The following is a 144,179-nucleotide window of genomic DNA, read 5'->3' on the forward strand; positions in this document are numbered from 1 at the left end:
ATAAAAATTCTTTAAAAAATCCACGATTTCTGGTTGATAAAAATTCTTTAAAAAATCCACGATTTCTAGTTGATAAAAATTCTTTAAAAAATCCACGATTTCTGGTTGATAAAAATTCTTTAAAAAATCCACGATTTCTGGTTGATAAAAATTCTTTAAAAAATCCACGATTTCTGGTTGATAAAAATTCTTTAAAAAAACCACGATTTCTGGTTGATAAAAATTCTTTAAAAAAACCACGATTTCTGGTTGATAAAAATTCTTTAAAAAATCCACGATTTCTGGTTGATAAAAATTCTTTAAAAAATCCACGATTTCTGGTTGATAAAAATTCTTTAAAAAATCCACGATTTCTGGTTGATAAAAATTCTTTAAAAAATCCACGATTTCTGGTTGATAAAAATTCTTTAAAAAATCCACGATTTCTGGTTGATAAAAATTCTTTAAAAAATCCACGATTTCTGGTTGATAAAAATTCTTTAAAAAATCCACGATTTCTGGTTGATAAAAATTCTTTAAAAAAACCACGATTTCTGGTTGATAAAAATTCTTTAAAAATCCACGATTTCTGGTTGATAAAAATTCTTTAAAAAATCCACGATTTCTGGTTGATAAAAATTCTTTAAAAAATCCACGATTTCTGGTTGATAAAAATTCTTTAAAAAATCCACGATTTCTGGTTGATAAAAATTCTTTAAAAAATCCACGATTTCTGGTTGATAAAAATTCTTTAAAAAATCCACGATTTCTGGTTGATAAAAATTCTTTAAAAAATCCACGATTTCTGGTTGATAAAAATTCTTTAAAAAATCCACGATTTCTGGTTGATAAAAATTCTTTAAAAAATCCACGATTTCTGGTTGATAAAAATTCTTTAAAAAATCCACGATTTCTGGTTGATAAAAATTCTTTAAAAAATCCACGATTTCTGGTTGATAAAAATTCTTTAAAAAATCCACGATTTCTGGTTGATAAAAATTCGTTAAAAAATCCACGATTTCTGGTTGATAAAAATTCGTTAAAAAATCCACGATTTCTGGTTGATAAAAATTCTTTAAAAAATCCACGATTTCTGGTTGATAAAAATTCTTTAAAAAATCCACGATTTCTGGTTGATAAAAATTCTTTAAAAAATCCACGATTTCTGGTACAGAAAAATTCTTTAAAAATCCACGATTTCCGGTTGATAAAAATTCTTTAAAAAATCCACGATTTCTGGTTGCTAAAAATTCTTTAAAAAATCCACGATTTCTGGTTGATAAAAATTCTTTAAAAAATCCACGATTTCTGGTTGATAAAAATTCTTTAAAAAATCCACGATTTCTAGTTGAAAAAAATTCTTTAAAAAATCCACGATTTCTGGTTGATAAAAATTCTTTAAAAAATCCACGATTTCTGGTTGATAAAAATTATTTAAAAAATCCACGATTTTTGGTTGATAAAAATTCTTTAAAAAAACCACGATTTCTGGTTGATAAAAATTCTTTAAAAAAACCACGATTTCTGGTTGATAAAAATTCTTTAAAAAAACCACGATTTCTGGTTGATAAAAATTCTTTAAAAAAACCACGATTTCTGGTTGATAAAAATTCTTTAAAAAAACCACGATTTCTGGTTGATAAAAATTCTTTAAAAAATCCACGATTTCTGGTTGATAAAAATTCTTTAAAAAATCCACGATTTCTGGTTGATAAAAATTCTTTAAAAAATCCACGATTTCTGGTTGATAAAAATTCTTTAAAAAATCCACGATTTCTGGTTGATAAAAATTCTTTAAAAAATCCACGATTTCTGGTTGATAAAAATTCTTTAAAAAATCCACGATTTCTGGTTGATAAAAATTCTTTAAAAAATCCACGATTTCTGGTTGATAAAAATTCTTTAAAAAATCCACGATTTCTGGTTGATAAAAATTCTTTAAAAAATCCACGATTTCTGGTTGATAAAAATTCTTTAAAAAATCCACGATTTCTGGTTGATAAAAATTCTTTAAAAAATCCACGATTTCTGGTTGATAAAAATTCTTTAAAAAATCCACGATTTCTGGTTGATAAAAATTCTTTAAAAAATCCACGATTTCTGGTTGATAAAAATTCTTTAAAAAATCCACGATTTCTGGTTGATAAAAATTCTTTAAAAAATCCACGATTTCTGGTTGATAAAAATTCTTTAAAAAATCCACGATTTCTGGTTGATAAAAATTCTTTAAAAAATCCACGATTTCTGGTTGATAAAAATTCTTTAAAAAATCCACGATTTCTGGTTGATAAAAATTCTTTAAAAAATCCACGATTTCTGGTTGATAAAAATTCTTTAAAAAATCCACGATTTCTGGTTGATAAAAATTCTTTAAAAAATCCACGATTTCTGGTTGATAAAAATTCTTTAAAAAATCCACGATTTCTGGTTGATAAAAATTCTTTAAAAAATCCACGATTTCTGGTTGATAAAAATTCTTTAAAAAATCCACGATTTCTGGTTGATAAAAATTCTTTAAAAAATCCACGATTTCTGGTTGATAAAAATTCTTTAAAAAATCCACGATTTCTGGTTGATAAAAATTCTTTAAAAAATCCACGATTTCTGGTTGATAAAAATTCTTTAAAAAATCCACGATTTCTGGTTGATAAAAATTCTTTAAAAAATCCACGATTTCTGGTTGATAAAAATTCTTTAAAAAATCCACGATTTCTGGTTGATAAAAATTCTTTAAAAAATCCACGATTTCTGGTTGATAAAAATTCTTTAAAAAATCCACGATTTCTGGTTGATAAAAATTCTTTAAAAAATCCACGATTTCTGGTTGATAAAAATTCTTTAAAAAATCCACGATTTCTGGTTGATAAAAATTCTTTAAAAAATCCACGATTTCTGGTTGATAAAAATTCTTTAAAAAATCCACGATTTCTGGTTGATAAAAATTCTTTAAAAAATCCACGATTTCTGGTTGATAAAAATTCTTTAAAAAATCCACGATTTCTGGTTGATAAAAATTCTTTAAAAAATCCACGATTTCTGGTTGATAAAAATTCTTTAAAAAATCCACGATTTCTGGTTGATAAAAATTCTTTAAAAAATCCACGATTTCTGGTTGATAAAAATTCTTTAAAAAATCCACGATTTCTGGTTGATAAAAATTCTTTAAAAAATCCACGATTTCTGGTTGATAAAAATTCTTTAAAAAATCCACGATTTCTGGTTGATAAAAATTCTTTAAAAAATCCACGATTTCTGGTTGATAAAAATTCTTTAAAAAATCCACGATTTCTGGTTGATAAAAATTCTTTAAAAAATCCACGATTTCTGGTTGATAAAAATTCTTTAAAAAATCCACGATTTCTGGTTGATAAAAATTCTTTAAAAAATCCACGATTTCTGGTTGATAAAAATTCTTTAAAAAATCCACGATTTCTGGTTGATAAAAATTCTTTAAAAAATCCACGATTTCTGGTTGATAAAAATTCTTTAAAAAATCCACGATTTCTGGTTGATAAAAATTCTTTAAAAAATCCACGATTTCTGGTTGATAAAAATTCTTTAAAAAATCCACGATTTCTCTGTCCTAAAAATTCTTTAAAAAATCCACGATTTCTCTGTCCTAAAAATTCTTTAAAAAATCCACGATTTCTCTGTCCTAAAAATTCTTTAAAAAATCCACGATTTCTCTGTCCTAAAAATTCTTTAAAAAATCCACGATTTCTCTGTCCTAAAAATTCTTTAAAAAATCCACGATTTCTCTGTCCTAAAAATTCTTTAAAAAATCCACGATTTCTCTGTCCTAAAAATTCTTTAAAAAATCCACGATTTCTCTGTCCTAAAAATTCTATAAAAAATCCACGATTTCTCTGTCCTAAAAATTCTTTAAAAAATCCACGATTTCTCTGTCCTAAAAATTCTTTAAAAAATCCACGATTTCTCTGTCCTAAAAATTCTTTAAAAAATCCACGATTTCTCTGTCCTAAAAATTCTTTAAAAAATCCACGATTTCTCTGTCCTAAAAATTCTTTAAAAAATCCACGATTTCTCTGTCCTAAAAATTCTTTTAAAAAATCCACGATTTCTCTGTCCTAAAAATTCTTTAAAAAATCCACGATTTCTCTGTCCTAAAAATTCTTTAAAAAATCCACGATTTCTCTGTCCTAAAAATTCTTTAAAAAATCCACGATTTCTCTGTCCTAAAAATTCTTTAAAACATCCACGATTTCTCTGTCCTAAAAATTCTTTAAAAAATCCACGATTTCTCTGTCCTAAAAATTCTTTAAAAAATCCACGATTTCTCTGTCCTAAAAATTCTTTAAAAAATCCACGATTTCTCTGTCCTAAAAATTCTTTAAAAAATCCACGATTTTTCTGTCCTAAAAATTCTTTAAAAAATCCACGATTTCTCTGTCCTAAAAATTCTTTAAAAAATCCACGATTTCTGGTTGATAAAAATTCTTTAAAAAATCCACGATTTCTGGTTGATAAAAATTCTTTAAAAAATCCACGATTTCTGGTTGATAAAAATTCTATAAAAAATCCACGATTTCTGGTTGATAAAAATTCTATAAAAAATCCACGATTTCTGGTTGATAAAAATTCTTTAAAAAATCCACGATTTCTGGTTGATAAAAATTCTATAAAAAATCCACGATTTCTGGTTGATAAAAATTCTTTAAAAAATCCACGATTTCTGGTTCATAAAAATTCTTTAAAAAATCCACGATTTCTGGTTTATAAAAATTCTTTAAAATATCCACGATTTCTGGTTCATAAAAATTCTTTAAAAAATCCACGATTTTTGGTTCATAAAAATTCTTTAAAAAATACACGATTTCTGGTTGATAAAAATTCTTTAAAAAATCCACGATTTCTGATTGTTAAAAATTCTTTAAAAAATCCACGATTTCTGGTTGATAAAAATTCTTTAAAAATCCACGATTTCTGGTTCATAAAAATTCTTTAAAAAATCCACGATTTTTGGTTCATAAAAATTCTTTAAAAAATCCACGATTTCTGGTTGATAAAAATTCTTTAAAAAATCCACGATTTCTGGTTGATAAAAATTCTTTAAAAAATCCACGATTTCTGGTTGATAAAAATTCTTTAAAAAATCCACGATTTCTGGTTGATAAAAATTCTTTAAAAAATCCACGATTTCTGGTTGATAAAAATTCTTTAAAAAATCCACGATTTCTGGTTGATAAAAATTCTTTAAAAAATCCACGATTTCTGGTTGATAAAAATTCTTTAAAAAATCCACGATTTCTGGTTGATAAAAATTCTTTAAAAAATCCACGATTTCTGGTTGATAAAAATTCTTTAAAAAATCCACGATTTCTGGTTGATAAAAATTCTTTAAAAAATCCACGATTTCTGGTTGATAAAAATTCTTTAAAAAATCCACGATTTCTGGTTGATAAAAATTCTTTAAAAAATCCACGATTTCTGGTTGATAAAAATTCTTTAAAAAATCCACGATTTCTGGTTGATAAAAATTCTTTAAAAAATCCACGATTTCTGTTTGATAAAAATTAGTTAAAAAATCCACGATTTCTGGTTTATCAAAATTCTTTAAAAAATCCACGATTTCTGTTTGATAAAAATTAGTTAAAAAATCCACGATATCTGGTTTATCAAAATTCTTTAAAAAATCCACGACTTCTGGTTCATAAAAATTCTTTAAAAAATCCACGATTTCTGGTTGATAAAAATTCTTTAAAAAATCCACGATTTCTGTTTGATAAAAATTATTTAAAAAATCCACGATTTCTGGTTGATCAAAATTCTTTAAAAAATCCACGATTTCTGTTTTATAAAAATTCTTTAAAAAATCCACGATATCTGTTTTATAAAAATTCTTTAAAAAATCCACGATTTCTGTTTTATAAAAATTCTTTAAAAAATCCACGATTTCTGTTTTATAAAAATTCTTTAAAAAATCCACGATTTCTGGTTCATAAAAATTCTTTAAAAAATCCAAGATTTCTGGGTCAAAATTTTTTTAAAAATTCCACGGTTTTATTATCTCTCCGTGTTTTGTGTCATAAAACATCCCGGTTTTCGATTCTCAAACAAGTTTTGAATATGTGTAGCTATATCCGGTAGTTTGTTTTTTTAATTAATAGTTACTATTTTTTGTGCAAGTCATCTAAACGCTTTCTGGTATAGCGCAGCCGATTAACTCTCAATACCAAAATACTGTGAAATTGTTTGTAAACAGATCACTTTGCTGTAGGTCGTGTCAATCATTAGCAGATGTATGGCACAACCCACCAAACCGGTTGGCGCGCTTCATCGAACTTGATGAGAATGTTAATTGTTACTTTTTTAGTATGTTGAAAAGAAAAAAGTTTATAAAAAGTAAATCACTTAATATACATACATAAATTTATCAATTTGTGCCGATAAAATATTATTAATCATAAAAACGTGTAGCTTCTCTGTACAAAGAATTCGGTGTAGAGACAAACCTCGTTATGTTATACCTATTTACATGTGTAGGTAGGTCAATAAATTGATGACCGACCAATTTCAATTTTAAAATTTTGAAATAAATGCATTTCTCATTGTTGAAAAATATTTTGCAACTAGGAGCACTTGTAGCCTTAAAATATACTTTAGTAAAAATATAGCCAAATTGTGTGGGGAACTTCTTAAACGGTCTTATCAATTTCAATATTTTATCAGTATTTAGAAATAAATTTTATTAATGTTCTCTGAAAGTCTAAGTGACGTAGAAATTGGGATTGCTATCAATGAAGCTGGCTATAAACAACTAAATAACAGTATTTAGTGAGGTCATTGACCTTAAAAAATCACACTATTCACACTACTAATGGATCACAAATTACCTAACATGTCTACAAAGCTGAATTATTTGCCCCAAAAATCTCTATTACGTTGCATTTTAAATTATTTTCCCAGGTCAATAAATTAATTTGTTTATTTTTATTAAACTACAATTTGTATGTTTTATTATAACCTTTATCAGCTCCAATGGATCTCCCATCGTTATCAAAGTGTGTCACTATCACCAAAATATTTGTACAACAAAATGTGAACTGTCATTTTGTTATCAGCGAGTAATGAAAAGTTTTTTGTCAAATCATTTGGGGTGTGTTAAAAACATCTTCTTAAATCGTGGCACCTAATAAGCGAAAAAAAAAGATTAAAATGCTAAGCACCATGACTGGGCACTTTTTAGCCAGTATCAATTTTTTGATAGTCATTCATGGCAGAGCAAAATAATAACGAACAATAAGGCTACAATAGAAAAACAAAAAAGAGAAGTGTTTAACGAATTTGATAGTCACTCTACACTAAGGTTGAGCGGTGTAAACAAGGAATTGAACAATACCCAGCAAAAGTAATCATTACAAAACCTCTACTAACTCCGAAATCGTGGATTTTTTTAAATAATTTTTGGGACCCAGAAACAAAAAATCGTGGATTTTCAAGAATTTTTGACAATAAGAAATCGTGGATTTTTTAAAGAATTTTTGACAATAAGAAATCGTGGATTTTTTAAAGAATTTTTGACAATAAGAAATCGTGGATTTTTTAAAGAATTTTTGACAATAAGAAATCGTGGATTTTTTAAAGAATTTTTGACAATAAGAAATCGTGGATTTTTTAAAGAATTTTTGACAATAAGAAATCGTGGATTTTTTAAAGAATTTTTGACAATAAGAAATCGTGGATTTTTTAAAGAATTTTTGACAATAAGAAATTGTGGATTTTTTAAAGAATTTTTGACAATAAGAAATCGTGGATTTTTTAAAGAATTTTTGACAATAAGAAATCGTGGATTTTTTAAAGAATTTTTGACAATAAGAAATCGTGGATTTTTTAAAGAATTTTTGACAATAAGACATCGTGGATTTTTTAAAGAATTTTTGGATTTTTTTAAAAGAATTTTTGAGACACAGAAAAGTGGATTTTTTAAAGAATTTTTGACAATAAGACATCGTGGATTTTTTAAAGAATTTTTGGATTTTTTTAAAAGAATTTTTGAGACACAGAAAAGTGGATTTTTTAAAGAATTTTTGACAATAAGACATCGTGGATTTTTTAAAGAATTTTAGGATTTTTTTAAAAGAATTTTTGAGACACAGAAAAGTGGATTTTTTAAAGAATTTTTGAGACACAGAAAAAGTGGATTTTTTAAAGAATTTTTGAGACACAGAGAACGTGGATTTTTTAAAGAGTTTTTGAGACACAGAAAAAGTGGATTTTTTAAAGAATTTTTGAGCCACAGAGAACTTGGATTTTTTAAAGAGTTTTTGAGACACAGACAACTTGGATTTTTTTAAAAAATTTTTGAGACACAGACAACTTTGATTTTTTAAAGAATTTCTGAGACACAGACAACTTGGATGTTCTTAAAGAATTTCTGAGACACAGACAACTTGGATGTTCTTAAAGAATTTTTGGGAAAATAAAAGCGAAAATTTTTTAAAGAATTTTTGGGAAAATAAAAACGAAAATTTTTTAAACAATTTTTGGGCCCCAGAAACAAAAAATCGTGAATTTTTTAAAGAATTTTTGACAATAACAAATCGTGGATTTTTTAAAGAATTTTTGACAAAAAGAAATCGTGGATTTTTTAAAGAATTTTTGACGATAAGAAATCGTGGATTTTTTAAAGAATTTTTGACGATAAGAAATCGTGGATTTTTTATAGAATTTGGCACAATAAGAAATCGTGGATTTTTTAAAGAATTCTTGACAACAAGAAATCGTGGATTTTTTAAAGAATTTTTGACAACAAGAAATCCTGGATTTTTTTAAAGAATTTTTGACAACAAGAAAGCGTGGATTTTTTAAAGAATTCTTGACAACAAGAAATCGTGGATTTTTTAAAGAATTTTTGAGACACAGAAAACTTGGATTTTTTAAAGAATTTTTGAGACACAGAAAACTTGGATTTTTTAAAGAATTTTTGAGACACAGAAAACTTAAATTTTTTAAAGAATTTTTGAGACACAAAAAAACATGGATTTTTAAACAGTTTTTGGGAAAATAAAAACGTTAATTTTTTAAATAAAAAAAAAATCGTGTATTTTTTTTTAAATTCTTTAAACAACAACAAGAAATCGTGCATTTTTTAAAGAATTTTTGACAACAAGAAATTGTGGATTTTTTAAAGAATTTTTGACAACAACAAATTGTGGATTTTTTAAAGAATTTTTGACAACAAGAAATCGTGGATTTTTTAAAGAATTTTTGACAACAACAAATCGTGGATTTGTTTAAAGATTTTTTTACAACAAGAAATCTTGGATTTTTTGAAGATTTTTTGACACCAAGAAATCGTGGATTTTTTATTTTCTGGAAACAAGAAATCGTGGATTTTTGAATTTCTGGAACCCAGAAATCGCGGTCGTAGATTTTATAGATTTTGTCGTAATTTTTTTTTTAATAATCGTGTATAGTTTTTTTAAGTCGTAGATTTTTAAAAATTGAGGTCTCTTAAAAGATTTTATTTTAAATCGTGGATTTTTTAAAAATTTTTTAAATCGTGGATATTTTAAAGATTTTTTAAATCTTGGCGTTTTTAAAGATTTTTTTATTGTGGATTACTTAAAGATTTTTTTATTCGTGGATTATTTAAAGATTTTATTAATCGTGGATTATTTAAAGATTTTTTATATCGTGGAGTTTTAATTTTTTTTTTTTAAATCGTGGATTTTCTAACGATTTTTTGTAAATCGTGGATTTTTGCACGAATTTTTCTCAAAAAACTCGTAAATTTTTTAAGATTAGTTTTAAACATTTTTTCAAGAACTTTTTTAATCGCGAATTTTTTTCAAGTTTTTTTTTTTTTTAAATCGTTAATTTTTTTTTTTAAATATATTTTTCACCTCAAAAAATAATTTTTGACAACAAGCAATCCTGGATTTTTTAAAGAATTATTGACAACAAGAAATTGTGGATTTTTTAAAGAATCATGACAACAAGAAATCGTGGATTTTTGAAGGAATTTTTGAAAACAAGAACCCAGAAATCGTGGATTTTTTAAAGAATTTTTGACAATAAGAAATTGTGAATATTTTTTATTTTCTGGAACCCAGAAATCGTGGATTTTTTAAAGAATTTTTGACAATAAGAAATTGTGAATATTTTTTATTTTCTGGAACCCAGAAATCGTGGATTTTTTAAAGAATTTTTGACAATAAGAAATTGTGAATTTTTTTATTTTCTGAAACCCAGACATCGTGGATTTCTTTTATTTTGCTGGAATCCAGAAATCGTGGATTTTTTAAAGAATTTTTGACAATAAGAAATTGTGATTTTTTTATTTTCTGGAACCCAGAAATCGTGTTTTTTTTAAAGAATTTTTGACAATAAGAAATTGTATTTTTTTTTTATTTTCTGGAACCCAGAAATCGTGGATTTCTTTTATTTTCTGGAATCCAGAAATCGTGGATTTTTTAAAGAATTTTTGACAATAAGAAATTGTGAATTTTTTTTATTTTCTGGAACCCAGAAATCGTGGATTTCTTTTATTTTCTGGAACCCAGAAATCGTGGATTTTTTTATTTTCTGGGAACCAGAAATCGTGGATTTTTTTATTTTCTGGGACCCAGAAATCGTCAATTTTTTATTTTCTGGAACCCAGAAATAGCTGTCGTAGGTTTTATAGATTTTGTCTTAGTTTTTATATATATTTTTTTAAGTAATCGTGTATAGTTTTTTACGTCGTAAAAAATTGTTGGTTTTTAAAGAATTTTTTAAATAGTAGATTTTTTAAAGATTTTTTAATCGTGGATTATTTAAAGATTTTTTTAAATCGTAGATTTTTTAAAGATTTTTTAATCGTGGGTTATTTAAAGATTTTTTTTATCGTGGATTAGTAAAAGATTTTTTTTAAATCGTGGATTTTTGCTTTTTTTAAAAATGTCTATATAAATCCTGAGTGCCCAGAGAAGGCTCAACATTTTCCATTAAATTATTTGAAGCCGAGTAGGGATAAAAAAAATATCAATAGAGACCATTAAGGTCCTGGGAGTGCTCAAAAAATTTCCATAGAAAGTATGAAAGCCCTGGGAGGGCTCAACAGATTTCTATATAAGTCCTGGGAAGGCTCAAAAAATGTCCATAGAAAGTATGGGAGGGCTCAAAAGGTTTCTATATAAGTATTTAGTGGGCTAAAAAAATTGCTATAGAAATCTTGAGAGCCGCTGGAGGACTCAAAATATTTTTAAAGAAATATTAAGAGCTGCGGGAGGGCTCAAACAAATTTCTATAGACACTTTAAATCTCAGGTAGGGTTCAAAAACGTTCATTTCAATGAAATTACCCACAATTTGTTGGAGAGCTTCTACAAAACAGGGATGTAGATATCCGGCAATGCGATACTACTACCTGTTATCATGAATTTATTATTGAAACGCAGTGTACATATTATCAACAAATACATTTTTTAAGCTTGTTCATTGCATCCAATTCAAAATGTAAGCGAATTTCTTGATAAGAAAATACCTTCGACGATGACATTAACCTCAACAGCAATAGAATTTTATACTTTTTGGAGTATAAATTTGAAGGCATTGGTGCACCAGTCCAGTTTTATTGTAAAATACGTACAACCTGCAACAGTTGCAATGGAGGTCGCCACCGTTCTGGTCTATCTGATTATCGCCATTGCATCGGCAATTGTTTATTTGCTAAGGAGAAATCTGAACTATTGGAAAAATTTGGATATACCACACGAGGAGCCGAGTGCCCTGATGGGCAATATGAACGGCTATCGTACGCAGCGATGTATGGGTGAAATATTGGCCGCCTATTACAGGAAATTTAAAGGTTATGGTCCCTTTGCGGGTATATTTAATGGCCAACGGCCTGGTGTGGTGCTGCTGGAAAAGCAACTCATAAAACAAGTTTTGATAAAAGATTTTAATCAGTTCACCGATCGTGGCTTATATTATAATGAAAAATCCGATCCCCTTACGGGACATTTGTTCTTTGTGGACGGTGATAAATGGCGTAGTATGCGTAACAAGTTATCACCCACCTTTACATCGGGTAAAATGAAGAATATGTATCCCACTGTTCTAAAGGTTGCCGTTCGTTTTATGGATGTTTTGTCGCAGAAGGTAAGAGAGAATCCTATCACGGATATACGTGATATGTTGGGGCGTTTTACCATCGATGTGATTGGCAGTGTGGCCTTTGGTATTGAATGTAATAGTTTGAGCAATCCTGAGGATAAATTTCTGGTATTGGGAAGAAAATCCCTTGAGACCCAAAGACATAATGCCTTGATAATGTCATTCATTGATAGCTTTCCACGGCTATCCAGAATGTTGGGCATGCGAGTCACACCGCAAGATGTCCATGAGTTCTTTATGAAAACAATCAAGGAGACGGTGGATTATCGGGAGAAGCATAAAATTCAGCGTAGTGACTTTTTAAATATCCTAATGGAGTTTAAGAACACAGTGGATGATAAATCTGGTCTTGGAGGCATGGACCTAGAAGAATTGGCGGCCCAGGTTTTTGTCTTCTTTTTGGCCGGCTTTGAAACATCCTCATCGACAATGGCCTATGCTCTTTATGAAATTGCCAAGAATCAGCAAATTCAGGAGTGTCTCAGGGAAGAAATTAATGAAATGTTTGAAGCATCTCCAGATCTAACCTATGATATAATTATGAATATGTCCTACATGGATCAGGTTGTGTCGGGTAAGTTGTACAAATGTTGCATAGTAAGCCATAAAAATTACTTTCTTTCAATTTTTTTCCAGAAACTCTACGCAAATATCCCATTTTGCCATTTCTAAATCGCCAAGCCTTGACTGAATACCGGGTACCGGGTCACCCGAAGTTTGTCATACCCAAGGGTACACCCATTTTCATACCAATCATGGGTATACAACATGATCCGGAATTTTATCCCCAACCCGAAGAATTTGATCCCGAACGTTTTTCGCCCGATATGGTAAAGCAACGCGATCCCATTGAATTTATGCCTTTTGGTGATGGTCCCCGTAATTGTATTGGTGCCCGGTTTGCCAAAATGCAAACTCGCTTGGGTTTGGCAAATATTTTGCACCGATTCCGTGTTAGTGTTTGCCCGCAGACACCAGCGTTTTTAACATTTCAAGCAAAGCCGGTGGTTTTGTCACCACGTCAAGGAATATATTTGAAGTTGGAGCCAATCTAGGATAAGGTTTAATATGTTTTTAATTTTAGAGAATTTTTTTAAAATGTAGGTTTAGAAAATAAAAAAATTATTATTATTGAATTTTTAACTCTGGACAATTTATTTAAAACAATTTTTGGTGGTCTCTAAAAATGTATAGAGAATTTTTTCTTGACTTTTTAGAGAACTCTATGGACTCAAAATATTTGTATAGAGAATTGTAAAGCCCTCTCTGGGCTCTCAAGATTACTGTAGAAATTTTTTGAGCCATTCCTTGGGCTCTCAAGATTTCTATAGAAAGTTTTTGAGCCGTGCCTAGGCTCCAAAGGGTTTTGTAGACATTTTCTAACTCCTCCCTGGACACTAACGATTTCTATAGAATTGCAATCCCTGGACTCTCAAGATTTCTATAGAAATGTTTTTAAGGCCTACCTGGGCTCTCAAGATTTCTATAGAATTACTACAGAATTTTTGTGAGCCCTCCCTAGGCTCCAAAGGGTTCTGTAGACATATTGTAATCCTCCCTGGGCTTCAAAGATTTCTATAGATTTTTTTGAGCACTCCCTGGACTCTCAAGATTTCTAAAGACATTTTTGAGCGCTCCCTAGGGTTTCAAGAATTCTATATACCTTTTTTGAGCCCTCCCAGGGCTTTCAAGATTTCTATTGAAATTTTTTGAGCCCTCCTTGGACTCTAAATATTTCCATAGACACTCTTTGAGCCCTCAAGGGCTCCAAACATTATCTGAGTACTTCCCAGGCTCCAGAGATTTCTATAGAAATTTGTTGAGTCGCCAAAGATATTTTTTGAGCCCTCCCTGGCCACCAACAAGATTCTCATGATTCTCAACCTGTGCTCTAAAGATTTCCATAAAAATTTTTTGAGCGCTCATGGGCTCCATACATTTTCTCCAGAGATTTCTATAAAAATTTGTTGAGCCCTCCCTGGCCACCAACAGTTTTTATATAAATTTATTGTCCCAGGGAGGGACCCCCAGAGATTTCTATAGAAATTTGTTGAGCCTCCAAAGATTTCAATAGATATTTTTTGAGCCCTCCCTGGCCACCAACAAGATTCTCAACCCGTGCTCTACAGATTTCCATAAAAATGTTCTGAGCGCTCCAAACATTTTCTCCAGAGATTTCTGTTGGCCACCAACAGTTTTTATATATATATATTTTTTGTCCCAGGGAGGGACCCCCAAATTTCTATACAAATTTACTGAGCCTTCCCCGGGCTGTCACTATTTCCAAAGAAAAATTATGAGCCCCCCTTGGCTTCTCAGGATTTCTATAAAAAGTTTTTGAGCGCTCTCTGGTGTCTCAATATTTCTATATATAACTTTTGAGCCCTCCTTGGACTCTCAGTATTTCTTTAGAAAATTTTTGGACCACCCTGGCCTCCAAAGATTTCCATAGGAATGTTCTGAGTCCTCCATGGGCTCCAAGCATTTTCTGAGCACTTCCTAGGCTCCACAGATGTTTATAGAAAATTTTTGAGTCCTTCCTAGGCTCCAAAGCCTCCCTCCCTTGTCTCTCAAGTTTGCTATACAACTTTTTTGAACCTGGGCTCTCAAGATTTCTATAAAAAGGTTTTGATCCCAACCTGGGCTCTCAAGATTTCTATTGACATTTTTTGAGCCCTTCCTGGTCTCTCAAGAATTATATAGAAATTGTTCGAGCTCTCCCCCTCTCAAGATTTATATTAACACTTTTTTAGCCCTCCCTGATTTCTCAAGATTTGTATAAAAAAATTGTTGAGCTCTGGGCTCTCAAGATTTCTATAGACATTTTTGACCATTTCTCTGGGCACTGAAGATTTCTATAGAATTTTGTTGGGTCATCCCCGTTCTCTCAGGATTTTTATAGAAGTTGTTTGAGCGCTCCATAATTTGTCAGGATTTCTACACATTTTTTGAGCCCTCACTGTACTTCAAAAATGTCTATAGAATTTTTGTTAACCCCTAATGGGCTCTCAGGATTTCTATGGACATTTTTTAACCCCTAGTGGGCTCTCAATATTTTTATAGACATTTTTTGAGTCCTCCCTGGGCTCTCAAGATTTCTACAGAATTGAATTTGAATTTTGAGTCTTCCCTGGGCTCTCAAGATTTCTATAGAAATTTTTTTGAGCCATCCCTGGGCTCTCAACATTTCAATAGAAATTTAAATTTTTTGAGCCCTCCTTGGGCTTTCAAGATTTTTATTGAAATGTTTGAGCCTTTCCTGGGCTCTGAAGATTACTATAGAACTTTGTTGAGCCCTTTCTTGCCTCTCAAGATTTATACAGACATATGTTGAGTCCAATTCCTATAGAATTTTTTGAGCCTTCTCTGTGCTCCAAAGATTTCTATAGACAATTTTAGAGCCTCCCTGAAATCAAATCACTCAAACCAGTCTGACATCTTTTCCAACCAACCTATACTGCCAGTTATAGCGTTGTTTTCGCCTAATCATTGTCAAATATTCTTGTCATGATTACCAATTTTTTTATTATTATCAGCACATCACCAACTCTACAAGCAGAATACATAATCAGCGTACCCGTGTATTTTTATTAAATCGTTGGCTTTTTTGAACATCCAAAATCAGTCTACTTTCGAACATGGAATTAAGTAGCACGCTTTTGTATCTACTCACTGCCCTCGTTTCGGTGGCCGTGCTATTTCTGCGAAGAAATTTAAATTATTGGAAAAATCGCGGTGTACCTCATGATGCTCCCCATATGCTCTACGGAAATATGCAAGAGTATCGTACTAAACGATCATTAAGTGACATTTTAAAGGATTATTGTATAAAATATCGTGGTACTGCACCGTTTGCTGGTATTTTTATGGGTCCGCGACCAGTTGCAGTTCTGCTGGATATACCCACCATAAAGAATGTGATGATAAAAGATTTCGCAAACTTCACCGATCGTGGCATGTATTATAATGAAAAGGAAGATCCGTTGACGGGTCATCTATTCTTTATGGATGGTCAAAAATGGCGCAGCATGAGAAATAAAGTCTCGCCCGCCTTTACTTCGGGTAAAATGAAATTTATGTATCCCACTGTGCTCAGTGTGATATCGGATTTTATGGCTGTTTTACATGAGAATGTGCAAAAAGGTGCCCAAGTAGAAATACGTGATTTGCTGGGACGTCTTGGTACGGAAATTATTGGACGTGTGGCCTTTGGTATTGAGTGCAATAGCTTGAAAAATAATGAAGATGAATTTACTCGATTGGGTCGTAAGTCCATTGAGGTGCAACGCCACAATCATCTGATCATGGCTTTTATTGACAGTTTTCCCAAATTGGCCCGAGCTTTGGGAATGCGTATATTGCCCGAAGATGTCCATCAATTCTTTACGAAAACCATAAAAGATACCGTTGAATATCGTGAGAAACACAAAATTGAGAGAAATGATTTTCTAAATATTTTAATTGAATTGAAAAACAACAAGGAAGACAAATCAGGTCTGGGAGGTCTCACTTTTGAAGAATTGGCTGCCCAAGTCTTCGTCTTCTTTTTGGGTGGTTTTGAAACCTCTTCTTCGACTGTGACATTTGCGCTCTATGAAATGGCCCAAAATCAAGAAATTCAAGAACGTTTGCGCCAAGAAGTCACCGAAACGTTAAAGAAGTGCAACTCCCCCGAAGGATTTACCTATGAAAGTCTGTCCGAAATGCCTTATCTAAATCAAGTATTGTGTGGTAAGTTGAAATAAAATAAATTTTATCCAATAAAAAACCTTTATCCAAAAAAAAAAATTTTATCCAATAAAAAACCTTTTCCTTTGATCCTCCATAGAATCCCTACGCAAATATCCCGTTGTACCATTTATAACTCGCCGAGCTTTACGTGACTATGTTATCCCGGGCCATCCCAAGTTTAAACTTGAAGCTGGCACCATGACCTTCATACCAGTCTTGGGTATACACAATGATCCCGAACTATATCCGAATCCTGATAAATTTGATCCTGAACGTTTCTCCCCAGACATGGTCAAGAATCGTGAGTCTGTAGAATGGTTGGGCTTTGGTGATGGTCCACGTAACTGTATTGGCTTGCGTTTTGGTAAACTTCAATCACGTCTCTCATTGGCCACAATTGTTAGTCGTTATCGTTTTACGCTCAGTCCAAAAACAAAAACTCCTCTACGCTTTAATCCCGAATCACCGACTATGTCCACATTGGATCCTATTTATTTGAATTTTGAAGAGATTTAAAATGTGATTTTTTTATTTTTATTGTATAGTTAAATACATTTTTTTATAAAGGAATATGCAGATCTATTGTGTTAATTTGTGTCATAAGTTTGAGAACCTTATGGAGAAGGGAATGGAAATTGGTGGTAAGTAAAATTTTCAGCAGGTTGGTGTAGAGCAATGAGGGCCCAAAAAAATTATATAGGAATCTTTAGAGACCATTAAGGGCTCAACAAAGTTCTATAGAAATCTTTTCGCCCACAGAGGGCCCAAAAATTTTCTATAGAAATCTTTATCGCTCAATGAGAGCTCAAAAATTTTCTACAGAAATCGTTATCGCCCACATAGGTCTCAAAAACTTTCTATAAAACTCTTTTTCGACCATAGGGGACCAACAAATTTTTTAGAAATCTGTATCGCCATAGAGGGCCAAGAAAACTCTATAGAAACCTTTATATCACATAGAGGGATAAGAATATTATACAGAAATCTTTATCGCCCATAGAGGGCTCAAGCAAATTTCTATAGAAATCTTTGTCGCCTCAAAAATTTCTTTAGAAATCTTCCGAGCCCATAGAGACCTCAAAAATTTATCTAGAAATCTTTCAAGCTCATGAAGGACTCCAAATGTTCTTTAAAAATATATATTGCATTTTTATAGAAACAGTTATTGCCCATAGTGGGCTGAAAAAATTTCTATGGAAAACTTTAAAACCCATAGAGTGCTCAAAAAATTATATAGAAATCTTCGGAGTCCACAGAGGGATAAAAAATTTCTATAGAAATTTGTATTGCCCATAGAGAGCTCAAAAAATGTCTTTAGAAACCTTTACCGCCCATAGCGAGCCAGTAAAATTCTATGGAATTCTTAAGAGACCATAGACGGCTCAAAAATTTCTATGGAAATCTTTAGAGCTCATAGAGGACCCAAAAAAATTCTAAAGAAATCTTTATCGCCCATAGAGGGCTTAACATTTTTCTAAAGAAATCTTTATCGCCCATAGAGGGCTCAAAACATGTCTATAGAAACCTTTATCGCTTATAGAAGACTCAAAAAAATTCTATAGAAATCTTTATCGCCCATAGAGGGCCAAGCAAATTGTATAGAAATCTTTAGAGCCCATAGAGGGCTCAAAAATTTTATATAGAAATCTTAAGAGACCATAGGAGGCTCAAACATTTTATATAAAAACCTTTAGAGCCCATAGAGGACTCAGAAAAATTATGTACAAAACCTTAAACTTTATCGCCCATTGAGGGCTCAAAATTTTTCTAAAGAAATCTTTAGAGTGCTCATCAAATTTCTATAGAAATCTTTAGAGTCCATAGGAGATTCAAAACATTTCTATAAAAACTATAGAGACCACGGCTCAAAAATTGCTATAAAAGTTGCTTGAGCCTCTAGATATATTTATTAATAATGGTTTCCGCTTATGGCCTCGATAGTTTGCCGAGTTGAGACAACCTATTCGTAACCTAGATGTTCACAATCTATTCTAGTAGATAGATAATGGTGGAGCGAGCAAAACCTTATAAAACAGTTTCAGAAATTACTGTTGAAAGTGCTGGTGTTGCCAACTTATTGTAACATTAGTCGAGACACAAACATTTGGTAGAAAATCGGTGGAGCCCATAGAGGGCTCAACATTTTCTACATCTTTAGAAGGTTCAAAACACATCCATAAAAACTATAGTGACCACAGCAGGCTCAAAAATTGCTATAAAATTGCTTGAGCCTCTAGATATATTTATACATAATTTTTTTCCGCTTATGGTCTCGATAGTTTGCCGAGTTGTGACAACCTATTCGTAACCTGGATGGTCACAATCTATTCTAATAGATAGAAAATAGTGGAGCGAGCAAAACCTCATAACAAACAGTTTCAGAAATTACTGTTGAAAGTGTTGGTGTTGCCAACTTCTTGCAACATTAGTTGAGACACAAACTTTTGCTCGAAAATCGGTACTTGCATTCACTTCGGTCACGTATATTTACTTAAGCGACGATTGATGACTCTGCTATATCACCAATGACCTATAAGCAACAGGCCGGTTTGAGGATTTGGTGTACACGTTTTCACATTTTAAGTGTTGCCAAAATTTCCTAGTTAGAATTTGTTTAGCCAAGTAAGTACAACTTCCCTTCATGTGGTATGTCCCAATTTACATTGGGCGAGTTTACTTGCGGCAATTGTCATTTTGTAGGAGAGAGAGGTGAGGCATATGGTAACTCTTTGCCTCTCAGCACCCTCTCTTACCTACAAACTGACAATTGCCGCAAGTAAACTCGCCTAATGTAAATTGGGACTATCGGAATATGATCGACACGCCATATTGTGACTAACTAGGCGTTTACACACAGACAGTATTGGCAAGACAATAGCAAAGTTACAAACCATTTTCACCAATACATTCATACTTTTCTCTATACATATTTAAAAATTTATAAATGTATTTGTGAAAATGGTTTGTATTTTTTGCTATTGTCTTGCCAATACTGGCATTTGTGAACGCCGGGTAAGACAAGGACATACAATGGTCAAGATTGGACATCATGTACAATCGAGTTAATTTTAATATTCAAGCATAGAGGGCGTTTATGTATAACAGCCAATTAACAGAAACAAAAGTGTGCACCAATGTGAACTATGTTAAATATAACATAACACCAATGTGAACTATGTTAAATATAACATAATTCCATGTCACAATATTGTAACATCACATTATCTTAGACCACCAGCGCCATCTGCCGATATATACGAGCAATGGAAATGTCCCATCTTATTGTATTATATACCTTTGGGTAAGAATATGTAGTAACCTAGATGGCTCTGTACATGCAAAATCGGGTAATAATTCTAGGTTAGGTTTACTATTTTATAGTTCATAAGTGCCAAGTTGCTCAAAGATAATAAGACGATGTTTCAACGAAGATAGCTGGGGGCTTGTATTTTCGGGTTTAGTGTTCTATGGACAACAAGAAGCGATCCCTCCGCCTATTGGAAAGAATCATAACCCATAGCTAAAATTCCCATAACGGCACGCATGTGTTTCCAAGCAACGATATACGGTTTTGAGAACATGAGTGCTCAAGATACGCCATATATTGAAAAGATTTCCAAACCTATAGATAAGCTAATTTTTTTGGGCGATATGGTCACTTGTCAACTATGACAAATTTATTTCCAAGCTAAAAAATATCAGTAACAACGCCAATTATTGGAAAGATAACAGTTCAATAGTTAGCTAAGACCCCACAATGAGAAATGTATTGCCAAGTACTCCATCTATTTGAAGGAACAGAAAGCCAATAGATGCATGCCATCAATGGGAAAGAAGGGCATGTGAGCAGCTAAGAAATTCGTCCACCCATGCCAAATTTGTGTTCAATTTACTTAGCGAGTATTTTGACGAAAACTTTTTTATACAGATCTAAAGATTTATTTAAAAATTGGTTGAGCCACCTATGGATTCTCTAGATTTTAATAGAATATTTATTGAGATATATAGATTTTTTTGAGCTCTCCGTTGGCTCTCAAATTTTCAATTTCTAGATTACAAGATTTCTATAGAATTTTTTGAGTCCTATATGTGGTCCCAAGATTTCTCTAGAAATGTTTTGATCCCCCTATTGGCTCTCTAGATTTCTATAGAAATTTGTTGAGACCTCTATGGGCTCTCAAAATTCCTATAGCATTTTTTGAATCCTCAAGGTTTCTATAGAAATTTTTTGAGCCTCCTATGGGATCACGTGATTTCTATAGAAATTTTTGAGCCCTCTATGGGCACTCAAGATTTCTATATGCATTGTTTCAGCCCTATATGGGCTCTCAAGATTTCTATAGAAATTTGTTAAGTCCTCTATGGGCTCTCAAGATTTCTATAAAAAGCTTTTGTGACCTCTTTGAACTCAGAAATGTTAATAGGAAATCTTGAGTCATCTTTGGGCTCTCAAGATTTCTTTAGAAGTGTTTGAGCTCTCTATGGACTCTCAAGATTTCTTTAGCAATTTGTTGAGCCCTTCATGGGCTCTGAAAACTTATATAGACATTTTTTAGACCTCTATGGGTTTTTAAGATTTCTTTAAAAATTGTTGAGCCCATTATGGACTGTCAAGATTTCTATAGACTTTTTTGAGCTTCCTGTGAGCTCTAAAGACTTATATAGAATTTTCTTGCAGCCCTCCATGGGCTGCCAACATTTTTATATAAATTTGTTGGGTCCTCTGTGGGCTCTCAAGACCTCCATAGGAATTTTTTGAGCCCTCTATGTGGTACCAAGCTTTCTCTAGAATTTTTTGATCGGGCTATGAGCTCTCTAGATTTCTACAGACATTTTTTGAGAACTCTATGGGCTCTCAAAATTCCTATTGCATTTTTTGGGAGGGCTCAAAATCTCAATATTTGTGTAGAAATGTTTGGAGCCCTGCCAGGGACCTCAAGATTTCTTTAGAAATTTCTAGAGCCCTCTATGGACTCTCAAGATTTCTATAGAAATTTGTTGAGCCCTCCATGGGCTTTCAAGATTTTAATAGGAATTTTATAGGCCCTCTATGGGCTCTCAAGATTTCTATAGGCATTTTTTGAGTCCTCCATGGGCTCTCAAGATTTGTATAGAAATTTGTTGAACCCCTAATGGGCTTTCAAGATTTTTTTGAGAATTTGTTGAGCTCTCCATGGGCTCTCAAGATTTCTATAGGCATTTTTTGAGTCATCCATGGGCTTTCAAGATTTCTATAGGAATTTGTTGAGCTCTCCATGGGCTCTCAAAATTTCTATAGACATTTTTTGTGCCCTGCCTGAATCCTCAAATGTTCATTACACATTTTTTTAGCCCTCTATAGACTCTCAAGATTTTTTTAGAAATTTATTGAGCCCCCATGGACTCTCAAGATTTCTATAGAAATTTGTTGAGCCCCCCATGGGCTTTCATGATTTTTATAGAAATTTTTTGAGCACTCTATGGACTCTAAAGATTTCTATAGGCATTTTTGGAGTCCTCCATGAACTCTCAAGATTTCTATAGAAATTTGTTGAGCCTATAGATTTTCAAGATTTTTATAGGAATTTGTTGAGTCCTCCATGGGCTCTCAAGATTTCTATAGGCATTTTTTGAGTCATCCATGGGCTCTCAAGATTTCTATAGAAATTTGTTGAGCTCTCCATGGGCTTTCAAGATTTCTATAGAATTTTTTTGAGCCCTGTCTGAACCCTCAAATTTTCTTTAGACATTTTTTAGCCCTCTATGGACTCTTAAGATTTCTTTAGAAATTTGTTGAGCCTCTTTGGGCTTTCAAGATTTCTATAGGAATTTGTTGAGCTCTCCACGGGCTTTCATGATTTCTATAGAATTTTTTTGAGCCCTGTCTGAACCCTCAAATTTTCTTTAGACATTTGTTAGCCCTCTATGGACTCTTAAGATTTCTTTAGAAATTTGTTGAGCCTCCTTGGGCTTTCAAGATTTCTATAGGAATTTGTTGAGCTCTCCATGGGCTCTCAAGATTTCTATAGACATTTTTTGAGCCCTGCCTGAACCCACAAATTTTCTTTAAGCATATTTTAGCCCTCTGTGAACTCTCAAGATTTATAAAAGCACATTTACAGGCCTCTATGTGTTTTCAAGATTTCTTCTGAAATTTGTTGTGCTCTTTATGGGCTGTCAAGAGTTCTAGAGACATTTTTTGAGTCCTCCATGGACTCTCAAGATTTGTATAGAAATTTTAATTTTTTGAGTCCTCCATGGGCTCTCAAACTTTGTATAGAAATTTGTTGAGCTCTCCATGGGCTATCAAGATTTGTATAGAAATTTGTTCAGCCCTCCATGGGCTCCCAAAAATTCTATAGAAATTTCTTGAGTTCTCCATGGGCTCTCAAGGTTTCTATAGAAATTTGTTGAGCCCCCATGGGCTTTCACGATTTTTATAGGAATTTATTGAGCCCTCCATGGGCTCTCAAATATTGTATAGAAATTTTTGAGCTCTCCATGGGCTCTCAAGATTTGTATAGAAATTTGTTCAGCCCTCCATGGGCTCCCAAAAAGTCTATAGAAATATCTTGAGCTCTCCATGGGCTCTCAAGGTTTCTATAGAAATTTTTTGAGCCCTGCCTGAGCCTTAAAATTTTCTTTAGACATTTTTTTAGCCCTCTATGGACTCTCAAGATTTCTATAGATATTTGTTGAGCACCCCATGGGCTTTCAAGATTTATATAGGGATTTGTTGAGCTCTCTGTGGGCTCTCAATATTTCTATAGACATTTTTTGAGTACTTCATGGGCTCTCAAGTTTTTAGCCTTTGAGTCTTTGAGCCCTTCTTGGGCTCTCAAAATTTCTATGGAAATTCTTTGAACTCTCAAGATTTCTTTAGACATTTTTTGAGTACTCCACGGGTTCTCAAGATTTCTATAGGATTTGTTGAGCACTCCATGGGCTCTCATGATTTCTTTAGAAAATTGTTAAGCTCTTTCTGAATTCTCAAAATGTCTGTTGACATTTTTTTAGCCCTCGAAGGACTCTCAAGACTTCTTTAGAAATTTGTTGAGCCCTCTGTGGGGATCTCAAGATTTCTATAGGAATTTGGGCCCAACAAATTCCTTAGCCCAAGACTTTTCTGGACATTTTTTGATACCTGTGTGGGTTTCCCGATTTCTAGAGAAATTTTTGAGACCTCTATGTGCTTTCAAAATTCCTATAGAATTTGTTTGAGCCCTCTATGGACATTAGAAATTTCAATAGAATGATCTGCTTAACCAAAAGACACAAATAAATTCACAAAAAAAAAACGATTCTATACTATACCATCAACAAGATGGAATTCATAACTGGTTTGGTCTATGTCGTTTTGACCATATTGTCTTTGGCCGTAATTTTCTTGAGAAGAAATTTCGGTTATTGGAAACGCCGCGGAATACCCCATGATGAGCCCCATCTCGTGATGGGTAACATGCAAGGTTTACGCACAAAATATCATGTGGGTGAAATTATTGCCAACTATTATCGTAAATACAAAGGATCGGGTCCATTTGCTGGGATATTTTTGGGCCACAAACCCGCCGCCGTGATACTGGATAAAGTTTTGTTGAAACAAGTGCTAATTAAGGATTTCTCAAACTTCGCCGATCGTGGTTTATATTACAATGAAAAAAATGATCCCTTAACGGGCCATTTAGTCTTTGTGGGAGGTGAAAAATGGCGTAGCCTACGGACAAAACTATCGCCAACATTTACTACGGGAAAAATGAAATTTATGTATGACACGCTGCAGGCTGTGGCCAATCGCCTGCTCGATGTGATGTATGAAAAAATTGAACAGTCCTCCGAATTGGATATACGGGATATTTTGGCTCGCTTTAATACCGACATCATTGGCAGTGTGGCTTTTGGTATTGAATGTAATAGCTTGAAAAATCCTGAGGATCGCTTCATGGTCATGGGACGTAAGTCAATAGAGGTGCCACGCCATAATGCTTTGGTAATGGCATTTATTGACAGTTTTCCAGAATTAGCAAGGAAATTGGGTATGCGTGTGTTGCCCGAAGATGTTCACCAGTTTTTCATGTCCATGATAAAAGAAACTGTCGACTATCGTGAGAAGAATCGCATAAGGCGCAATGACTTTTTGGATATAGTGCTGGAAATGAAAAATAATCCCGAAAGTGTATCATCGTTGGGCGGTTTAACATTTGAAGAACTGGCTGCCCAGGTGTTTGTGTTTTTCTTGGGTGGCTTTGAGACATCATCGTCTACCATGGCTTTTGCCATCTATGAATTGGCCCAAAATCAGGCATTGCAAGATAGACTAAGGGAAGAAGTCAATGAGGTGTTTGACCAATTCAAAGATGACAATATCAGTTATGATGCTTTAATGAATATTGGCTATTTGGATCAGGTACTGTGTGGTAAGTGAAACAAAATAGCCTGGTTTTTATGGTCTAATTAATTATTTTTTTTTCTTTGTTACCAGAAACCCTGCGCAAATATCCCGTTGGCAGTGCCTTGACCCGCCAATCGTTAAATGATTATGTTGTACCCGATCACCCCAAACATGTTATACCAAAAGGCACCTTGGTATTTATACCCGTTTTGGGTATGCATTATGATCCTGAATTTTATCCAAACCCCGAAGAATTTGATCCAGAACGTTTCTCCAGTGAAGCGGTAAAACAACGTGACTCTGTAGAATGGTTGGGCTTTGGTGATGGTCCCCGTAATTGTATTGGCATGCGTTTTGGTAAAATGCAATCCCGTTTGGGTCTAGCCATTGTCATAAGGCATTTCCGTTTCACGGTATGTTCCCGCACAGATATACCAATGCAAATTAATCCGAAATCATTGGTTACGTCACCGAAAAATGATCTTTATTTGAATGTCGAAGCTATTCGGGAGAGGAAATAAATGTGACGAGACTCACATAAACTCAAACACTCGCAAATTTGTAAGTTTTTTTTTTCAATAATTGTCAAAGAATTTAGCTAAGACCCGCAAAATAACGAAAATCAGGATGTAGCGTTATATGGGGCCTATACCAAAACAATTTTTGGTGGAGAAATCTTGTTACTCCTGGGACCCTCAAATGGCAAATTTCACCTAGTTGGGTTGCAAATCGTAGCAAAAATCCTCAGAATAACGAAAATCGGGAGGTACCGTTATATGGGGTCCATACCAAACCATGGACCTATGTTGACAATTTTAGGTGGAGAAATTTCGTGACCACTGAGAACCTCAACTGTCAATTTACAGCTAGTTCGGTTAAAAATTGTAGCTAAAATCCTCAAAATGCCGAAAATTGGTAGGAACAGTTATATAGGGGCTATGCGAAAACATGGACCTATGCCCATAATTTTTGGAATGTAAGTTTTTTGATCACTGGGAACCCTAAAATGTCATATTATAACTAATTCGGTTTGAAAATGTGACTAAAAACGCCAAAATACCTGAAATCGGGCGGTACCGTTGTATGGGGGCTATAACAAAACGTTGACCGATATAGCCCATCATCGAACTTGACCTGTCTGGAAACGAAAGACGCATCTTCACAAAATTTCAGCGCCCATTTTTTTGCATGCTAGAGTGATTACCACAGACGGACGGACGGGCGGACTTGCATAGATCGATTCAGAATTTTACCATGATCAGGAATATAATACTTTATTGGGTCGTAAATCGAAAAAAAAACAAACTTAATATATCCTCCATGGTGAAGGGTATATAAACTGAGATTAAGCTGACTTACTTTACAAATAATAAGTAATACACATCTCAACAAAACTGCCAATGTGAATGTAAAATTTTCAGTGTAGGAAAATTTTGTAATTTTTTCGAATATCTAAAGTAGTGTTTGTCTATACTTTTACTCTTTTTCTACAAACTAATAGAAGACAATCAAAACGAATATTCTACCAAAACGTATGACGACTTATTTAACTTAAAGATTACTTTTTAATTTAACACTTAAAATTAACAGTAAGGACCAATCTTTTTATAGGGGCTCTAAAAGATTTCTATAGAAATTATTTGAGCGTTCTAAGTGCTCTCAAGATTTGTATGGATTTTTTTTCAGGCATCTATAGGGCTCTGAAGATTACGATTTAATATCTGCGTTTTTGAATAATAATTTTGCTTCAAAACAAAAAACAAATTTGAAAAACACACTCAAATTTGGTAGTTTTTCTTATGCATTCATTTTCTTATCGACATACCAAAAATTGTGACCTCTTTAACTGAAAGATAGCATTTTAATTTAACACTTTAAATAATTATACATAGGTTCGTCTCATCATTCTCAACCAAAACTCGCCAATTGCACAATTACTTACCAAATATTTCAGCGCCGAGCTCTGGACTCTGAAGTAAATAAATTTCTTGTTTAGTATTGCCAATCTCTTTATAGTACAGCGCCATCTTCCAGATCCATATATTACTAACAAAGATATACAATACACTGGTTTTTGTCTACGATCGACGTCTTCGCCCATTTACGGTACAAAAGCTCATGCTCAACCCAAATAAAAAATTGTATAGCTTTTAGCATAGACAAATAAAAGTATAGACACCAAAAGCTTTCATTTTCTATTCCTAACAGATGTCGCACAAAGTGATGTTGGGGCTAGTCATTTGACTCACAGCTATGGGGTACTTTACACGATATGATTTTACCATATGAGTTGTCACTTTTTAAATACAAAATGTACATGCAAAGTGACAACTCATATGTAAAAAACATATCGTGTAAAGTACCCATAACTGAAAAGACTCGACTTCGAAAATAATTTGTTCGTTTTTATACAATTTGACAGCTGTTTTTGTAAATTTCTTCAACATGTGCTCTACAAATCAAATTAACTAAACGATCCTTTTTGGTAAATAATAACATCATAAACGTTTATATTTTAATGAATTTTAGTTTGAGTGCACGTAGTAGCTTTCACTTAACCCGTAAAAAACTGTGTGCGACATCTCTTGATTTCACATTTTTGGGAGAGAAGGGCTGAGAAACATTTGTAGTCTATAAATTCATTAGTCTATGGTGGCATCGTAAAATTTTGAATATGTTCTGTCAAAATTTTCTTTATGTTGTTGGGGAAATTACAACAAAAATATTTTTTTTTATAAAGGGAGTTGACATTTCATATTCGAACAGCCAGAACCACTACCTTGGTAATTGTGGCATGATAGTGACAGTGCAATCACTCAACTTCGAAAAAAAATTTATTCGTTTTTCTATATTTTGGCGGCCATATTTGTATTTTTTCGACTTCATGAATTTTACAATTTAAATTGCCCAAAACATCCTTTTCGGTGAATAATAAGATCATAAATGTTTTTATTAAACAACTGTCTGCGACATCTATTGATTCAATTTTTTTCGAACAAAGATATACAATATTACCATTGTATGTCTTTGTTTCGAAGATAAGAGCCAAAGACCTATAACTAGTAAAGATTGGACATCATGCACAATCGAGTTAATTTTAATATTCAAGCATAGAGGGCCTTTATGTATAACAGATAATTAACAGAAACAAAAGCGTACACCAATGTGAACTATGTTAAATATAACATAATTCATGTCACCATATTGTAACATCACATTATGTTAGACCACCAGCGCCATCTGCCGATATATACTAGCAATGAAATGTCCCATCTTATTGTATTATATACAGTCGAAATCGCTTATAACGTCGGTCAAGGGACCAACGGAATTTGTCGCTATAACCGATATGTCGTTATAAGCGATAAGGCTATAAAGGGCCCCAGAGATTTGGTACTTTTGGATATCGTCGTTATAACCGATATGACGTTATAAACGACGACGTTATAAGCGATTTCGACTGTATCTTTGTAAGAGCTGAGCAACATTTGTAGTCTATACATTCATTAGCCTATGATGTTGGGTCTAGTCATTTGACTCACAGCTGTAATTTGACCATGCCCGATTATTGGTATATTGGACCCCCTAAAAATATTCTTTAAAAATCCACGATTATTGTTATTATGGAGCCTCCAAAAATATTCTTTAAAAATCCACGATTATTGTTATTATGGAGCCTCCAAAAATATTCTTTAAAAATCCACGATTATTGTTATTATGGATCCTCCACAAATATTATTTAAAAATCCGCGATTATTGGTATTATGGAGCCTACAACAATATTCTTGAAAAAATCCACGATTATTTGTATGTTGGACTATTCAAAAATATTCTTTAAAAATCCAGGACTATTTGTATGTTGGACTATTCAAAAATATTCTTTAAAAATCCACGATTATTACTACTACGGAGCCTCCAAAAATATTGTTTAAAAATCCACGACTATTTGTATTTTGGACTATTAAAAAATATTCTTTAAAAATCCAAGATTATTGGTATTATGAAGCCTACAAAAGTATTCTTTAAAAAGTCAAAACGGATCAGTCGGCTTTGCCGACAGAGATATACCCTCAGCCTGTATGAACTGAAACACCTTTTTTCTCAAAAAATGTATATATTTAAGGGGGTTTCAAAATTTTGGGCGTATGAACCGACAAAAATATGGATTTGGATAGAAGCTCAAAAGTTTTGCGGAAAAGGTATCTAAAGGAATGGACTGATATCGTCCATTTTGGAAGTGGGTCTTATTTTGGGTGTCATTCCCCTCGATAGATGTCGCAACCACCTGTCGTTTCAGTTGGTCACCATATAATTCAGAGTTTTTGGACCATTATATCAGGAATCATGTACTTGCCTACGAAAAACATAATATCGCTTCAAACAGGACCACTAGGTAACAATTTCCAAGGGATCCTCGAACAGACCGCACCATTTTAGCAAATTTTTTGTACAAGCACTACCTTCTAATTTTAATTTCATCTAATATTCGAAGAAATATTGCGATATGCAAAGTGTGGACCAACTCAGTATTTAGTTCGAGAGTTGTCGTGCTCTCCAGTCACTACATATGGTGCCATAGAGGGTTTTTACACCTTTCTTACTGTTTTCTCAAGAAGTATGGACTTGCCCCTGAAAAAAACTTTTACCATCGTAATTGAGGCAGCGAATGAAAGTTGCTTCAACAAAAATCAAAGTGATTCCAGAGCAGGTCTTAAAGTGAACTTATCCAAAATTTTGGATGGTAGGTACCTGAAGGGTGCCACCGTGGTGCAATGCAATGCACACTCGCCTTGCACGCTGAAGGTCGTGGGTTCGATTCCCCGGCCAAGCAACATCAAACAATTTTCAACGGTGGCAAAATACCCCTCAGTAAAGTTGGCGACATTTCCTGAGTATTTCAGCCATGTAAAACTCTCTACAAGTGGTGTCTTAAGACACACCTTTCGGACTCGGCTATAACCTGTAGGTCCCATATCATTGAGCTAATATGATTCGGGGTGTACTCATTGATATGAGAGAAGTCTCCCCCGTCCCATCTGGGATGTTTGTGGAACAATTATAGGTACCTGAAGGAGTGGACAAATATAGTCCATATTCGAACCTGATATATGTATATTTGTTATATATATATTAGGATGTGTATCGACCAAATCGGTCACTACCATCAAGGGTACCAAATCGGTCACTACCAACTTTTCAGAAAACATATGAACTCATGTGAGGGAGGTACCTGAAGGAGTGGACTGATATGGCGTATCTTCGATCCTAAACAAAATTTGGACAAAATATTACGAAGACCAAATTTTGGACCGAATCGGCAGATCCGTTCGAGAGTTATCTTGCGCTCCAACCAATACACACGATGTTATGGGATTTTTATACCTTTCAGGCTATTTACTCAGGAAATATGGACTTGCCCTTAAGAAACTTGTACCGTCGTATAGGGGACAGTGAATAGGAGTTGAGTAGGTCCTAAATTGAACTTTTCCGACATTTTTGCGGGAGGTACCCGAATGAGTGGACCAAATTTTGGCCAAATATTGGGTCAAATCGGTTCATCCTTTCGAGACTTATCGTGCGTACCAGCCAGACAGATAAACAGACCGACCAAATTATCTGAAATAAATGCTGAGGGTATAACAATCCATGATTATTGGTATTATGGAGCCCTCAAAAATATTCTTAAAAATCCACGATTATTTGTATGTTGAAGTTTTTAAAAATATTCTTGAAAAATCCACGATTATTGGTATTATCGAGGCTACAAAAAAGTTCACGGTTATTGGAATTACGGAGCCTACAAAATAGTCTTTAAAAATGACAATCTTGTTCGATAAAAGTGAAGTGAGAAGTACTTGGAAGTTGTTGCAAGAACTTGTAAGTACTTCTCACTTCACTTTTTAATTGCGAAGTTATCGAACAGGCATAGACTAATAAATTCATAGACAAAGAGAATTGTAGTGTGCTTCTTTTTTGTAGGTGTCGCCGGTATGCACAGTGCCTGATCTTTTCACACAATGTTTTGGGGTAAATTACAATATTTTGTTGAATTTGTTTACATGAGGATGTAGATCTGGCCAAAGATTATCCATGTTTTGTCTTTTATCAGAATAAATAGTTTAAAATCTATAGTAACTTTAAATAAAACTACTAACACCTACTAACGCCATCTACCACTTTTCGAAAATTTCGAAGATAAATGCTGAGAGCAAATAAATGTCTATGAATTTATTAGTCTATGCTTCTCACTTCACTTTTTAATTGCGAAGTTATCGAACAGGCATAGACTAATAAATTCATAGACATTTATTTGCTCTCAGCATTTATCTTCGAAATTTTCGAAAAGTGGTAGATGGCGTTAGTAGGTGTTAGTAGTTTTATTTAAAGTTACTATAGATTTTAAACTATTTATTCTGATAAAAGACAAAACATGGATAATCTTTGGCCAGATCTACATCCTCATGTAAACAAATTCAACAAAATATTGTAATTTACCCCAAAACATTGTGTGAAAAGATCAGGCACTGTGCATACCGGCGACACCTACAAAAAAGAAGCACACTACAATTCTCTTTGTCTATGAATTTATTAGTCTATGGTTAGACCGTGAGTTAGACGACTAGCTCCAAACATGACTTTGTGCGACATCTGTTAGGAACAGAAAATGAAAGCTTTTGGTGTCTATACTTTTCTTTGTCTATGATTGAAGGCCAAACTTTTTAAATGTGTTTTTATATTTTCTGTTAAGTAAAGCGTTCATCATTGTTCTAATAAAAGCTATGTATAAAAATTATGTTTGGAGCGAGCATGAGCTTTTTTCGTTTAATTGTGTGCACGTTTATCATAGGCAGAAACCCGTTTAGTACGTGAGTGGAAAATGTGTACATGGTGCTAGAATGTGAAGAGGTTGGCAATACCAAACAATAAATTTATCTACAATTTAGTGCAGTGTCCGACGTTGAAATATTTGGTATTAATTGTTGAATTTTTGAGAAGTCTATTTCTAACCTATGTAGTAACAATAAGATCTTTCGTTTAATTTCAGTTTAGTTACTAAACCATGTTTTATGTGCCATTGTAAAAAAGGTTCTTGTTAAGAAATATTTCACCTTCTGATTGCTGAGATGTACATATTTGTCTTTCTTTTTTACTAATATCAATTTTGTGCTATTTGAACCAATTGAAACTTTTTCTCAACAAAATATCTGGTTTTGGAAAAACTTAATTTAATTTTGGACAAAATAATTTATATCTATCTTTTAAAAAATTATTTTCAACTATTCGCATTATGAACAAAATTCATTCAAAATCTTAAAATATCAAATAATTTGTAGATTTCTACTTCCCCATAATTATTGTGAAAAAAAACCTTACAAATTTGTGTTTGTGTATTTTTGTTACATTTATATCCTCCCCCGAATAGCTTCGACATTCAAATAAAGATCATGTTTCGGTGACCAGACCAATGATTCCGGATTAATTTGCATTGGTATATCTGTGCGGGAACATACCGTGAAACGGAAATGCCTTATGACAATGGCTAGACCCAAACGTGATTGCATTTTACCAAAACGCATGCCAATGCAAGTGCGGGGACCATCACCAAAACCCAAAAACTCGACAGAGTCTCGCTGTTTTACCGCCTCACTGGAGAAACGTTCTGGATCAAATTCGTCGGGATTTGGATAGAACTCAGGATCAAAATGTATACCCAATACGGGTATAAAAAGCAGGGTGCCTTTGGGTATGACATATTCCGGGTGATCGGGTACAACATAATCATTTAGAGATTGACGGGTCAAGGCACTGCCAACGGGATATTTACGCAGGGTTTCTGGAAAACAGACAGAAAACAATACTTTAAACGAAAATACAAAGCAAGATATTTGTTTGATTTCACTCACCACATAGTATCTGGTCCAAATACGGTATATCCATTAAAACCTCATAACTGATATTGTCATCGGGGAATTGATCAAACACCTCATTGACTTCATGTCGCAGCCTATCTTGCAGCTGCTGGTTTTGAGCCAATTCATAGAGGGCAAAACCCATGGTAGATGAAGATGTTTCAAAGCCAGCCACGAAAAACATATATACCTGGGCAGCCAATTCTTCAAAAGTTAAACCACCAAGGGTAGCAATACTTTCGGGATTATTTTTCAAATCCAATACCATATCCAAAAAGTCATTGCGCCTTATGTGATGCTTCTCACGATACTCGACTGTTTCTTTTATCATGGACATGAAAAACCGATGGACATCTTCGGGCAACACACGCATACCCAATTTCCTCGCTAATTCTGGAAAACTGTCAATAAGTGCCATTATCAAAGCATTATGGCGCGGCACCTCTATAGATTTACGTCCCATGGCCAAGAAACGATTCTCAGGATTTTTTAAGCTATTACATTCAATGCCGAACGCCACACTACCAATGATGTCGGTGTTAAAGTGAGCCATAATGTCACGCATATCCAATTCGGAGGATTGTTCAATTTTTTCATACATCACATCGAGCAGGCGATGGCCCACAGTTTGCAGCGTGTCATACATACATTTCATTTTTCCACTTGTAAATGTGGGCGACATTTTTGCCCTGAGACTACGCCATTTATCACCTCCCACAAAGACTAAATGACCCGTTAAGGGATCATCTTTTTCATTGTAATATAAACCACGATCGGCAAAGTTTGAGAATTCCTTAATTAGCACTTGTTTCAGCAAATCTTTGTCCAGTATTACTGCGGCAGGTTTGTGGCCCAAAAATATACCAGCAAATGGACCCGAACCTTTGTATTTATGATAATAGTTCGCTATGATTTCACCCACATGATATTTTGTGCGTAAACCTTGCATGTTACCCATCACGAGATGGGGTTCATCATGGGGTATACCGCGGCGTTTCCAATAACCGAAATTTCTTTTCAACAAAAACAAAGCCAACGAAAATATTGTCAAAACGACATACACCAAACCGGTTGTGAATTCCGTCTTCTTGTTGATAGAGAAGTTTGCGGTGTTTTTGTTTATAAATTTTTTTTGTTTTCTTTTGTGTTTTGTGGATCACTATCTCGTCTAGCTTGCATGGTACTGGGCAAAACTTAGTCGAATTTGTGTTTTGTATGCTATGCCTCAGGCTGCCATTCAATGTTGAGCTTATCATTAAATTTGTGTGTTATCGTGTCCATTGTTAGGCGTATTGAATGAAAATCTACCAGTCTCTACCATAATCAATCCCAATAAAACGATAGCCGTACACAGACAAAATTTTTCCTAAAGGAATTACGGTTCTAAAGAATTCAATAGGACATTTGTTGAATCCTCTAAGGACTCTAAAATCCATTCATCCTTTCTTGAACCTTCTATGTACCTAAGTATAGATCTAGATTTTTTGAACCCACTATGGACTGTAAAGATTCTCAGCCCTCTAAGAGCCCTTAAAATTTATTTAGATATTTTCGTGGATTTTTAAAGAATATTTTTGGAGGCTCCATAATACCATTAAGCGTGGATTTTTAAAGAATATTTTTGGAGGCTCCATAATACCATTAAGCGTGGATTTTTAAAGAATATTTTTGGAGGCTCCATAATACCATTAAGCGTGGATTTTTAAAGAATATTTTTGGAGGCTCCATAATACCATTAAGCGTGGATTTTTAAAGAATATTTTTGGAGGCTCCATAATACCATTAAGCGTGGATTTTTAAAGAATATTTTTGGAGGCTCCATAATACCATTAAGCGTGGATTTTAAAAGAATATTTTTGGAGGCTCCATAATACCAATAAGCGTGGATTTTTAAAGAATATTTTTGGAGGCTCCATAATACCATTAAGCGTGGATTTTTAAAGAATATTTTTGGAGGCTCCATAATACCATTAAGCGTGGATTTTTAAAGAATATTTTTGGAGGCTCCATAATACCATTAAGCGTGGATTTTTAAAGAATATTTTTGGAGGCTCCATAATACCATTAAGCGTGGATTTTTAAAGAATATTTTTGGAGGCTCCATAATACCATTAAGCGTGGATTTTTAAAGAATATTTTTGGAGGCTCCATAATACCATTAAGCGTGGATTTTTAAAGAATATTTTTGGAGGCTCCATAATACCATTAAGCGTGGATTTTAAAAGAATATTTTTGGAGGCTCCATAATACCATTAAGCGTGGATTTTTAAAGAATATTTTTGGAGGCTCCATAATACCATTAAGCGTGGATTTTTAAAGAATATTTTTGGAGGCTCCATAATACCATTAAGCGTGGATTTTTAAAGAATATTTTTGGAGGCTCCATAATACCATTAAGCGTGGATTTTTAAAGAATATTTTTGGAGGCTCCATAATACCATTAAGCGTGGATTTTTAAAGAATATTTTTGGAGGCTCCATAATACCATTAAGCGTGGATTTTTAAAGAATATTTTTGGAGGCTCCATAATACCATTAAGCGTGGATTTTTAAAGAATATTTTTGGAGGCTCCATAATACCATTAGGCGTGGATTTTTAAAGAATATTTTTGGAGGCTCCATAATACCATTAAGCGTGGATTTTAAAAGAATATTTTTGGAGGCTCCATAATACCATTAAGCGTGGATTTTTAAAGAATATTTTTGGAGGCTCCATAATACCATTAAGCGTGGATTTTTAAAGAATATTTTTGGAGGCTCCATAATACCATTAAGCGTGGATTTTTAAAGAATATTTTTGGAGGCTCCATAATACCATTAAGCGTGGATTTTTAAAGAATATTTTTGGAGGCTCCATAATACCATTAAGCGTGGATTTTTAAAGAATATTTTTGGAGGCTCCATAATACCATTAAGCGTGGATTTTTAAAGAATATTTTTGGAGGCTCCATAATACCATTAAGCGTGGATTTTTAAAGAATATTTTTGGAGGCTCCATAATACCATTAAGCGTGGATTTTTAAAGAATATTTTTGGAGGCTCCATAATACCATTAAGCGTGGATTTTTAAAGAATATTTTTGGAGGCTCCATAATACCATTAAGCGTGGATTTTTAAAGAATATTTTTGGAGGCTCCATAATACCATTAAGCGTGGATTTTTAAAGAATATTTTTGGAGGCTCCATAATACCATTAAGCGTGGATTTTTAAAGAATATTTTTGGAGGCTCCATAATACCATTAAGCGTGGATTTTTAAAGAATATTTTTGGAGGCTCCATAATACCATTAAGCGTGGATTTTTAAAGAATATTTTTGGAGGCTCCATAATACCATTAAGCGTGGATTTTTAAAGAATATTTTTGGAGGCTCCATAATACCATTAAGCGTGGATTTTTAAAGAATATTTTTGGAGGCTCCATAATACCATTAAGCGTGGATTTTTAAAGAATATTTTTGGAGGCTCCATAATACCATTAAGCGTGGATTTTTAAAGAATATTTTTGGAGGCTCCATAATACCATTAGGCGTGGATTTTTAAAGAATATTTTTGGAGGCTCCGTAATACCATTAAGCGTGGATTTTTAAAGAATATTTTTGGAGGCTCCATAATACCATTAGGCGTGGATTTTTAAAGAATATTTTTGGAGGCTCCGTAATACCATTAAGCGTGGATTTTTAAAGAATATTTTTGGAGGCTCCATAATACCATTAAGCGTGGATTTTTAAAGAATATTTTTGGAGGCTCCATAATACCATTAAGCGTGGATTTTTAAAGAATATTTTTGGAGGCTCCATAATACCATTAATCGTGGATTTTTAAAGAATATTTTTGGAGGCTCCATAATACCATTAATCGTGGATTTTTAAAGAATATTTTTGGAGGCTCCATAATACCATTAAGCGTGGATTTTTAAAGAATATTTTTGGAGGCTCCTTAATACCATTAAGCGTGGATTTTTAAAGAATATTTTTGGAGGCTCCATAATACCATTAAGCGTGGATTTTTAAAGAATATTTTTGGAGGCTCCATAATACCATTAATCGTGGATTTTTAAAGAATATTTTTGGAGGCTCCATAATACCATTAATCGTGGATTTTTAAAGAATATTTTTGGAGGCTCCATAATACCATTAAGCGTGGATTTTTAAAGAATATTTTTGGAGGCTCCTTAATACCATTAAGCGTGGATTTTTAAAGAATATTTTTGGAGGCTCCATAATACCATTAAGCGTGGATTTTTAAAGAATATTTTTGGAGGCTCCATAATACCATTAAGCGTGGATTTTTAAAGAATATTTTTGGAGGCTCCATAATACCATTAAGCGTGGATTTTTAAAGAATATTTTTGGAGGCTCCATAATACCATTAAGCGTGGATTTTTAAAGAATATTTTTGGAGGCTCCATAATACCATTAAGCGTGGATTTTTAAAGAATATTTTTGGAGGCTCCATAATACCATTAAGCGTGGATTTTTAAAGAATATTTTTGGAGGCTCCATAATACCATTAATCGTGGATTTTTAAAGAATATTTTTGGAGGCTCCATAATACCATTAAGCGTGGATTTTTAAAGAATATTTTTGGAGGCTCCATAATACCATTAAGCGTGGATTTTTAAAGAATATTTTTGGAGGCTCCATAATACCATTAAGCGTGGATTTTTAAAGAATATTTTTGGAGCGTGGATTTTTAAAGAATATTTTTGGAGGCTCCATAATACCATTAAGCGTGGATTTTTAAAGAATATTTTTGGAGCGTGGATTTTTAAAGAATATTTTTGGAGGCTCCATAATACCATTAAGCGTGGATTTTTAAAGAATATTTTTGGAGCGTGGATTTTTAAAGAATATTTTTGGAGGCTCCATAATACCATTAAGCGTGGATTTTTAAAGAATATTTTTGGAGCGTGGATTTTTAAAGAATATTTTTGGAGGCTCCATAATACCATTAAGCGTGGATTTTTAAAGAATATTTTTGGAGCGTGGATTTTTAAAGAATATTTTTGGAGGCTCCATAATACCATTAAGCGTGGATTTTTAAAGAATATTTTTGGAGCGTGGATTTTTAAAGAATATTTTTGGAGCGTGGATTTTTAAAGAATATTTTTGGAGGCTCCATAATACCATTAAGCGTGGATTTTTAAAGAATATTTTTGGAGGCTCCATAATACCATTAAGCGTGGATTTTTAAAGAATATTTTTGGAGGCTCCATAATACCATTAAGCGTGGATTTTTAAAGAATATTTTTGGAGGCTCCATAATACCATTAAGCGTGGATTTTTAAAGAATATTTTTGGAGGCTCCTTAATACCATTAAGCGTGGATTTTTAAAGAATATTTTTGGAGGCTCCATAATACCATTAAGCGTGGATTTTTAAAGAATATTTTTGGAGGCTCCATAATACCATTAAGCGTGGATTTTTAAAGAATATTTTTGGAGGCTCCATAATACCATTAAGCGTGGATTTTTAAAGAATATTTTTTGAGGCTCCATAATACCATTAAGCGTGGATTTTTAAAGAATATTTTTGGAGGCTCCATAATACCATTAAGCGTGGATTTTTAAAGAATATTTTTGGAGGCTCCATAATACCATTAAGCGTGGATTTTTAAAGAATATTTTTGGAGGCTCCATAATACCATTAAGCGTGGATTTTTAAAGAATATTTTTGGAGGCTCCATAATACCATTAAGCGTGGATTTTTAAAGAATATTTTTGGAGGCTCCATAATACCATTAAGCGTGGATTTTTAAAGAATATTTTTGGAGGCTCCATAATACCATTAAGCGTGGATTTTTAAAGAATATTTTTGGAGGCTCCATAATACCATTAAGCGTGGATTTTTAAAGAATATTTTTGGAGGCTCCATAATACCATTAAGCGTGGATTTTTAAAGAATATTTTTGGAGGCTCCATAATACCATTAAGCGTGGATTTTTAAAGAATATTTTTGGAGGCTCCATAATACCATTAAGCGTGGATTTTTAAAGAATATTTTTGGAGGCTCCATAATACCATTAAGCGTGGATTTTTAAAGAATATTTTTGGAGGCTCCATAATACCATTAAGCGTGGATTTTTAAAGAATATTTTTGGAGGCTCCATAATACCATTAAGCGTGGATTTTTAAAGAATATTTTTGGAGGCTCCATAATACCATTAAGCGTGGATTTTTAAAGAATATTTTTGGAGGCTCCATAATACCATTAAGCGTGGATTTTTAAAGAATATTTTTGGAGGCTCCATAATACCATTAAGCGTGGATTTTTAAAGAATATTTTTGGAGGCTCCATAATACCATTAAGCGTGGATTTTTAAAGATTATTTTTGGAGGCTCCATAATACCATTAAGCGTGGATTTTTAAAGAATATTTTTGGAGGCTCCATAATACCATTAAGCGTGGATTTTTAAAGAATATTTTTGGAGGCTCCATAATACCATTAAGCGTGGATTTTTAAAGAATATTTTTGGAGGCTCCATAATACCATTAAGCGTGGATTTTTAAAGAATATTTTTGGAGGCTCCATAATACCATTAAGCGTGGATTTTTAAAGATTATTTTTGGAGGCTCCATAATACCATTAAGCGTGGATTTTTAAAGAATATTTTTGGAGGCTCCATAATACCATTAAGCGTGGATTTTTAAAGAATATTTTTGGAGGCTTCATAATACCATTAAGCGTGGATTTTTAAAGAATATTTTTGGAGGCTCCATAATACCATTAAGCGTGGATTTTTAAAGAATATTTTTGGAGGCTTCATAATACCATTAAGCGTGGATTTTTAAAGAATATTTTTGGAGGCTCCATAATACCATTAAGCGTGGATTTTTAAAGAATATTTTTGGAGCGTGGATTTTTAAAGAATATTTTTGGAGGCTCCATAATACCATTAAGCGTGGATTTTTAAAGAATATTTTTGGAGCGTGGATTTTTAAAGAATATTTTTGGAGGCTCCATAATACCATTAAGCGTGGATTTTTAAAGAATATTTTTGGAGGCTCCATAATACCATTAAGCGTGGATTTTTAAAGAATATTTTTGGAGGCTCCATAATACCATTAAGCGTGGATTTTTAAAGAATATTTTTGGAGGCTCCATAATACCATTAAGCGTGGATTTTTAAAGAATATTTTTGGAGGCTCCATAATACCATTAAGCGTGGATTTTTAAAGATTATTTTTGGAGGCTCCATAATACCATTAAGCGTGGATTTTTAAAGAATATTTTTGGAGGCTCCATAATACCATTAAGCGTGGATTTTTAAAGAATATTTTTGGAGGCTTCATAATACCATTAAGCGTGGATTTTTAAAGAATATTTTTGGAGGCTCCATAATACCATTAAGCGTGGATTTTTAAAGAATATTTTTGGAGCGTGGATTTTTAAAGAATATTTTTGGAGGCTCCATAATACCATTAAGCGTGGATTTTTAAAGAATATTTTTGGAGCGTGGATTTTTAAAGAATATTTTTGGAGGCTCCATAATACCATTAAGCGTGGATTTTTAAAGAATATTTTTGGAGGCTCCATAATACCATTAAGCGTGGATTTTTAAAGAATATTTTTGGAGGCTCCATAATACCATTAAGCGTGGATTTTTAAAGAATATTTTTGGAGGCTCCATAATACCATTAAGCGTGGATTTTTAAAGAATATTTTTGGAGGCTCCATAATACCATTAAGCGTGGATTTTTAAAGATTATTTTTGGAGGCTCCATAATACCATTAAGCGTGGATTTTTAAAGAATATTTTTGGAGGCTCCATAATACCATTAAGCGTGGATTTTTAAAGAATATTTTTGGAGGCTCCATAATACCATTAAGCGTGGATTTTTAAAGAATATTTTTGGAGGCTCCATAATACCATTAAGCGTGGATTTTTAAAGAATATTTTTGGAGGCTCCATAATACCATTAAGCGTGGATTTTTAAAGATTATTTTTGGAGGCTCCATAATACCATTAAGCGTGGATTTTTAAAGAATATTTTTGGAGGCTCCATAATACCATTAAGCGTGGATTTTTAAAGAATATTTTTGGAGGCTTCATAATACCATTAAGCGTGGATTTTTAAAGAATATTTTTGGAGGCTCCATAATACCATTAAGCGTGGATTTTTAAAGAATATTTTTGGAGGCTCCATAATACCATTAAGCGTGGATTTTTAAAGAATATTTTTGGAGGCTCCATAATACCATTAAGCGTGGATTTTTAAAGAATATTTTTGGAGGCTCCATAATACCATTAAGCGTGGATTTTTAAAGAATATTTTTGGAGGCTCCATAATACCATTAAGCGTGGATTTTTAAAGAATATTTTTGGAGGCTCCATAATACCATTAAGCGTGGATTTTTAAAGAATATTTTTGGAGGCTCCATAATACCATTAAGCGTGGATTTTTAAAGAATATTTTTGGAGGCTCCATAATACCATTAAGCGTGGATTTTTAAAGAATATTTTTGGAGGCTCCATAATACCATTAAGCGTGGATTTTTAAAGAATATTTTTGGAGGCTCCATCATAATACCATTAAGCGTGGATTTTTAAAGAATATTTTTGGAGGCTCCATCATAATACCATTAAGCGTGGATTTTTAAAGAATATTTTTGGAGGCTCCATAATACCATTAAGCGTGGATTTTTAAAGAATATTTTTGGAGGCTCCATAATACCATTAAGCGTGGATTTTTAAAGAATATTTTTGGAGGCTCCATAATACCATTAAGCGTGGATTTTTAAAGAATATTTTTGGAGGCTCCATAATACCATTAAGCGTGGATTTTTAAAGAATATTTTTGGAGGCTCCATAATACCATTAAGCGTGGATTTTTAAAGAATATTTTTGGAGGCTCCATAATACCATTAAGCGTGGATTTTTAAAGAATATTTTTGGAGGCTCCATAATACCATTAAGCGTGGATTTTTAAAGAATATTTTTGGAGGCTCCATAATACCATTAAGCGTGGATTTTTAAAGAATATTTTTGGAGGCTCCATAATACCATTAAGCGTGGATTTTTAAAGAATATTTTTGGAGGCTCCATAATACCATTAAGCGTGGATTTTTAAAGAATATTTTTGGAGGCTCCATAATACCATTAAGCGTGGATTTTTAAAGAATATTTTTGGAGGCTCCATAATACCATTAAGCGTGGATTTTTAAAGAATATTTTTGGAGGCTCCATAATACCATTAAGCGTGGATTTTTAAAGAATATTTTTGGAGGCTCCATAATACCATTAAGCGTGGATTTTTAAAGAATATTTTTGGAGGCTCCATAATACCATTAAGCGTGGATTTTTAAAGAATATTTTTGGAGGCTCCATAATACCATTAAGCGTGGATTTTTAAAGAATATTTTTGGAGGCTCCATAATACGAATTTTTTAAGGGTTATAGTTATAGCCAACAAAATAAGTGTCCCGTAAAATTGCACGTTTTTGTTCTTAACAATTCTATTTCGTTGTAAACAGCCTCGACAGTGGTTAAAAATAAATATCAGTTTTTTTTTATTCAATTACATCATCATGAAGGTTGTTTGTACAAACATTAATTGTTGTTGTTATCTTATAAATATTCTCTAATTATCTTTGGTAAACATTTGTTTGTGTGTGATTGTTGCTGTTGTTGTTGTTGTTTATAATAAATAACATTACACGCAATCCAAGTCATGGCAATAATATCGTCGTCACTCTTTTTTAACTGTTATCGGGTTTCGTTCACTGTGAAAATTTTCAATGTCATGTTCTTCAACGTATCGCTTTAAATTCTAGTCACTTTAAGGGTTATACCCTTTTCCGAACTGATAAGGAAACTCTTTTTGTCATATTGCAATGGTATTTGGGTTTCGGAACAAACAGAAAATTTGAAATTTTTCAATAGCATCGTAAGGCCAATGGTTGTTTGCATTTTACCAAAACGCATGCCAATACAGTTGCGGGGACCCTCACCGAAGGGCATGTAGACCACCGAATCACGTTCAGCAATTTTATCGGGTGTAAAGTTGTCGGGATTGAATTTCTGCGGATTGGGGTAGTAACGTTCATCGTGATGGATACCCACAACGGGGATTAGGACAGGCATACCCTTCTTGATGACATATTTGGGATTGCCGGGCACAACATAGTCTTCCAAGGCTTGGCGATTGAGTACTGGGACCACGGTGTACATGCGCAGGGTTTCTAAAATAAAAAAAAAATATTTAAGAAATTTTTGTTAACATCAATTTAAGTTCCCTCACTTACCCGCAATAATCTGTTCCAAATAGGGCAAATCTTTCATACTTTCATAGCTAAATTTATTGTCATTTTTCTCAAACATATCCATTATCTCCTGTCTTGCCCGATCTTGCATATCCTGATTTTGGGCCAATTCATAGAGGGCAAAACCCATTGTGGTCGAAGAGGTTTCAAAGCCGGCATTAAAGAACACATGGGCCTGGGCGGTAATCTCTTCCATGGTCAAATTTGTCAAATCCTCACCATGTTCGGATTTAATTAACTTTTTGTTCTTCAAGTCGATTAACATGTCCATAAAATCGTTTCTTCGCACGTTGTTCTGCTCACGATATTCCACGGTTTCCTTGACAATACGCAAAAAGAATTGTATGACATCTTCGGTGAAGAGTTTCATCTTGAGGGCCTTGGCCACTTCGGGGAAACTGTTCATAAATGCCATTACCAAACGACCATGCCTTTGCTCCTCCAAACCCTTGCGACCAAATTCACGAAATACGGCATTGGGATTTTTCAAGCTATTACATTCAATGCCAAAGGCACAGGAACCGATGACATCGGTGGTGAAGCGGGCCAACATCTCCCTCATTTCTACCACAGGATTTTCATCGACAGCCTTACCCAACACCTCCACAAATTCATCACAGATCTGGGTTACAATGGGGAACATGAATTTCATTTTGCCCGAGGTAAAGGTGGGCGATAACTTGTTACGCATACGACGCCATTTATTGCCATCGATAAGGAACAGCTGACCAGATAGGGGGTCATCTTTGGGATTATGGAAGAAGCCACGATCGGTGAATTTGTTGAAATCCTTAATTAACACATTTTTGATTAAAGCTGGATCCAAGAGGAATGCCGAGGGTCTGTGGAAAAAATAGAAACCCAAAAAGGGACCGCTACCCTTGAACTTTTGATAGTATTCATTCCAGACATCACCAAAACTCTTGGTTTTACCCAAGCCCACCATATTTCCCAGCAACGGATGGGGTTCTTCATTTGTAATGCCTTGTGCCTTCCAATAGCTGGCACGTTTGCGGAATGACACGACCATATAGGTTATCAAACCCAAAAAGATATACAACAAGACCATAAAAATCGTCATGTTGCTGAGTGTTTTCTACGAATGCCGAACGTGTAACCAACCTCCGATCTTACCACCAAACCAAACTAAATGAAACTAAAACAATTTCTGGCCCAATCATTGCATTTATGCGGGTAAACGTTTCTAAAAAAATTGCCAAATCATTTCGTGTTTTTGGCCATCTAATGTTGATTTACTCGTTTCTGGTGAAGTATCGCTGGTGATAAGATAACTAAGGTGAGTGAATGAAAAATACGAAGAGAGAGAGAGCGAGAGTGAAAGTGAAACGAAGCGTAAATAGTTTTGTTTTTGTTATGATGGCCAAAAGAGACGAGAACTGGCTAACAATATTTCCATAACGTACGAAACAGGTAAGTTTCCAACTAAACTGGTACTTTTTTTAAATCACACGAAAATGTCCATTTCGTTTGGATATTGAGACCACAACCCCCAAAATACCGAAAATCAGGGGGTACCCTTCTATGGGGGCTATATTAAAACGTGGACCTATACAGACAAAGTTCAGGTGGAACGGTGGTGGATACCCCCCACGAGGTCCAAATAACAAATTCCATGCATTTCGGTTTGATAATGACGCTGAAACCTTCAAAATACCGAAAATCCGAAGGGTACGTTCTATGGGGGCTATATGAAGAAGTGGACCTATAACAACAATTTTTTGCAGGAAAGTTTTATACCCCAGCGAAGACTAAATACCAAATTTCAAATTTACATTTTGGTTGGATATTGAGGCCACAACCTTTAAAATACCGAAAATGGGGGCTATACGAAAACGTGGAGCTATACTGATAATTCCCTTCTGAAATGTTCTATACCACCATCGAAGGCTGAGTACAGACATTTTGGGTGGATATTGAGACTGTACTTACTTACTTACTTAGCTGGCCCATTACAGAACATTTGTTCCATAGACCGAACTAAGAAAAGATCTCCAATTGTCTCTGTTTTTCGCCAACTTTCTGGAATACCGCGCCTTGTCATCTTTTCATCCACTTGTTTGCGCCATGTATTCTGTGGCCTGCTATTTCTGCGTGCACCGCCATGTGGCTCGAATTTATACGTCTTTTTAGCGGGTTCATCATCGCTCATTCTTATTATATGGCCTAGCCAATGCAATCGCTGCATCTCGATACGTTTAACTATATTGATGTCGTTGTATAGCAGATACAGCTCATACGACGTCGATATTCACCGTCAACGCAGGTTGGTCCGTAGATCTTTCGAAGAATTTTTCTTTCAAACACGCCAATCAGTGCCTTATCTGCTTGTGCAAGTACCCATGCTTCTGAACCATACATCAGCACGGGTAGTATCAGTGTTTTGTAAAGCGTTATTTTTGTTTGACGAGATGTGGCTTTGTTTTTAAACTGCTTACTTAAGCCGAAGTAGCATCTGTTAGCCAATACAATTCTTCTTTTTATTTCACAACTGATGTCATTTGTTGTGTTTACAGCGTGCCAAGATATACGAAGTCTTTTACTACATCAAAATTATGGGAACCAACTTCAACAGTTGGTCCGATCTCAATGGACGCATTGCGCATCGACACCATGAACTTGGTCTTCTTGCCGTTTACCGCCAGACCCACTTTAGCAGATTCTCCTTCGACTTGCATAAAGGTGTCAGTTACTTATTTTACTGATCGTCCCATGATGTCTATATCATCAGTATAAGCAAGTAACATGTGGCTTTTGGTGTAGATTGTGTCACTTCTTTTGACTTTGCCTCTCGTATAACCTCTTCTAGCAGGATGTTGAAAAGATCACACGAAAGACTGTTTCCTTGGTACAAAACTCTTCGGATAGGTTCTTTCCCTTCCGAAGATTTTGTGTCAGTTAGAGTCATTTTACAAAGTCGAATGAGCTTTGCGGGGATACCAAATTCAGACATGGTTTTAAACGTAGCTGGTTGTCGAAGGCGGCTTTATAATCGACAAAAAGGTGGTAGATGTCGATCTGCATCTCTTGGGTCTTCACCAGGATTTGCCGCAGGGTAAATATCTAGTCAATTGCCAGTTCTAAAGTTGGTCCAATTATTTCGTTGACCATGGGCTTTAGTCGTTCGCACAATATCTCTGATAGGTAGGCGATAGGGAGAAAACTTATGCCCCAATAGTTTGAGCATAAAGTCTTATCTCCTTTCTTATGGACGGGACACAGGATGCTCAGATTCCAATCGTCGGGTACGCGTTCTTCCTGCCAGAGGGAGCTAGCTAGCTGATGCATACACCTTATCAGCGTGTCGCCTCCGGTTTTAAACATCTCGGCTGGTAGGCCATCAGCTCCGACTGCCTTATTATTCTTTAGCCGGTTTATTGCTGTCTTTACCTCATCTTGGCTGGGTGATATACATTCAATACCATCTTCTGGTATTGGATCTGTGGTATCTTAGTCGACTTCGCTACTATTGGATACCGACTGTTTGGAAAAATGCTCTTTCCATATCCTTAGCACACTATCTGTATCAGTTACCAGATTACCTTGCTGGTCTCTACAGGAGGATGTGTCAGTTCCAAAGCCATTAGTCTGATGTTTCACTCTTTGGTAGAATTTTCGGACTTCATTCTGTCTCCAGTACATCTCGATTTGTTCACACTCCCGCTTTTCCATCTCTCTCTTTTTCCTGCGGAAAAGTCGTTCCTCCTCTCTTTTTCTCCCGATACCTCTCTCGTGCGCTACGCGTTGCTACTGATTGTAAAGTAGCCCTATATGCCTCATTATTCTCTTCAGTAGCAGCACGACACTCCTGGTCATACCATCGAATCCTTGGTGGAGATCTCTGGTATCCAAGTACCGGTTTTGCGGCTGTTTGCATGGGCAATGTTTTACCATTGTCTTAATATGTTATCGGGACGAGGAGTTCTTTGATTAAGCAGTTGGCCCAGAGTTGAGTGGAGTATGCTGTGGCTATCTGTTGTAATTGCAGCTAACCGATGTCCAACTTCCGTGTTGTGTCTTTTCGCACTTTGTTTGCTATGTTTAATCTGGTACGTACCTTTGCTGCAACAAGGTAGTGGTCCGAGTCTATGTTTGCACCTCGGAACGACTGTACATCCAACACGCTTGATGCATGTCTTCCATCTATCACAACGTGATCAATTTGATTTCTTGTTCTTTGATCTGGCGACGCCAGGTGCCCTTATGAATATCGGGATGCTTAAATCTTTTACTGCTAACTACCATGTTTCTTGCAGCTCCAAAGTCTATCAACCTCATACCATTGTCAGATGATTCACTATGGAGACTGAATTTCCCGACTGTTGGGCCAAAGATAATCTCCTTTCCAATTTTGGCATTATAATCGCCTAGTGTAATTTTAATGTCATGGGCAGGGCAACGGTCATAACTTTCTTCTAAGCGCTCGTAAAATATATCTTTGGTCTGTTCGTCCTTGTCTTCAGTGGGAGCATGAGCGCAAATAAAGCTGATGTTGAAGAATGTTGCTTTTAATCGAATTGCAGAGAGTGCTCCATTCACTGGGGTGAAGCTGGAGACCAGATGTTTTAATCTCCGACCAAATACAAATCCGCAACCCAAATTCATGCTTTGTGTCATGGCAGCAATAATACAGTGCGTCACCTTTAGGTGTTGTTGTGTCGCCTTTCCCGTTCCATCGTATTTCCTGTATGGCAGTGATGTCGGCCTTGTACTTTTCCAGAACATCTGCCAATGCATAAACTGCACCTTCTCTATAATGAGTGCGAACATTCCAGGTGCAGATTCGCAGATCATGGTCCTTTAAACGTTTGCGTGGTTCGTCAACTTTAGAGGGGTTTGTTGTTCTTTTCTTTCATTTTTTCATAGTAGGCTGTTTTTTCTAGGGGAGGGTTACTTTCCCGACGCCCAAACCCAAGTTTTTAACGTTCTTATGGGTGAACGGGCGGCACATGTTAGCTCACTACCTTCAACGGGTGTTAAAGGCAGTTCCCCAGGTGACACCACGGGGAGGTCAGTATCCACTTGAGATGAAAGAGGGACCAAGATAAATCCTGGGCTTTACCATGTTAAGGCCAGTCAGGACAGTTCCTTGGTATCTTCCATCCCCTACGTCACCCATCAAATTATATCTCGGTTAAAAATTGTAGCTAAAATCCTCAAAATACCGAAAATCGGATTGTGCCGTAATATGGGGGTTATACCAAAACATCGACGGTCTATGTTGACAATTTTTGGTGTGGATGTTTTTGACCTTTGGGGACCTCAAATATCAAATTGCAGATAGTTCGGTTAAAATTTCTAGCTAAAATCCTCAAAATAGCCGAAATCGGAGATACCGTTATATAGGGGTTATACCAAAACATCGAAGTCCTATGTTAACAATTTTTGTGACCACAATTAAATTACAGACAGATCGGTTAAATATTGTAGCTAAAATCCTCAAAATACCGAAAATCTGGGAGATTCGATATATGGGAGCTATACCAAAACATGGACCTTAAGCCCCCCAAGATTCTTTAATGCGGGGGACAAAAGCGGAATCAATCTGCACGTTAATTGCCTCGCGGAACTCTGACACCCTGCCCATTTTTCAGACTTCGGACACGATGTGGCTGGCTAACGACAGGTCGAGAACTTTGGCGAGTGATGTCATATGTAAGAGTAGGTAACACGATGGTGAACTGTGACACTCTCCCCTAATTCTGGTAGGGGTTTCCTCATTGACCGTGCAAAATTTAGAGCAATCAATCGTATGCCACAAATCGTGATGACGAGCATGAATGCCCCCAAAGATTGGTGCAATAGTAAAGTTAATACCCACCTTCACTTCTAGTGCCATCTCTTCTCAGTACGTTGTAAACATCATCATGCTACAAGCTGTTTTTGTTGTTGAGTTTGCCTTCCTTATTTATAAATATTTGCATATTATTTAATTAAAAATACATATATCAGAAACAGTGTTACTCTATTAACCGTGAAAATCGTTTATCCGTAATGCTTCTGATCCCGATTATTACGAATAATCGAGGTCCGACTGTATTTCAATTAAAATTATATTGTTGCTCAGTGTAGATAGATAGTCCAGCCCCGAAAAAGCTTTTTAATTAATATGTGTGCGTGTGTGTTTTTTGTTGTCAAATTAATATTTGTTTGTTGTTATTGTGTTTTTTGCGTCGCATTTGCTTTCTAATGGAATGAAAAAAAAAAAAATGTTTGGGCTATTGTGGGCCTTGAACGCTGTCAAGGTTATCCAAAAAAGCAACAACAACATCAAAATAACAACAATAATAAATAAGTTTAATTATGAGAACCAAAATTATCATTAAAATGGTCATCACAATAATACAAATAAATGAAAAGTTTACAGTGGAACACTGTTTGAACGAAATTTAGTTATGAGAACCTAAATGATCATTACAATGGTCATCAAAATAATACAAATAAATAAAAAGTTTACAGTGGAACACTGTTCCAAGGAATTATTAGAATTATAGGAATTATAAAAAAATAAAAAATTCTAAAACAATATTGAAACCAAAGAACTAGACACAACTATATTAATATCACTAATACATGGGACTAATATTTCAGTATCAAGTAAACTGTTCCGGCTGAGTTCCACTGTTTGCTTTTAAAAGAGATTTTTTATTTCATGAGATAACCTACCCCAATCAGATTTAAGTTCGTTGATTCATTTGGGTGAGTAGTTTTTTTATTCATTAGAAAATAACTTTCGTTATGCGGACTTTTCCCTTTCACCAACTTTCGCCCCCTGGCACTCTGTTATACATCCCTCCCATAATGAAAGAAAACCACTTGATACTTACATTTATTTTGTTATAAATTTATTTTATCTCCTCTCAAACTTTCTCCACCTTTAAATAAACACCAGACTCTGCCGATACAAAAAGATTTTTCTTATCCAATTTCATGGGAATTGTTGTCTTCTCACAAACGGAAAATTTGAAATTTTTCAGCATCAACGCTAATCCAATCTTTGTTTGCATTTTACCAAAACGCATACCAATACAGGTGCGTGGTCCATCGCCAAACGAAAGATTTACCACCGAATCACGAGCAGACACTTTCTCAGGTGCAAAGTTATCCGGATTGAAAACATTTGGCTCGGGGTAATAACGTTCATCGCGATGTATGGCTCCAGCAGGTATTATAATTGGCATACCTTTCTTTATTACCAGCTTACTGTGACCGGGTACAGCATAATCTTCAAGAGCCTGGCGATTCAGGAACACCACAATGGTATAAAGACGTATGGTTTCTGGAAGGATTTGAAGGGGGTAAATCCACGATTATTGCCTTGAAAATATTATTTAAAAAATCCACGATTATTGCCTTGAAAATATTATTTAAAAAATCCACGATTATTGCCTTGAAAATATTATTTAAAAAATCCACGATTATTGCCTTGAAAATATTATTTAAAAAATCCACGATTATTGCCTTGAAAATATTATTTAAAAAATCCACGATTATTGCCTTGAAAATATTATTTAAAAAATCCACGATTATTGCCTTGAAAATATTATTTAAAAAATCCACGATTATTGCCTTGAAAATATTATTTAAAAAATCCACGATTATTGCCTTGAAAATATTATTTAAAAAATCCACGATTATTGCCTTGAAAATATTATTTAAAAAATCCACGATTATTGCCTTGAAAATATTATTTAAAAAATCCACGATTATTGCCTTGAAAATATTATTTAAAAAATCCACGATTATTGCCTTGAAAATATTATTTAAAAAATCCACGATTATTGCCTTGAAAATATTATTTAAAAAATCCACGATTATTGCCTTGAAAATATTATTTAAAAAATCCACGATTATTGCCTTGAAAATATTATTTAAAAAATCCACGATTATTGCCTTGAAAATATTATTTAAAAAATCCACGATTATTGCCTTGAAAATATTATTTAAAAAATCCACGATTATTGCCTTGAAAATATTATTTAAAAAATCCACGATTATTGCCTTGAAAATATTATTTAAAAAATCCACGATTATTGCCTTGAAAATATTATTTAAAAAATCCACGATTATTGCCTTGAAAATATTATTTAAAAAATCCACGATTATTGCCTTGAAAATATTATTTAAAAAATCCACGATTATTGCCTTGAAAATATTATTTAAAAAATCCACGATTATTGCCTTGAAAATATTATTTAAAAAATCCACGATTATTGCCTTGAAAATATTATTTAAAAAATCCACGATTATTGCCTTGAAAATATTATTTAAAAAATCCACGATTATTGCCTTGAAAATATTATTTAAAAAATCCACGATTATTGCCTTGAAAATATTATTTAAAAAATCCACGATTATTGCCTTGAAAATATTATTTAAAAAATCCACGATTATTGCCTTGAAAATATTATTTAAAAAATCCACGATTATTGCCTTGAAAATATTATTTAAAAAATCCACGATTATTGCCTTGAAAATATTATTTAAAAAATCCACGATTATTGCCTTGAAAATATTATTTAAAAAATCCACGATTATTGCCTTGAAAATATTATTTAAAAAATCCACGATTATTGCCTTGAAAATATTATTTAAAAAATCCACGATTATTGCCTTGAAAATATTATTTAAAAAATCCACGATTATTGCCTTGAAAATATTATTTAAAAAATCCACGATTATTGCCTTGAAAATATTATTTAAAAAATCCACGATTATTGCCTTGAAAATATTATTTAAAAAATCCACGATTATTGCCTTGAAAATATTATTTAAAAAATCCACGATTATTGCCTTGAAAATATTATTTAAAAAATCCACGATTATTGCCTTGAAAATATTATTTAAAAAATCCACGATTATTGCCTTGAAAATATTATTTAAAAAATCCACGATTATTGCCTTGAAAATATTATTTAAAAAATCCACGATTATTGCCTTGAAAATATTATTTAAAAAATCCACGATTATTGCCTTGAAAATATTATTTAAAAAATCCACGATTATTGCCTTGAAAATATTATTTAAAAAATCCACGATTATTGCCTTGAAAATATTATTTAAAAAATCCACGATTATTGCCTTGAAAATATTATTTAAAAAATCCACGATTATTGCCTTGAAAATATTATTTAAAAAATCCACGATTATTGCCTTGAAAATATTATTTAAAAAATCCACGATTATTGCCTTGAAAATATTATTTAAAAAATCCACGATTATTGCCTTGAAAATATTATTTAAAAAATCCACGATTATTGCCTTGAAAATATTATTTAAAAATCCACGATTATTGCCTTGAAAATATTATTTAAAAAATCCACGATTATTGCCTTGAAAATATTATTTAAAAAATCCACGATTATTGCCTTGAAAATATTATTTAAAAAATCCACGATTATTGCCTTGAAAATATTATTTAAAAAATCCACGATTATTGCCTTGAAAATATTATTTAAAAAATCCACGATTATTGCCTTGAAAATATTATTTAAAAAATCCACGATTATTGCCTTGAAAATATTATTTAAAAAATCCACGATTATTGCCTTGAAAATATTATTTAAAAAATCCACGATTATTGCCTTGAAAATATTATTTAAAAAATCCGCGATTATTGCCTTGAAACTATTATTTAAAAAATCCACGATTATTGCCTTGAAAATATTATTTAAAAAATCCACGATTATTGCCTTGAAAAATATTATTTAAAAAATCCACGATTATTGCCTTGAAAATATTATTTAAAAAATCCACGATTATTGCCTTGAAAATATTATTTAAAAAATCCACGACTATTGCCTTGAAAATATTATTTAAAAAATCCACGATTATTGCCTTGAAAATATTATTTAAAAAATCCACGATTATTGCCTTGAAAATATTATTTAAAAAATCCACGATTATTGCCTTGAAAATATTATTTAAAAAATCCACGATTATTGTCAAAAAAATATTGTAAAAAATCCACCATTATTACTGAGATAAGATTTTTTTCCATTTTCTCATAACCCATCTTAACCACCTACCTTGCAAAATTTGTTCCAAATACACCATTTCGTTGAGGCACTCATAGCTGAACTGCTTATGATTACCCAACACGTACTCGATTTCTTCTCTGGCTCTATCCTGGATCTCCTGATTTTGTGCCAATTCATATAGGGCAAAACTTATGGTTGTTGAGGATGTTTCAAACCCGGCCAAGATGAACACAAAAGCCTGAGCAGCCATTTGACCAAATGTCAAATTCGTCAAATCTTCACCATCTTCGGATTTCATCAACTTATTGTTCTTCATTTCAATTAACATATCCATAAAATCATTACGTTTGATGTTATTTTTCTCGCGCATCTCTACGGTATCCCTGACAATGTCCATAAAGAATTTTTCCACATCGGGCATTGTTTCGGTTACACGCAGACGATGGGCCAAATCGGGGAAACCAAAACGCAAGGCCAAACCCAAAATGCCATATCTTTGCACCACAAAAGCACGGCGACACATGTTACGGAATTCAGGGTTTTTACCCTTCAAACAATTCATTTCCAAACCAAAGGCACAGCTACCAATGACATCGATGGTGAAACAGGCCGCCAAGTCCTTAACATCGACATGGGGATCTGTTTGAATTGTTTCTTCGACAACTTCGATCATATCCTGGCCCAGTTTGGTAACAAACGGAAACATGCCTTTCATTTTACCCGAAGTAAAGGTGGGTGTTAATTTGGTACGCATATTTCGCCATTTGTTGCCATCTAAATTGAAGAGATTACCGGACAGAGGATCATCTTCTTCATTGCAATACAAACCACGATCGGTAAATTTGGAGAAATCCTTAATGAGAATTTGTTTCAGCAGTTGTGGATCGGTAACAAAGGCTGCAGGTTTGGTAAACCAATAGAAACCCACAAATGGTCCTGCATTTTTATACTTTTCATAATATTCGCGCAGGATTTGTTCAACCGGCTTTGTGGTCATTGCTCCACCCAGGCTGCCCAGTAACCAGTTTGGCTTATCACAGGGCACACCCTGAGACTCCCAGTAAGTGTAGCGCTTGTGCAGCAAATGGCCCACATAAATCAGTAGAAGGACAACAGTGGCCAATAGGATTGTGGCGATATCCATATTTGAGTGTTTTTATTTTTGCCTTTGCCTTGACCCGATGTCTGTATCGAACTTTACGACATGCACTCTGCTAAAAATCAATTAAAACTGAAAAATATTCTGTGACAACAACAAGTTATAAAGCTTCCCTTGTTTGATGAAATTTCTCAATGTAATTTCAATTTGCGAGCGCCGAAGAAGAAATTTTTGCTTTTGTTGTGTTTTCTATCTATTTACGGAGAGATGCAAGTAAATTTTATTGTTTTGCCGGTAAATCTGGAATGCAATGACACACCTTGACACTCACTTTGTCTGGAAGACTGGGTCAGCAAATAAAAACAAAAGTAAAATGATTTTTTGAAAATATTTAGAACGTTTGAATTTGTTATGTTATATTATATTTAAATTTAATTGATTGATAAACACAGTGACACAATGTTATAAGGAACGCTGAGAGTAACTGAGCTTTTTATGCATACAAGGGTTCATTCTAAACGTTGTTTACTGTAGATTTAATTAAATCATTAAGGCTGAGGTCGTTTTGAATGTAAAGAAAACTGAATGCAATCAGTTGAAATGGTAATGCGTATGATACCCTGCACTTTCTTCGGCAAGAAATCCACGGTTAATTGTTCTCTTGGTGCGGTCCTAAAAATCTAAAAAAGTATGCAATTAATAGCTACATTTTCTATTGAGTTATTGTCCCAAAAATATTCCATAAAAAATCAGGAATATTGTCATAAAAATATTCCTTTAAAAAGCCAGTATTATTATTTTTGGGAAAATAATCGTGGTATTTAAAACTAATATTTTTGGGATAATAATCGTGGATTTTAAAAGAAATATTTCTGGGACAATAATAGTGAATATTTTTAAGGCCATAGTTGTGGATTTTTTAAGGAATATTTTTAGGACCATAGTCGTGGATTTTTAAGGACTGTTTTTGGGACAATAATCGTTGACTTTTATTTAATATTTTTGCGAAAATAATCGTGGATTTTTTAATAATATTTTTGGGACCATTACGTAGATTTTTATTAATATTTACAATCGTGGATTTTTTAATAAAATTTTTGTGACATTTTTTTAAATAATAGTTTTTAGACATTAACTTGGATTTTTAAATAATTACTTTTACAATATTTCAAAAATTATATTAAAATATTTTGAAACAATATCGTGGAGTTTTTTTCAATAATATTTTTGAGAAAATATTGGTAATTTTTATACCCTCCACCATATGGAGGGTATAATTAAATTTGTCATTCCGTTTGTAACACATCGAATTATTCGTCGAAGACCCTATATATTATATATATTATTGATCAGCATAAAATTCTATGTCGATTTGACCATGTCCGTCTGTCCGTCCGTCCGTCTGTCTGTTGAAATCAAGATACAGCTCGCAATTGTAAAGATAGAGATTCAAAATTTGGTACAGAAGTTTTTATTACTTGCAGGATGGTTGGTATTGAAAATGGTAGAACGGTACCTCCCGATTTTCGGTATTTTTAAGGTTTTAGCTTCATTATCCTACCAAAATGGCTGAGATTTGGTACGTAGTCTTCCTTAGGGGTATAAAACTTTCCCCCAGAATTTTGTCGGTATCGGTCCACACCTTCATATAGCCCCCATAGAACGGTACCTCCCGATTTTCGGTATTTTTAAGGTTTTAGCTTCATTATCCTACCAAAATGGCTGAAATTTGGTACATAGTCTTCTTTAGGGGCATAAAACTTTCCCCCCGAATTTTTTCGGTATCGGCCCACACCTTCATATAGCCCCCATAGAACGGTACCTACCGATTTTCGGTATTTTTAAGGTTTTAGCTTCATTATCCTACCAAAATGGCTGAAATTTGGTACATAGTCTTCTTTAGGGGTATAAAACTTTCCCCCCGAATTTTTTCGGTATCGGTCCACACCTTCATATAGCCCCCATAGAACGGTACCTCCCGATTTTCGGTATTTTTAAGGTTTTAGCTTCATTATCCTACCAAAATGGCTGAAATTGGGTACGTAGTCTTCTTTAGGGGTCCACACCTTCATATAGCCCCCATAGAACGGTACCTCCCGATTTTCGGTATTTTTAAGGTTTTAGCTTTACTATCCCACCAAAATGGCTGAAATTGGGTGCGTAGTCTTCTTTAGGGGTACAAAACTTTGCCCCAGAATTTTGTCGGTATCGGTCCACACCTTCATATAGCCCCCATATAACGGTACCTCCCGATTTTCGGTATTTTTAAGGTTTTAGCTTCATTATCCTACCAAAATGGCTGAAATTTGGTACATAGTCTTCTTTAGGGGCATAAAACTTTCCCCCCGAATTTTTTCGGTATCGGCCCACACCTTCATATAGCCCCCATAGTACGGTACCTCCCGATTTTCGGTATTTTTAAGGTTTTAGCTTCATTATCCTACCAAAATGGCTGAAATTTGGTACATAGTCTTCTTTAGGGGTATAAAACTTTCCCCCCGAATTTTTTCGGTATCGGTCCACACCTTCATATAGCCCCCATAGAACGGTACCTCCCGATTTTCGGTATTTTTAAGGTTTTAGCTTCATTATCCACCAAAATGGCTGAAATTGGGTACGTAGTCTTCTTTAGAGGTCCACACCTTCATATAGCCCCATAGAGCGGTACCTCCCGATTTTCGGTATTTTTAAGGTTTTAGCTTCATTATCCTACCAAAATGGCTGAAATTTGGTACTTAGTCTTCTTTAGGGGTATAAAACTTTCCCCCCGAATTTTTTCGGTATCGGTCCACACCTTCATATAGCCCCCATAGAACGGTACCTCCCGATTTTCGGTATTTTTAAGGTTTTAGCTTCATTATCCACCAAAATGGCTGAAATTGGGTACGTAGTCTTCTTTAGGGGTCCACACCTTCATATAGCCCCCATAGAACGGTACCTCCCGATTTTCGGTATTTTTAAGGTTTTAGCTTCATTATCCTACCAAAATGGCTGAAATTTGGTACATAGTCTTCTTTAGGGGCATAAAACTTTCCCCCCGAATTTTTTCGGTATCGGCCCACACCTTCATATAGCCCCCATAGAACGGTACCTACCGATTTTCGGTATTTTTAAGGTTTTAGCTTCATTATCCTACCAAAATGGCTGAAATTTGGTACATAGTCTTCTTTAGGGGTCCACACCTTCATATAGCCCCCATAGAACGGTACCTCCCGATTTTCGGTATTTTTAAGGTTTTAGCTTTATTATCCCACCAAAATGGCTGAAATTGGGTGCGTAGTCTTCTTTAGGGGTACAAAACTTTGCCCCAGAATTTTGTCGGTATCGGTCCACACCTTCATATAGCCCCCATATAACGGAACCTCCCGATTTTCGGTATTTTTAAGGTTTTAGCTTCATTATCCTACCAAAATGGCTGAAATTTGGTACATAGTCTTCTTTAGGGGCATAAAACTTTCCCCCCGAATTTTTTCGGTATCGGCCCACACCTTCATATAGCCCCATAGTACGGTACCTCCCGATTTTCGGTATTTTTAAGGTTTTAGCTTCATTATCCTACCAAAATGGCTGAAATTTGGTACATAGTCTTCTTTAGGGGTATAAAACTTTCCCCCCGAATTTTTTCGGTATCGGTCCACACCTTCATATAGCCCCCATAGAACGGTACCTCCCGATTTTCGGTATTTTTAAGGTTTTAGCTTCATTATCCACCAAAATGGCTGAAATTGGGTACGTAGTCTTCTTTAGAGGTCCACACCTTCATATAGCCCCCATAGAGCGGTACCTCCCGATTTTCGGTATTTTTAAGGTTTTAGCTTCATTATCCTACCAAAATGGCTGAAATTTGGTACTTAGTCTTCTTTAGGGGTATAAAACTTTCCCCCCGAATTTTTTCGGTATCGGTCCACACCTTCATATAGCCCCCATAGAACGGTACCTCCCGATTTTCGGTATTTTTAAGGTTTTAGCTTCATTATCCACCAAAATGGCTGAAATTGGGTACGTAGTCTTCTTTAGAGGTCCACACCTTCATATAGCCCCCATAGAGCGGTACCTCCCGATTTTCGGTATTTTTAAGGTTTTAGCTTCATTATCCTACCAAAATGGCTGAAATTTGGTACTTAGTCTTCTTTAGGGGTATAAAACTTTCCCCCCGAATTTTTTCGGTATCGGTCCACACCTTCATATAGCCCCCATAGAACGGTACCTCCCGATTTTCGGTATTTTTAAGGTTTTAGCTTCATTATCCTACCAAAATGGCTGAAATTGGGTACGTAGTCTTCTTTAGAAGTCCACACCTTCATATAGCCCCCATAGAACGGTACCTCCCGATTTTCGGTATTTTTAAGGTTTTAGCTGTATTATCCCACCAAAATGGCTGAAATTGGGTGCGTAGTCTTCTTTAGGGGTACAAAACTTTGCCCCAGAATTTTGTCGGTATCGGTCCACACCTTCATATAGCCCCCATATAACGGTACCTCCCGATTTTCGGTATTTTTAAGGTTTTAGCTTCATTATCCTACCAAAATGGCTGAAATTTGGTACATAGTCTTCTTTAGGGGCATAAAACTTTCCCCCCAAATTTTTTCGGTATCGGCCCACACCTTCATATAGCCCCCATAGTACGGTACCTCCCGATTTTCGGTATTTTTAAGGTTTTAGCTTCATTATCCTACCAAAATGGCTGAAATTTGGTACATAGTCTTCTTTAGGGGTATAAAACTTTCCCCCCGAATTTTTTCGGTATCGGTCCACACCTTCATATAGCCCCCATAGAACGGTACCTCCCGATTTTCGGTATTTTTAAGGTTTTAGCTTCATTATCCTACCAAAATGGCTGAAATTGGGTACGTAGTCTTCTTTAGAGGTCCACACCTTCATATAGCCCCCATAGAGCGGTACCTCCCGATTTTCGGTATTTTTAAGGTTTTAGCTTCATTATCCTACCAAAATGGCTGAAATTTGGTACTTAGTCTTCTTTAGGGGTATAAAACTTTCCCCCCGAATTTTTTCGGTATCGGTCCACACCTTCATATAGCCCCCAGAGAACGGTACCTCCCGATTTTCGGTATTTTTAAGGTTTTAGCTTTATTATCCCACCAAAATGGCTGAAATTGGGTGCGTAGTCTTCTTTATGGGTACAAAACTTTCCCCCAGAATTTTGTCGGTATCGGTCCACACCTTCATATAGCCCCCATATAACGGTACCTCCCGATTTTCGGTATTTTTAACGTTGTGGGCTCAATATTCCACCGAAATGGCTGAAATTTGGTATTTAGACTTCGTTGGGGGTACTCAAACTTCCCCTTTAAATTTGTCGGTATAGATCCACGCCTTCTTATAGCCCCCATGGAAAAGTACCTCCCAATTTTTCGTATTTTGAAGGTTGTGTCTTCAATATTACATAATATGGCTGAAATTTGGTATTTAGTCTTCAATGTGATATAAAACTGTTCGCCAGAAATATGTCTGTACTAGGGTTATGACTTTTTTACAACCTCGCATCCCTGTATCATATTTTGATGAACTTTTGCCTAAGATTAGATAAAATCTTAATTATAAGATGATTCGACAAAAAAAGCTCACGCACAAAAAGCTTTCAAAGTTTTCATATATGAACTTTTTTGAAAAAATTTTGGAGTCACTTTAAGCACATATATGGCTCAAAAAAAGCTTTTAAACGACACGAGATAACCAAAATGACATAAGCTTTCGTTTCTCGCCAATTTTATCGCCATATCATAACATATATATATATAATTTTATATCATACATAACTTTATTCCATATATCATATAAACTGAAAGTGGTTTGTGCGTGAACTTTTTATACCCTCCACCATAGTATGGAGGGTATATTAAGTTTGTCATTCTGTTTGTTACACATCGAACTAATCATTTGCGACCCTATAAAGTATATATATTCTTGATCAGGATAAAATTCTAAGACGATCTAGCCATGTCCGTCTGTCTGTCCGTCTGTCCGTCTGTTGTAATCACTCTAGCGTCCGCAATAATTGAGATAGAGTGCTGAAATTTTGCACCCGAGGGTCTTTTTTCCATAGGCAGGTCAAGTTCGAAGATGGGCTATATCGGTCCACTTTTTGGTATAGCCCCATATAACGGTACCTCCGGATTTGAGGTATTTTGACGTTCTTCGCCACATTTGCAGACCGAATTAGCTATAATTTGGCACTTAGGGTTCCTAGTGATCAACAAACTTATATCCCAAAGGATATGGGCATGGTCAATGTTTTGGTATAGTCCCCATATAATGGTACCTCCCGATTTTCGGTATTTTGAGAATTTTAGCCGCAATTTTTAACCGAACTATCTGCAATTTGACATTTGAGGTTCTCAGTGATCATGAAACATCTCCACGAAACATCGTCAACATAGGTCCATGTTTTGGTATAGCCCCCATATAACGGTACCTCCCGATTTTCGGTATTTGGAGAATTTTAGCTACAGTTTTTAACCGAACTAGCTGTAATTTGCCATTTGAGGTTCTCAGTGGTCATGAAACATCCCCACCAAACATCGTCAACATAGGTTCATGTTTTGGTATAGCCCCCATATAACGGTACCTCCCAATTTTCGGTATTTTGAGAATTTTAGCTACAGTTTTTAACCGAAATAGCCGTAATTTGACATTTGAAGTTCTCAGTGGTCATAAAACATCTCCAACGAAACATCGTGAACATAGGTCCATGTTTTGGTATAGCCCCCATATAAAGGTATCTCCCGATTTTCGGTATTTTGAGAATTTTAGCTGCAATTTTTAACAATTTTGTCTATTCAAAAATAATCGTCAATATAGGTCCATGTTTTGGTATATCCCCCCATATAACTGTACCTCCCGATTTTCGGGAATTTTCAGTGGTCACGAAATTTCTACACTAAAATTCGTCAACATGGGTCCATTTTTGAGGGTTTACATTGTTTTGATGAAACTACCCTCAATTTGACTCTTGAAGTTCCCTGCAGCTATAAAACTTTTCCGCCAAAAAATTTAAAGATAGGTTGACTCTTTGATATCGCCCTGTAGGTGGTACCTTTCACCTAGCTGAACACATTTTTTTAGATTAGATTAGATAACACTGTGCAACAAAATGGAGGTGAAAGTCTGGGCACGGAAAATTACTCTTGGGGAAGAAAGGCCTTGGTGAGTATATTATGAACCCCGAAGGACAGATCCGCCGTGAGTCGAACTTCCGCGTTATGGTGTGATGAAATTTTTGTTAGAGACCCTGTGGGCCATCAGGAATTAGCGTTATATCTTTGTTCACTGTTGCTTAAGTGCTCTACAAAAACAACAAACAAAGATATAATGCTAATTCATGATGGCTTACAGGGTCTCTTGCAAAAACTTCATCACGCCATAACGCGGAAGTTCGAATCACGGCGCATCTGTCCTTCGGGGTTTTTAATATACACACACCAAGGGCTTTCATCTCCAAAAGAAATTATCTCTGCCCCAACATTTGTGTTCACAGTGTAATTTAAGCAATAGTGGGAGACAGTAGGAGTCTATCCATTGTCGAAAAGTTGTTCCACCTAAAATTGTAAAAGGACCCTAATTATTCCATTTTAATTAAGACTATTTTATGGTGGAGGGTATAAAAAGTTCGGCCCGGCCGAACTTAACGACTTTTTACTTGTTTACTATTTAAATGGAATACAAGTTATTTTAGTTATTAATAGGTTAAAGGTAATTCATTCATGCAACAGGAAAACATTTTTTTGAGAAAAAATTTTTTTTCATTTCATAGGATTTTCCAAAAAATCATTTTTTTTCAAAGTGATTTGTGCGTGACCTTTTTTAATAATTAAATGGAATGAATGTTATTTTTGGCATTAATAGGCAAAAGTTCATTCATTCTCGCTACAGGAAATCATTTTTGAGAAAAAAGGTCAAAAAGTCATAACCCTAGTCTGTACAGGTCCACGCTTTCATAGTGCCCCATTTCTGACTAAAATTCGTCGGTATAGGTCCACGTTTCGATATAGCGCCCATAGAACGGTACCTCCGGATTTTTGTAATACCGAAGATTGTGACGTCAATATCCAACCGAAATGGCTGAAATTCGTTATTTCGTCTTCCAAGAGTTATAAAATATTCCAGAAGAGTATTATCAGTATAGGTCCACGTCTTCCTATATCCCCATAGAAGCTTACTTCTTGATTTTCGGTATTTTTTTAGTTTTAGCCACATTCTCTTACCGAAATATAGGAAATTTGGTATTTTGTCTTCTTTGAGCCTAAAAACTTTCCGTTAGAAATTTGTCGGTATAGACCGACGTTTTGTAATAGCCCCCATAGAATGGTGCCTCACATTGTTTTACCGAAATTGCTGAAATTTAGTATTAAGTCTTCTTCATACATGAAAGGAAAGAAATTATTCCAGTTTACTTCAATACAACTTGTGGTAAAGGTTATAACAAGTTCGGCCCGGCCGAACTTAACGCCGTTCTTACTTGTTTAATAATATTTTTGGGACAATATCGCGGAATTTTTAAATAACATTTTTGAGACAATATCGTGGATTCTTTAAATAATATTTTTTCCGACAATATCGTGGATTTTTTAAATAATATTTTTGGGACAATATCGTGGATTTTTTAAGTAATGTTTTTTGAGACAATATCGTGGATTTTTTAAATAATATTTTTGGGACAATATCGTGGATTTTTTAAATAATATTTTTGGGACAATATCGTGGATTTTTTAAGTAATGTTTTTGAGACAATATCGTGGATTTTTTAAATAATATTTTTGAGACAATATCGTGGATTTTTTAAGTAAAATTTTTGGGACAATATCGTGGATTTTTTAAGTAATATTTTTGAGACAATATCGTGGATTTTTTAAGTAAAATTTTTGGGACAATATCGTGAATGTTTTTAATAATATTTTTGGGAAAATATCGTGGTTTTTTTAATAATATTTTTGAGACAATATCGTAAATTTTTAAAATAATATCTTTGGGACAATATCGTAAATTTTTAAAATAATATCTTTGGGACAATTACCGAGGATTTAAAAATATGGCTTTTATAATCCATGACAACTTTCCCAAAAATATTCGTTTTAATATCCACGACAACTTTCCGAAAAATATTACTAAATCCAAGATTATTGATTATTATTTTGTCCCAAAAATATTCCTTTTTAAAGCCAGGACTATTGTCCCAAAAATATTCCTTTTTAAATCCACGACAACTTTCCCAAAAACATTCCTTTTTAAATCCAAGATTATTGATTATTATTTTTGACCCAAAAATATTCCTTTTAAAATCCAGGATTATTGTTCCAAAAATTGTGAATTATTTTTATTATATTTTTTCTTTCATTCAATTCTTTCCACTTTCAAATATATACCCCTTTCCGGGGCCACTATAACACTCTTCTTATCCAAAGTCAATGGAATTTGGGTTTCACTACATGTTGTGAAACGGAAATGCTTCAACAACAATGCCAAGCCAATCATGGCCTGCATTTTACCAAAACGCATGCCAATGCAATTTCTTGGTCCATCACCGAATGATAAATTTAAAACAGAATCACGTTCGGCAACTTTTTCCGCCGTGAAGTGGTCAGGATTAAATACATTCGGTTGGGGGAAATAACGCTCATCACGATGTATTCCCGCAGCTGGTATAACAATGGCCATGCCTTCTTTGATCACATATTTAGGATTGTCGGCAACAACATAGTCCTCTGAGGCCAAACGATTAATGGTTGGTATGGTGGTGTAAAGACGTAGGGTTTCTTAAGAGAGAAGATCGATATGTTAAATATGTTTTCAGGGTTTCTAATGCAGCTCCCAACTTACCCTGTATCACCTGGTCCAAATACACCATTTCCTTGAGACACTCATAATCAAGAATATCATCATGGCTGGCCAAAATTTTGCACAACTCCTCCCTAGCTTTTTGTTGTATATCTATATTCTGTGCCAATTCATAGAGGGCAAAACTCATGGTGGTCGATGAGGTTTCATAACCAGCCACAAAGAACACAAATGCCTGGGCTGCAATTTGTCCAAATGTCAAATTAATGAACTCATCTCCTGACTCATCTTTGATTAATTTATTATTTTTCAAATCAATTAGCATATCCATAAAATCATTACGTCTGATATTATTTTGTTCCCGATAATCCACAGTTTCTTTGACAATTCTCATAAAATATTCCTCCACCTCGGGCAGGGTTTCTTTGAAATGTAATCTTCTACAGAGATCGGGAAAACTAAAACGCACCACAAACCCCAAATTGCCAAAACGCTGTTCACTCAAGGCCTTATGACCCATTTTCAAAAATTCCTTATCACCAGTCAGAATACAATTCATATCCAAACCAAAAGCACAAGTGCCAATGACATCAGTGGTGAAGCATGCCGCCAAGTCTCTCACTTCCACGATTGAATTATTTGCCAAACGCTCTCCCACTACTTTCACCAAATCATAGCCCAATTTAATGACCAGAGGGAACATGGCTTTCATGCGTCCGGAGGTAAAGGCTGGAGATAATTTATTACGCATATTGCGCCATTTGTTGCCACTTAAGTTTATCAATTGCCCCGACAGAGGATCATCTTCTTCGTTGCTATAGAAACCACGATCGGTAAATTTGTGGAAATCCTTAATCAGGATTTGTTTAATCAATGCCGGATCCATGACAAACACTGCCTTTTTGTACATCCAATAGAAACCCACAAATGGTCCGGGGGAATTTAGAAATTTCACATAATACTCCCGTATTATTTGATCAAAGGAACGGGTCGTGGTGAAGCCATCGAGATTGCCCAAAAACCAATTGGGCGGTTCACATGGTATTCCCAGATTATGCCAATAATTGAAATGTCTTTGTATTAAATGACCAATGTAAACCAATAACACCAATAGAATACTAAGCAGAATTGTTAGGGCGATCATTTTTATGAATGTTGAACCAAACTCAAAAGAATTAATTATTGATGATCTTATTGCTACCGCTATAAAAACAATACTAACAGACAAAGTTATCTAGAAGAGAGTTAAACTAAAGCTTTCACTTTTATAAAGCTGAGGCCGGCTAAACTTTAGATGCTGCACTCTCTTTTGATTTTGTTTATATCAGTGCCAAACAGACATTTGATCTTGATCTTTCAACGATCTGTATTATTATGACACGACCACCATGTTCACCGCTGTGTGCTTTCGTGACAAAAACCGCACAGAGTCACCAAGTGGGAAAATGGGGAATGTATTACCTTTGTAATCGAGAAAGGAATGCAAATGACGAAAAAATTGCACATTGATTACCCACTATATTCCCAAATCCAAAGGTAATGGAATCATTACGCAGACAATTCGTTACACATTCATTTCTTCTGGACACAAGAGAAGAATGTATTACACTGTGTGTCAGTTTTTGGGTCATGGTTTATTAACCACATTCTGACACTTCAACATTCGCGGTCATGGGCCCCAAAGGCCTGCACGGTGCGCCTTAACTAATTTTAAATAGACGGTGCTTACACCTGGGAAGTTTTTGCAGATGCTGAAACTATGATATGAGAAATATCAAGAAACAAAAAAATCACCGGAGGGATTTTCAAATAAGTCGCGATTTATGTTCACCTTTTTAGGGGTTCTTTAGGTTTGCACGATTTTGCTTGGAAATCGCGAGTCCTATGTAAATGGGCCAAAAGAAAATGTTGTAGCTGTGAAAATTCTCCACAAGATTGACCTTTTTGGTATTTAAGTAGGTTTTACCCTTTTTTGAGATATATAAGTTCGAATTGAGACAATGCACTGCGAAATTATCGTAAAGGCCAATCTTGTGGAGAATTTTGACAGCTACAACATTTCCTTTTGGCCCATTCACATGGGACTCGCGGTTTCCAAGCAAAATCGTGAAAACCTAAAGAACCCCTAAAAATGTGAACTTACATCGCGATTTATTTGAAAATCCCTCCGGCGATTTTTTTTTTTGTTTCCTGATATTTCTCATCTATAAGCATTGCAGTTTCAGAATCTGCAAAAACTTCCCAGGTGTAAACATCTTCCATTTAAATTTGGTTAAGGCGCACCGTGTCTAAGGCTTTGATGTCAAAAGGGATCATTTTGTCAGGCACATATCTTCTAAACCGCTTGGAATTTGGGATTACTCGTGGAGACAATGTTGTAGCTATTGTCCTAAAGAGTAATAATTGTGAACATTTAGAATCCATTCAATCGTCAAGGTCCAATTTCCATTATGGTTTTTCTCGGATTTTAGTCTATAGATATCAAACCGATCAAAATAGAAAATAGAAGCAAACAACCAACTAAACAAGTACAAAAGTATAAGTCGGCTTTGCCGACAGAGATATACCCTGTATGGATTGAAATATTTTTTCCCAAAAAAAAAACTTATGTATTTAGGGGGGTTTCAAAATGTTGGCCGTATGCACCCACAAAAGTATGGATAGGATTAAAGTTAAGAAATTTGCGGGGATATCGATAGATAGGGCTTTTTTATCACACTAGCCTACGAAAAACATAATATAGCTATATTCGGTAATATATTCGGTTCGAGCCCTATTACGTACTTACTTACTAGTTGGCCCATTGCATTTGTTCCATAGACCGAACTAAGAAAAGATCTTCATTCCTCTCTGTTTTTCGCTTGACTTTTTGGAATACCGCGCCTTTCCATTTCTTCATCCACTTGTTTGCTCCATCGAAGCTTAGGCCTGCCGATTCTGCGTGCACCGCCATGGGGCATGTGTTCATACGCCTTTTTAGCGGGTTCATAAATGGTTTTATTTAGCTCACCCCGTTTGTTTTATTCTTGGGTCAAATTTAGTAATTCAAATTTCACCCTCTTCCTGTCAACCGATTAATCTGAAATTTTGTATACACTTTGGATTTTGGTGACAATACAATTATGTTTATTCATTATCATTATAAATTCAAGATGGCCGCCGCTACAAAATGGCGGATAATTTATGCTTTATTAATCACATAAATATGGGTATCAAATGAAAGGGCTCAACAAGCAGAATACAATATACTATAAAAAAATTGAAATCCAAGATGGCGGCCGCTACAAAATGGCTGATAACGTAGGTTTTATCAATCCCATCAATATGGGTATCAAATGAAAGGGCTCAACAAGCAGAATACAATATACCATAAAAAATTTAAATCCAAGATGGCGGCCGCTACAAAATGGCGAATGACGTAGGTTTTATCAATCCCATCAATATGGGTATCAAATGAAAGGGCTCAACAAGCGGAATACAATATACTATAAAAATTGAAATCCAAGATGGCGGCCGCTACAAAAAGGCGGATAACGTAGGTTTTATCAATCCCATCAATATGGGTATCAAATGAAAGTGCTCAACCAGTAGAATACAATGTACTATGCAAAATTGAAATCTAAGATGGCCGCCGCTACCAAATGGAGGATAACAATTTTTTTATCAGGGCTTGACGAGAAGAATACAGTGCACTATACAGTGCATCTTATACACCCGAAAGCCATACAGTTTCCTGCTAAGTACAATTACAGGACGGCTGAAAGAAGAATGTTGCCTTTAATACTATCATGGGCTTCTACAATACATAAAATGCAGGGCAGCACTGTGGATCACGCAGTCGTATACTTAGGTGCGAAACTGTTTGAAGAAGGTCAACCCTACGTGGCTCTTAGTAGAGTAAGATCTTTGCAGGGACTACGTATAGAGGAGTTGGACTGCAATAAACTAACGGGCAAGAAACCTTGCAATAATGAAGCACTAAACGAATTAAACAGAATGCGAAATAAAAACTAAAAGCTAGAAAATAAAAATAGGTAAAAAAACTTTTTAAGTTAAACGGTTTTATGTTAAACATACATTGCAATGTTTAAGATAAATGTACCAAAAACCAAAAAATAATAAAATAGATACAGTCGTGGGAATTATAAACATATGCATAGACTAGACTAAAATAAAACGGTGGTTTACAACTGTAATTGCATCTTCATTTGAGGTGGAATTTTTTTAGATTTGAGAACAAGTAAAAGTCACTGGGAGCTAAATCAGGAGAATAAGGTGGGTGGTCAAGCAACTCGAACTTTAATTCGTTGATTTTAGCCATTGTTAAAACACTCTTGTGCGCTGGTGCGTTGTCTTGATGAAAAATTATTTTTTTGTGTTGTAAGCCAGGACGTTTTTCTCGAATTTGTACATTTAATTGATCCAAAAGGTTGCAATAGTACTCTGAATTTATTGTTTTACCCTTTTGCAGATAGTCAATCAATAAAATACCTTTGAAGTCCCAAAAAAAACCGTTGCCATAACTTTACCAGCCGATTGAATTGTTTTTGCCTTCTTTGGGGCACTTCCTCCAGCTTCAGTCCATTGTTTAGATTGTTCTTTTGTCTCTGGAGTATAGTGGTGGATCCGTGTCTAATCAACAGCTATGAAACGACGCCATAACCTTACCGTTGCCATAACCTTACCAGCCGATTGAATTGTTTTTACCTTCTTTGAGGCACTTGCTCCAGCTTCAGTCCATTGTTTGGATTGTTCTTTTGTCTCTGGAGTATAGTGTCTAATCAACAGTTATGAAACGACGCTTAAAATCCATTTTATTTCGCTTAAAACGATCCAAACAAGCTTGAGAAATGTTCATTCTTATGCGTTTTTGATCGACTGTTAACAAATGCTGCACCCATCTTGCAGAAAGCTTTTTCATCTGTAGTTCTTCATGCAAAATTAAATGGATTCGATCATTTGAGGTGCCCATGATATTAGCAATTTCACGAACATTTATTCGTCGATCATTTAATACCACATCATGCACTTTGGCTACAATTTCTGTTGTTGTTGCTGTTTCTGGACGTCCACTATGTGGTTCATCTTCAATGCTTGTACGACCACGTTTAAATTCAGCAACCCAATTTTTTACTGTTGGATATGAAGGAGCACTTTCTTTCACCTAACACATTCACCATATCATTATGAATTTCTTGTCCCGATAAACCTTTTTATGTAAATATTTAATGACAGCACGCATTTTTAATTTTTCCATTGTAAAAAAATTGCGGATGCGTCTTTATACCCTCAGCCTTTAGGCTAAAGAGGGTATTTACACTTTGATACGACCTCATCGAAATAATGGTTTTAGACCCCAAGTATGTTTGTACAATATCCGTTTCAGACAATTTTGAGTAGATCTAGCAATGTCCGTCCCTCTGTCTGTCTGTCTGTCCGTCTGTCTGTCTGGCTGGCTGGTGCGCACGATAACTCTCGAAAGGATCAATCGATTCGGTTTAAATTTTGGGTACCGAAATATTTTGTCCAGATTCGATTTAAGTTCGAAGATGGGCCATATAGGTCCACTCCTTCAGGTACCTCCCCCACAAATGTTCATAAATTGTCGCAAAACTTGTGCGCACAATAACTCTTGTAGGGAATAAGCGATTTGGTCCATACTTTGCACATCGTGTAATTTCTACCAAACTTAGATGAGGTTCCAATATGGACTCAATCGGTCCACTCCTTCGGGTACCTCCCACACAAAATTTCGGAAAAGTTCAGTTTAGGACCTGGTCTCGAATCGCTTTGATTTTTGTTTACGCAAGTTGTATTCGCTGTCCTCTATACGACGCTATAAGTTTCATTAGGGGCAAGTCCATACTTCCTGAGAAAATAGTCTGAAAGTTACAAAAAACCCTATGACCCCGTGTGTAGTGGTTGGAGCGCAAGATAACTCTCAAACGGATCTGCCGATTCGGTCCAAAATTTGGCTTTCGTAATATTTTGTCCAAAATTAGTTAATGTTCAAATATGGATTATATCGGTCCACTCCTTCCGGTACCTCCCCCACAAAAGTTCGAAAATGTTCGGAAAATTTGTGCGTACGATAACTCTTGAAGGGAGTAACCGATGTGGTCCATACTTTGCACATTATGAAATTTCTACCAGACTTAGATGAGGTTCCAATATGGACTCAATCGGTAAACTCCTTCGAGTACCTCCCACACAAAATTTCGGAAAAGTTCAGTTTAGGACCTGCTCTCGAATCGCCTTGGCTTTTGTTGTAACATCTTGTATTCGCTGTCTCCTATACGAAGGTACAACTTTCCTCAGGGGCAAGTCCGTACTTCCTGAAAAAATAGCCTGAAAGTTGAAAAACAAACCCTATGACACCATGTTTATGGTTGGAAGCGCAAGATAATTCTCGAACGGAAATGCCGATTCCGGCCAAAATTTGGCCTTCGTAATATTGATTCCGAACTTACTTGAAGTTCGTGGATAAGCCATATCGGTCCACTCCTTCAGGTACCTACCCCACAAAAGTTCAAAAATATTCGAAAAAATTGTGCGCACGATAACTCTTGATGGGAGTGACCGATTTGGTCCATACTTTAGGTCAGGTTCGAATATGGACTATATTTTTCCACTCCTTCCCGTACCTCCCACACAAAATTTTGGATAAGTTCACTTTAAGACCTGCTATTGAATCACATTGATTTTTGTTGAAGCAACTTACATTTGTTGCCTCAATTACGATGGTAAAAGTTGTTTCAGGGGCAAGTCCATACTTCTTGAGAAAACAGCCCGAAGGTTGTAAAAACCGCCTATGGCACACCCATGGTCTATGTCGGTCCATTCCAAAATTTTGAAACCCCCTAAATACATAAGTTTTTTTGTGAAAAAAGTGTTTCAATTTGCACAGGCTGAGGGTATATCTCTGTCGGCAAAGCCGACTGATACTTTTTTACTTGTTTTTAAATAATATTGTGATAATTAAATTGTGATAATACTTTTAATAATTAAAGTGGATTTTTAAAATATTTTTGAGACAATATCGTGAATATTTTAAGTAAAAGTTTTAAGACAGTATCGTGGATTTTTTTAATAATATTTTTGAGACAACTTCGTAGTTTTTTAGACAATATCGTGGATTTTTTTTAATAATATTTTTGGGACAATATCGTGGAGTTTTTTTTAAATAATATTTTTGAGACAATTACAGAGGATTCTAAAATATGCCTTACATAATCCATGACAACTTTCCCAAAAACATTCCTTTTTAAATCCAAGATTATTGATTATAATTTTGTCCCAAAAATTATTCTTTTTAAATTTAACATTATTGTTTATTATTTTGTCCCAAACATATTCCTTTTAAAAACCAGTATTATAGACCCAAAAATATTCCTTTTAAAATCCACGACAATTTTCCCAAAAATATTCCTTTTAAATCCAAGATAATTAATTATTATTTTTGTCCCAAAAATATTCCTTTTAAAATCGAGGATTATTGTTCCACATCTTGTGCATTATTTTTATTATAATATTCTTCTTTCGTTAAATTTTTTCCACTTTCAAATATATACCGCTTTCCGGGGCCACTATAACACTCGTCTTATCGAAAGTCAAGGGAATTTGGGTTTCACTACATGTTGTGAAACGGAAATTCTTCAGCAACAATGCCAAGCCAATCATGGCCTGCATTTTACCAAAACGCATGCCAATGCAATTTCTTGGTCCATCACCGAATGATAAATTTAAAACAGGATCACGTTCGGCAACTTTTTCCGCCGTGAAGTGGTCAGGATTAAATACATTCGGTTGGGGGAAATAACGCTCATCACGATGTATTCCCGCAGCTGGTATAACAATGGCCATGCCTTCTTTGATCACATATTTGGGATTGTCGGCAACAACATAGTCCTCTGAGGCCAAACGATTAATGGTGGGTATGGTGGTGTAAAGACGTAGGGTTTCTAAAAAGAGAAGCTCGATATGTTAAATATGTTTTCAGGGTTTCTAATGCAGCTCCCAACTTACCCTGTACTACCTGCTCCAAATACACCATTTCCTTGAGACACTCATAATCAAGAACATCATCATGGCTGGCCAAAATTTTCAACACCTCCTCCCTAGCTTTTTGTTGTATATCTATATTCTGTGCCAATTCATAGAGAGCAAAACTCATGGTGGTCGATGAGGTTTCATAACCAGCCAAAAAGAACACAAATGCCTGGGCAGCAATTTGTCCAAATGTCAAATTAATGAACTCATCTCCTGACTCATCTTTGATTAATTTATTATTTTTTAAATCAATTAGCATATCCATAAAATCATTACGTCTGATATTATTTTGTTCCCGATAATCCACAGTTTCTTTGACAATTCTCATAAAATATTCCTCCACCTCGGGCAGGGTTTCTTTGAAATGTAATCTTCTACAGAGATCGGGAAAACTAAAACGCACCACAAAACCCAAATTGCCAAAACGCTGTTCACTCAAGGCCTTATGACCCATTTTCAAAAATTCCGTATCACCAGTCAGCATACAATTCATATCCAAACCAAAAGCGCAAGTGCCAATGACATCAGTGGTGAAGAATGCCACCAAGTCTCTCACTTCCACGATTGAATTATTTGCCAAACGCTCTTCCACTACCCTCACCAAATCATAGCCCAATTTAATGACCAGAGGGAACATGACTTTCATGCGTCCGGAGGTAAAGGCTGGAGACAATTTATTGCGCATATTGCGCCATTTGTTGCCACTTAATTTTATCAATTGCCCCGACAGAGGATCATCGTCTTCGTTGCTAAAGAAACCGCGATCGCTAAATTTGTGGAAATCCTTAATCAGGATTTGTTTAATTAATGCCGGATCCATGACAAACACTGCCTTTTTGTGCATCCAATAGAAACCCATAAATGGTCCGGGGGAATTTTGAAATTTCACATAATACTCCCGTATTATTTGAACAAAGGAACGGGTCGTGGTGAAGCCACCTAGATTGCCCAAAAACCAATTGGGCGGTTCACATGGTATTCCCAGATTATGCCAATAATTGAAATGTCTTTGTAATAAATGACCAATGTAAACCAATAACACCAATAGAATACTAAGCAGAACTGTTAGAGCGATCATTTTTATGAACGCTGAACCAAACCCAAAAGAATTAATTAATGATGATCTTATAGCTACCGCTGTAAAAACAATACTAATAGACAAAGTTATCTAGAAGAGAGTGAAAAGCTTTTACTTTTTCAAAACTGTGGCCGGCTAAACTTTTGTTGCTACACTCTGCTTTGCTTTTGTTTATATCAGTGCCAAACAGCCATTTGTCGCTGGTTACGAAGATTTTCGGCAATTCGTACACATACTATCCGAACGCAAAGAAAGAGCGTTCAAGAGAGAGCAAATGTTTTGATTTGTTTTGTAGCTTGAGTGCATACAATCTTACTAGCACACTGTCAGAATTTGTCAATGTTTTGAATTCATTCACATTTGTGGCTTCGCTCTTCATATATTGTGAGCGTGAATAAATTTAGAATGAATAGCAGAATGCCTTCCCCTGCTATAATACATTCTCATTTTAGTCGTTCTGTTCTTGGTTAGCTGTGGTTTATAAACTGATCTCTCAACGATCAGTATTATTATGGCAAGGCTGCCCAACTCTATGTGTTTTCGTGAGAAAAAAGCAGAGATGACCTGAAAAGCAGAGTAAGGCAGAGAAATTTTTTGGGTCTCCCTTGTGCTCTTAATGAGCGTAAGTTCGTTGATGCTCACAACGTGTTAACATCTACACAGGCTGTGAGCGATAACCAATTTGAGCTCACTTAGAGCACATATTCTCTCTTGTGAGTCACAATGCCTTCCACTGCTGAAAAGATTCTCGTTCCATGGCTAAACAAAGGCAAGCCTAAAAATGTGAGAAGATGTTTGGGGTTTGTTGTGATGATAAACACGCCTGTTTGCAACGCAATTCACTACTATACATATACATTAATTAACACAGGCAACAAGTTTGAACAGTGGATCGAAATTAATAAATAATCGTGGATTTTTTAAATAATATTTTTGCTAAAAAATCGTGGATTTTTTAAATAATATTTTTGCTTAAATAATCGTGGATTTTTTAAATAATATTTTTGCTTAAATAAGCGTGGATTTTTTAAATAATATTTTTGCTTAAATAATCGTGGATTTTTTAAATAATATTTTTGCTTAAATAATCGTGGATTTTTTAAATAATATTTTTGCTTAAATAATCGTGGATTTTTTAAATAATATTTTTGCTTAAATAATCGTGGATTTTTTAAATAATATTTTTGCTTAAATAATCGTGGATTTTTTAAATAATATTTTTGCTTAAATAAGCGTGGATTTTTTAAATAATATTTTTGCTTAAATAATCGTGGATTTTTTAAATAATATTTTTGCTTAAATAATCGTGGATTTTTTAAATAATATTTTTGCTTAAATAATCGTGGATTTTTTAAATAATATTTTTGCTTAAATAATCGTGGATTTTTTAAATAATATTTTTGCTTAAATAATCGTGGATTTTTTAAATAATATTTTTGCTTAAATAATCGTGGATTTTTTAAATAATATTTTTGCTTAAATAATCGTGGATTTTTTAAATAATATTTTTGCTTAAATAATCGTGGATTTTTTAAATAATATTTTTGCTTAAATAATCGTGGATTTTTTAAATAATATTTTTGCTTAAATAATCGTGGATTTTTTAAATAATATTTTTGCTTAAATAATCGTGGATTTTTTAAATAATATTTTTGCTTAAATAATCGTGGATTTTTTAAATAATATTTTTGCTTAAATAATCGTGGATTTTTTAAATAATATTTTTGCTTAAATAATCGTGGATTTTTTTTAAATAATATTTTTGCTTAAATAATCGTGGATTTTTTAAATAATATTTTTGCTTAAATAATCGTGGATTTTTTAAATAATATTTTTGCTTAAATAATCGTGGATTTTTTAAATAATATTTTTGCTTAAATAATCGTGGATTTTTTAAATAATATTTTTGCTTAAATAATCGTGGATTTTTTAAATAATATTTTTGCTTAAATAATCGTGGATTTTTTTAAATAATATTTTTGCTTAAATAATCGTGGATTTTTTAAATAATATTTTTGCTTAAATAATCGTGGATTTTTTAAATAATATTTTTGCTTAAATAATCGTGGATTTTTTAAATAATATTTTTGCTTAAATAATCGTGGATTTTTTAAATAATATTTTTGCTTAAATAATCGTGGATTTTTTAAATAATATTTTTGCTTAAATAATCGTGGATTTTTTAAATAATATTTTTGCTTAAATAATCGTGGATTTTTAAATAATATTTTTGCTTAAATAATCGTGGATTTTTTAAATAATATTTTTGCTTAAATAATCGTGGATTTTTTAAATAATATTTTTGCTTAAATAATCGTGGATTTTTTAAATAATATTTTTGCTTAAATAATCGTGGATTTTTTAAATAATATTTTTGCTTAAATAAGCGTGGATTTTTTAAATAATATTTTTGCTTAAATAATCGTGGATTTTTTAAATAATATTTTTGCTTAAATAATCGTGGATTTTTTAAATAATATTTTTGCTTAAATAATCGTGGATTTTTTAAATAATATTTTTGCTTAAATAATCGTGGATTTTTTAAATAATATTTTTGCTTAAATAATCGTGGATTTTTTAAATAATATTTTTGCTTAAATAAGCGTGGATTTTTTAAATAATATTTTTGCTTAAATAATCGTGGATTTTTTAAATAATATTTTTGCTTAAATAATCGTGGATTTTTTAAATAATATTTTTGCTTAAATAATCGTGGATTTTTTAAATAATATTTTTGCTTAAATAATCGTGGATTTTTTAAATAATATTTTTGCTTAAATAATCGTGGATTTTTTAAATAATATTTTTGCTTAAATAATCGTGGATTTTTTAAATAATATTTTTGCTTAAATAATCGTGGATTTTTTAAATAATATTTTTGCTTAAATAATCGTGGATTTTTTAAATAATATTTTTGCTTAAATAATCGTGGATTTTTTAAAATAATATTTTTGCTTAAATAATCGTGGATTTTTTTAAATAATATTTTTGCTTAAATAATCGTGGATTTTTTAAATAATATTTTTGCTTAAATAATCGTGGATTTTTTAAATAATATTTTTGCTTAAATAATCGTGGATTTTTTAAATAATATTTTTGCTTAAATAATCGTGGATTTTTTAAATAATATTTTTGCTTAAATAATCGTGGATTTTTTAAATAATATTTTTGCTTAAATAATCGTGGATTTTTTAAATAATATTTTTGCTTAAATAATCGTGGATTTTTTAAATAATATTTTTGCTTAAATAATCGTGGATTTTTTAAATAATATTTTTGCTTAAATAATCGTGGATTTTTTTAAATAATATTTTTGCTTAAATAATCGTGGATTTTTTAAATAATATTTTTGCTTAAATAATCGTGGATTTTTTAAATAATATTTTTGCTTAAATAATCGTGGATTTTTTAAATAATATTTTTGCTTAAATAATCGTGGATTTTTTAAATAATATTTTTGCTTAAATAATCGTGGATTTTTTAAATAATATTTTTGCTTAAATAATCGTGGATTTTTTAAATAATATTTTTGCTTAAATAATCGTGGATTTTTTAAATAATATTTTTGCTTAAATAATCGTGGATTTTTTAAATAATATTTTTGCTTAAATAATCGTGGATTTTTTAAATAATATTTTTGCTTAAATAATCGTGGATTTTTTAAATAATATTTTTGCTTAAATAATCGTGGATTTTTTAAATAATATTTTTGCTTAAATAATCGTGGATTTTTTAAATAATATTTTTGCTTAAATAATCGTGGATTTTTTAAATAATATTTTTGCTTAAATAATCGTGGATTTTTTAAATAATATTTTTGCTTAAATAATCGTGGATTTTTTAAATAATATTTTTGCTTAAATAATCGTGGATTTTTTAAATAATATTTTTGCTTAAATAATCGTGGATTTTTTAAATAATATTTTTGCTTAAATAATCGTGGATTTTTTAAATAATATTTTTGCTTAAATAATCGTGGATTTTTTAAATAATATTTTTGCTTAAATAATCGTGGATTTTTTAAATAATATTTTTGCTTAAATAATCGTGGATTTTTTAAATAATATTTTTGCTTAAATAATCGTGGATTTTTTAAATAATATTTTTGCTTAAATAATCGTGGATTTTTTAAATAATATTTTTGCTTAAATAATCGTGGATTTTTTAAATAATATTTTTGCTTAAATAATCGTGGATTTTTTAAATAATATTTTTGCTTAAATAATCGTGGATTTTTTAAATAATATTTTTGCTTAAATAATCGTGGATTTTTTAAATAATATTTTTGCTTAAATAATCGTGGATTTTTTAAATAATATTTTTGCTTAAATAATCGTGGATTTTTTAAATAATATTTTTGCTTAAATAATCGTGGATTTTTTAAATAATATTTTTGCTTAAATAATCGTGGATTTTTTAAATAATATTTTTGCTTAAATAATCGTGGATTTTTTAAATAATATTTTTGCTTAAATAATCGTGGATTTTTTAAATAATATTTTTGCTTAAATAATCGTGGATTTTTTAAATAATATTTTTGCTTAAATAATCGTGGATTTTTTAAATAATATTTTTGCTTAAATAATCGTGGATTTTTTAAATAATATTTTTGCTTAAATAATCGTGGATTTTTTAAATAATATTTTTGCTTAAATAATCGTGGATTTTTTAAATAATATTTTTGCTTAAATAATCGTGGATTTTTTAAATAATATTTTTGCTTAAATAATCGTGGATTTTTTAAATAATATTTTTGCTTAAATAATCGTGGATTTTTTAAATAATATTTTTGCTTAAATAATCGTGGATTTTTTAAATAATATTTTTGCTTAAATAATCGTGGATTTTTTAAATAATATTTTTGCTTAAATAATCGTGGATTTTTTAAATAATATTTTTGCTTAAATAATCGTGGATTTTTTAAATAATATTTTTGCTTAAATAATCGTGGATTTTTTAAATAATATTTTTGCTTAAATAATCGTGGATTTTTTAAATAATATTTTTGCTTAAATAATCGTGGATTTTTTAAATAATATTTTTGCTTAAATAATCGTGGATTTTTTAAATAATATTTTTGCTTAAATAATCGTGGATTTTTTAAATAATATTTTTGCTTAAATAATCGTGGATTTTTTAAATAATATTTTTGCTTAAATAATCGTGGATTTTTTAAATAATATTTTTGCTTAAATAATCGTGGATTTTTTAAATAATATTTTTGCTTAAATAATCGTGGATTTTTTAAATAATATTTTTGCTTAAATAATCGTGGATTTTTTAAATAATATTTTTGCTTAAATAATCGTGGATTTTTTAAATAATATTTTTGCTTAAATAATCGTGGATTTTTTAAATAATATTTTTGCTTAAATAATCGTGGATTTTTTAAATAATATTTTTGCTTAAATAATCGTGGATTTTTTAAATAATATTTTTGCTTAAATAATCGTGGATTTTTTAAATAATATTTTTGCTTAAATAATCGTGGATTTTTTAAATAATATTTTTGCTTAAATAATCGTGGATTTTTTAAATAATATTTTTGCTTAAATAATCGTGGATTTTTTAAATAATATTTTTGCTTAAATAATCGTGGATTTTTTAAATAATATTTTTGCTTAAATAATCGTGGATTTTTTAAATAATATTTTTGCTTAAATAATCGTGGATTTTTTAAATAATATTTTTGCTTAATAATCGTGGATTTTTTAAATAATATTTTTGCTTAAATAATCGTGGATTTTTTAAATAATATTTTTGCTTAAATAATCGTGGATTTTTTAAATAATATTTTTGCTTAAATAATCGTGGATTTTTTAAATAATATTTTTGCTTAAATAATCGTGGATTTTTTAAATAATATTTTTGCTTAAATAATCGTGGATTTTTTAAATAATATTTTTGCTTAAATAATCGTGGATTTTTTAAATAATATTTTTGCTTAAATAATCGTGGATTTTTTAAATAATATTTTTGCTTAAATAATCGTGGATTTTTTAAATAATATTTTTGCTTAAATAATCGTGGATTTTTTAAATAATATTTTTGCTTAAATAATCGTGGATTTTTTAAATAATATTTTTGCTTAAATAATCGTGGATTTTTTAAATAATATTTTTGCTTAAATAATCGTGGATTTTTTAAATATATTTTTGCTTAAATAATCGTGGATTTTTTAAATAATATTTTTGCTTAAATAATCGTGGATTTTTTAAATAATATTTTTGCTTAAATAATCGTGGATTTTTTAAATAATATTTTTGCTTAAATAATCGTGGATTTTTTAAATAATATTTTTGCTTAAATAATCGTGGATTTTTTAAATAATATTTTTGCTTAAATAATCGTGGATTTTTTAAATAATATTTTTGCTTAAATAATCGTGGATTTTTAAATAATATTTTTGCTTAAATAATCGTGGATTTTTAAATAATATTTTTGCTTAAATAATCGTGGATTTTTTAAATAATATTTTTGCTTAAATAATCGTGGATTTTTTAAATAATATTTTTGCTTAAATAATCGTGGATTTTTTAAATAATATTTTTGCTTAAATAATCGTGGATTTTTTAAATAATATTTTTGCTTAAATAATAGTGGATTTTTTAAATAATATTTTTGCTTAAATAATCGTGGATTTTTTAAATAATATTTTTGCTTAAATAATCGTGGATTTTTTAAATAATATTTTTGCTTAAATAATCGTGGATTTTTTAAATAATATTTTTGCTTAAATAATCGTGGATTTTTTAAATAATATTTTTGCTTAAATAATCGTGGATTTTTTAAATAATATTTTTGCTTAAATAATCGTGGATTTTTTAAATAATATTTTTGCTTAAATAATCGTGGATTTTTTAAATAATATTTTTGCTTAAATAATCGTGGATTTTTAAATAATATTTTTGCTAAAATAATCGTGGATTTTTTAAATAATATTTTTGCTAAAATAATCGTGGATTTTTTAAATAATATTTTTGCTAAAATAATCGTGGATTTTTTAAATAATATTTTTGCTAAAATAATCGTGGATTTTTTAAATAATATTTTTGCTAAAATAATCGTGGATTTTTTAAATAATATTTTTGCTAAAATAATCGTGGATTTTTTAAATAATATTTTTGCTAAAATAATCGTGGATTTTTTAAATAATATTTTTGCTAAAATAATCGTGGATTTTTTAAATAATATTTTTGCTAAAATAATCGTGGATTTTTTAAATAATATTTTTGCTAAAATAATCGTGGATTTTTTAAATAATATTTTTGCTAAAATAATCGTGGATTTTTTAAATAATATTTTTGCTAAAATAATCGTGGATTTTTTAAATAATATTTTTGCTAAAATAATCGTGGATTTTTTAAATAATATTTTTGCTAAAATAATCGTGGATTTTTTAAATAATATTTTTGCTAAAATAATCGTGGATTTTTTAAATAATATTTTTGCTAAAATAATCGTGGATTTTTTAAATAATATTTTTGCTAAAATAATCGTGGATTTTTTAAATAATATTTTTGCTAAAATAATCGTGGATTTTTTAAATAATATTTTTGCTAAAATAATCGTGGATTTTTTAAATAATATTTTTGCTAAAATAATCGTGGATTTTTTAAATAATATTTTTGCTAAAATAATCGTGGATTTTTTAAATAATATTTTTGCTAAAATAATCGTGGATTTTTTAAATAATATTTTTGCTAAAATAATCGTGGATTTTTTAAATAATATTTTTGCTAAAATAATCGTGGATTTTTTAAATAATATTTTTGCTAAAATAATCGTGGATTTTTTAAATAATATTTTTGCTAAAATAATCGTGGATTTTTTAAATAATATTTTTGCTAAAATAATCGTGGATTTTTTAAATAATATTTTTGCTAAAATAATCGTGGATTTTTTAAATAATATTTTTGCTAAAATAATCGTGGATTTTTTAAATAATATTTTTGCTAAAATAATCGTGGATTTTTTAAATAATATTTTTGCTAAAATAATCGTGGATTTTTTAAATAATATTTTTGCTAAAATAATCGTGGATTTTTTAAATAATATTTTTGCTAAAATAATCGTGGATTTTTTAAATAATATTTTTGCTAAAATAATCGTGGATTTTTTAAATAATATTTTTGCTAAAATAATCGTGGATTTTTTAAATAATATTTTTGCTAAAATAATCGTGGATTTTTTAAATAATATTTTTGCTAAAATAATCGTGGATTTTTTAAATAATATTTTTGCTAAAATAATCGTGGATTTTTTAAATAATATTTTTGCTAAAATAATCGTGGATTTTTTAAATAATATTTTTGCTAAAATAATCGTGGATTTTTTAAATAATATTTTTGCTAAAATAATCGTGGATTTTTTAAATAATATTTTTGCTAAAATAATCGTGGATTTTTTAAATAATATTTTTGCTAAAATAATCGTGGATTTTTTAAATAATATTTTTGCTAAAATAATCGTGGATTTTTTAAATAATATTTTTGCTAAAATAATCGTGGATTTTTTAAATAATATTTTTGCTAAAATAATCGTGGATTTTTTAAATAATATTTTTGCTAAAATAATCGTGGATTTTTTAAATAATATTTTTGCTAAAATAATCGTGGATTTTTTAAATAATATTTTTGCTAAAATAATCGTGGATTTTTTAAATAATATTTTTGCTAAAATAATCGTGGATTTTTTAAATAATATTTTTGCTAAAATAATCGTGGATTTTTTAAATAATATTTTTGCTAAAATAATCGTGGATTTTTTAAATAATATTTTTGCTAAAATAATCGTGGATTTTTTAAATAATATTTTTGCTAAAATAATCGTGGATTTTTTAAATAATATTTTTGCTAAAATAATCGTGGATTTTTTAAATAATATTTTTGCTAAAATAATCGTGGATTTTTTAAATAATATTTTTGCTAAAATAATCGTGGATTTTTTAAATAATATTTTTGCTAAAATAATCGTGGATTTTTTAAATAATATTTTTGCTAAAATAATCGTGGATTTTTTAAATAATATTTTTGCTAAAATAATCGTGGATTTTTTAAATAATATTTTTGCTAAAATAATCGTGGATTTTTTAAATAATATTTTTGCTAAAATAATCGTGGATTTTTTAAATAATATTTTTGCTAAAATAATCGTGGATTTTTTAAATAATATTTTTGCTAAAATAATCGTGGATTTTTTAAATAATATTTTTGCTAAAATAATCGTGGATTTTTTAAATAATATTTTTGCTAAAATAATCGTGGATTTTTTAAATAATATTTTTGCTAAAATAATCGTGGATTTTTTAAATAATATTTTTGCTAAAATAATCGTGGATTTTTTAAATAATATTTTTGCTAAAATAATCGTGGATTTTTTAAATAATATTTTTGCTAAAATAATCGTGGATTTTTTAAATAATATTTTTGCTAAAATAATCGTGGATTTTTTAAATAATATTTTTGCTAAAATAATCGTGGATTTTTTAAATAATATTTTTGCTAAAATAATCGTGGATTTTTTAAATAATATTTTTGCTAAAATAATCGTGGATTTTTTAAATAATATTTTTGCTAAAATAATCGTGGATTTTTTAAATAATATTTTTGCTAAAATAATCGTGGATTTTTTAAATAATATTTTTGCTAAAATAATCGTGGATTTTTTAAATAATATTTTTGCTAAAATAATCGTGGATTTTTTAAATAATATTTTTGCTAAAATAATCGTAAATTTTTTAAATAATATTTTTGCTAAAATAATCGTGGATTTTTTAAATAATATTTTTGCTAAAATAATCGTGGATTTTTTAAATAATATTTTTGCTAAAATAATCGTGGATTTTTTAAATAATATTTTTGCTAAAATAATCGTGGATTTTTTAAATAATATTTTTGCTAAAATAATCGTGGATTTTTTAAATAATATTTTTGCTAAAATAATCGTGGTTTTTTAAATAATATTTTTGCTAAAATAATCGTTGATTTTTTAAATAATATTTTTGCTAAAATAATCGTGGATTTTTTAAATAATATTTTTGCTAAAATAATCGTGGATTTTTTAAATAATATTTTTGCTTAAATAATCGTGGATTTTTTAAATAATATTTTTTGTAAAATAATCGTGGATTTTTTAAATAATATTTTTTGTAAAATAATCGTGGATTTTTTAAATAATATTTTTTGTAAAATAATCGTGGATTTTTTAAATAATATTTTTGCTAAAATAATCGTGGATTTTTTAAATAATATTTTTGCTAAAATAATCGTGGATTTTTTTAATAATATTTTTGCTAAAATAATCGTGGATTTTTTTAATAATATTTTTGCTATAATCGTGGATTTTTTAAATAATATTTTTGCTAAAATAATCGTGGATTTTTTTAATAATATTTTTGCTAAAATAATCGTGGATTTTTTTAATAATATTTTTGCTAAAATAATCGCGGATTTTTTAAATAATATTTTTGCTAAAATAATCGTGGATTTTTTTAATAATATTTTTGCTAAAATAATCGTGGATTTTTTAAATAATATTTTTGCTAAAATAATCGTGGATTTTTTTAATAATATTTTTGCTAAAATAATCGTGGATTTTTTAAATAATATTTTTGCTAAAATAATCGTAGATTTTTTAAATAATATTTTTGCTAAAATAATCGTGGATTTTTTAAATAATATTTTTTAAACAAAAGTCGTGGATTCTTAAATAATATTTTTTAAACAAAAATCGTAGATATTTTAAATAATATTTTTTAAACAAAAATCGTAGATATTTTAAATAATATTTTTTAAACAAAAATCGTAGATATTTTAAATAATATTTTTTAAACAAAAATCGTGGATTTTTAAATAATATTTTTTTAAACAAAAATCGTGGATTTTTAAATAATATTTTTTTAAACAAAAATCGTGTATTTTTAAATAATATTTTTTTAAACAAAAATCGTGGATTTTTAAATAATATTTTTTTAAACAAAAATCGTGGATTTTTAAATAGTATTTTTTTAAACAAAAATCGTGGATTTATAAGTAATATTTTTTTAAACAAAAATAGTGGATTTTTAAATAATATTTTTTTAAACAAAAATAGTGGATTTTTAAATAATATTTTTTTAAACAAAAATCGTGGATTTTTAAATAATATTTTTTTTATTTTTTTAAACAAAAATCGTGGATTTTTAAATAATATTTTTTTATTTTTTTAAACAAAAATCGTGGATTTTTAAATAATATTTTTTTAAACAAAAATCGTGGATTTTTAAATAATATTTTTTTAAACAAAAATCGCGGATTTTTAAATAATATTTTTTTAAACAAAAATCGTGGATTTTTAAATAATATTTTTTTAAACAAAAATGGTGGATTTTTAAATAATATTTTTTTAAACAAAAATCGTGGATTTATAAATAATATTTTTTTAAACAAAAATCGTGGATTTTTAAATAATATTTTTTTAAACAAAAATGGTGGATTTTTAAATAATATTTTTTTAAACAAAAATCGTGGATTTTTAAATAATATATTTGCACCACTGTGCTAAACGGGTTACAAGCTTACTCGTTTTGTAAAGCTTCATTTATGTAATGCCGGTTGCAGTAAATAAGTAATCAGTTGTCCGGGGTCATTTGTATTGAAAACATATCGTGAATATGACTGTAAGCGCAATATTAATATCAATATTATGCATTCTTTTTCTATACGTTTTGAGATTATTTTATAAAAATCTAACATATTGGAAAGCGCAAAATATTCCCTGTGATGCACCCCATTGGATGGTTGGCAATCTAAAAGGAGCAGTCGCCGAAAAATCCTTTTCGCAAATATGGAAAGAATATTATGACAAATATAGAGACACCGGCCCCTTTGCTGGATTCTATTGGTTCACCAAACCTGCCGTCTTTGTATTGGATCCAAATTTGATAAAACAGATTCTCATCAAAGATTTCCCCAAATTTACGGATCGTGGCATGTATTGCAACGAAGAGGATGACCCCCTGACGGGTTCATTGTTTAATTTATCTGGGGCAGAATGGCGTTTTATGCGTAATAAAATTTCGCCTACATTTACGTCAGCAAAAATGAAAGCAATGTGCCCTTTAGTCTTAAGAGAAGCCAATGAACTGGTTAAGCTTGTCAAGCAGACCATTGAACGGGAATCGATTTTAGATGTAAAGGATTTCATGTCACGCTACACCACCGATGTCATTGGCAGTTGTGCATTTGGTATTGAAATTAATAGCTTGCAAAATTGTAATGCGGAATTTCGTCAAATGTGTCACAGAGCTATTGTGGAACAAAGGCCAGGAATTGCCTTGAGATTTAGTTTTCCCCAATTTGCCCGACGTTTACACATGAAGCAAACTGTGGCCGATGTGGAGAAATATTTCATGGATATTATACAAAAAACAATGCAGTTGAGAGAGGAGAGTTCGGTGAAGCGTAATGATTTCATAGATATTCTGATTGATTTGAAAAATAATTACCAAGAAGATGGTTTGTCCTATGGTCAAGTTGCGGCCCAGGTATTTTCATTTCTATTGGCTGGTTTTGAAACTTCTTCAACGGCCATGGCGTTTGCTTTATATGAATTGGCTTTAAATCCAGGGGAGCAGGAAAAGGCCAGACAAGATGTCCGGGAGGTTCTCAAGAAACATAACCAACAATTTAGCTATGAGTGTATGAAGGATATGGCGTATTTGGAGCAAGTTGTATTAGGTAAGAATGAACAAAAGTATAAATATTTATAATTTCTAATTTTGTCTATAAATTTCCCCTGCAGAAACAACACGCCTCTATAGTGCCCTACCCGTGCTCAATCGTTTGGCTTTGGAAGATTATGTGGTGCCAGGCCACCCGCAATATGTTATCAAAACGGGAATGCCTATTTTAATACCCACCGTTGCCATACATCGTGATGAACGTTATTACCCCAATCCGCATAAATTTAATCCATCGAATTTTTCACCCGAAATGGTGGCACAAAGAGATTCAATACTTTATCTAGGCTTCGGGGAAGGTCCACACAATTGTGTTGGTATGCGTTTTGCAAAAATGCAAGTTATTATCGGCTTGGCATTACTCTTACAGCATTTCCGTTTCTCTGTTTGTGATCGAACACCAATACCCATGGAATTGGATAAGAAAAACTTTTTGACATCCCCAGCAAACGGTGTACATTTGAGGGTAGAATATGTTTAGAATAAATATTTATTAAATATTGAAATATAAAAAAGTAAACATTAGTTTTCTTTAAAAATTCACGATAAGCCTGAAAATTCAAGATTTCTGAAAAAAATATATTTAAAAAATTCACAATTTCTAAAAAAATATTCTTTAAAAGATTCAGAATTTTTGAAAAATATTCTTTAAAAATCCACAATTTTTGGAAAAATATTCTTTAAAAAGCACACGGTTTTTGAAAAAAATATTCTTTAAAAAAATCATGATTTTTGAAAAATATTCTTTAAAAAATTCATAACTTTTGAAAAATATTCTTTAACAACCCACGATTTTTGAAGAAATATTCTTTAAAATATCTACGATTTTTGAAAAATATTCTTTAAAAAATCCACGATTTTAGAAAAAAATATTCTGAAAAAATCCAGCATTTTTGAAAAAATATTTCTTAAGAAATCCACGATTTTTGAAAAAATTTTTCTTAAGAAATCCACGATTTTTGAAAAAAATTTTCTTAAGAAATCCACGATTTTTGAAAAAATATTCCTTGAAAAAATCCACGATTTTTGAAAAAATATTCCTTAAGAAATCCACGATTTTTGAAAAATATTCTTTAAATAATCCACGATCTTTGAAAAACTATTTATTTATTTAAAAAAATATTATTTGAAAAATCCACGAATTTAAAAAAATATTATTTGAAAAATCCACGATTTTTGAAAAATAGTCTTTCAAAAATCCACGATTTTAGAAAAAAATATTCTGAAAAAATCCAGCATTTTTGAAAAAATATTTCTTAAGAAATCCACGATTTTTGAAAAAATTTTTCTTAAGAAATCCACGATTTTTGAAAAAATATTCCTTGAAAAAATCCACGATTTTTGAAAAAATATTCCTTAAGAAATCCACGATTTTTGAAAAATATTCTTTAAATAATCCACGATCTTTGAAAAACCAATCTTTAAAAATCCACGAATTTTGAAAAATATGCTTTAAAAAATCCACGATTCTATGAAAAACTATTCTATAAAGGATCAACAAATTTTAAAAAAATATCCAAAAAAAAATCCGCGATTTTTGAAAAATTATAATTAAAAAATCCACGTATTAAAAAAAATTCTTAAAAAATCCACGATTTTTGAAAAACTATTAAAAAAATTCCATGTATTTAAAAAAAATCTTAAAATAATCCACTATTTTTAAAAAGTTGTTCTATAAAAAATTAATTTTTAATAATTTTTAAAATATCAACGATTATTGAAAACATTTTTTTAAAGAAATCCGTGATTATTGAAAAACATTTTTTTAAAGAAATCCGCGATTATTGAAAAAATATTTTAAAAAAAATCCACGATTATTGAAAAACATTTTTTTAAAGAAATCCGCGATTATTGAAAAAATATTTTTTAAAAAATCCACAATTATTGAAAAAAATATTTTTTAAAAAATCCAAAATTAATAACAACTTCAACGATTTTTTGAAAAAATATTCTTTAAAAAATCAACGATTTTTGAAAAAAATATTCTTTAAAAAATCAACGATTTTTGAAAAAAATATTTTTTAAAAATCCACGATAATTGAAAAAATATTTTTTAAAAAATACACGATTATTAAAAACATTTTTTTTTTAATTTTTAAAAAAATATTCTTTAAAAAATGAAAAATTTTTGAAAAATAATTTCTAAAATAGCCACGAATTTTTTAAAAAAAATATTTTTCAATTTTTCGATTATTGAAAAACATTTTTTTAAAAAAATTCGCGATTAGTGAAAAAATATTTTTAAAATAGCCACGAATTTTGAAAAAATATTTTTCAATTTTTCGATTATTGAAAAATAATTTTTAAAATAGCCACGAATTTTAAGAAAACAATATTTTTAAATTTTTCGTTTATTGAAAAACATTTTTTTGAAAAAATCCGCGATTAGTGAAAAAATATGTTTTTAAAAAATCCGCAATTATTAAAAACAAATTTAAAAAAAAAAACAAGGATTTAAAAAAAATGTTCTTAAAAAACTATGATTTTTGAAAAATATTCTTTAAATATTCACGATTTTTGAAAAAATAATCTTTAGAAAATCCACGATTATTTAAAAAAAATATTTGACGATCTTTGAAAAACTATTCTGTAAAGAATCCACGATCTTTGAAAAACTGTTCTTTAAAAATTCACGATTACACGATACTTTTTAAAAAATCCACTATTATTGACAAGTATTTTCAAAAAATCCACAATTACTAAAAAAAGTTTTTTTAAAAAATCCACAATTACTAAAAAAAGTTTTTTTAAAAAATCCACGGTTATTGAAAAATATTTTCAAAAAAATCCACAAAAATGAAAAAATATTTTATATTTTTTTTAAAAATCCACGATTATTGAAAAAATATTTTATATTTTTTTTAAAAATCCACGATTATTGAAAAACTATTTTATATTTTTTTTTTTTAAATCCACGATTATTGAAAAAATATTTTATATTTGTTTTTTAAAATCCACGATTATTGAAAAAATATTTGTTTAAAAAATCCACGATTATTGAAAAAATATTTGTTTAAAAAAACCTACAATTATTGAAAAAATATTTGTTTAAAAAAATCCACGATTATTGAAAAAAATATTTGTTTAAAAAATCCACGATTATTGAAAAAAATATTTGTTTAAAAAATCCACGATTATTGAAAAATATTTGTTTAAAAAATCCACGATTATTGAAAAATATTTGTTTAAAATCCACGATTATGGAAAAACATTTTTAAAAAATCCACGACTATTGAAAAATATTTGTTTTTAATAAAATCCATGATTATTGAAAAATACTTTTTTTTTAAAAAAATCCACGATTAGGAAAAAATATTTCTTAAAAAATCCACGATTAGGAAAAAATATTTTTTAAAAAATCCACGATTATTGAAAAAATAATTTTTTTTAAAAAATCCATGATTATTGAACAAATATTTATTTCTCTCAAAAATCCATGATTATGGAAAAATATTTTTTTTAAATCTACGACTATTGAAAAATATTTTTTAAACATTTATGAATATTGAAAAAATATTTTCCTAAAAAATCCATGATTATTGAAAAAATATTTGCTTAAAAATCCATGATTATTGAAAAAATATTTGTTTAAAAAATCCACGATTATTAAAAAATATATTTTTTTTTAAAAATCCACGATTATTGAAAAAATATTTTTTTAAAAAATCCACGCTTATTGAAAAAATATTTTTTTAAAAAATCCACGATTATTGAAAAAATAGTTTTTTTTAAAAAACCCACGATTATTGAAAAAATAAGTTGTTTTTAAAGCCACGATTATTGCATTTTTTTAATTTAAAAATGTTTTTTTTTAATCCACGATTTATGAAAAAATATTATTTAAAAATAAACGATTTTTGAAAATTGTTCTTTGAAAAACCTAAAATTTTTGAAAAAAATATTCTTTAAAAAATTCTTTAAGAAATTGACGATTTTTGAAAAAATATATTTTTTAAAAAAGTTTATTGAAAAAAAAAATTAAAAAAATCCACGATTTTTAAAATTAATTAAAATCTCACAAATAATGGACTTCGCCCCTAAAAAGGAAAAAACTTAAAAATAAAAATTCAGCTGAGCCCGAGTGGGATTCGAACCTGGGTCGTCACCAACTAACAGACAATGTTGCTGACGTCTTAGCGTTTTAAACCACAATACACTTAAAACTCTATCGATGTAAAAGACATATACAGTCCACGATGGAAAAAAACCATTGGCTGTAATATGAATGTAATATTGAAAAATTGATTTCTGGAATAGAAGGGGGACAAATGAGTCGTCTTTGGAAATAAAAAGCTTCAAATTTGCAATCTTGGATGTATAAATATGGACTCCAAATGGCGAAAATTGTCTAGCAACAACAACATCTAATATGCCTGAGGATGTTAGCCTAACCAGCTAACGAAACGATCGTCGCATAGCGGTTGATGTGTGTGTAGGACTTCGCTAGATATCAATTTTTCAATGTAATCTCCTTAGGTCATAGAGCTCGATTAATTAAATTAATTAAAATCTCATAAATAATGGCCTTCGCCCCTAAAAAGGCAAAAACTTAAACATTTTTAAAAATTGTTCTTTAAAAAATCCACGATTTTTGAAAAAAAAAAAATATTCTTAAAAAAATCCACGATTTTTGAAAAAAAAATATTCTTAAAAAAATCCACGATTTTTGAAAAAAAATATTCTTAAAAAAATCCACGATTTTTGAAAAAAAATATTCTTAAAAAAATCCACGGTTTTTGAAAAAATATTCTTTAAACAATCCACGACTTTTGAAAGATATATTCAATAATCCACGATTATTGCAAAAATATTTAAAAAACACGATTAGTGAATTTTTTTTAAAAAAGTCCACAATTATTGAAAAGTACTTTTTTTAAAAATTGAAAATTTTTAAACAAATATTACTTAAAACATGAAAAAAATATTGTTTCGAAAATCTACAGTTATTTAAAAATATTTTTTAAAAAATCAAAAATTATTAAAAATATTCTTGAAAAATTTACGATTTTTGAAAGAAAAAATCAACGCAACAAAATTCACAGTTATTAAAAATATTCCTTAAAAAATCCCAAATTTTTGAAAAGTATAACAATTATTAAAAACATTCTTTGAAAAATCAACGAGTTTGAAATAATATTCTTCAAAAAATCCTTGATATTAAAAAAATATATTTTAAAAAAACATTTTTTAAAAATTCTACGATTTTATTCTTTAAAAAATATACGATTTCTGAAAAAAATATTCATACAAAAATCTAGGATTTTTGAAAATATATTCTTTAAAAAATCCACGATTTAAACAAAAAAATAGGTTTACTGTGCGTTAAAAATATTCTTTAACATATGCACGTTTACTGCGTTAAAATATTCTTTAAAAATCTAAGATTACGAAAAAATATTTTTTAAAAAAATCCACCATTATCGAACAAATATTTTTAAAAGTCCACACTTATGGAAAAAATATTTTTTAAAAAATCCACTATTGAAAAAATATTTTTAAAAAAAATCCACGATTATTGCAGAAATATTTTTTAAAAATTATCCGACCATTGAATTATTCTTAAAAATTCAAGATTGCTGCGTTGGTGATTGAATAATTATCACGTTTGTTTTGTATTGAATCAGTTTTTATTCGATTTTCTCCACTTTCAAAAAAATCTTTTTCTCAGGGTAATTCATAAAATTTCTCTTCTTATAAATCAACGGTATGGGGGTTTGGTTACAAATTGAAAATTTGAAATTACTCAACAATAGCGTTAAACCAATTAAAGTTTGCATTTTAGCGAAACGCAAACCAATGCAATTACGTGGTCCCTGGCCAAAGGATAAGTTAAGGCAGAAATGTCTAGCCTTTACATTTTCAGCACTGAAATTGTCTGGCTTAAAGATATTCGGTTGAGAAAAATAACGTTCATCTCGTTGTATGGCTCCGGCCGGTAGAAATATGGGTGTGCCTTTCTTGATGCAGAAGTTGGGAAGATCGGTTATGGTATAATCCTCTAATGTCTGGCGTGTCAATACATAAGCAATGGGATATAAGCGTAGAGTTTCTGAAAAGGGGGGAAATAGGTTTTAATTAATGTTTAGAAGGGAAGAAATCTGTAAAATATTTATAACATTTTTTATATGGAATTTTTAGGGGGATTTTTCCGATTTTTTATGAAAATTCCGCAAGTCTTTACCTTGCATTATTTGTTCCAAATACACCAATTCCCTTAGGTATTCATAATTCACCTTTCCAAAACCTCATTTCGTGCCTTTTGTTGGACCACCTGGTTTTGGGCCAACTCATACAAGGCATAGGTCAATGTGCTCGATGTTGATTCATAACCGGCCAACATAAATAAAAATGCCTGGGCAGCCACTTCGTTTAAGGTGAGATCCCCTGATTTCTTCAGGTCAATTAGCATGTCCATAAAATCATTACGCCTCAGCATAGTTTCTTCTCTGTATTTTACAGTACTCTCAACAAGGCCCATAAAAAACTTCTCAACATCTGCTAGAGTTTCTTTTATGTGCAGCTTCTGCGATAATTTGGGAAAACACAGGAGCACAAAATAACCCAACAAATCATAACGATGTTTACCCAATGCCTTGTGACACATTTGACGAAATTCACAGTCGGATTTCCGCAAACTATTTATTTCAAGGCCAAAGGAACAGCAACCGGTAACGTCACTGGTAAAACGATTCATGTAATCGGCAATATCTAGAACTTGTTGACTCTGCATTGATTCCTCCTCCAAGACCTGCATAAATTTCATGCCAATATTGGCAATCACGGGGAATAGGGCCTTTATTTTACCCGAAGTAAAATTGGGTGTCAGCTTCTGGCGCATGGTACGCCATCTATCTCCAGTTAAGTTAAATAATTGCCCCGTTAGGGGATCATCACGCTCGTTGCAATACATCATGTGGGTATTAAATTTCGAAAAGTCTGTTATAAGTATTCGACGTATTAGTTCGGGATCCACCACGAACACTGTCGGCTGGCTAAAACAATAGAAGCCCACAAAGGGTCCTCGCGTTTTATATTTCTCACAATAATCGCGTAATAATTGGCAAAGAGATTTAGAGACCAAGGCGCTGCTAAAATTTCCTAACACCCACTTGGGCTTATCGACAGGTATTCCACGTATCTGCCAATATGAAAAATGCCTTCGCAGCCAGCGGAAAACTACTAAGAAAATAGCCAGAAATATTAAAGACCACGTCATATTAATTTAAATTTAATTTTTTGTTTTTCCTCCGTATTGCAAATTTTTAAAAAGTTATCCGCTTTAGTTGGAATACGAAACTAAACTAAATTTCTTGCTGAAACTTGTTTGAAAATCATTAAATTTTACATTGCACTTGACATTGACGTGTCATGTGTTCTAATCCGATTGGGGTTTGAAAGCGTTTTAACAACAGTTATTTATGAGTTATGGAACATATCGACGCCTCCAAACAATAGTATGCTAAGTGGACTTAGCATGTTTTCAAGTTCTTTACATTTTTGCGTTTTACGTCCTTTAACTTAAATTCTGTCAAATTTTGGTAATGATCGGTCAATCCGAACAGAAGTTATAAAGAAATGTTTACTCAGAATAGTAGTGAAGGTCAAAGAAAACTGTAAACTTTGAGAGCTTCTCCTGCAAAACTAACTTTTCAGACTTAGCATACTATTATTTGGAGGTGTCGATATGTTCTGTAAAAAGCCGGCTAAGTAAGTAAGTGTGTGAAGGTTGACTCTATTAGTGGAAAAAAAAATTGGAAAACCTGTTTTTGGTAAAATGTAATATTTGAAACTTTTACCCCGGAAATTATACAGGACTTGCTGAATTTTAGGTTTATAGAAAAGAAGGCTAAAGTAGCGCACGATAGGATCCAAATCTTAGTTTTGTTTGACTTTAATATGGCAAAAGATGATGGATATTAGAATTTCAGCTGCCAGTATACAAAAGTAGCGGCTTCAAAAATGTCACAGAACAAAAATGAAGGAATACAGGTTCGAGATTGAAGTTGGCACACTGAATGGGCCTCTGTATCATCTACTTCATAACCTATTCCTATCTGAAAAATGAAACGCATGCTCAAACCTTTAACAGAGAAAAGTAACCTACATTCTCGGAGAAGTGTTGGGAGAAGAGTGAAAATGAAGTCTGAAAATTTTACTATTACAGAGATGAGCTAAAGCCATCAAAAGAAAACCTTTCCAAACTATTAATATGCCGACAACTAAGTGGTACCTAGATTTGGCCACTATTGATCAGATCTTTAAAGAAGATTTGGCAATTTATTTAATTAAAAAATAATACAATTTAATCTAAATTTTTTTCTACTTTTAAATATATACCCTTTGCGGGAGATGTCATATAACTTTTCTTATCAAATTCCATGGGTATTTGTGTCCTCTCACAAACGGAAAATCTAAAGTTGCGCAAGAGTAATGCGAGACCAATGATAACTTGCATTTTACCAAAACGCACTCCAACACAATTGTGTGGACCTTCACCAAATGCCAGATATAGTACAGAATCCCGCATAGCCACCATTTCGGGAGAAAAATTGTCAGGATTAAATTTATGAGGATTTGGGTAGTAGCGTTCATCACGATGAATTGCAGCGGCAGGTACAAAAATTGGCATACCTTTTTTGATAATAAACTGTTGGTGTCCCGGCACTACATAGTCCTCTAGGGCCATGCGATTGAGCACAGGGAGGGAACTATAGAGGCGTAGAGTTTCTGGAAAGGAATTAAAGGTAAAATTTATTAAAATGTGATAGACGTTAGAGGTGGGAGATATATGATATGTAAAATAATATTGTGGTCCACCACAAATAGCCAGGAACAGAAATAAGACGGCAAAGGAAATTGTTATCAAGGGAGACTTGTGTGCAGTACAAACACTTTGAAAAACGCTTTGAAAAAAATATTTTTTAAAAAATACTTCCACGCTTTGAAAAAATATTTTTTAAATAATACTTCCACGCTTTGAAAAAATATTTTTTAAAAAATCCACGCTTTGAAATAATATTTTTATAAAGATCCACTCTTTGAAAAAATATTTTTAAAAAATCCACATTATAAAAAAATATTTTTAAAAAATCCACGCTTTAAAAAATACTTTTTTTAAAAATCGATGTTATGAAGAAATATTTTTTAAAAAGTTCACGCTTTAAAAAAATACTTTTTAAAAAATCTATGTTATGAGAAAATATTTTTTAAGAAATCCAGGTTTGCAAAAAATTGTTTTTAAGAAATCCAAGTTTTGAAAAAATATTTTTCTAAAAAATCCACGCTTTAGAAAAATATTTTTTAAAAACCCACTCTATGAAAAAATATTTTTAAAAAATCCACATTATGAAAATATATTTTTAAAAAATCCACGCTTTAAAAAAATATTTTTTTAAAAGATCCATGTTATGAACAAATATTTTTTAAAAAGTTCACGCTTTAAAAGAATATTTTTTAAAAAGTTCACGCTTTAAAAAAATATTTTTTAAAAAATGCACGCTTTTGAAAATATTTTTTAAAAAATGCACGATTTAAAAAAATATTTTTTAAAAAATCCACGATTTGAAAAAAATATTTTTTTAAAAAATCCACGATTTGAAAAAATATTTTTTAAAAAATCGACGATTTGAAAAAATATTTTTTAAAAAATCCACGATTTGAAAAAATATTTTTTAAAAAATCCACGATTTGAACAAATATTTTTTTAAAAAATCCAAGAATTGAAAAATTGTTTTTTAAAAAATCCACGATTTGAACAAATATTTTTTTTAAAAATTCCACGATTTGAAAAAATAAAATCCAAGATTTGAAAAAATAATTTTTAAAAAATCCTCGATTTGAAAAAATATTTTTTAAAAAATGTTCGATTTGAAAAAATATTTTTTAAAAAATCCACGATTTGAAAAAATATTTTTTAAAAAATCCACGATTTGAAACAATATTTTTTAAAAAATCCACGATTTGAAAAATATTTTTTAAAAATTCAACGATTTGAAAAAATATTTTTTAAAAAATCCACGATTTGAAAAAATAATTTTAAAAAAATCCACGATTTGAAAAAATATATTTTAAAAAATCCACGATTTTTTTTTTAAAAATATTTTTTCAAATCGTGGATTTTTTAAAAAATATTTTTAAAAAAATCAATGATTTGAAAAATATTTTTTAAAAAATCAAAGATTTAAAAGAATATTTTTTAAAAAATCTACGATTTAAAATTTTTTTTTAAAAATTCCACGATTTGAAAAAATAATTTTTAAAAAATCCTCGATTTAAAAAAATATTTTTTTAAAAAATTCACGGTTAATAAAACATTTCTAAAAAATCCACGATTTGAAAAAATATTTTTTAAAAAATCCACGATTTGAAAATATATTTTTTAAAAAATTAAAGCTTTGAAAAAGTATTTTTGTAAAAAATCCACGATTTAAATTTTTTTTTTAAATTCCAAGATTTGAAAAAATATTTTTTAAAAAATCCACGATTTGAAAAAATAATTTTAAAAAAATTCTCGATTTGAAAAAATATATTTTAAGAAATCCACGATTTGAAAAAATAATTTTTAAAAAATCCTCGATTTGAAAAATATATTTTAAAAAATCCACGATTTTTTTTTAAAAATATTTTTTCAAATCGTGGATTTTTTAAAAAATCAAAGATTTGAAAAAATATTTGTTAAAAAATCCACGATTTAAATTTTTTTTAAAAAATTCCACGATTTGAAAAAATATTTGTTAAAAAATCCACGCTTTGAAAAAATATTTGTTAAAAAATCCACGATTTAAATTTTTTTTAAAAAATTCCACGATTTGAAAAAATATTTGTTAAAAAATCCACGCTTTGAAAAAATATTTGTTAAAAAATCCACGATTTAAATTTTTTTTAAAAAATTCCACGATTTGAAAAAATATTTGTTAAAAAATCCACGCTTTGAAAAAATATTTGTTAAAAAATCCACGCTTTGAAAAATTATTTGTTAAAAAATCCACGCTTTGAAAAAATATTTGTTAAAAAATCCACGCTTTGAAAAAACATTTGTTAAAAAATCCACGCTTTGAAAAAATATTTGTTAAAAAATCCACGCTTTGAAAAAATATTTGCTAAAAAATCCACGCTTTGAAAAAGAATTTGTTAAAAAATCCACGCTTTGAAACAAAATTTGTTAAAAAATCCACGCTTTGAAAAAAATATTTGTAAAAAAATCCACGCTTTGAACAAATATTTGTTAAAAAATTTATGCTTTAAAAAAATATTTTTTTTTAAAAATCCATGATTTGAAAAAATATTTTTTTTTTAAAAAATTCACGATTTGAAAAAATATTTTTTTTTAAATTCCACGCTTTGAAAAAACTATTTGTAAAAATCCAAGCTTTGAAAAAAAATATTTGTAAAAAATCCAAGCTTTGAAAAAATATTTGTAAAAAATCCACGCTTTGAAAAAATATTGAGAAAACCCCACGCTTTCAAAAAATATTTTTTTAAAAAATCCACGCTTTAAAAATATTTAAAAAAACACTCGCTGTGAAAAAACATTTTTTTAAAAAATCCAATCTTTGAAAAAATATTTTTAAATAAAATCCACGCTTTGAAAAAATATTTTTTTAAAAAATCCACGCTTTGAAAAAATATTATTTAAAAAGTCCACGCTTTGAAAAAATATTTTTTGTAAACCTATGCTACAAAAAATGTTTTTTTTAATATTTGTAAAAAATCCACGCTTTGAAAAAAATATTTGTAAAAAATCCACGCTTTGAAAAAAAAAACATTTGTAAAAAATCCACGCTTTGAAAAAAATATTTGTAAAAAATCCACGCTTTGAAAAAAAAACATTTGTAAAAAATCCACGCTTTGAAAAAATATTTGTAAAAAATGCACGCTTTGAAAAAAATATTTGTAAAAAATCCACGCTTTGAAAAAAATATTTGTAAAAAATCCACGCTTTGAAAAAAATATTTGTAAAAAATCCACGCTTTGAAAAAAATATTTGTAAAAAATCCACGCTTTGAAAAAAATATTTGTAAAAAATCCACGGTTTGAAAAAATATTTTTTTAAAAAATTCACACTTAAAAAAAAAATTCAAGATTTGAAGAAATATTTTTTTTTTTTTTTAAATCCAAGATTTGAAGAAATATTTTTTTTTAAAAATCCAAGATTTGAAGAAATATTTTTTTTAAAAATCCAAGATTTAAAGAAATATTTTTTTAAAAATCCACGATATGAAAAAATATTTTTTTTTAAAAAAATCCACGATTTGAAAAAATATTTTTTTTAAATTCCACGCTTTGAAAAAACTATTTGTAAAAAATCCAAGCTTTGAAAAAAATATTTGTAAAAAATCCAAGCTTTGAAAAAATATTTGTAAAAAATCCAAGCTTTGAAAAATATTTGTAAAAAATCCACGCTTTGAAAAAATATTGAGAAAACCCCACGCTTTCAAAAAATAATATATTAAAAAAATCCACGCTTTAAAAATATTTAAAAAAACACTCGCTGTGAAAAAACCTTTTTTTAAAAAATCCACTCTTTGAAAAAATATTTTTAAAAAAAATCCACGCTTTGAAAAAATATTTTTTTAAAAAATCCACGCTATGAAAAAATATTATTTAAAAAGTCCACGTTTTGAAAAAATATTTTTTTAAAAAATCCACGCTATGAAAAAATATTATTTAAAAAGTCCACGTTTTGAAAAAATATTTTTTTAAAAAATCCACGCTATGAAAAAATATTATTTAAAAAGTCCACGCTTTGAAAAAATAATTTTTTAAATCTAAGCTACAAAAAATGTTTTTTTTAATATTTGTAAAAAAATCCACGCTTTGAAAAAAATATTTGTAAAAAATCCACGCTTTGAAAAAAATATTTGTAAAAAATCCACGTTTTGAAAAAAAATATTTGTAAACAATCCACGCTTTGAAAAAAATATTTGTAAAAATTCCACGCTTTGAAAAAATATTATTTAAAAAATCCACGTTTTGAAAAAAATATTTGTAAACAATCCACGCTTTGAAAAAAATATTTGTAAAAATTCCACGCTTTGAAAAAATATTATTTAAAAAATCCACGCTTTGAAAAAATATTTTTTTAAAAAAATTCACACTTAAAAAAAAATATTTTTAAAAAAATTCATATTTTAAAGAAATATTTGTTAAAAAATGTAAAAAATGAAGGAAATTTTAAAATTCCACGATTTGAAGAAATATTTTTTTTTTTAAATTCAAGATTTGAAGACATATTTTTTTTTAAAATCCAAGATTTGAAGAAATATTTTATTTTAAAATCCAAGATTTAAAGAAATATTTTTTTTTTAAATCCACGATTTGAAGAAATATTTTTTTAAAATCCAATATTTGAAAAAAGAATTAAAAAATCCACAATTTGAAAAATATTTTTTTAAAACTCCACGATTTCAAAAAATATTTTTTAAACAATCAAATCTTGGAAAAAATATGTTTTAAAAAATTAAAGCTTTGAAAAAATATTCTTGTAAAAAATCCAGGCTTTGAAACACATATTTTTTTTAAAAATCCACGATTTAAAAAAAAATTTAAAAAACCTACGCTTCAAAAGAATTTAAATCTACGCTTTAAAAAAATATTTTTTAAAAAAATCAACGATTCGAAAAAAATTTTAAATCCACGTTTTGAAAAAATATTTTTTTAAAAATCCTCGCTTTGAAAAAATATTTTTTTTTAAATCCACGATTTGAAAAAATATTTTTTAAAAATTCCACGACTTGAAAAAATATTTTTAAAAAATTCCACGATTTGAAAAAATATTTTTAAAAATTCTAAGATTTGAAAAAATTTTGTTATTAAAAAAATTCACGATTTGAAAAAAAAAAATTTAAAAAATCCAGGATTTGGAAATAAATTTTTTAAAAATCCCCGCTTTGAAAATATATTTGTTAAAAAATCCACGCTTTAAAGAAATATTTGTTGAAAATCCACTCTTTGGAAAAATATTTTTAAAAAACCCTCGCTTTGAACAAAAAATATTTGAAATATTTCTTAAAAAATCCACGATTTGAAAAAAAAAAATAAAAAATCCAAGTTTTAAAAAAATAATTATTAAAAAAATCTACGCTTCGAAAGAAACAATTAAAAAATCAAAGTTTTAAAAAAATAATTTTTTAAAAATTCTACGCTTCGAAAAAAATTTAAATCTAAGCTTTGAAAAATATTTTTTAAAAAATCCGCGCTTTGAAGGAATATTTTTTAAAAAATCCACGATTTGCATTTATTTAAATCCACGAAAAAATATTTTTTAAAAAATCCACGATTTGCATTTATTTAAATCCACGACAAAATATTTTTTAAAAAATCCATGATTTTAAAAATATTGTTTAAAAAATCAAAGATCTGGAAAAATGTTTTTTCAAAATAGTCTGGCTTAATCCCATTGTTGTTGTTTTAATATTTTAAAACAACTATTTTATTAGTGGAAAAGATTTGGCATTGTTCGCCAAGGGGTAAGGCAGGGAATACTATAGTTTCGATCCACGCCACTGGATCTCATCAGTTCCCTTGTTTCTTGTTTGTGGATATTCTCCACCGAAGTTATTTTTCAATAACTTCTTCAACAAGAAACTTTTTATACCCAAACATCAATCGTCAGCTCGAAGTATAAAGGTAAGCAAAGAAAAAAGTTCAATGAGAAGTTTTTCCTTGGCAACCTCATACAACTCCGACGAAAGTGTCTGCGAAAACAATTCAAACCTCTTCCACTTGTATGTGTCGTCGAATTTTCGACGAATGCACACACCAAAATTTGGTTGGTCTGCTTTACAGCAAAAACAACACACGTCGTGCCAGTGTCTTCAATTTGAAGCATTGTGGCGTTTTTTTATTGGGATAGCGTTTGCAATTTTGTTTTTTCAAAATAGTCTGGCTTAATCCCATTGTTGTTGTTTTAATATTTTAAAACAACTATTTTATTAGTGGAAAAGATTTGGCATTGTTCGCCAAGGGGTAAGGCAGGGAATACTATAGTTTCGATCCACGCCACTGGATCTCATCAGTTCCCTTGTTTCTTGTTTGTGGATATTCTCCACCGAAGTTATTTTTCAATAACTTCTTCAACAAAAAAATATTTTTTAAAAAATCCACGCTTTAAAAAATATTTTTTAAAAAATCCATCCTTTAAAAAATATTTTTTAAAAAATCTACGCTTTGCAAAAATTTTTTTTAAAAAAATCCACGCTTAAAAAATCTACGATTTGAAAAAGTATTTGTTAAACAACTTAACCATACTTCCTGAGAAATTGGTGCAAATAAAAATCCCGATAGATAAGTCCGAAGCTGAGGTTATATCTGTGTCACCACAGCTGACTGATAGTTTCTTACTTGTTATATAATATAAATTTCTTTTGCCTTACCTTTCATTATTTGCTCCAAATACACCAAATCCTTGAGACACTCATAGCTAAATAACTGATCATGTCTCTCGATAACTTCTATAACCTCTTGCCTGGCCTTCTCCTGCTCTGTGGGATTTTGGGCCAATTCATATAAAGCAAATGCCATAGCGGTCGAAGAACTTTCATAGCCAGCCAAAAGGAAAGAAAATATCTGAGCAGCAATTTGACCAAAAGACAAATTTTGGGCATCCTCTCCCAAATTGTTATTTTTCAAATCCAGCAGAATATCTATAAAATCATTGCGCCTCACACCACTTTGCTCCCTACATTGCAATGTGTTCCTTATAATATCAATAAAATATTCTTCCACATCACCAAGGGTGTGTTTAACATGCAGACGACGGGCAATATCAGGATAGCTAAAACGTATAACAATTCCCATACGTTGTTCTACCAAGGCTCTGCGACACATTTTGAGAAATTCGGTATTAGGTTGCTGCAAGCTATTTATTTCCATGCCAAAGGCACAACTGCCAATGACATCGGCGGTGTAACGGGAAATTAAGTCTCTTACTTCCAAAATGGGATCGAGGGAAGGGGTCTCTTTGAACAGCTTCACAAGTTCCTCGGCTTCCCTTTTAAACAATGGAAACATGGCCTTTATTTTGCACACTGTAAATGCAGGTGATATTTTGTTACGCATATAACGCCACTTCGCTCCAGATAAATTGAACAGTGAACCCGTCAATGGATCATCTTCTTCATTGCAATACATAATACCACGATCCGAAAACTTGGAGAAGTCTTTAATGAGTATTTGTTTTATAAGTATTGGATCTAACACAAACACCCCCGGCCTGGTGAACCAATAAAATCCCACAAATGGACAGCCACTATCCTTGTACTTATCATAGTATTCTTGCCATATCTGACGAAATGAATTGGTAATGGAGATGCCCTTTAAATTACCCACTATCCAATTGGGTGAATCGCAGGGTATGTTTTGTCTTCTCCAATAGGTAAAATTTTTATAAAATATTCTACAAACGTAACAAAGCAGAATGGAAATTATTGCAATTAATATTTCGTTTACAAACATCTTCAACCTCCTTTCGATGTAAATGTCCCCGCACAACTGATATGATAACACATTTGCGACATCAGACATCATCGTGTTCAATTCAAAGAAAGCTTCTGCAGAAATAGGACGCGCGTTTTCTTTTATCAGGTTATTGACTATCCTCATAAGCTGCAATCAACACCAAAATTTATTGTGGTTATAATATATTCGAACACAAGCCTTAAAGTATGCTTTATGAAAGAAAAAAGAGAAAAATAATTGTGGATTTTTTAAAGAATCTTTGAGATAAATATTCGTGGATTTTTTAAAGAATTTTTGCGACAAATAGTTGTGGATTTTTAAGAATTTTTGAGACAAATAGTGGTGGATTTTTTAAGAATTTTTGAGACAAATAGGTGTGGATTTTTTTAAAGAATTTTTAAGACAAAAATCGTAGATTTTTAAACAATTTTTGAAATAAATAGTCGTGGGTTTTTTAAACAATTTTTGAAATAAATAGTCGTGGATTTTTTAAACAATTTTTGAAATAAATAGTCGTGGATTTTTTAAACAATTTTTGAAATAAATAGTCTTGGATTTTTTAAACAATTTTTGAAATAAATAGTCGTGGATTTTTTAAACAATTTTTGAAATAAATAGTCTTGGATTTTTTAAACAATTTTTGAAATAAATAGTCGTGGATTTTTTAAACAATTTTTGAAATAAATAGTCGTGGATTTTTTAAACAATTTTTGAAATAAATAGTCGTGGATTTTTTAAACAATTTTCGAAGTAAATAGTCGTGGATTTTTTAAACAATTTTTGAAATAAATAGTCGTGGATTTTTTAAACAATTTTTGAAATAAATAGTCGTGGATTTTTTAAACAATTTTTGAAATAAATAGTCGTGGATTTTTTAAACAATTTTTGAAATAAATAGTCTTGGATTTTTAAACACTTTTTAAGACAAATAGTCGTGGATTTTTTAAACACTTTTTAAGACAAATAGTCGTGGATTTTTTAAACAATTTTTAAGACAAATAGTCGTGGATTTTTTAAACAATTTTTAAGACAAATAGTCGTGGATTTTTAAACAATTTTTAAGACAAATAGCCGTGGACTTTTTAAACAATTTTTAAGACAAATAGTCGTGGATTTTTTAAACAATTTTTGAGACAAATGGTCGTGGATTTTTTAAACAATTTTTGAGACAAATAGTCGTGGATTTTTTAAACAATTTTTCAGACAAATAGTCGTGGATTTTTTAAACAATTTTTGAGACAAATAGTCGTGGATTTTTTTACACAATTTTTCAGACAAATAGTCGTGGATTTTTTTACACAATTTTTCAGACAAATAGTCGTGGATTTTTTAATTTATTTTTGAGGCAAATAGTCGTGGATTTTTTAAACAATTTTTCAGACAAATAGTCGTGGATTTTTTAATTTATTTTTGAGACAAATAGTCGTGGATTTTTTAATTTATTTTTGAGACAAATAGTGGTGGATTTTTTAAACAATTTTTAAGACAAATAGTCGTGGATTTTTTAATTTATTTGTGAGACAAATAGTCGTGGATTTTTTAATTTATTTTTGAGACAAATAGTCGTGGATTTTTTAATTTATTTTTGAGACAAATAGTCGTGGATTTTTTAATTTATTTTTGAGACAAATAGTCGTGGATTTTTTAATTTATTTTTGAGACAAATAGTCGTGGATTTTTTAATTTATTTTTGAGACAAATAGTCGTGGATTTTTTAAACAATTTTTCAGACAAATAGTCGTGGATTTTTTAAACAATTTTTCAGACAAATAGTCGTGGATTTTTTAAACAATTTTTCAGACAAATAGTCGTGGATTTTTTAATTTATTTTTGAGACAAATAGTCGTGGATTTTTTAAACAATTTTTCAGACAAATAGTCGTGGATTTTTTAATTTATTTTTGAGACAAATAGTCGTGGATTTTTTAATTTATTTTTGAGACAAATAGTCGTGAATTTTGTAAACAATTTTTCAGACAAATAGTCGTGGATTTTTAAACAATTTTTGAGACAAATAGTCGTGGATTTTTTAAACAATTTTTAAGACAAATAGTCGTGGATTTATTAAACAATTTTTAAGACAAATAGTCGTGGATTTTTTAAACAATTTTTGAGACAAATAGTCGTGGATTTTTTAATTTATTTTTGAGACAAATAGTCGTGGATTTTTTAATTTATTTTTGAGACAAATAGTCGTGGATTTTTTAAACAATTTTTCAGACAAATAGTCGTGGATTTTTTAAACAATTTTTCAGACAAATAGTCGTGGATTTTTTAAACAATTTTTCAGACAAATAGTCGTGGATTTTTTAATTTATTTTTGAGACAAATAGTCGTGGATTTTTTAATTTATTTTTGAGACAAATAGTCGTGAATTTTGTAAACAATTTTTCAGACAAATAGTCGTGGATTTTTTAAACAATTTTTGAGACAAATAGTTGTGGATTTTTTAAACAATTTTTGAAATAAATAGTCTTGGATTTTTAAACACTTTTTAAGACAAATAGTCGTGGATTTTTTAAACACTTTTTAAGACAAATAGTCGTGGATTTTTTAAACAATTTTTAAGACAAATAGTCGTGGATTTTTTAAACAATTTTTAAGACAAATAGTCGTGGATTTTTAAACAATTTTTAAGACAAATAGCCGTGGACTTTTTAAACAATTTTTAAGACAAATAGTCGTGGATTTTTTAAACAATTTTTGAGACAAATGGTCGTGGATTTTTTAAACAATTTTTGAGACAAATAGTCGTGGATTTTTTAAACAATTTTTGAGACAAATAGTCGTGGATTTTTTAAACAATTTTTGAGACAAATAGTTGTGGATTTTTTAAAAAATTTTTAAGACAAAAAGACGTGGATTTTTAAACTATTTTTGAGACAAATAGTCGTGGATTTTTTAAACAATTTTTAAGACAAATAGTCGTGGATTTTTTAAACAATTTTTAAGACAAATAGTCGTGTATTTTTTAAACAATTTTTAAGACAAATAGTCGTGGATTTTTTAAACAATTTTTAAGACAAATAGTCGTGGATTTTTTAAACAATTTTTAAGACAAATAGTCGTGGATTTTTTAAACAATTTTTAAGACAAATAGTCGTGGATTTTTTAATTTATTTTTGAGGCAAATAGTCGTGGATTTTTTAAACAATTTTTCAGACAAATAGTCGTGGATTTTTTAAACAATTTTTCAGACAAATAGTCGTGGATTTTTTAATTTATTTTTGAGGCAAATAGTCGTGGATTTTTTAAACAATTTTTCAGACAAATAGTCGTGGATTTTTTAAACAATTTTTCAGACAAATAGTCGTGGATTTTTTAAACAATTTTTCAGACAAATAGTCGTGGATTTTTTAAACAATTTTTCAGACAAATAGTCGTGGATTTTTTAATTTATTTTTGAGACAAATAGTCGTGGATTTTTTAATTTATTTTTGAGGCAAATAGTCGTGGGTTTTTTAAACAATTTTTCAGACAAATAGTCGTGGATTTTTTAAACAATTTTTGAGACAAATAGTCGTGGATTTTTTTACACAATTTTTCAGACAAATAGTCGTGGATTTTTTTACACAATTTTTCAGACAAATAGTCGTGGATTTTTAAATTTATTTTTGAGGCAAATAGTCGTGGATTTTTTAATTTATTTTTGAGGCAAATAGTCGTGGATTTTTTAAACAATTTTTAAGACAAATAGTCGTGGATTTTTTAATTTATTTTTGAGGCAAATAGTCGTGGATTTTTTAAACAATTTTTCAGACAAATAGTCGTGGATTTTTTAAACAATTTTTCAGACAAATAGTCGTGGATTTTTTAATTTATTTTTGAGGCAAATAGTCGTGGATTTTTTAAACAATTTTTCAGACAAATAGTCGTGGATTTTTTAAACAATTTTTCAGACAAATAGTCGTGGATTTTTTAAACAATTTTTCAGACAAATAGTCGTGGATTTTTTAAACAATTTTTCAGACAAATAGTCGTGGATTTTTTAATTTATTTTTGAGACAAATAGTCGTGGATTTTTTAATTTATTTTTGAGGCAAATAGTCGTGGGTTTTTTAAACAATTTTTCAGACAAATAGTCGTGGATTTTTTAAACAATTTTTGAGACAAATAGTCGTGGATTTTTTTACACAATTTTTCAGACAAATAGTCGTGGATTTTTTTACACAATTTTTCAGACAAATAGTCGTGGATTTTTTAATTTATTTTTGAGGCAAATAGTCGTGGATTTTTTAAACAATTTTTCAGACAAATAGTCGTGGATTTTTTAATTTATTTTTGAGACAAATAGTCGTGGATTTTTTAAACAATTTTTCAGACAAATAGTCGTGGATTTTTTAATTTATTTTTGAGACAAATAGTCGTGGATTTTTTAATTTATTTTTGAGACAAATAGTGGTGGATTTTTTAAACAATTTTTAAGACAAATAGTCGTGGATTTTTTAATTTATTTGTGAGACAAATAGTCGTGGATTTTTTAATTTATTTTTGAGACAAATAGTCGTGGATTTTTTAATTTATTTTTGAGACAAATAGTCGTGGATTTTTTAAACAATTTTTAAGACAAATAGTCGTGGATTTTTAAACAATTTTTAAGACAAATAGCCGTGGACTTTTTAAACAATTTTTAAGACAAATAGTCGTGGATTTTTTAAACAATTTTTGAGACAAATGGTCGTGGATTTTTTAAACAATTTTTGAGACAAATAGTCGTGGATTTTTTAAACAATTTTTCAGACAAATAGTCGTGGATTTTTTAAACAATTTTTGAGACAAATAGTCGTGGATTTTTTTACACAATTTTTCAGACAAATAGTCGTGGATTTTTTTACACAATTTTTCAGACAAATAGTCGTGGATTTTTTAATTTATTTTTGAGGCAAATAGTCGTGGATTTTTTAAACAATTTTTCAGACAAATAGTCGTGGATTTTTTAATTTATTTTTGAGACAAATAGTCGTGGATTTTTTAATTTATTTTTGAGACAAATAGTGGTGGATTTTTTAAACAATTTTTAAGACAAATAGTCGTGGATTTTTTAATTTATTTGTGAGACAAATAGTCGTGGATTTTTTAATTTATTTTTGAGACAAATAGTCGTGGATTTTTTAATTTATTTTTGAGACAAATAGTCGTGGATTTTTTAATTTATTTTTGAGACAAATAGTCGTGGATTTTTTAATTTATTTTTGAGACAAATAGTCGTGGATTTTTTAATTTATTTTTGAGACAAATAGTCGTGGATTTTTTAAACAATTTTTCAGACAAATAGTCGTGGATTTTTTAAACAATTTTTCAGACAAATAGTCGTGGATTTTTTAAACAATTTTTCAGACAAATAGTCGTGGATTTTTTAATTTATTTTTGAGACAAATAGTCGTGGATTTTTTAAACAATTTTTCAGACAAATAGTCGTGGATTTTTTAATTTATTTTTGAGACAAATAGTCGTGGATTTTTTAATTTATTTTTGAGACAAATAGTCGTGAATTTTGTAAACAATTTTTCAGACAAATAGTCGTGGATTTTTAAACAATTTTTGAGACAAATAGTCGTGGATTTTTTAAACAATTTTTAAGACAAATAGTCGTGGATTTTTTAAACAATTTTTAAGACAAATAGTCGTGGATTTTTTAAACAATTTTTGAGACAAATAGTCGTGGATTTTTTAATTTATTTTTGAGACAAATAGTCGTGGATTTTTTAATTTATTTTTGAGACAAATAGTCGTGGATTTTTTAAACAATTTTTCAGACAAATAGTCGTGGATTTTTTAAACAATTTTTCAGACAAATAGTCGTGGATTTTATAAACAATTTTTCAGACAAATAGTCGTGGATTTTTTAATTTATTTTTGAGACAAATAGTCGTGGATTTTTTAATTTATTTTTGAGACAAATAGTCGTGAATTTTGTAAACAATTTTTCAGACAAATAGTCGTGGATTTTTTAAACAATTTTTGAGACAAATAGTTGTGGATTTTTTAAACAATTTTTGAAATAAATAGTCTTGGATTTTTAAACACTTTTTAAGACAAATAGTCGTGGATTTTTTAAACACTTTTTAAGACAAATAGTCGTGGATTTTTTAAACAATTTTTAAGACAAATAGTCGTGGATTTTTTAAACAATTTTTAAGACAAATAGTCGTGGATTTTTAAACAATTTTTAAGACAAATAGCCGTGGACTTTTTAAACAATTTTTAAGACAAATAGTCGTGGATTTTTTAAACAATTTTTGAGACAAATGGTCGTGGATTTTTTAAACAATTTTTGAGACAAATAGTCGTGGATTTTTTAAACAATTTTTGAGACAAATAGTCGTGGATTTTTTAAACAATTTTTGAGACAAATAGTTGTGGATTTTTTAAAAAATTTTTAAGACAAAAAGACGTGGATTTTTAAACTATTTTTGAGACAAATAGTCGTGGATTTTTTAAACAATTTTTAAGACAAATAGTCGTGGATTTTTTAAACAATTTTTAAGACAAATAGTCGTGTATTTTTTAAACAATTTTTAAGACAAATAGTCGTGGATTTTTTAAACAATTTTTAAGACAAATAGTCGTGGATTTTTTAAACAATTTTTAAGACAAATAGTCGTGGATTTTTTAAACAATTTTTAAGACAAATAGTCGTGGATTTTTTAATTTATTTTTGAGGCAAATAGTCGTGGATTTTTTAAACAATTTTTCAGACAAATAGTCGTGGATTTTTTAAACAATTTTTGAGACAAATAGTTGTGGATTTTTTAAACAATTTTTGAAATAAATAGTCTTGGATTTTTAAACACTTTTTAAGACAAATAGTCGTGGATTTTTTAAACACTTTTTAAGACAAATAGTCGTGGATTTTTTAAACAATTTTTGAGACAAATAGTTGTGGATTTTTTAAACAATTTTTGAAATAAATAGTCTTGGATTTTTAAACACTTTTTAAGACAAATAGTCGTGGATTTTTTAATTTATTTTTGAGGCAAATAGTCGTGGATTTTTTAAACAATTTTTCAGACAAATAGTCGTGGATTTTTTAAACAATTTTTCAGACAAATAGTCGTGGATTTTTTAAACAATTTTTCAGACAAATAGTCGTGGATTTTTTAAACAATTTTTCAGACAAATAGTCGTGGATTTTTTAATTTATTTTTGAGACAAATAGTCGTGGATTTTTTAATTTATTTTTGAGGCAAATAGTCGTGGGTTTTTTAAACAATTTTTCAGACAAATAGTCGTGGATTTTTTAAACAATTTTTGAGACAAATAGTCGTGGATTTTTTTACACAATTTTTCAGACAAATAGTCGTGGATTTTTTTACACAATTTTTCAGACAAATAGTCGTGGATTTTTTAATTTATTTTTGAGGCAAATAGTCGTGGATTTTTTAAACAATTTTTCAGACAAATGGTCGTGGATTTTTTAATTTATTTTTGAGACAAATAGTCGTGGATTTTTTAAACAATTTTTCAGACAAATAGTCGTGGATTTTTTAATTTATTTTTGAGACAAATAGTCGTGGATTTTTTAATTTATTTTTGAGACAAATAGTGGTGGATTTTTTAAACAATTTTTAAGACAAATAGTCGTGGATTTTTTAATTTATTTGTGAGACAAATAGTCGTGGATTTTTTAATTTATTTTTGAGACAAATAGTCGTGGATTTTTTAATTTATTTTTGAGACAAATAGTCGTGGATTTTTTAATTTATTTTTGAGACAAATAGTCGTGGATTTTTTAATTTATTTTTGAGACAAATAGTCGTGGATTTTTTAATTTATTTTTGAGACAAATAGTCGTGGATTTTTTAAACAATTTTTCAGACAAATAGTCGTGGATTTTTTAAACAATTTTTCAGACAAATAGTCGTGGATTTTTTAAACAATTTTTCAGACAAATAGTCGTGGATTTTTTAATTTATTTTTGAGACAAATAGTCGTGGATTTTTTAATTTATTTTTGAGACAAATAGTCGTGAATTTTGTAAACAATTTTTCAGACAAATAGTCGTGGATTTTTAAACAATTTTTGAGACAAATAGTCGTGGATTTTTTAAACAATTTTTAAGACAAATAGTCGTGGATTTTTTAAACAATTTTTAAGACAAATAGTCGTGGATTTTTTAAACAATTTTTGAGACAAATAGTCGTGGATTTTTTAATTTATTTTTGAGACAAATAGTCGTGGATTTTTTAATTTATTTTTGAGACAAATAGTCGTGGATTTTTTAAACAATTTTTCAGACAAATAGTCGTGGATTTTTTAAACAATTTTTCAGACAAATAGTCGTGGATTTTTTAAACAATTTTTCAGACAAATAGTCGTGGATTTTTTAATTTATTTTTGAGACAAATAGTCGTGGATTTTTTAATTTATTTTTGAGACAAATAGTCGTGAATTTTGTAAACAATTTTTCAGACAAATAGTCGTGGATTTTTTAAACAATTTTTGAGACAAATAGTTGTGGATTTTTTAAAAAAATTTTAAGACAAAAAGACGTGGATTTTTAAACTATTTTTGAGACAAATAGTCGTGGATTTTTTAAACAATTTTTAAGACAAATAGTCGTGGATTTTTTAAACAATTTTTAAGACAAATAGTCGTGGATTTTTTAAACAATTTTTGAGACAAATAGTCGTGGATTTTTTAAACAATTTTTGAGACAAATAGTTGTGGATTTTTTAAAAAAATTTTAAGACAAAAAGACGTGGATTTTTAAACTATTTTTGAGACAAATAGTCGTGGATTTTTTAAACAATTTTTAAGACAAATAGTCGTGGATTTTTTAAACAATTTTTAAGACAAATAGTCGTGGATTTTTTAAACAATTTTTAAGACAAATAGTCGTGGATTTTTTAAACAATTTTTAAGACAAATAGTCGTGGATTTTTTAAACAATTTTTAAGACAAATAGTCGTGGATTTTTTAAACAATTTTTAAGACAAATAGTCGTGGATTTTTTAAACAATTTTTAAGACAAATAGTCGTGGATTTTTTAAACAATTTTTAAGACAAATAGTCGTGGATTTTTTAAACAATTTTTCAGACAAATAGTCGTGGATTTTTTAATTTATTTTTGAGGCAAATAGTCGTGGATTTTTTAAACAATTTTTCAGACAAATAGTCGTGGATTTTTTAAACAATTTTTCAGACAAATAGTCGTGGATTTTTTAAACAATTTTTCAGACAAATAGTCGTGGATTTTTTAATTTATTTTTGAGACAAATAGTCGTGGATTTTTTAATTTATTTTTGAGGCAAATAGTCGTGGATTTTTTAAACAATTTTTCAGACAAATAGTCGTGGATTTTTTAAACAATTTTTGAGACAAATAGTCGTGGATTTTTTTACACAATTTTTCAGACAAATAGTCGTGGATTTTTTTACACAATTTTTTAGACAAATAGTCGTGGATTTTTTAATTTATTTTTGAGGCAAATAGTCGTGGATTTTTTAAACAATTTTTCAGACAAATAGTCGTGGATTTTTTAATTTATTTTTGAGACAAATAGTCGTGGATTTTTTAATTTATTTTTGAGACAAATAGTGGTGGATTTTTTAAACAATTTTTAAGACAAATAGTCGTGGATTTTTTAATTTATTTGTGAGACAAATAGTCGTGGATTTTTTAATTTATTTTTGAGACAAATAGTCGTGGATTTTTTAATTTATTTTTGAGACAAATAGTCGTGGATTTTTTAATTTATTTTTGAGACAAATAGTCGTGGATTTTTTAATTTATTTTTGAGACAAATAGTCGTGGATTTTTTAATTTATTTTTGAGACAAATAGTCGTGGATTTTTTAATTTATTTTTGAGACAAATAGTCGTGGATTTTTTAATTTATTTTTGAGACAAATATTCGTGGATTTTTTAATTTATTTTTGAGACAAATAGTCGTGGATTTTTTAATTTATTTTTGAGACAAATAGTCGTGGATTTTTTAATTTATTTTTGAGACAAATAGTCGTGGATTTTTTAATTTATTTTTGAGACAAATAGTCGTGGATTTTTTAATTTATTTTTGAGACAAATAGTCGTGGATTTTTTAAACAATTTTTCAGACAAATAGTCGTGGATTTTTTAAACAATTTTTCAGACAAATAGTCGTGGATTTTTTAAACAATTTTTCAGACAAATAGTCGTGGATTTTTTAATTTATTTTTGAGACAAATAGTCGTGGATTTTTTAATTTATTTTTGAGACAAATAGTCGTGAATTTTGTAAACAATTTTTCAGACAAATAGTCGTGGATTTTTAAACAATTTTTGAGACAAATAGTCGTGGATTTTTTAAACAATTTTTAAGACAAATAGTCGTGGATTTTTTAAACAATTTTTAAGACAAATAGTCGTGGATTTTTTAAACAATTTTTGAGACAAATAGTCGTGGATTTTTTAAACAATTTTTGAGACAAATAGTTGTGGATTTTTTAAAAAAATTTTAAGACAAAAAGACGTGGATTTTTAAACTATTTTTGAGACAAATAGTCGTGGATTTTTTAAACAATTTTTAAGACAAATAGTCGTGGATTTTTTAAACAATTTTTAAGACAAATAGTCGTGTATTTTTTAAACAATTTTTAAGACAAATAGTCGTGGATTTTTTAAACAATTTTTAAGACAAATAGTCGTGGATTTTTTAAACAATTTTTAAAACAAATAGTCGTGGATTTTTTAAACAATTTTTGAGACAAATAGTCGTGGATTTTTTAAACAATTTTTGAGACAAATAGTTGTGGATTTTTTAAAAAAATTTTAAGACAAAAAGACGTGGATTTTTAAACTATTTTTGAGACAAATAGTCGTGGATTTTTTAAACAATTTTTAAGACAAATAGTCGTGGATTTTTTAAACAATTTTTAAGACAAATAGTCGTGTATTTTTTAAACAATTTTTAAGACAAATAGTCGTGGATTTTTTAAACAATTTTTAAGACAAATAGTCGTGGATTTTTTAAACAATTTTTAAGACAAATAGTCGTGGATTTTTTAAACAATTTTTAAGACAAATAGTCGTGGATTTTTTAAACAATTTTTAAGACAAATAGTCGTGGATTTTTTAAACAATTTTTAAGACAAATAGTCGTGGATTTTTTAAACAATTTTTAAGACAAATAGTCGTGGATTTTTTAAACAATTTTTAAGACAAATAGTCGTGGATTTTTTAAACAATTTTTAAGACAAATAGTCGTGGATTTTTTAAACAATTTTTAAGACAAATAGTCGTGGATTTTTTAAACAATTTTTCAGACAAATAGTCGTGGATTTTTTAAACAATTTTTCAGACAAATAGTCGTGGATTTTTTAAACAATTTTTGAGACAAATAGTCGTGGATTTTTTAATTTATTTTTGAGGCAAATAGTCGTGGATTTTTTAAACAATTTTTCAGACAAATAGTCGTGGATTTTTTAATTTATTTTTGAGACAAATAGTCGTGGATTTTTTAATTTATTTTTGAGACAAATAGTCGTGGATTTTTTAATTTATTTTTGAGACAAATAGTCGTGGATTTTTTAAACAATTTTTCAGACAAATAGTCGTGGATTTTTTAATTTATTTTTGAGACAAATAGTCGTGGATTTTTTAATTTATTTTTGAGACAAATAGTCGTGGATTTTTTAATTTATTTTTGAGACAAATAGTGGTGGATTTTTTAATTTATTTGTGAGACAAATAGTCGTGGATTTTTTAATTTATTTTTGAGACAAATAGTCGTGGATTTTTTAATTTATTTTTGAGACAAATAGTCGTGGATTTTTTAATTTATTTTTGAGACAAATAGTCGTGGATTTTTTAATTTATTTTTGAGACAAATAGTCGTGGATTTTTTAATTTATTTTTGAGACAAATATTCGTGGATTTTTTAATTTATTTTTGAGACAAATAGTCGTGGATTTTTTAATTTATTTTTGAGACAAATAGTCGTGGATTTTTTAATTTATTTTTGAGACAAATAGTCGTGGATTTTTTAATTTATTTTTGAGACAAATAGTCGTGGATTTTTTAATTTATTTTTGAGACAAATAGTCGTGGATTTTTTAATTTATTTTTGAGACAAATATTCGTGGATTTTTTAATTTATTTTTGAGACAAATAGTCGTGGATTTTTTAAACAATTTTTCAGACAAATAGTCGTGGATTTTTTAATTTATTTTTGAGGCAAATAGTCGTGGATTTTTTAAACAATTTTTCAGACAAATAGTCGTGGATTTTTTAAACAATTTTTCAGACAAATAGTCGTGGATTTTTTAAACAATTTTTCAGACAAATAGTCGTGGATTTTTTAAACAATTTTTCAGACAAATAGTCGTGGATTTTTTAAACAATTTTTCAGACAAATAGTCGTGGATTTTTTAATTTATTTTTGAGACAAATAGTCGTGGATTTTTTAATTTATTTTTGAGGCAAATAGTCGTGGATTTTTTAAACAATTTTTCAGACAAATAGTCGTGGATTTTTTAAACAATTTTTGAGACAAATAGTCGTGGATTTTTTAATTTATTTTTGAGGCAAATAGTCGTGGATTTTTTAAACAATTTTTCAGACAAATAGTCGTGGATTTTTTAATTTATTTTTGAGACAAATAGTCGTGGATTTTTTATTTTTATTTTTGAGACAAATAGTGGTGGATTTTTTAAACAATTTTTAAGACAAATAGTCGTGGATTTTTTAAACAATTTTTAAGACAAATAGTCGTGGATTTTTTAATTTATTTGTGAGACAAATAGTCGTGGATTTTTTAATTTATTTTTGAGACAAATAGTCGTGGATTTTTTAATTTATTTTTGAGACAAATAGTCGTGGATTTTTTAATTTATTTTTGAGACAAATAGTCGTGGATTTTTTAATTTATTTTTGAGACAAATAGTCGTGGATTTTTTAATTTATTTTTGAGACAAATAGTCGTGGATTTTTTAATTTATTTTTGAGACAAATAGTCGTGGATTTTTTAATTTATTTTTGAGACAAATATTCGTGGATTTTTTAATTTATTTTTGAGACAAATAGTCGTGGATTTTTTAATTTATTTTTGAGACAAATAGTCGTGGATTTTTTAATTTATTTTTGAGACAAATAGTCGTGGATTTTTTAAACAATTTTTCAGACAAATAGTCGTGGATTTTTTAAACAATTTTTCAGACAAATAGTCGTGGATTTTTTAAACAATTTTTCAGACAAATAGTCGTGGATTTTTTAATTTATTTTTGAGACAAATAGTCGTGGATTTTTTAATTTATTTTTGAGACAAATAGTCGTGGGTTTTTAAACAATTTTTCAGACAAATAGTCGTGGATTTTTTAATTTATTTTTGAGACAAATAGTCGTGGATTTTTTAATTTATTTTTGAGACAAATAGTCGTGGATTTTTTAATTTATTTTTGAGAAAAATAGTCGTGGATTTTTTAAACAATTTTTAAGACAAATAGTCGTGGATTTTTTATTAATTTTGGAGACAAATAGTAGTGGATTTTTTAAACAATTTTTCAGACAAATAGTCGTGGATTTTTTAAACAATTTTTCAGACAAATAGTCCTGGATTTTTTAAACAATTTTTCAGACAAATAGTCGTGGATTTTTTAATTTATTTTTGAGGCAAATAGTCGTGGATTTTTTAAACAATTTTTCAGACAAATAGTCGTGGATTTTTTAAACAATTTTTCAGACAAATAGTCGTGGATTTTTTAAACAATTTTTCAGACAAATAGTCGTGGATTTTTTAAACAATTTTTGAGACAAATAGTCGTGGATTTTTTAATTTATTTTTGAGGCAAATAGTCGTGGATTTTTTAAACAATTTTTCAGACAAATAGTCGTGGATTTTTTAAACAATTTTTCAGACAAATAGTCGTGGATTTTTTAAACAATTTTTGAGATAAATAGTCGTGGATTTTTTTACACAATTTTTCAGACAAATAGTCGTGGATTTTTTAATTTATTTTTGAGGCAAATAGTCGTGGATTTTTTAAACAATTTTTCAGACAAATAGTCGTGGATTTTTTAAACAATTTTTCAGACAAATAGTCGTGGATTTTTTAAACAATTTTTGAGATAAATAGTCGTGGATTTTTTAAACAATTTTTCAGACAAATAGTCGTGGATTTTTTAATTTATTTTTGAGACAAATAGTCGTGGATTTTTTAATTTATTTTTGAGACAAATAGTGGTGGATTTTTTAAACAATTTTTAAGACAAATAGTCGTGGATTTTTTAAACAATTTTTAAGACAAATAGTCGTGGATTTTTTTATTTATTTTGGAGACAAATAGTCGTGGATTTTTTAATTTATTTGTGAGACAAATAGTCGTGGATTTTTTAATTTATTTTTGAGACAAATAGTCGTGGATTTTTTAATTTATTTTTGAGACAAATAGTCGTGGATTTTTTAATTTATTTTTGAGACAAATAGTCGTGGATTTTTTAATTTATTTTTGAGACAAATAGTCGTGGATTTTTTATTTTTCTTTTGAGACAAATAGTCGTGGATTTTTTAATTTATTTTTGAGACAAATAGTCGTGGATTTTTTAATTTATTTTTGAGACAAATAGTCGTGGATTTTTTAATTTATTTTTGAGGCAAATAGTCGTGGATTTTTTAAACAATTTTTCAGACAAATAGTCGTGGATTTTTTAAACAATTTTTCAGACAAATAGTCGTGGATTTTTTAAACAATTTTTGAGATAAATAGTCGTGGATTTTTTTACACAATTTTTCAGACAAATAGTCGTGGATTTTTTAATTTATTTTTGAGGCAAATAGTCGTGGATTTTTTAAACAATTTTTCAGACAAATAGTCGTGGATTTTTTAAACAATTTTTCAGACAAATAGTCGTGGATTTTTTAAACAATTTTTGAGATAAATAGTCGTGGATTTTTTAAACAATTTTTCAGACAAATAGTCGTGGATTTTTTAAACAATTTTTGAGATAAATAGTCGTGGATTTTTTAAACAATTTTTCTTTTGAGACAAATAGTCGTGGATTTTTTAATTTATTTTTGAGACAAATAGTCGTGGATTTTTTAATTTATTTTTGAGACAAATAGTCGTGGATTTTTTAATTTATTTTTGAGACGAATAGTCGTGGATTTTTTAAACAATTTTTAAGACAAATAGTCGTGGATTTTTTAAACAATTTTTAAGACAAATAGTCGTGGATTTTTTAAACAATTTTTAAGACAAATAGTCGTGGATTTTTTTATTTATTTTTGAGGCAAATAGTCGTGGATTTTTTAAACAATTTTTCAGACAAATAGTCGTGGATTTTTTAAACAATTTTTAAGACAAATAGTCGTGGATTTTTTAAACAATTTTTCAGACAAATAGTCGTGGATTTTATTAAACAATTTTTAAGACAAATAGTCGTGGATTTTTTAATTTATTTTTGAGGCAAGTAGTCGTGGATTTTTTAAACAATTTTTCAGACAAATAATCGTGGATTTTTTAAACAATTTTTCAGACAAATAATCGTGGATTTTTTAAACAATTTTTCAGACAAATAGTCGTGGATTTTTTAATTTATTTTTGAGACAAATAGTCGTGGATTTTTTAATTTATTTTTGAGACAAATAGTCGTGGATTTTTTAATTTATTTTTGAGACAAATAGTCGTGGATTTTTTAATTTATTTTTGAGACAAATAGTCGTGGATTTTTTAAACAATTTTTAAGACAAATAGTCGTGGATTTTTTAATTTATTTTTGAGGCAAATAGTCGTGGATTTTTTAAACAATTTTTCAGACAAATAGTCGTGGATTTTTTAAACAATTTTTCAGACAAATAGTCGTGGATTTTTTAAACAATTTTTCAGACAAATAGTCGTGGATTTTTTAAACAATTTTTGAGACAAATAGTCGTGGATTTTTTAATTTATTTTTGAGGCAAATAGTCGTGGATTTTTTAAACAATTTTTCAGACAAATAGTCGTGGATTTTTTAAACAATTTTTGAGACAAATAGTCGTGGATTTTTTTATACAATTTTTCAGACAAATAGTCGTGGATTTTTTAATTTATTTTTGAGGCAAATAGTCGTGGATTTTTTAATTTATTTTTGAGGCAAATAGTCGTGGATTTTTTAAACAATTTTTCAGACAAATAGTCGTGGATTTTTTAATTTATTTTTGAGACAAATAGTCGTGGATTTTTTAATTTATTTTTGAGACAAATAGTGGTGGATTTTTTAAACAATTTTTAAGACAAATAGTCGTGGATTTTTTTATTTATTTTGGAGACAAATAGTCGTGGATTTTTTAATTTATTTGTGAGACAAATAGTCGTGGATTTTTTAATTTATTTTTGAGACAAATAGTCGTGGATTTTTTAAACAATTTTTCAGACAAATAGTCGTGGATTTTTTAATTTATTTTTGAGACAAATAGTCGTGGATTTTTTAATTTATTTTTGAGACAAATAGTCGTGGATTTTTTAATTTATTTTTGAGACAAATAGTCGTGGATTTTTTAATTTATTTTTGAGACAAATAGTCGTGGATTTTTTAATTTATTTTTGAGACAAATAGTCGTGGATTTTTTAATTTATTTTTGAGACAAATAGTCGTGGATTTTTTAATTTATTTTTGAGACAAATAGTCGTGGATTTTTTAATTTATTTTTGAGACAAATAGTCGTGGATTTTTTAATTTATTTTTGAGACAAATAGTCGTGGATTTTTTAAACAATTTTTAAGACAAATAGTCGTGGATTTTTTAAACAATTTTTAAGACAAATAGTCGTGGATTTTTTTATTTATTTTTGAGGCAAATAGTCGTGGATTTTTTAAACAATTTTTCAGACAAATAGTCGTGGATTTTTTAAACAATTTTTAAGACAAATAGTCGTGGATTTTTTAAACAATTTTTCAGACAAATAGTCGTGGATTTTTTAAACAATTTTTCAGACAAATAGTCGTGGATTTTTTAAACAATTTTTAAGACAAATAGTCGTGGATTTTTTAAACAATTTTTCAGACAAATAGTCGTGGATTTTTTAAACAATTTTTAAGACAAATAGTCGTGGATTTTTTAAACAATTTTTAAGACAAATAGTCGTGGATTTTTTAATTTATTTTTGAGGCAAATAGTCGTGGATTTTTTAAACAATTTTTCAGACAAATAATCGTGGATTTTTTAAACAATTTTTCAGACAAATAGTCGTGGATTTTTTAATTTATTTTTGAGACAAATAGTCGTGGATTTTTTAAACAATTTTTAAGACAAATAGTCGTGGATTTTTTAAACAATTTTTAAGACAAATAGTCGTGGATTTTTTAATTTATTTTTGAGGCAAATAGTCGTGGATTTTTTAAACAATTTTTCAGACAAATAATCGTGGATTTTTTAAACAATTTTTCAGACAAATAGTCGTGGATTTTTTAATTTATTTTTGAGACAAATAGTCGTGGATTTTTTAATTTATTTTTGAGACAAATAGTCGTGGATTTTTTAATTTATTTTTGAGACAAATAGTCGTGGATTTTTTAATTTATTTTTGAGACAAATAGTCGTGGATTTTTTAATTTATTTTTGAGACAAATAGTCGTGGATTTTTTAATTTATTTTTGAGACAAATAGTCGTGGATTTTTTAATTTATTTTTGAGACAAATAGTCGTGGATTTTTTAATTTATTTTTGAGACAAATAGTCGTGGATTTTTTAATTTATTTTTGAGACAAATAGTCGTGGATTTTTTAATTTATTTTTGAGACAAATAGTCGTGGATTTTTTAAACAATTTTTAAGACAAATAGTCGTGGATTTTTTAATTTATTTTTGAGGCAAATAGTCGTGGATTTTTTAAACAATTTTTCAGACAAATAGTCGTGGATTTTTTAAACAATTTTTCAGACAAATAGTCGTGGACTTTTTAAACAATTTTTCAGACAAATAGTCGTGGATTTTTTAAACAATTTTTCAGACAAATAGTCGTGGATTTTTTAATTTATATTTGAGACAAATAGTCGTGGATTTTTTAATTTATTTTTGAGACAAATAGTCGTGGATTTTTTAATTTATTTTTGAGACAAATAGTCGTGGATTTTTTAAACAATTTTTCAGACAAATAGTCCTGGATTTTTTAAACAATTTTTCAGACAAATAGTCGTGGATTTTTTAAACAATTTTTAAAACAAATAGTCGTGGATTTTTTAAACAATTTTTAAGACAAATAGTCGTGGATTTTTTAATTTATTTTTGAGACAAATAGTCGTGGATTTTTTAAAAAATTTTTAAGACAAATAGTCGTGGATTTTTTAAACAATTTTTCAGACAAATAGTCGTGGATTTTTTAATTTATTTTTGAGACAAATAGTCGTGGATTTTTTAATTTATTTTTGAGACAAATAGTCGTGGATTTTTTAATTTATTTTTGAGACAAATAGTCGTGGATTTTTTAATTTATTTTTGAGACAAATAGTCGTGGATTTTTTAATTTATTTTTGAGACAAATAGTCGTGGATTTTTTAATTTATTTTTGAGACAAATAGTCGTGGATTTTTTAATTTATTTTTGAGACAAATAGTCGTGGATTTTTTAATTTATTTTTGAGACAAATAGTCGTGGATTTTTTAATTTATTTTTGAGACAAATAGTCGTGGATTTTTTAATTTATTTTTGAGACAAATAGTCGTGGATTTTTTAATTTATTTTTGAGGCAAATAGTCGTGGATTTTTTAAACAATTTTTCAGACAAATAGTCGTGGATTTTTTAAACAATTTTTCAGACAAATAGTCGTGGATTTTTTAAACAATTTTTCAGACAAATAGTCGTGGATTTTTTAAACAATTTTTAAGACAAATAGTCGTGGATTTTTTAAACAATTTTTAAGAAAAATAGTCGTGGATTTTTTAATTTATTTTTGAGACAAATAGTCGTGGATTTTTTAATTTATTTTTGAGACAAATAGTCGTGGATTTTTTAATTTATTTTTGAGACAAATAGTCGTGGATTTTTTAATTTATTTTTGAGACAAATAGTCGTGATTTTTTTTAAGTCTACAGATAATTCTCCGGAGAGATCTATCTGACCGTAAAATCATTAAAAATATTTTTATATTAATTAAAATCATTTTGAAACACTGTGACATGCGATCTATAGCTATCTTGCTGAATTATGGCTTCCTGCCTCTCGGCAAATATTGGAAAGCTCACGAAAATGCCGCTCTCTCTGTGATGCATGAACAGCCCTTTTCGACGCAGAACAAAATACCAACATTGCCTCCCAGTTAATATTGGCCTTTGTTGAGGTAATGAAAGAGAGTCTCTTATCAACACTCAACGCTGAGCACCCTCCACTGTAGATGTGTGTCAACACCACAATCTTACGCCAAATGTATGTTGTTGCATTAGTTAGTTATATTTTAAATGTTGGGCTGAACAGAAAGCTTCGAGAACAAAAATATTATCGAAATGTTGTTTATAACGCTATTTATCGCTGCTTTCGCAATATTAGTTGGCTATGTGGTCACTAAAATACGCGAACACTATAACTATTGGAAGCGACGAAATGTAGCCCATGATCCTCCTCACTGGATGTTGGGCAACTTTAAGGGTCTTACGGAAAATCGTTCAATTGCCGAATGTGTTCAGACAGTGTATGACAAATACAAAAACACGGGGCCGTGTTTTGGTTTCTATTGGTTTACCAAACCCTCGGCCATGGTTGTGGATCCCCAGCTAATAAAACAAATTTTGATAAAAGACTTCGCCAAATTCAGTGACCGTGGTATGTTTCACAATCCCGAAGATGATCCATTGTCGGGGCAGTTGTTTAATTTGGATGGTCCCAAATGGAAGAATATGCGTGCCCAACTGTCACCGGCATTTACTTCGGGAAAAATGAAATTAATATTTCCTCTTATGGAGAAGTTGGGCCAAGAAGTGGTAAGGGTGTTTGAGGAGAACTTAACAAACACAGACATCATTGAAGTAGCCGATATAATGGCTCGTTTTACCTCCGATGTGATTGGTAGCTGTGCATTTGGCATTGAAACAAATAGCCTGAAAAATCCCAAATCGGAATTTCGCACAATGGGCCGCAGGGCAATGGTGGAATATCGTGGTGGAGTCTTGGGTGTGGCATTTCGTTTAAATTTCCCCCAATTGGCAAGGCGCTGGCATCTCAAGGAGACCATACCCGAAGTGGAGAAATATTTTATGGGTCTCATTAGGGACACTGTAAATTATCGCGAAGAGAACAACATCAGATGTAATGATTTTATGGATATGTTAATCGCCTTGAAAAATAATCCGCTAACAAAATCGGAAAATGGAGAGGAGTTGACAAAATTGAGTTTTGGAGAAATTGCTGCCCAGGCATTTTTGTTTTTATTGGCTGGTTATGAGACATCTGCCTCCTCATTGGCTTTTATACTCTATGAACTGGCTTGTCATGAAGATTTCCAGGAAAAGGTGCGCAAGGAAATCTCAGAGGTGTTGGACAAACATAAGCAACAGTTTTCCTATGAATGTATGAAGGAAATGACCTACTTGGAACAGGTTATGAATGGTGACTAAAATTTCCCAATTAATAAAACGAAATTTCAAAGAACTAACCGAATTTGTTTTCTAGAAACCCTGCGCATCCACTCCATTGCTCCGTTTCTAAATCGTGTGGCCCTGGAAGACTTCCCTGTGCCTAATCACCCGGCGGAATTCATCATCAAAAAGGGTATGCCTGTCATAATACCCACAGCAGCCTTACAACGTGATGAACGTTACTTCTCTCAACCCGATGTTTTCAATCCTGAAAACTTCTCGCCAGCAAATATGGCCGAACGTGATTCTGTACTCCACATGCCATTCGGTGATGGTCCTCGTAATTGTATTGGTCTGCGTTTTGGTAAAATGCAAATTATTGTTGGTCTAGTGTTGCTTTTACGAAATTTCAAATTTTCCGTTTGTTCTGAAACACCTGTACCGATGGTCTATAGTAAAGAGGGCATTATATTGTGTCCTGGTAAGCAGGGTATACCTTTGAAGGTGGAGAAAATATAAGTAGAATAATAAATAATTTCATTAAATAGTTTTCTTCTATAATTTCGAATAAATTTTCCACAGGAAAAATTATCTCCGATGAACATTTCTATAGGAAAAGTCATCTCCGATGAACTCTTCTATACGAAAAGTCATCTTCGATGAACTTTCCTATACGAAATGTCATCTTCGATGAACTTTTCCATACGAAAAGTCATCTCCGATGAACTTTTCTATACGAAAAGTCATCTTCGATGAACTTTTCTATACGAAAAGTCATCTTCGATGAACTTTTCTGAACTTTTCTATACGAAAAGTCATCTTCGATGAACTTTTCTATACGAAAAGTCATCTTCGATGAACTTTTCTATACGAAAAGTCATCTTCGATGAACCGATGAACTTTTCTATACGAAAAGTCATCACCGATGAACTTTTCTATACGAAAAGTCGAAAAGTCATCTCCGATGAACTTTTCTATACGAAAAAAGTCATCTTCGATGAACTTTTTCTATACGAAAAAAGTCATCTTCGATGAACTTTTTCTATACGAAAAAAGTCATCTTCGATGAACTTTTTCTATACGAAAAAAGTCATCTCCGATGAACTTTTTCTATACGAAAAAAGTCATCTCCGATGAACTTTTCTATACGAAAAGTCGAAAAGTCATCTCCGATAAACTTTTCTATACGAAAAAAGTCATCTCCGATGAACTTTTTCTATACGAAAAAAATTATCTCCGATGAACTTTTTCTATACGAAAAAAATCATCTCCGATGAACTTTTTCTATACGAAAAAAATCATCTCCGATGAACTTTTTCTATACGAAAAAAGTCATCTCCGATGAACTTTTTCTATACGAAAAAAGTCATCTCCGATGAACTTTTTCTATACGAAAAAAGTCATCTCCGATGAACTTTTTCTATACGAAAAAAGTCATCTCCGATGAACTTTTTCTATACGAAAAAAGTCATCTCCGATGGACTTTTTCTATACGAAAAAAGTCATCTCCGATGGACTTTTTCTATACGAAAAAAGTCATCTCCGATGGACTTTTTCTATACGAAAAAAGTCATCTCCGATGAACTTTTTCTATACGAAAAAAGTCATCTCCGATGAACTTTTTCTATACGAAAAATGTCATCTCCGATGAACTTTTTCTATACGAAAAAAGTCATCTCCGATGAACTTTTTCTATACGAAAAAAGTCATCTCCGATGAACTTTTTCTATACGAAAAAAGTCATCTCCGATGAACTTTTTCTATACGAAAAAAGTCATCTCCGATGAACTTTTTCTATACGAAAAAAGTCATCTCCGATGAACTTTTTCTATACGAAAAAAGTCATCTCCGATGAACTTTTTCTATACGAAAAAAGTCATCTCCGATGAACTTTTTCTATACGAAAAAAGTCATCTCCGATGAACTTTTTCTATACGAAAAAAGTCATCTCCGATGAACTTTTTCTATACGAAAAAAGTCATCTCCGATGAACTTTTTCTATACGAAAAAAGTCGAAAAATGTCATCTCCGATGAACTTTTTCTATACGAAAAAAGTCATCTCCGATGAACTTTTTCTATACGAAAAAAGTCATCTCCGATGAACTTTTTCTATACGAAAAAAGTCATCTCCGATGAACTTTTTCTATACGAAAAAAGTCATCTCCGATGAACTTTTTCTATACGAAAAAAGTCATCTCCGATGAACTTTTTCTATACGAAAAAAGTCATCTCCGATGAACTTTTCTATACGAAAAGTCGAAAGGTCATCTCCGATGAACTTTTCTATACGAAAAGTCATCTCCGATGAACTTTTCTATACGAAAAGTCATCACCGATGAACTTTTCTATACGAAATGTCATCACCGATGAACTTTTCTATACGAAAAGTCATCACCGATGAACTTTTCTATACGAAAAGTCATCACCGATGAACTTTTCTATACGAAAAGTCATCACCGATGAACTTTTCTATACGAAAAGTCGAAAAGTCATCACCGATGAACTTTTCTATACGAAAAGTCGAAAAGTCATCTCCGATGAACTTTTCTATACGAAAAAAGTCATCTTCGATGAACTTTTTCTATACGAAAAAAGTCATCTCCGATGAACTTTTTCTATACGAAAAAAGTCATCTCCGATGAACTTTTCTATACGAAAAGTCGAAAAGTCATCTCCGATAAACTTTTCTATACGAAAAAAGTCATCTCCGATGAACTTTTTCTATACGAAAAAAATTATCTCCGATGAACTTTTTCTATACGAAAAAAATCATCTCCGATGAACTTTTTCTATACGAAAAAAATCATCTCCGATGAACTTTTCTATACGAAAAGTCATCTCCGATGAACTTTTCTATACGAAAAGTCATCTCCGATGAACTTTTCTATACGAAAAGTCATCTCCGATGAACTTTTCTATACGAAAAGTCATCTCCGATGAACTTTTCTATACGAAAAGTCATCTCCGATGAACTTTTCTATACGAAAAGTCATCTCCCATGAACTTTTCTATACGAAAAGTCATCTCCGATGAACTTTTCTATACGAAAAGTCATCTCCGATGAACTTTTCTATACGAAAAGTCATCTCCGATGAACTTTTCTATACGAAAAGTCATCTCCGATGAACTTTTCTATACGAAAAGTCATCTCCGATGAACTTTTCTATACGAAAAGTCATCTCCGATGAACTTTTCTATACGAAAAGTCATCTCCGATGAACTTTTCTATACGAAAAGTCATCTCCGATGAACTTTTCTATACGAAGAGCCATCTCCGATGAACTTTTCTATACGAAAAGTCATCTCCGATGAACTTTTCTATACGAAAAGTCATCTCCGATGAACTTTTCTATACGAAAAGTCATCACCGATAAGCTTTCCCATACGAAAAGTCATCTCCGATAAACTTTTCTATACGAAAAGTCATTATATTTGTAGTTTATTTTATTATCTGTCTCAAATAACGAATTCTATTATTAATTTCAAATGTAATACATACCGCATTGGCCTGCTGACAATTGAATAAAATTGTTACGTCATGGGAAAATGGAGTGCGAGAAATGTACAGAGAAAAGTGAATCGTTGTTTATTAGAACAATGACGCAATATTGATCGGCATGAAATAATTTCATACCATATGGCTTATATATTGACACAGTATCGAGGGTATAAACAAAACAATAAATCGCTAGAGGGGAAATGTGGCAGATGATGGCAAACATACAAAGAGACATTATCCGTGGCTTGGACTTGGAATGTGCATACTTGTTTCCAATGAGAGCTTTTTACACTCTCAGCTTTAGGGCTCAATTCAGTTGCTGGGAATTTATCCTCTTGAGGTCGATTTCGTTGCGATTTTTATTTGAATTCCGTAAGAGAAAAATCTCGTTTAATTTTTTTTTAAATTTCGGAACAAAATATTGGAAAAAATCCATTCAAACAGCCTAATGTTTTCAATTTCGATACGAAACGAAATCAATCCGATTTCTCTCAGGCATTTTTATAGAAGACCACCAGGTCTTCGTAGAGAATACCGCCAGGTCTTCTTGTAGGAGACCACCAGGTCTTTTGGCAGGAGACCACTAGGACCCTTTTTCGAAGAAAAGTGCTTCCTTAGACCGTTTCTTAAAGAAAGGGTGCTTCCTAAGACCCTTTCTTGAAGAAAGGGTGCTTCCTAAGACCCTTTCTTGAAGAAAAGGTGTTTCCTAAAACCCTTTCTTGAAGAAAGGGTGCTTCCTAAAACCATTTCTTGAAGAAAGGGTGCTTCCTAAAACCATTTCTTGAAGAAAACGTCCTTCCTAAAACCCTTTCTTGAAGAAAGGGTGCTTCCTAAAACCCTTTCTTGCAGAAAGGGTGCTTCCTAAAACCCTTTCTTGAAGAAAGGGTGCTTTCTAAAACCCTTTCTTGAAGAAAGGGTGCTTCCTAAAACCCTTTCTTGAAGAAAGGGTGCTTCCTAAAACCATTTCTTGAAGAAAGGGTGCTTCCTAAGACCTTTTCTTGAAGCAAGGATGCTTCCTAAGACCCTTTCTTGAAGAAAGGGTGCTTCCTAAGACCTTTTCTTGAAGAAAGGGTGCTTCCTAAGACCCTTTCTTGAAGAAAGGGTGCTTCCTAAGACCATTTCTTGAAGAAAGGGTGCTTCCTAAGACCCTTTCTTGAAGAAAGGGTGTTTCCAAAGACCTTTTCTTGAAGAAATGGTGTTTCCAAAGACCTTTTCTTGAAGAAAGAGTGCTTCCTAAAACCTTTTTCTTGAAGAAAGTGTGCTTCCTAAAACCTTTTTCTTAAAGAAAAGGGTGCTTCCTAAAACCCTTTCTTGAAGAAAGGGTGCTTCCTAAAACCTTTTTCTTGAAGAAAGGGAGCTTCCTAAAACCTTTTTCTTGAAGAAAGGTTGCTTCCTAAAACCCTTTCTTGAAGAAAGGGTGCTTCCTAAAACCTTTTTCTTGAAGAAAGGGTGCTTCCTAAGACCCTTTCGTGAAGAAAGGATGCTTCCTAAGACACTTTCGTGAAGAAAGGGTGCTTCCTAAGACCCTTTCTTGAAGAAAGGATGCTTCCTAGACCCTTTCGTGAAGAAAGTGTGCTTCTTAAAAGCCTTTCTTGAAGAAAGGATGCTTCCTAGACCCTTTCGTGAAGAAAGTGTGCTTCTTAAAAGCCTTTCTTGCAGAAAGGGTGCTTCCTAAGACCACCAGGTCTTTTTGTGGAAGACCACAAGCTGTTCTTATAGAGGGCAAGGCCTTCTTATAGAAGACCGCAAAGTTTTCGTGTAGAAGACTCCACGTCTTCTTTGAGGAGAGCCTCAGATGCTCTTGTAGAAGACCCCCAGTTAATTTTTTAGACCAACGGATTTTAGAGCACTACCAGATCTTGTTATAGAAGACAAGTAAGATCGCTTGTAGAAAACACGCGGGTCATTTTGGAGCACCATCAGACCTCATTATAGGAAAAAGAACTTCTTGCAGAAGCCAACCAGGTTTTCTTATTGAAGACCACAAGGACTTGATGAGCACCAGTAGTGCGATTCTCTAACTCATTTTTTGAGTTACCGACAAAAGTCGGTAACATTAGAACGCAAAATTATGAATGTAAAGTTCAAATAAAAGTTGAAAGCACTGTTGCTATCGGTAGAACTTTATGACTACTTTTTATTGGTCGCTAACTTACCGAATAATATCGTTAAATACCGAAATTGTAAGCATTTTAATTTCATTAAAAGAAAGCCCCTCGGTTTTCTTATAGAAGACGACCAAAACGTCTTTTAGATGATTCAAGACACCAATGTTTATAGAAGACAACAATGTTTTCTTATAGAAGACCATTATGTATTCTTATAGAATCTCACCAGATCTTCTCATACAAAGTCAGCAGGTCTCCTACCTATAAATGACTACCAGATCTACTTGTAGAAGACCGCCAGGTGACCACCAGGTCTTGTATGAGAAAACCAGAGAAGACCATCAGGTATTCTTATAGACGACCAGGACTTCTTAGAGAAGAACATCAAGTATTTTTTATAGAAGACAACCAAATCTCCTTCTAGAATAACACCAGGTCTTCCCAGTGTGGACATCCAGGTCTTCTTAAAAAAATCCACAAGGTCTTCTTATAAAAGACCACCAAGACTCATTGGTGAAAACAACCTTGTCTTCCTTTTGAAAATCATCTTATTGAAAATCAAGAAGTCTCCTTATTGAAGAAAGTCAGGTCTTAGAAGGCCACAACGTTCTCTTATAAGATACCACCATGACTTCTTTTAGAAGAGAACCAGGATTTCTTATTGAAGATCAGAAAATCTTCTTATTGAAGATCACCAAATCTTCTTATTGTTTAAAATGTCGGAACATTACCAGAAGAACTGCATTTGGTGAAATTTTTAAACCGACCCTTGAGCATCCGTAATCTGAAGAATTGACCTTTATAGAGTTTCTTAGATCTGGAATATTATGATTTGAAAAGTTTCGGTTACTTATCTTATAAATTATTGTGTTCACCATAGATGTACCTGATACATGCCTCTGTCGAAATAATGGGCCAGTAAGTTGATTTATAAATAGTTATGGTTACCTTGCTAAATACGAAATAATGCCGTTATTTTTTATTTCAATTTTTACTGGGCAAGTGTTTTATTATGTTTTTTTCTATATTTTCTCAACCTTCAAATAGATACCCCTATCGGTGCCAATCAAATACGAAACCTTACCATAGGTCAGGGGTATTTGGGTCTTCTCACAAATAGAAAATCGATAATGTTTCAAAAGCAGAGCCAAGCCAATTATGGCTTCCATTTTACCAAAGCGCAAGCCAATGCAATTGCGAGGACCTTCACCGAAACCCAAAAATAAAACGGAATCACGTTGTGCCACATTTTCAGGGGAGAAGTTGTCAGGATTAAATTCCAGTGGATTGGGATAATATCGCTCATCACGATGTATGGCTCCGGAGGGTATTAGAACCTGCATGCCCTTCTTGATAACATATTTTGGATTTCCCGGCACCACATAGTCCTCTAGGGCAACACGATTTAGCACCGGCAGGACGGTATATAAACGTAAAGTTTCTACAAAAGAGAATAATAAAATGAACTCTTCAAAATATTGTTGCGCGTTTGACTTACCCATTAGAATTTGCTCCAAATAGACCATTTCCTTCATACACTCATAGCTTAGTTCACCTTCAAATTTGTGTAATTTCTCCACCACCTCTTTCCTGGCCCTGTCTTGTATCTGCTGGTTTTTAGCCAATTCATAGAGGGCAAAACCCAATGTTGTTGAAGATGTCTCAAACCCTGCATTAAAGAATACAAAAGCCTGGGCTGCAATTTCTTCCAACGTTAGATTTGTCTGCACATCACCATGCTCGGATTTCATCATTTTGTTATTTTTCATATCAATTAACATGTCCATAAAGTCATTCCTTCGCACATTATTCTTTTCACGATAGTCGACTGTTTCTTTTACAATGCGCATAAAAAAGGCCTCTATGTCATCGGGTGTCTGCTTCATATGCAGCTTACGGGCCAAGTCACAAAAGCTGGCCATAAATCCAATAAATAGGCGATTATGTTTATGCTCCACCAAGGATCTGCTGCCCATAAGACGAAATTCAGCATTTGGATCTTTGAGGCTGCTGCATTCAATGCCAAAGGCACAGCTGCCAATGACATCTGTGGTGTACCTGGCCATAAGTTCCTTGATCTCCAATACACTGGCACCCTTCTTCTCCACCAGTAACTTGTCGAGAACCTCAATAAGTTCACCACCCACTTTGACAACAGAGGGAAACATGAATTTCATTTTCCCCGAGGTAAAGGTGGGCGATAACTTTTGACGCATATGTTTCCACTTGACACCTTCCAAGAGAAACAATTGACCCGACAAGGGGTCATCCTGTTCATTGTGAAAGAAACCACGATCGGAGAAGTTATGGAAATCCTTGATCAATATGTGTTTTATTAGGTCCGGCTCCAATACAAATACCGCCGGCTTAAAGAACCAATAGAAACCGGCAAACGGACCGGTGCCCTTAAAACGTTGGTAGTATTCCTGCCATACCTCCCAAAAGCCACGAGTAGCCTGTATGCCTCTTAAGTTGCCAAAGAAAAAGTGGGGCTCCTCGCAGGCTATACCCAAGGATTGCCAGTAGAAGCGATTTTTGTTCAAACGATGAATCACGTAGGCAATAAGAGCGCTTAGTATGGTTAATAGAATAAACGATAAACCCATTTTTTCAGCAACACAAAACTTCCGATCGATTCTGTTCTAATGTTAAATGTCAACTAATTGTTAGCTTTTTGTTTTGGTGGAGCTTTGAGATAAAGCCAAGTCATTTGTTTTTAGCCAAAAATATTTATTTGACAATGGCAATTTAATTGCGAAGTAGATAAACAAAAACACAAAATAAATAACCGGACTTTGATTTAGTTAAAATCAAAACAAATGTCTGAATAAATCAGCTACACCGATTAATTCTCTTTCGAGATGAGCTGTTTAGAGGTACATTGAAAAATTAGGAATCCCCCGAAGACCCCACATTCAACCATTATGATTTTCCACCCATTAAAGTAATATTCTAATATGATCAGACATAACCACCCGTGAAAAGTAGCATAATGGTTGAATGTGAGGTCCTTCGGGGGATTTATAATTTTGCAATTTATCTCTTAGGTCATAACAGCACAACTGGAAAGAAAATTAATTCAAATATCACTATAAAAATTTATTTAGTTTTTGGAGCTCTCTATGGGCTATAAAAAATTCTTTAGAAATTTTGAAATTTTCTGCATCATTTTATGGGCAGTAAAGAATTCATTAAAATTTTTTGTATAGGCTCTAAAGATTTCTTTAAAAATGTTTTGGAATCCTCTATAGGGCGTAACGTTCTCTTTAAAATGTTTCGAGCTCTCTAAGGGCTCTACAGATTTTTTTAGATTTTTTGGAGCACTCTATTACGTATTTTTTGAAGCCGTCGATGGACCATATTTTTTAGAATTTTTTAATTTTCTACAGTTTTTTTTTAATTTTATAGAGTCCTCTATGGGCTCTAAAGGTTTCTGTAGAAATTTTCGGAGCCCTCTATCAACTCTAAAGATTTCTATAGAAATTTCCGGAGCCCTCTGTGGGATCTAAAAATTTCTTTTAAATTTTTAGAGTCCTCCATGGACTATAAAAATTTATTTAGAATTTTTGAAATATTCCGGAGTGTTCTTCAGAATATTTCTTTTAAATTTTTTGTGGACAGTAAAATTTTCTTAAGGTTTCTTTTTTCTAAAGATTTGTTTAGACTTTTTGGGACTCTATATGGGCCTCACAGAGGGCTTAATTTTTTTTGGAATGTCTATATGCCCTCAATCGACCCTAAAGATTTCTTTAAAATGTTGGGAGCTCTCTAAAGGCTCAACAGATTTTTTTTTACAATTTTTGGACTCTAACAATTTTGATACAAATTTTATGGGCTATACTTTTTTTAGTATTTTTTTAGAACTCTATATGGCCTATAAACATGTCTTTAATTTGTGTACAATTTTCTAGAGCCCTCTATGGGCTTTATAGAATTCTTTAGATTTTTTGCCTTCTATGGGCTCTAGAGGTTTCTGTAGACATTTTCGGAGCCCTCTATCGAGGAGTCCTCCATGGACTATACAAATTTATTAAAATTTTTGAAATATTCCGGAGTGGTCTATTTATTAAAATTTTTGGGCTTAGAATATTTCTTTTTAATTTATTGTGGGCAATAACATTTTCTTAAGATTTCTTTTTTCTAGAGATTTTTTTTTTTTGAATTTTTATGTGCCCTCAATCGGGCCTAAAGATTTTTTTAAAATGTTTGGAGCTCTCTAAAGGCTCAACTGATTTGTTTTAGAATTTTTGGACTCTAAAGATTTCGATACAAATTTTATGTAACCCTCTATGGGCTATCTCTATATGGCCCATAAACATTTCTATAATTTTTGTACAATTTTCTAGAGTCCTCTATGGGTTTTGTAGATTTCTTTAGATTTTTTGGAGCCTTCTATGGGGTTTAAAGATCTCTTACCAATTTTCGGAAGCCCTCTATGGGCTATACAATTTCTTTAGAATTTTTGTAATTTTTCTGCAGCACTATATGGGCTCCAAAGATTTTTTAGATATTTTTTGGTACCTTTTATTGGCTCTAAAGATACCTATGGTTTTTTTTTGGTCTTCTGTGGACTATAAAAATATCTTTAGCTTTTTGGAGCCCTCTACGGGCTATAAAAAATTCTGTAGAAATTTTGGATCATTTAAAGTACTCAATACAATATTTTGTATAGGCTCTAAAGATTTCTTTAAAAATATTCTAGAGTCCTCTATAGGCCATTACAATTTCTGTAAAATTTTTCGAGCTCTCTAAGAGCTCTACAGATTTTTTTTCGAATTTTTGAGCTCTCTATGTGTTGAAGGATCTGTTACGTATTTTTTCAAGCCGTCTATGGACAAAAGTTTTTTAGCATTTTTGTAATTGTTTTTTTTTTTTTTTAATTTTAATGGGGCCCGCGGTGTGCCTTAACAAATTTAAATGGAAGGTGCTTACACCTCGGAAGTTTTTGCTGATTCTGAAACTACAATGCTCGTAGATGAGAAATATCAAGAAACAAAAAAAAAATCGCCGGAGGGATTTTAAAATAAATCGCGATTTAAGTTTACATTTTTAGGGGTTCTTAAGGTTTTCACGATTTTGCTTGGAAACCGCGAGTTCTATGTAAATGGGTCTAAAGAAAATGTTGTAGCAGAGAAAATTATCCACACGAATGGTCTTTATGATATTTTCGTAGGTTTTGTCGTTTTTGAGATATAGAAGTTCAAATAGAGACAACGCAGGGACTGTATCGCCTCCTTATAAAACAATGTCATTACTGCAATTTCCCAAATTAAACTTATATATCTTGAAAATGGTACAACCTAGCAAAAAAAAAAAATCAGCCAATCTTGTAGAGAATTTTCTCAGCTTCAACATTTTGTTTAGTCCCATTTTGATATGACTTGCGGTTTTCAAGCAAAACTGTGAAGATTTAAGAAAAAAACCTACAAATTTGAATTGAACCTCTATATCTCAAAAACGGTAAAACCTACGAAAATATCATAAAGATCAATCTTGTGGAGAATTTTCACAGCTACAACATTTTCTTTAGATTCATTTCGATACGACTTGCGGTTTCCAAGCAAAATCGTGAAAACCTAATAAACCCTAAAATTGTGATTTTTGATCGCGATTTATTTAAAAATCCCTCCGGCGATTTTTTCTGTTTTTTTTTTTATTTTTCTTATCTATGAACATTGCTGTTTCAGAATCCGTAAAAACATCCCATATGTAAGCGGTTTCCATTAAAAGTTAGTTAAGGGGCACTGCGCATAATATTGTTTTATAAGGGGACGATACAGTCAGTGCATTGTCCCAATTTGAACATCCATATCTCAAAAATGGTAAAACCTACAAAAATATCATAAAGGCCAATCTTGTGGAGAATTTTCTCTGCTACAACATTTTCTTTAGACCCATTTACATAGAACTCGCGGTTTCCAAGCAAAATCGTGAAAACCTTAAGAACCCCTAAAAATGTGAACTTAAATCGCGATTTATTTAAAATTTTTGGGCTCTGAAGATTTTTTTAGAATATTTCTTTATAATTTTTTGGCAAACTCTATTGGCAATAACATTTTCTTAAGATTTTTTTTTTTCTGAAGATTTCTTTAGATTTTTTTTTTTGGAACTCCCTATGGACCCTAAATGTGCCATTCAAATGAAAGCCTCTATGGGCAATAAATAATTTATTTAGAATTTTCTGGAGCATTATATGGGTTCTTAAGATTTCATTAAATTTTTTTTGGATCCATTTAGAGGTTATACAATTTGTTTAGAATTTTCTAAAAAAAATTTTAGAATTTTTAGGGCCGATAAAGGCCCTACAGATTTCTTTAAAATGTTGGGGCTCTACAGATTTTTTTTTAGAATTTTTGGGCCCTAAAGATTTCTGTACAAATTTTATGTAGCCCTCTGTGGACTTTAAAAATGTTTTTGAGCCCTATATGGCTATAAACATTTCTTTAATTTTTTGCGCAATTTTCTGCAGCCCTTTATGGGCTTTATAGATTTCTTTAGATTTTTTGGAGCCTTCTATGGGCTTTAAAGATCTTCTGCGATTTTTTCGAAGCACCCTATAGGCTATACAATTTTTTTAGAATTATTGTAATTTTCTGTAGCTCTATAAGATTTTTTAGACATTTTTTCGTTCTAAGGATATCGTTGGATTTTTTGACCCCTCTTTGAGCTATAAAAATTTCTTCAGTTTTTTAGAGCCCTCTGTATGCTATAAAAACTTCTTAAGAATTTTTTGAAAATTATCGGTAGCTCTCTATGGGTTCTAACTAAAATTTTTTGAATCCCTCTTTATGCTCTAAAGATCTCTTTAGAATTTTTTGAAGACCTCTATCAGCCCTATGGGTTCCAAAAATTATTTAGACATTTTTTAAACCTCTGTGAACTATAATTTGATTTTTTTCTATGGCCTATAAAAACGTCTTTAATTGTTTTTTTTGAATTTTCAGGAGCTCTCTATGGGCTCCAAAGATGTCTATACACATTTTTCGATCTCACTTTTTGCTCTAAAGCTTTCTATATAAACTGTTTGAGCCCTCTACGAATTCTAAAGATTTCCATCAAATTTTTTGAGCTCTGTGTGGGCTCTAAGGATTTTTTGAAATGTTTGGAGCCCTCTATAAGCTACAAAAATTTCCTTAGAATTTTTGGAATTTTTTTCTACAGATTTTTTAGCATTTTTGGAGCCCTCTATCGGCGTTATGGCTTCCAAAGATTTTTTTAGAATTTTTTGTAGACCTCAATGAACTATAAAAATTATTTGTTCAGATTTTTTAGAGCCCTCTAAGTTCTATTAAAACGTTTTTAATTTTCTTTTTTTGAATTTTCTGGAGCCATGTATGGGCTCTAACGATTTTTTTATAAAAAAGTTTGGAGCCCTTTTTGGGCTGCAAAGATATTTCGATCCACTATTCGCCCTAAAGTTTTCTATATACATTGCTTGAGGCCTCTACAAATTCTAAAAATTTCTATATACATAATTTTTTGAGGCAAACGTTGGCTCTATGTGAATTTGTTGAGCCCTCTGTGTTCTCTAAAGGTTTCTATATCAATTGCTCTCTATGGGATTCAAAGATTTCTGTAGCAATGCTTCGAGTCCTCTATGGGCTTTAAAATTTCTATAAAATATTGTTTCAGGCCTCTCATGGCTCTAAGGTTTCTATAGAATATTTTTTGAGCCCTCTATGAGCTCTAAAATTTTCTATAGCATTTTTTAATAAAAAAAAAAACATGAAAAAAAGTATGAGCCAAGCCTGTTCCAGTTTCTGACATACCAACACTATCCATAACCCACATTTAGCGAACTAAACTTTCAAAGTCACTCCCAACTTTGTGTTCCAGTAAGCAATCACATCTCTGAGAACTGAAAGTTTGGCTAACCAAATTAAGTGTCATGTTCAGTGATCAGTCTGGCGTTGAGTGTTGTCGTGAGTCCTTGCTTGAACGGTTGCTGTCGCCGCCACTGAAACAACGCAATGTCTTTGTCGTTTATTTTATTTACGATCGTGTGTGGCCTACTGGCATATCTGTTCAGTGTTTTAAATAAGAAACGTTCCCATTGGCAGTCATTGGATATACCTTGTGAGGAGCCACATATCCTGTTCGGCAGAATTTTTTGTAGTACTCTATGGGCTTTAAAAAATCCTATAGAATTTCCTTTGGAATTCTCTATGGGCTCCAAAGATTTTTTTAGCATTTTTTGGAGCCCTTTATGTGTTCCTAAGACTTCCTAAGAATTATTTAGCGCCATGTATAGGCTATTAAAACTTCTTTAGAATTTTGTTTGAGCCTTCCAAAGGTTTCTTAATAATTTTTGGAGGTATAAGTGGACCAAAAGATTTCTTTAGAATTTTTGTGGAGCTCTCTATGGGCTTCTAAGACTTGTTTAGAATTATTTGCAGACTTCTATGGGTTCTTACGAATTTTTGTGGAGCCTTCAATGGCTCCAAATATTTTTTTAGAATTTTTTGGAACCCTCTATGGACTCTTAAAACTTTTTTAGAATTTTGTTTGAGCCTGCAATGGATTCCAAAGATTTCTTAAGAATTTTTGTATACCTGAATGAGCTCTTAAGATTTCTTTAGAATTTGTTAAAGCCTTTTATGGGCAATAAACATTTCCAAAGGAATTTTTTAGCTCTCTATGGATTTTTAAGACTTCTTTAGAATTATTTGAAGCCGTCTGTGGGTTCTTAGGATTTCTTTAACATTTTTTGGAAACCTCTATGGCTCCAAAAATTTTTTTAGAATTTTTTTGTAGCCCTCTATGGACTTTAAAGATTTCTTACAATTTGTTTGGAGTCTTCTAAGGGCTCTTAAGATTTCTTTAGATTTTTTTGGGGCCTCTATGGGCTCCTAAGACCTCTTTAAAATTTCTTCAAAAATTTTTGGTGCCCCTACGACTTTTTTAGAATTTCTGTAGAATATTTTTAAGACTTAAGACATATTTAGAATTTCGTAAGAATTTTTTGAGCCTTTTTTAGATTTTTTGGAGCCCTTTATGGCCTTTAACGATTTGGTTAATTTTTTTTTTTTGCTCTAATAATTCCTTTAAAATTTTGTTTGAGCCTTCTATGGATTCTAAAGATTCCTTAAGAAATTTTTGTTGCCCTGTATGGGCCCTAAAGATTTCTTTGGAATTTTTTGAAGCTCTCTATGGGCTCTAAAGATATTTTTAGAATTTTTGAAGGTCACTGTGGGCTCAAAATATTTCTTTAGAATTTTGGTGGATCCCTCTTTGAGCTCCAAAGATTTCTTTAGAATTTGTTAAAGCCTTCCATGGGCTATAAAAATTTCTTTAGCATTTTTGGAACTCCAAGGACTTTTAAGACTTCTTTAGAATTTTTTGTAGCTCTGTTTGGGTTTTAAAGATTTATTTACAATTTGTTTGCAGTCTTCTGAACATTTTCTGAAATTTTCATAATGCATTGAGAAGAGGATACCATAAAAAATTCTTTAGAATTTTTGGAGCCCTTTATGGACTCTATGAATTTCTTTGAGTTTGTAGCCCTCTTAGGGAACCCCTTTTTTAGATTTTTTCGGAGCCTTCTAAGGGCTCTTAAAATTCCCTTCGAATTTCAATGATCTCTAAACGTTTATTTACAATTTCTTCGAGCCTCTGTGGTCTATAAAAATTTCTTCAGAAATTTTTGGAGCCCTTTAAGGGCTCTAAAGTTATAATTGGAATTTTTTTAGCTCTCTATGGGCACTAAAGTTTTCTTTAGAATCTTTTGGGCTCTCTATGAGCTCCTATTTTTTTAGAATTGCTTTTCGAGCCCTTTACATATATTTTAGTTTTTTTTTCGTAGCATTCATTCTACGGGCTCTAAATATTTCTTTAGACTTTTTGTAGTTTTCTGGAGCCCTCTGTGAACTCTAAAGATATCTTCAGAATTTCTTCGAGCCTCTGTGGGCTATAAACTTTTTTTAGAATATTATCGGAGCCTTCTATGAGCTCTAAAAATTTCTTTAGAATTTTTGCGCAACCTTCTATTGGCTCTAAAGACTTTTTTAGAATTTTTTGGAGCCTTCCATGGGCTATCAATATTCCTTTAGAACTTTTGGCGTTTTCTGGATTTCTAAAGATTTCTTTAGAATTTGTTCGAGCCCTCTATGGGCTATAAAATCTTAAAGATTTCCTTAAAATTATTGAAGCCCTCCATGAGCTCAACATTTTTTAGAACTATTGTAGCTCTCTATGGTTTCAAAAGATTTTTTAGAATTTTTGGAGCCCTTTATGGTCTCTAAATTTTCTTTTTTAGAATTTTTTGAGCTCTCTATGGTCTCCAACAATTTTTTTAGACTTTTTTGAGTCGTCTATGGGTTCCACAGCCCTCTGTGGGCTATTAAAATTTCTTTCGAATTTTTTCAGAAGTCTATGAGGTCTAAAAATTTTAAGATTCTTTAGAATTTGGGCTCTCAAGATTTCGTTAGAAAATTTTTGGAGCCCTATATTAGCTCTAACGATTTCTTTAGATTTTTTTTGAGCACTCTATGGACTCTAATGATTTCTTAGAATTTTTGTGGAGCCTTCAATGGGTTCTAAATATTCCTTTCGAGCTTTTGGGGCGCTCTATGGATTTCAAAGATTTTTCTTTAGATTTTTTAGATTTTCTAACGATTTCTTTAGATTTTTTTGAGCACTCTATAGGGTCTAAAGAATTTTTTGGAGCACTTTACGGGGTCCACAGATTTTTTTTTAATTTTTTTTGGGGCCCCTGTGGTCTCTAAATATTTTTTTGGTTTGTTTTTTAAGCCATCTATGTGCTCTCTAGATTTCTTTAAAAGTTTTCTTGGGGCTTTTTTTGTTGGCTCTAAGGGTTTGTTTAAATTTTTTGGAGGCTATGGGCTCTAAAGATTTTTTTAGATATTTTCGGGCTCTCTATAGGCTACAGACTATGAACTCTAAACATTTCTTCAGAATTTCTTCGAGCCTCTGTGGGCTATAAAAATTTCTTTAGAATTTTTGCGCAACCTTCTATGGGCTCTAAAGACATCTTTAGAATTTTTGTGGAGCCTTCTGAGAGCTCTAAAGAATTCTTAAAAACTTTTAGAGCTTCTCTATAGATTCCAAAGATATTTTAGAATTTTTTGTTTCGGAACCTTCTAGGGGCTATCAATATTCCTTTAGAATGTTTGCAGTTTTCTGGAGCCTTTTATTAGCTCAAAAGATTGCTTTGGCTTTCTTCGAACCCTTAAAGATTTCCTTGGAATTTTTGGAGCCCTACATGGGCTGTAAACATTTGGGGCTCTCTATAAGCTCCAACAATTTTTTTAGAATTTTTAGAGCCCTCTATGGGCTATAAACATTTCTTTCGAATTATTTCAGAGCCTTCTACGAGCACTAAAAAACTTAATGACTTCTTTAGAATTTGGGCTCTAAAGATTTCTTTATAAGATTTTTGGAGCCTTTTACTTGCTCTAATGATTTCTTTGCGCTCTAAAAATTTCTTAGAATTTTTATGGAGCCTTGTTTCTATGGGTTCTAAATACTCCTTTCGAGCTTTTGGAGCGCTCTATGGATTTCAAAGATTTTTCTTAGAATTTTTTGGGCTCTCTATGGGCTCCAAATGTTTTAGTTTTTTTTTGAGCCCTCTCTATAATCCATATATTTAGACATTTTTGAGCCCTCAATGGGCTCTAAATATTTCTTTTGAAGGGGAATTATCAATTGGCTTTGGTTTATTTAGAATATGTATAAGCATTTATGGGCTATAATGATTTCTTTAGAAATTTTTCGGAGCCCTCTACAACCTCAAACAATTTCTTTAGAATTTTTTGTTGAACTCTATGATCTTTAAAGATTTTTTTTGGCTTTAAAGATGTTTTTTAGAATTTCATGGAGACCTCTATGGGCTCCAAAGATGTCTTTACAATTTATTGGAGCTCTCTATAGGCTCTAAAGATATTTTTAGATTTTTTTTAAATCTCTAAGAGCTCTAAAGGTTTCTTTCCAATTTTTTGATCCCTCACTGCAGATTTCTTTAAAATTTTTTGGAGCCCATATAGTCCGCTCCATAAGATTTTTTTTCCAAATGACCTTGTTTGCCCTCAACTCAAACACCAAGCCTATAGCTTCATTTATGCTTGGTGTTGATTCCAAAGCCAAAATCTGCACGCGTTAAAGACAATAGTCATTCTACAGAAATCATCTTCCTTAAAAACATCGATTTCAGAAAATCAACAAAACTTGCAAAATATGTACATATGTATGGATTTGTTTGTAAACAACTTGCTTTGTATATTACTTACTTGGATAACGCCTCTCCCCTTCTTGATCACTATAAAAAAGGGTCAGCACAATTTACCAGTTTATAACAACGATGACCAGCCGTGAACATATTTGTGACAACACGTCACATTAATTCTCACGTTCTGTATGAATTAGTCGTTTTTAATTAAGTCGAGAGAGTCTCGAATCTCTTACTACCAACACACGCATCATCTCAGAACGCTACTTGATTATGACATAAGCAGACTAAAAAATAAAGCAGTGATGGTCTGTATGCAGAGCTTTTAAGTTTTCTGCTATTCTTTTTAATTGAAAAAATTGTAGAAGTCATAAGCATTAAAACAAATTCTATCGAATATTTTATAGCTCTCTATGAGCTTTAAAGATTTCTATAATTTTGTGTGCTTCCGGTGAGCATTAGCATGTCTGAGAGCTGATAGTTTGACTAACAAAAATCCATTTCCACTTTACTGATCAGTCGGGCGGTGGGTGTTGTCGTGAATCTTTGCTGAACGGTTGTCGTTATCTTCGTCATCGTCGCTGAAACAACGCCATGTCTTTGTCGTTTATTTTATTTACGATCGTGTGTGGCCTACTGGCGTATCTCCTCCATGTTTTAAAGAAGAAACATTCCTATTGGCAGTCATTGGATATCCCTTGTGAGGAGCCACATTTCCTATTCGGTAGTTTGTGGGGTATGCAAACAAAGCGATGTTTTTGGGAAGTATGGGAACAATATTACAACCGGTTCAAGGGTTCTGGACCCTTTGCTGGATTCTATTGGTTTATTAGACCTGCGGTGTTTGTACTGGACCCGGAATTGATAAAAAATATCCTAATTAAAGATTTTACCAAATTCACGAATCGTGGTTTTTATCACAATGAAAAAGACGACCCATTGACAGGACAATTGTTTCTACTCGATGGTGCGAAGTGGAAAAATATGCGCACCAAACTGACGCCCACATTTACTTCGGGAAAAATGAAATTTATGTTTCCCATTGTCACCAAAGTGGGCAATGAGTTCATAGAAGTTCTGGACAAAATGGTGGAAAAGGATGGCAGTGTGGTGGAGGTTAAAGATCTCATGGCCCGCTTCACCACAGATGTCATAGGAACCTGTGCTTTTGGCATTGAGTGCAGTAGCCTGAAAGATCCTAATGCCGAATTCCGTGTCATGGGTAAAAAGTTTTTGGTTGAACTACGGCACAATCGTTTGGTGATCGCCTTTATGGCCACTTTTGTGGATTTGGCGAGGAAATTGCACTTGAAGCAGACTCCCGATGATGTTGAGGCTTTCTTTATGCGCATTGTCAGAGAAACGGTGGAATATCGTGAAAAGAATAACATCAGACGTAACGATTTCATGGACATGTTAATCGATTTGAAAAATAAGAAGTTGATGAAATCGGAACATGGTGATGACTTGACAAATTTGTCGTTGGAACAAATTACAGCTCAGGCTTCTTTCTTCTTTAATGCTGGCTTTGAAACGTCATCGACCACCATGGGATTTACTCTGTATGAATTGGCTCAAAATCAAGAGATACAAGACAGAGCCAGGAAAGAGGTGTTGGAGAAATTGGAGAAATATCAAGGGGAACTAAGCTATGAGTGTATGAAAGAGATGAGCTATTTGGAGCAAATATTGTCGGGTAAGATATTGAATACATGTTTTCCACTGCAAAGGGTGTTTAAAGTTCCCAAGGAATTTCTATGGAGCTTTCTATAGGCTCTAAAGACTTGGTAAGAATCTTTGGGGCACAGTATGGACTCTAATGACTTATTTAGAGTTTCATTAAAACTACTATGGGCTCCAAAGATTTTATAAATTTTGCTTCAGCCTTCTATGGGCTCTCAAGATTTCTTTAATTTTTTTTAAGCTTTCTATGGGCTCCAATTTTTTTTAGAATTTTTAGAGCCCTCTATGAACTCTGATGATTTTTTTTTTTTGCATTTTTGTAGCCCTTCATGGACTCTAAAGATTTTTTTAGAATTCCATGGAACCGTTTATGGTCTCTAAAATTTTTTTAAAAATTTCTTGATGTCCTCTGTGGTCTCTTAAGATTTATTTCTTTAGAATTTTTGGGATTTCTCTATGGGCTACAACAATGTTTTCAGATTTTTTTTGCGTCTTCTCTTGGCTCTAAAGATCTTATTTGATTTCCTTAGGATATTTTGGAGCACTCTATAGGCTCTAAATATTTCTTTAGATTTTTTTAGCCCTTCATGGGCTCTAAAAATTTACTTGGATTTTTAAGCCTTATATGAGCTTTAAAGATTTCTTTAGAATTTTTTGAGGCTTCTGTTTTACGTTTTCTTTAGAATTTTGTTAGCTTTTTTTTGGGTCTTTAGATTTTTTAGAATTTGTTGGATCCCAATATGGGTCTAATGATTTCTTTAGGATTTTTGGAAGCTCTTCTTGGACTCTTAAGGCTTCTTCTCCTCTATGGGCCCTTAAGACTTCTTAAGAGTTTTTTTATGGACTCTAAAGATTTCTTTAGAATTATTGGAACCCTCTATCGGCTCCAAAGCTTTTTTAACAGAGTTCGAAAACAAACAGTACACTAACATAGTGTACCGCTCCGAGTACATTATCACCAAAATATTTTTAGCGTAAATATTTAAATATTTTTAGGCGATCTAATGTCATTCCCAGGTACTTGACCGTATTTTGCTTGGGAATTGGTTCATTGTTGATGATAACTGTAGGGCAATCTCCTCTTCGTAGGGAAAATGTGACATGACTAGATTTTTCAGAATTCACTTTTATATTCCATCGTTTATACCATTTTTCAAGATCATGCAATTCCCGTTGTATAACTATGGATGCTTTTTGTGGACATTCATTAACTGCGACAATAGCTGTGTCATCAACGTAGGTAGCAACAGTCGCGCTAGAGGATATTGGCATATCGGCAGTGTATAGTGTGCATAAAATTGGGCCTAGTACACTACCTTGGGCGATTCCCAATTTAATTTCAATTGTGGCTGATTTTTCATCTTTAACTCTCACGTAAATGCTTCTCTGCGAAAGATAACTTTTGAAAAATAAGTAATATGGAGCTGGTAGGAGTTGTTTTATTTTGTACAACAATCCTTCGTGCCACACACACAATCAAAAGCTTGTTGTACATCGAGGAAAAGAGATATCGGCCTAAATGAAGATAGCATGTGCTCAGGTTTTCCTGGTTTCAAAATCATGACTACCTCTGCGATTTTCCATTTAGTTGGAAAGTAGTCCAGTCGCAACATTGAGTTATATATGTATGTTAAGAATATTACACATTTCCTGGAAAGATTTTCCATCAGCGTTCTTGATT

The 144,179-nt window shown here is 31.0% G+C and overlaps 13 protein-coding genes across 13 annotated transcripts; 6 read left to right on the forward strand and 7 right to left on the reverse strand.

Annotated features, from left to right (window-relative positions):
- Positions 1-11,538: 11,538 nt before the first annotated feature.
- LOC141387605 (cytochrome P450 6A1-like) lies at positions 11,539-13,241 on the forward strand. Its single transcript, XM_073957514.1, has 2 exons — positions 11,539-12,672; positions 12,735-13,241. The coding sequence occupies exons 1-2, from the start codon at positions 11,589-11,591 to the stop codon at positions 13,151-13,153; spliced, it is 1,503 nt and encodes a 500-aa protein (XP_073813615.1). The 5' UTR covers positions 11,539-11,588; the 3' UTR covers positions 13,154-13,241.
- Positions 13,242-15,651: 2,410 nt separating this feature from the next.
- LOC141387606 (cytochrome P450 6A1-like) lies at positions 15,652-17,411 on the forward strand. Its single transcript, XM_073957515.1, has 2 exons — positions 15,652-16,829; positions 16,927-17,411. Exons 1-2 carry the CDS (start codon positions 15,737-15,739, stop codon positions 17,343-17,345), a joined length of 1,512 nt encoding a protein of 503 aa, XP_073813616.1. The 5' UTR covers positions 15,652-15,736; the 3' UTR covers positions 17,346-17,411.
- A 6,640-nt stretch (positions 17,412-24,051) lies between these two features.
- On the forward strand, positions 24,052-25,755 carry LOC141387607 (cytochrome P450 6A1-like). Its single transcript, XM_073957516.1, has 2 exons — positions 24,052-25,222; positions 25,288-25,755. The coding sequence occupies exons 1-2, from the start codon at positions 24,133-24,135 to the stop codon at positions 25,716-25,718; spliced, it is 1,521 nt and encodes a 506-aa protein (XP_073813617.1). The 5' UTR covers positions 24,052-24,132; the 3' UTR covers positions 25,719-25,755.
- Positions 25,756-32,580: 6,825 nt separating this feature from the next.
- LOC141387608 (cytochrome P450 6A1-like) lies at positions 32,581-34,293 on the reverse strand. The gene is made up of 2 exons (XM_073957518.1): positions 33,102-34,293; positions 32,581-33,031 (listed from the first exon to the last, which is right to left on the reverse strand). The coding sequence occupies exons 1-2, from the start codon at positions 34,063-34,065 to the stop codon at positions 32,601-32,603; spliced, it is 1,395 nt and encodes a 464-aa protein (XP_073813619.1). The 5' UTR covers positions 34,066-34,293; the 3' UTR covers positions 32,581-32,600.
- An 8,294-nt stretch (positions 34,294-42,587) lies between these two features.
- On the reverse strand, positions 42,588-44,531 carry LOC141405434 (probable cytochrome P450 6a21). The gene is made up of 2 exons (XM_073989734.1): positions 43,352-44,531; positions 42,588-43,288 (listed from the first exon to the last, which is right to left on the reverse strand). Exons 1-2 carry the CDS (start codon positions 44,448-44,450, stop codon positions 42,870-42,872), a joined length of 1,518 nt encoding a protein of 505 aa, XP_073845835.1. The 5' UTR covers positions 44,451-44,531; the 3' UTR covers positions 42,588-42,869.
- A 5,679-nt stretch (positions 44,532-50,210) lies between these two features.
- Positions 50,211-54,612, reverse strand: LOC141387609 (cytochrome P450 6a9-like). The gene is made up of 2 exons (XM_073957519.1): positions 53,416-54,612; positions 50,211-50,666 (listed from the first exon to the last, which is right to left on the reverse strand). Exons 1-2 carry the CDS (start codon positions 54,509-54,511, stop codon positions 50,248-50,250), a joined length of 1,515 nt encoding a protein of 504 aa, XP_073813620.1. The 5' UTR covers positions 54,512-54,612; the 3' UTR covers positions 50,211-50,247.
- A 9,157-nt stretch (positions 54,613-63,769) lies between these two features.
- Positions 63,770-65,525, reverse strand: LOC141405711 (probable cytochrome P450 6a21). Its single transcript, XM_073990368.1, has 2 exons — positions 64,301-65,525; positions 63,770-64,236 (listed from the first exon to the last, which is right to left on the reverse strand). The coding sequence occupies exons 1-2, from the start codon at positions 65,400-65,402 to the stop codon at positions 63,815-63,817; spliced, it is 1,524 nt and encodes a 507-aa protein (XP_073846469.1). The 5' UTR covers positions 65,403-65,525; the 3' UTR covers positions 63,770-63,814.
- Positions 65,526-71,750: 6,225 nt separating this feature from the next.
- LOC141387549 (probable cytochrome P450 6a21) lies at positions 71,751-73,461 on the reverse strand. The gene is made up of 2 exons (XM_073957430.1): positions 72,284-73,461; positions 71,751-72,219 (listed from the first exon to the last, which is right to left on the reverse strand). The coding sequence occupies exons 1-2, from the start codon at positions 73,383-73,385 to the stop codon at positions 71,801-71,803; spliced, it is 1,521 nt and encodes a 506-aa protein (XP_073813531.1). The 5' UTR covers positions 73,386-73,461; the 3' UTR covers positions 71,751-71,800.
- An 11,494-nt stretch (positions 73,462-84,955) lies between these two features.
- On the forward strand, positions 84,956-86,626 carry LOC141387610 (probable cytochrome P450 6a21). The gene is made up of 2 exons (XM_073957520.1): positions 84,956-86,104; positions 86,169-86,626. The coding sequence occupies exons 1-2, from the start codon at positions 85,039-85,041 to the stop codon at positions 86,585-86,587; spliced, it is 1,485 nt and encodes a 494-aa protein (XP_073813621.1). The 5' UTR covers positions 84,956-85,038; the 3' UTR covers positions 86,588-86,626.
- Positions 86,627-91,710: 5,084 nt separating this feature from the next.
- Positions 91,711-102,633, reverse strand: LOC141386903 (probable cytochrome P450 6a21). The gene is made up of 3 exons (XM_073955805.1): positions 102,560-102,633; positions 101,481-102,502; positions 91,711-92,155 (listed from the first exon to the last, which is right to left on the reverse strand). Exons 1-3 carry the CDS (start codon positions 102,631-102,633, stop codon positions 91,734-91,736), a joined length of 1,518 nt encoding a protein of 505 aa, XP_073811906.1. The 3' UTR covers positions 91,711-91,733.
- A 19,185-nt stretch (positions 102,634-121,818) lies between these two features.
- On the forward strand, positions 121,819-123,563 carry LOC141387614 (cytochrome P450 6a9-like). Its single transcript, XM_073957528.1, has 2 exons — positions 121,819-123,054; positions 123,118-123,563. Exons 1-2 carry the CDS (start codon positions 121,956-121,958, stop codon positions 123,540-123,542), a joined length of 1,524 nt encoding a protein of 507 aa, XP_073813629.1. The 5' UTR covers positions 121,819-121,955; the 3' UTR covers positions 123,543-123,563.
- A 6,068-nt stretch (positions 123,564-129,631) lies between these two features.
- LOC141387620 (probable cytochrome P450 6a21) lies at positions 129,632-131,240 on the reverse strand. Its single transcript, XM_073957535.1, has 2 exons — positions 130,130-131,240; positions 129,632-130,072 (listed from the first exon to the last, which is right to left on the reverse strand). The coding sequence occupies exons 1-2, from the start codon at positions 131,235-131,237 to the stop codon at positions 129,654-129,656; spliced, it is 1,527 nt and encodes a 508-aa protein (XP_073813636.1). The 5' UTR covers positions 131,238-131,240; the 3' UTR covers positions 129,632-129,653.
- A 10,071-nt stretch (positions 131,241-141,311) lies between these two features.
- Positions 141,312-142,588, forward strand: LOC141386904 (cytochrome P450 6a9-like). Its single transcript, XM_073955806.1, has one exon. It carries the CDS (start codon positions 141,410-141,412, stop codon positions 142,586-142,588), a length of 1,179 nt encoding a protein of 392 aa, XP_073811907.1. The 5' UTR covers positions 141,312-141,409.
- Positions 142,589-144,179: the final 1,591 nt, after the last annotated feature.

The sequence above is a fragment of the Musca autumnalis genome, unplaced genomic scaffold (assembly GCF_047663935.1).
Source record: "Musca autumnalis isolate F117 unplaced genomic scaffold, ASM4766393v1 scaffold_5, whole genome shotgun sequence".
NCBI classification, from domain to species: domain Eukaryota; kingdom Metazoa; phylum Arthropoda; class Insecta; order Diptera; family Muscidae; genus Musca; species Musca autumnalis.

Excerpts from the sequence above, each read along its gene's own strand:
- LOC141387549 (XM_073957430.1), bottom strand. The coding sequence starts at position 73,385 with ATGATCGCTCTAACAGTTCTGCTTAGTATTCTATTGGTGTTATTGGTT. Across the intron at positions 72,220-72,283 it reads TTTGGAGCAGGTAGTACAGG|AAACCCTACGTCTTTACACC; the intron begins GTAAGTTGGGAG and ends TTCTCTTTTTAG.
- LOC141387610 (XM_073957520.1), top strand. The coding sequence starts at position 85,039 with ATGACTGTAAGCGCAATATTAATATCAATATTATGCATTCTTTTTCTA. Across the intron at positions 86,105-86,168 it reads TTTGGAGCAAGTTGTATTAG|AAACAACACGCCTCTATAGT; the intron begins GTAAGAATGAAC and ends TTTCCCCTGCAG.
- LOC141387606 (XM_073957515.1), top strand. The coding sequence starts at position 15,737 with ATGGAATTAAGTAGCACGCTTTTGTATCTACTCACTGCCCTCGTTTCG. Across the intron at positions 16,830-16,926 it reads TCTAAATCAAGTATTGTGTG|AATCCCTACGCAAATATCCC; the intron begins GTAAGTTGAAAT and ends GATCCTCCATAG.
- LOC141387609 (XM_073957519.1), bottom strand. The coding sequence starts at position 54,511 with ATGGATATCGCCACAATCCTATTGGCCACTGTTGTCCTTCTACTGATT. Across the intron at positions 50,667-53,415 it reads TTTGGAACAAATTTTGCAAG|AAACCATACGTCTTTATACC; the intron begins GTAGGTGGTTAA and ends AAATCCTTCCAG.
- LOC141387620 (XM_073957535.1), bottom strand. The coding sequence starts at position 131,237 with ATGGGTTTATCGTTTATTCTATTAACCATACTAAGCGCTCTTATTGCC. Across the intron at positions 130,073-130,129 it reads TTTGGAGCAAATTCTAATGG|AAACTTTACGTTTATATACC; the intron begins GTAAGTCAAACG and ends TCTCTTTTGTAG.
- LOC141387605 (XM_073957514.1), top strand. The coding sequence starts at position 11,589 with ATGGAGGTCGCCACCGTTCTGGTCTATCTGATTATCGCCATTGCATCG. Across the intron at positions 12,673-12,734 it reads CATGGATCAGGTTGTGTCGG|AAACTCTACGCAAATATCCC; the intron begins GTAAGTTGTACA and ends ATTTTTTTCCAG.
- LOC141387607 (XM_073957516.1), top strand. The coding sequence starts at position 24,133 with ATGGAATTCATAACTGGTTTGGTCTATGTCGTTTTGACCATATTGTCT. Across the intron at positions 25,223-25,287 it reads TTTGGATCAGGTACTGTGTG|AAACCCTGCGCAAATATCCC; the intron begins GTAAGTGAAACA and ends CTTTGTTACCAG.
- LOC141405711 (XM_073990368.1), bottom strand. The coding sequence starts at position 65,402 with ATGATCGCCCTAACAATTCTGCTTAGTATTCTATTGGTGTTATTGGTT. Across the intron at positions 64,237-64,300 it reads TTTGGACCAGGTGATACAGG|AAACCCTACGTCTTTACACC; the intron begins GTAAGTTGGGAG and ends TTCTCTCTTAAG.
- LOC141386904 (XM_073955806.1), top strand. The coding sequence starts at position 141,410 with ATGTCTTTGTCGTTTATTTTATTTACGATCGTGTGTGGCCTACTGGCG.
- LOC141405434 (XM_073989734.1), bottom strand. The coding sequence starts at position 44,450 with ATGACGATTTTTATGGTCTTGTTGTATATCTTTTTGGGTTTGATAACC. Across the intron at positions 43,289-43,351 it reads TTTGGAACAGATTATTGCGG|AAACCCTGCGCATGTACACC; the intron begins GTAAGTGAGGGA and ends TTTTTATTTTAG.
- LOC141387614 (XM_073957528.1), top strand. The coding sequence starts at position 121,956 with ATGTTGTTTATAACGCTATTTATCGCTGCTTTCGCAATATTAGTTGGC. Across the intron at positions 123,055-123,117 it reads CTTGGAACAGGTTATGAATG|AAACCCTGCGCATCCACTCC; the intron begins GTGACTAAAATT and ends TTTGTTTTCTAG.
- LOC141386903 (XM_073955805.1), bottom strand. The coding sequence starts at position 102,633 with ATGATGTCTGATGTCGCAAATGTGTTATCATATCAGTTGTGCGGGGAC. Across the intron at positions 102,503-102,559 it reads ATCGAAAGGAGGTTGAAGAT|AATATTTTATAAAAATTTTA; the intron begins GTTTGTAAACGA and ends TTACGTTTGTAG. Across the intron at positions 92,156-101,480 it reads TTTGGAGCAAATAATGAAAG|AAACTCTACGCTTATATCCC; the intron begins GTAAGGCAAAAG and ends CCCCCTTTTCAG.
- LOC141387608 (XM_073957518.1), bottom strand. The coding sequence starts at position 34,065 with ATGGGTAACATGCAAGGTTTACGCACAAAATATCATGTGGGTGAAATC. Across the intron at positions 33,032-33,101 it reads TTTGGACCAGATACTATGTG|AAACCCTGCGTAAATATCCC; the intron begins GTGAGTGAAATC and ends TCTGTTTTCCAG.